Source organism: Rhineura floridana, chromosome 12, assembly GCF_030035675.1.
Source record: "Rhineura floridana isolate rRhiFlo1 chromosome 12, rRhiFlo1.hap2, whole genome shotgun sequence".
Lineage (NCBI taxonomy): Eukaryota > Metazoa > Chordata > Lepidosauria > Squamata > Rhineuridae > Rhineura > Rhineura floridana.
Window position 1 is genome coordinate 21,972,430 of NC_084491.1, and position 144,179 is coordinate 22,116,608.

Sequence of the window (144,179 nt, forward strand, 5' to 3'; positions counted from 1 at the left end):
CTCTCTGGCTTAGTGGTACTCTGATCTCAGGCCTCAGGCTCCTTAGCTGGTGTCTCTGCCACCTCTGACTCGGTGTCTTGGTCACTGTTGGACTCTGGGGTCATGGAACCTATTTCCTGGGGATCAGGGCCACAGTTAAGGGTCGGTATAAGTGAGCACCTGTTGATGGCTCACAGCCTGACAGCATTGCTGACCTAAAATGCTGGGCTAGCCTCCCATTTCTCAGAGGTAAAAGTGTCTGGGAACAGCATAATGGAAAGCAAATGCAAGACCCTACAGGCTCTTCCAAGCACATGCCCATCAGGAGATGAGAGATCTCCCCAGAAGCCCCTGAAAGAATCACAGGGGCCTCTGCGATAGTGCTCTATTTCCTCTTGGGAGGAGTGTTGCAGGGAGCAGAGTAATGATGCTTCTTTTAACCCTGAGGGCCTCTTGGAGCATGAGAGTCCCTGATCAATTCGCTCTTGCTTTCTCTCCAACTGTGAAATAGGTGATTGCCCCAAATGCTCAAGTGAGATCACTGGTACTTCTGGGTGATCACACATGTTTTTACGTTGAGAGAGGCCTGGAGGGAGCAGAGAAGCAACTCCCTCATGCTCCAAGTCTAATAAGCAAAGAAAGAAAGAAAGAAAGAAAGATCTTCTGTGGCCTTCAAGCATCTTGCCAAAGGGAAATAGGAGCTTTCCACAGAGAACTCTGCAAGACTGCAAGCTCACCCTTCCTGCGATGAGGGACATCTGGAAAAAGTAGAACTCACTTTTCAGGGGCATTTTAGCCTCATTGGCACTGAGGGAACTAAGAGTAGCCTGAAAAAGCTGCTCTGGTTTCCTTATCCAGGAATCCCTCCCAACGAGAAATGGAGACTATGGACCCTATAGCAATGATGGGGAATCTTCAAAACTTGGGCTTAATAAGGCTTGCCAGTAGGGTTACCAACCATACTCTTTTAAGAGTGCATGTGCTCTTTTTGAGATGGTGCAACAGCATACTCTTACTTTTCACTTATCGAAGCCAAATGTACTCCTTTTGAAATGACAAAATGATAGTAACCCTACTTGCCAGGCCTCTTAATTTGGCCCATGAGGCCATTTTGGCCAAGCCACACCCATATGCCCTACATCTGATCATACGGGATGTCAGGTGTGGGCCATGTCAAGATGGGGCTGGGACCAAGAGGGGCACCTGCAAAGTCCTGTGCTGATGCAGCTGATCATCAGGGTTCAAAGCACCATGCATGGCCCCTTGCAACTACCAATACACAGGTGCTGCAAAATGCTGCACACAGTATACTTGTGCCTGCACAGTTTCATTTTAAATGTATGCGTGCAAATGGGTCACTGACATCACTGTGATATCAGGTGTTTGACAGATGGAGTACACCACCCACTTGTCAAATTTGGCCAACCAGGAATGGGGGAGATAAAGACCTGACCTGCCAGTGGGGTCCAGCTCTCCCACCCTAGGTCTATAGAAACCAGAAATATAACATGGATATTATTAGTGGGTATAAAGTAGCTGCTTTTGCTGTCGATGTCAATAATCTGTTAATCTTTTGGAGAGAATGGGATTATTTTCCTTATATAAGGAGAAGGAAGAATTCTTTTGGTTAGAAATATTGATTCATAGAGTTTTGAAAATTGACATATTTTTATGCTATTCATGCTTTGTTTCAGATGCTTTGTTTTGTACGCTAATTTAAAAAGTAAACAAAAGGAAGAGTGCTGTGTTGATGGTGAGAGCTGTATAAGGCAGCTGCCATGATGTTGTGTGTGTGTGTGTGTGTGTGTGTGTGTGTGTGTGTGTGTGAAGGAAAAGAAATGACAGGTGATAGTGGGGTCCATGTGCACCTTTGCCCAAGGATACAGGAAAACCTGCAGGCACTCCTGTCAGGGACAGTTCATATCTTCTGATATCCATCTCAGCGGGCAGAGCAATCTTAACTATAGGAAGCCGATGAAGCACAGGGTGGTGTAACTTACCCCTATTCCAAACTCCATTCAGGAGCCTCTGAGAGAGGCTGCTGGCTGAACTGACAGGTGACTGTGGGCCTGAGTTTTGAAGAGTGGGCCCTAGATCACATGACCAATGAGTGGATGGAATATTGGGGTATGCTTCATGTAATTGGCTAGGTGAATGAGGGATGAGTGGTTTATATTTTGAAGGGTTGTCAGATAACAAGGAGATAGGGCTTGCCTTTGGAGGGAGAGGGGGTGAGAGTTGGGTTTTAGTGGATTAGGTAGGCAGGTTGATATTGGTATTGGTAAGTGAGTCAGTTATTATGTGAACTGTATTAAAGTGAGCAACATATAATTGAAACCACATACTTAAATACCTGAACCAAAAGGATCCTTGCTAAAGTAAAATCTGTACTTTAAATAAATGTATTTGTTTTCAAAAACATGTCTGGTTCTTGGCCAGCTACTAAAGAACATACGAGGTGGCAAAACAAAAACAAAAGTATAAAGTATGAAAGGGTGGCAGCTAAAAGCAGCTGCAATTTACAGTAGCAAGTGAAGGAAACTAACCCATAGCTGTGGCCTTTAGAAAAAGTAGATAAGGAGCACAGGGAGGGAGGGTGAGGCTTGCCTGGAAGCCTAGTGGGTATAGCAAGGGCTGGGGAAACAGAGCTGTGCTGCTATACATAAAGGTGTATTTGGGGAGAAATAACTAACGTGCCCCTCACAGACAAAGTGGTGATGGTTAGAGGGGAAGCACAACAGTCTCTTCCTGCCCTGTCCCATCCCTGGAATGCCCCTTTTTAGCACTTGCGCCACCATAACTTCTGCTGCCTTAACTTCCACCAAGAGAGTCCTGTCTGAGATGAGGTGAGGAACTTACACTGGAGAATCTCCACCTCAGCTGGGGTGAGGGACTTGCTCCAGCATAGTCTTTCCTGAGCCTCAGCTTAGATGCGAAAGCCCACGAGCTGCCAAATCCAAGCTCTCTCTTACTGGCAGATCTTGGGTTTGGATTGTCCTGTAAATCACGGCTGTTATTTTGTCCCTGTTTTTGTCTTGTGGGGAATACCTTTTAAAATCTTATTAGTGTGAATTACCAGAGTTCTTTGGGTTTCATGTTCTTCAAGTTTCTCTGCCACCCTCATCTCCAGTCTTTAGCACTTAATTCAGTGATTTAGTGATTCAGCTCACCGTGGTTTCCTTCTACGAGAATGAGTGACAATGAGCCTTGAGCTCTTCCTTTCTTCTCCTCCTCTTTTGTATGCCAGAAGAGATGGAAAGCTTTCAGTTTTATTTTATTGTATCGCTTTACAAAGATCACAAAAGAGTTTAGATAGAAAATAAACATTAAAATGAATAAGAGAGATCCTTAGTAATGAATACCCCCCCAAAAAATTATCACAGGTAAGACACATACGCATGCATAACAAAAACAGTAAGAACAAACAGTGTTATTGGAAGGAATATTATCTTTATAGGAACCTACTTAATTATTCACTAATAGGCATAAAAAAACTCTTGCAGTTTAAGAATGTACCTATAGCCCACAGATATTTCTATCAAACTTTAAAAAGCAGGGAAATTGGGCAGCTATAGTGAATGCACCAGGGGAGCAGAAGACCTAAACACTATATTAGAAGCTCACCTGGAGTGCATACCACAGATCAGAAAAGGTACCGCCAGGGCCAAGAAGATGCCAGCATGGTTAACGAGCAAAGTCAAGGAAGCTCTTAGAGGCAAAAAGTCTTCCTTCAGAAAATGGAAGTCTTGTCCGAATGAAGAAAATAAAAAGGAACACAAACTCTGGCAAAAGAAATGCAAGAAGACAATAAGGGATGCTAAAAAAGAATTTGAGGAACACATTGCTAAGAACATAAAAACCAACAACAAAAAATTCTATAAATACATTCAAAGCAGGAGACCATCTAGGGAGGCGATTGGACCCTTGGATGATAAGGGAGTCAAAGGTATACTAAAGAACGATAAGGAGATTGCAGAGAAGCTAAATGAATTATTTGCATCTATCTTCACAGTGGAAGATATAGGGCAGATCCCTGAACCTGAACTAACATTTGCAGGAAGGGATTCTGAGGAACTGAGACAAATAGTGGTAACGAGAGAGGAAGTTCTAAGCTTAATGGACAATATAAAAACTGACAAATCACCGGGCCCGGATGGCATCCACCCGAGAGTTCTCAAAGAACTCAAATGTGAAATTGCTGATCTGCTAACTAAAATATGTAACTTGTCCCTTGGGTCCTCCTCCGTGCCTGAGGACTGGAAAGTGGCAAATGTAACGCTAATCTCAAAAAGGGATCCAGGGGGGATCCTGGAAATTACAGGCCAGTTAGCTTAACTTCTGTCCCTGGAAAATTGGTAGAAAGTATTATTAAAGCTAGATTAACTAAGCACATAGAAGAACAAGCCTTGCTGAAGCAGAGCCAGCATTGCTTCTGCAAGGGAAAGTTCTGTCTCAGTAAACTATTAGAATTCTTTGAGAGTGTCAACAAGCATATAGATAGAGGTGATCCAGTGGACATAGTGTACTTCGACTTTCAAAAAGCGTTTGACAAGGTACCTCACCAAAGACTTCTGAGGAAGCTTAGCAGTCATGGAATAAGAGGAGAGGTCCTCTTGTGGATAAGGAATTGGTTAAGAAGCAGAAAGCAGAGAGTAGGAATAAATGGACAGTTCTCCCAATGGAGGGCTGTAGAAAGTGGAGTCCCTCAAGGATCGGTATTGGGACCTGTACTTTTCAACTTGTTCATTAATGACCTAGAATTAGGAGTGAGCAGTGAAGTGGCCAAGTTTGCTGACAATACTAAATTGTTCAGGGTTGTTAAAACAAAAAGGGATTACGAAGAGCTCCAAAAAGACCTCTCCAAACTGAGTGAATGGGCGGAAAAATGGCAAATGCAATTCAATATAAACAAGTGTAAAATTATGCATATTGGAGCAAAAAATCTGAATTTCACATATACGCTCATGGGGTCTGAACTGGCGGTGACCGACCAGGAGAGACTTCGGGGTTGTGGTGGACACCACAATGAAAATGTCAACCCAGTGTGCAGCAGCTGTGAAAAAGGCAAATTCCATGCTAGGGATAATTAGGAAAGGTATTGAAAATAAAACAGCTGATATCATAATGCCGTTGTATAAATCTATGGTGCGGCCGCATTTGGAATACTGTGTACAGTTCTGGTCGCCTCATCTCAAAAAGGGTATTATAGAGTTGGAAAAGGTTCAGAAGAGGGCAACCAGAATGATCAAGGGGATGGAGCGACTCCCTTACGAGGAAAGGTTGCAGCATTTGGGGCTTTTTAGTCTAGAGAAAAGGCAGGTCAAAGGAGACACGATAGAAGTGTATAAAGTTATGCATGGCATTGAGAAAGTGGATAGAGAAAAGTTTTTCTCCCTCTCTCATAATACTAGAACTCATGGACATTCAAAGAAGCTGAATGTTGGAAGATTCAGGACAGACAAAAGGAAGTACTTCTTTACTCAGCACATAGTTAAACTATGGAATTTGCTCCCACAAGACGCAGTAATGGCCACCAGCTTGGATGGCTTTAAAAGAAGATTAGACAAATTCATGGTGGACAGGGCTATCAATGGCTACTAGCCATGATGGCTGTGCTCTGCCACCCTAGTCAGAGGCAGCATGCTTCTGAAAACCAGTTGCCGGAAGCCTCAGGAGGGGAGAGTGTTCTTGCAGTCAGGTCCTGCTTGCAGGCTTCCCCCAGGGACCTGGTTGGCCACTGTGAGAACAGGATGCTGGACTAGATGGGCCACTGGCCTGATCCAGCAGGCTCTTCTTATGTTCTTATGAGCTCCTCACTGAGATATTGGACTGCCCTACAAATTTGTCAAAATGCAAACACAATTTGGGTTGGTCTTTCACAGTCCTCCGTGGCGCAGAGTGGTAAGCGGCGGTAATGCAGCCGAAGCTCTGCTCATGGCTGGAGTTCGATTCCAACGAAAGGAGGAAGTCGAATCTCCGGTAAAAGGGGTTGAGGTCCACTCAGCCTTCCATCCATCCATGGTCAGTAAAATGAGTACCCGACGCATGCTGGTGGGTAAAGAAAGGCGGGGGACGGAACTGGCAATCCCACCCCATATATATGGTCTGCCTAGTAAACGTCGCAAGACATCATCCTAAGAGTCGGAAATGACTCGCACTACAAGTGTGGGGACACCTTTACCTTTTTTTCACAGTCCAATTCATTTCCTATGTAGCTTGGAAGAATTTGGTAACATGAGCATATGGTGAGTGGTGGGAGGAGGGAGAGGGGAGAGGGGAGAGAAAGTGGAAGGGGGGAGGAGAGATGGGAAGGGAGGGGAGGGAAGAGGAAAGTTAGGTTTGATCATTTGCATGCTTATTGAGTTCAATAGGATTTACTCCCATGCAATCATGCTTAGTATGGGTGAAACTGGCCACGGGGGATGAGGAGAAGGGGGAGGTAGGGCTAGCGAGGGGAGGAGGGGAGAGGGAATGGGGAGGGAAGGTGAAGGAGAAAAAGAGGAGAGGAGGGGAGAAGGTTGAGAAGAGTGAGAAAGAGGGAGAGGGAGGGAAAAGGCAGGTTTGATCATTTGCATGCTTCTTGAGCTCAGTGGGATTTACTCCTGTATAATCATGCTTTTCATAGGCGAAACTGACTTGGAGGAGGGGGAGGGAGGGGAGGAGATTGGGTAGGTGGGCACTGGGCAGAGGGAAAGCCCCTTTCCTTTCTAAAATGAAAATGCTGTTAACAGTATTATTATTATTGGGATTTTCCCCACCTTTTTATTCTACATCAGATACATGTAGGTTCCCACCAAAATTTAAACCAAAGCTGTCCCTGGCCATATCCACACCAGATATTTATTCCACTTTAAACAGTCATGGCTTCCCCCAAAAAATCTTGGGAGTGGAGTTTGTGAAGGTTGCTGAGAGTCATTAGGAGAGTGTTATTCCTCTCACAGAGCTCCAATTCCCAGAATTCTCTGGGAAGAGGGGCTGACTGTTAAACCAATCTGGCCACTGGAGCTCTGTCAGGGGAATAGGAGTCTCCTAATAACTCTCAGCACTCTTCACAAACTACACTTCCCAGGAGTTCCCAGTGGGTAGCCATGACTGTTTAAAGCATAATAAATATCTGGTGTGGGTGTGGCCACGATTAGCCAAGGCAAACAGCTGGTAGTCTGGCTTTTAGAACACTGATAGTTGGTTCTTACTGAGCATACCTGCACTATCATAGACTCTTAAATTAATTAAAAATCAGTCAGACTTTTTAAACTTTTAAACTGCAAAAGATGAAAGTCAGAGTATGGGGAAGCTGGATTACAGGTTCGCTGTGAACATGGCTGATTTTTAATTAATTTCAACAATTTATGAGACTACTGACAGAAAAGTCCCACAGGGGTTTGGATTATTTTACTCTTGTTTTAGACTTTGAACTCTGGATTCTCTCTGTTTTGTGTATCGCCATGAAATCTCAGAGGGTTGTTAAGCAAGCATTTCTGAGTTCAGGACTATACATTCGGTAAGATTTTGTTTTGAAATGAGTTTACGGGAAGCAGCAGAATGGCATGGGGGTTATCATGGCGGACTGTGAAAAATCCATGCTGGCTATAGTAAACAGCCACTCTAGTTGCTGTATAATAACCCTTACATAGTGGGAACTGTTCATATTAGCTCTTGTCTCCCTTGGTTTCTTGTTCCAACATATTTTAATGAGGGAGGGGGAGGATCCCCCCCCAGAAATCCATTATCTCTTTTTTTCCATCTTGTTTTACCCATAATATCCAAGGTTAGAGTTGCAAGGTCCCACAATTTTAATATACCATCCTCATAGTCAAGGAAACTTTCAGTTTTAAAGTAAGCACATTCAGCTTTCAGTTTTAAACTAAGCACAATTTCCTATGATGTCCATACTCAGGAAACTGTGGTTTATTTAAACGACAATTAGTAAGAATACGCTGGGATCAAATTTTGGATTTGAATCCTGGAATTCTCATAAAAGCATCCTTGCATCATGTCTGGAGTAAGTGGGGGGGGGCAGAGAAATGGTTGCACACACTTCATAAAGAATACATTCTTTATTTGAAGGGAGAGTTTGGCCTAATTTATTACAAGGCACTGTTTCCTGTTTCTGCAAAGCAATCTTTCGTTTGAATGGTGGAATAGACTTCACCACAGCTGTCAGGTCGTTTAATAAAGTGTTGAATGGGACAAGGCAAAAGAGCTGATCAGAACTGAAGATCTCTAAACTGGTAGGTGGCCGAGCAATCACATACCTGTTTTTGGGGAAAAAATCAGCAGTATCAGAATGTGAAAAAACTTTTAGTAAGGGGGTTTGAGATTGTTAAAAACTGGGACACTGATGCAAAAGACCTATGAAGTTATGCAAAAAAAAAAGTGGAATTTAATGGGATAGAGAATATAATATTCTTACTCATGTAATGATCTCTTTTGAATGTACCATACATGCATGATATCCACCTTTAAATAAAATAATACTGCAGTACTACAGTATTTAGATCAATATTGATCCCTATACATGTCAATGATTTTGGTTTTGTTTTGTAATTGATGCATCAAATGGCTCTGCACCGATGAGGAAGTTTCAGTTTGCAATATACTTTCCTATTTTCATTTGGATTGGGCTCCTCTTTCAGACGGTAGAGGCCAAAGCAAAGGATTCCAAACATGTCAAGTGCTCGAGTATACACATCCCCAAAGCAGAGCTGAGAAGGAAAAGAAAAAGGGAAATATTGTCTTCATATCATATCAGCTGAATGTCCCTTGAATTACTTATTGAAGATCCTAGTTTAAAATAGCAGTTTTTCTTATGCTTCTTGACAACACAGGAAGCTAGAGTTAATTATGAAACTCTTCTCATTAAAATTCCTTCCTGATTTTGAAGAGTTTTCCCCCCTCCCCAAAAAACATGGATTAGGAAACCTTACCTCTGCTCTTTTCATTTTGTATGGACTCATCTGCACATGCATTTTTGTCACAGGTTCCAGTCAGGGTTAGGAAGGCCACACATAGAATGCATTACAGTAATCTAGTCTAAAGGTTACCAACACATGGGTTACTGGATCACGTGGCCAGGCTATCCATAGCCAGAAGTTTGGTATACTGTCAAACCAGCTGAAGGTGGTAAATGGCACTCCTAGCCATGAAGATCACTTGTGGCTCCAGTGACAATGTTGGATCCAGTAGCACCCCCAGACTATGCACCTCTACCTTCAGAGAGAGTGCAACATTGTATAGATCAGGTGACCTGTCTAATTCCTGAATCCAGGAACCACCCACCCACAGGATGTCAGGATTCAGTCTCAGCTCATTGGCCTCATCCAACCCATTACTGCATCCAAGCACTGGTCCTGCAGAGCCTCACCTGACTCAGATGATACAGAGAAATAGAGCTGTCATGTTATCTACAAATTGGTAATACCGCACTCCAAATTCCCTGATTAATGCTCCCAATGGCTTCATATAGATATTAAAGACCATCAGGGCCAACATGATAGGGACAGATGAATCTGACCAATTCTTCTTCTTTCCGTTTTCACAGCTTCTGAGCACATGCTTAACTGAGGTCATCTACTCATAGCCCATTGTCCTCACTGACATAAGCACTACTCGTTGGTTCCAATGGCTCTTTCTAAGTGGGGATCTTGATGCAGATGCTGTTTTTAACAGTCTGACAAACCTCATGCATGTGATTCAGAACTGTGTATAGCTTGCTAATCCAGAGCACACTAAATGCAGCTCCCTGTCTTCCTAAAACTTTCAGTTGTGCTGGTTTGAACCACATCAATGGGACTTAAAAGGGATAGTTTGAAGAACATTAGCTGGAACCTTAAAAACAACTCACCAGCAGCCCTTCTACTGTAGCTGGAGAGTCTGTCAGTGCTAAAAGTGCCAGTTTACATCGGTTCCTAGGTCCAAAGTGCATCACATTGCTAGCACTACCACTCAGTGAAGTCTCCTCTGCCAGATATTCTTCTAGCTCTGGGCTGGTCCCACCAGTCACCAGTGTCTGCAGCAAAGCCAACACATGGTGATTGTGGTAGGTCTGCAATGGTAATGTACAGAAGACAGAGAAAAAAAACACTCATTTCTGTCAGAAGACACAATGGATAGTAAATGCCTATAAAATCAGAATTAAGTGATGGGGCCCTCCTGCAGGTATTCTGTAACAATTGTTCAAATTTCCTATCATCATAGAATCACATAATTGGAAGGGGGCTGTAAGGCCATCAAGTCCAACCCCCTGATCAATGCAGGAATCAGGGAAATCTTTTTCACATTTATTTGTCTGCCATGGAGCTTGAACATCTTATGTGGAATCCAGGTGTGCCTTCTCAAATGTTGATATTATTGGGGACTGCTCAGTCTTCCGGGACCCCATTGGGGAACAGTCGTAGCCCAGTGGTAGAGCATCTGCTCTACATGCAGAAGGTCCCAGGTTTAATCCCCAGCATCTCCAGATAGGGCTGGGAAAGACCCCTGCCTGCAACCTGGGAGACACATTGCCTTTCAGTGTAGGCAGCACTGAACTAGATGGACCAATGGTCTGACTCAAGATAAGGCAGCATCCTATGTTCCTATGTCACCCAACACCAATTAAGAATACTCCTTAGTCCTTTCAGCCTTTTTGAAGAGGGATTTATTCAGTATTATCTTGTTCTCTACACCAGCTTTACCTAGTTCAGAGGGAATCAACATTTTACATACTTTGCTGCATGGTGCTGAGCTCTTAAACATATCGCAGTTACACTTTTTTGACATCAAAAAGGATTGCATTTACATACTTGGATTAATTAATAGGATTTGTGTGTTACCTGCATTTTGTACATTATTTGCTGAGTTATACACTGTTGGAGTTTGCCAAGTTTAAAGAAAGACAACGAAAGAGAGAGGAGTTTCTTTAAGAAAGTCCCTGCAATATATGTGAGATTTTAGTACATTTAAAAGAAGATTCCGTCTTGTTGAAAAAGATCACACTCTTGCAATAGTACGAATTCTGAGTTGAGTTGGCCAAGGGAAAAGTAATTCACCTAAACGTTGCTAATGTGCTTGTGTTACATTGATGAACAACAGAAGAACAATAGAGAAAAATCAGTCTTGATAATCTATTAATATTCTTTTTGTGTGGCGTTTTTCCAATGCCCAGGAAGTGCTTATACACAATTGTAAAACATGACACAAAAAGAATGATCAAGATTGGTTTGGGACAGTATTTTATTAATTGGGACAGGAGCATCAATAATGTTGAGGGGAGGGACAAATGCAAAGGTCCTGAAAACTGTGACACAGGGCACATGCTCTAATCCCAGACTTAATTTTGGAAATTCTCAACACCACAATTCAGGAGTTGAATACAGCACAGAGATAAGTTATCAAACAATAAAACAATAGAATGGGTGAAATCTGCTCATAACCCAGCTGTAAGATTTGTAATGTTATGGATAATTAGGTACATTTTGCACAATTTTCTTATCTCAGGCTAACTATTTAAGTTGTACTGCATTAATTTATCTAGAAAGTCAGATTAGGGTGGCTTTTGTACATTTTATTTTGAGTGAATTTGCATTTCTCCCTGTGCCCAGTTCTGTTCCAAAGTCCATTCCAGGAATCTACAGACATCTCCAGGCCTTTCTTTCTTCCTTTAAGGCCTTGGGTGCGTCAAAGACTTGAAGTCCATCCCTCACAATGCCTCCCTCACAGTCCATCCCTCTTGTAGCCACACAAGTAAACACCTAGCATTATACAGAGGCTCTCTGAGCTGCTCTAGACTTCAACCCACATGCCCAAAGGGTTACTCTATTGCAGCCTTTCCCAACCTTTGGGTCTCCAGATGTTGCTGGACTAAAACTTCCATCAGCCCCTGCCAGCATGGCCAATGGAATGATGGGTATTGTAGTCCAGCACTATCTGGGTCCCCAAAGGTTGGGAAAGTTTGCTCTTTGCATGAGAAGCTGTCTTCCATAATATTTCTGCCCCAACAGGAACCCAGGTTAAAGATGCCACCAAATTCTAGATAAGGTTGGACGTGCAACTTATACATTTTATTAATAAAGCACACATGCAAATTGATAGTCAATTTGCACTTCTGTCCATGGTGGAAATCTGCTGGAAAAGATTAAGAACATACTGGAAACATTTGAATCCATGCTTGGCCAGTTCCACCCAGCAATCTTCTAGAAATGGACAATTTAATAAGACACCCAAGTTGGGAGGTCTCTAAGGGACTTACAGTGCACAATAAAGAGTCCAAAAAGCTGTCAGAAAATATTTCTCCTCTGGATAAATGTTCTGGGGTCTGGCCTGGATAGTCAGATTCATTTACATTGCTCTGTTCAAAGAATTGTGCATTGGAAGCTATTTCTGAAAGAGACAAAGCAATAACAGAAGCTCAACTGCTTACAAATACAAAGGTTGTTCATAATTAATGGAAATTATCATAAACAACAATTCCTACTGCTCTAAATGAACGAAAAATAATGTGTGAGAGAAGGAGTTTGCTTTAATGGACTTGTATAACCAAATCAAGATCAAATTAAGATCAATCGAGAAATGAGCTCATGTGACAATAAATAACTGGAAGCGTGTGAATATGAAGCATATGCTCTTCCACTGAGCTATGACCCTTTCCCAGCCTCCCCGGGATCGAAGCAGGGCATGACCACATAAGAGTGGTTGCTGCCATGACTGTGCACCAGATCTGGCCAAAGTCCAGATCCCATATTGTATCCAGCAACCCTCCTCTCACCAGCTGTTGAGTGGAGGGTTGAGTCTTGCTAGTTGCAGGGGTCTGCTTTGGCAACACATTCCATGCAGGGAACATACTAGCAAAGCAGACCCCATCAGGACTGCTCTCTCCACTCATCAGCTGGTGAACAGAGAGTGCAATCATGCTGGCTGCAGAGGTCTGCTTTCCTAGTGCCCTAGCAGAGCCCAGCAGGACGGAACCCTCCACTCAACAGCTGATGAGCAGAAGTTTCAATCCTGCTGGCTGCAGGTGTCTGCTTTGCTGGTGCTGTTCCCCACAGGGAACTCACTGGCAAAGCAGTACACAGCAGGATTGAATTGTCCACTCACCAGCTCATGAGTGGAAGGTTCAATTCTGCTCTTTGTAGTGTGTTAGGAGGAAGGTATCACAGCCTTTCCTTCCCCCCACTCCATCCTCACTTCATGTTTAATAGGGTTTAAAACCCTAATTAAAATATTAATGGTGGCCCCAAATCAATTTGGGGCCCGGATCCAGTCTGAATCAGCCCCAGATTGGCCTGTGTTGGGGCTGATTCGAAACACCCTAGTAACCACACCACTCAGGTAGCATAAGAAATAATCCACCATCATTGTTTCTGAGGATACTCTGTACTATGGTGCTACCTGTACTCCATCTACATCTTGAAACAGACTTAAGGAATAACAACACTAACTGCCTTTCCCACAGCTCCATGGGAAAACTGTAGCACAGGAAGACATCAAGGCACATTTGCATTGTAAGATGCTGAATTCCTTCCACACCAGAATTTATGGTGAAGTGGGGAGTTTGTGTCTTCCACTACTGATTAATAGCATTCTTAAATTAAAGAAGGGCTTACTACAAGGGCTTACTATAAACATTCTAATCTGCTGAGCAACCAATGTGCCATCATTTACTGCCCTCAGCCTTCCCAAAAACCATTTTCACATTTTGAGATTAGGGATGGGTGAATATGTCAATTTCAGTTTCTCTCCACTTCTCATTTTTTCCAGTCATAAGTTCAGTTCTACCCATTTTCACATCAGTTTGTGATTTTTTTTAAAAAAAGTCCTTATGAGAATTCATCAGCAATTTAGTATGAATTTTCCTAGTATTCACATTTTATATGCAATTTTCCCTAATATACACATTTTGTATAGCAATTTTTCTAATAGAAAGAATATTTGCATGGTATATTCACAAATATATGCATTTATATGCATACTTTACCCTAATATATGCATTTTTGTACACATTATTTGGCTCGATAACTGCATTGCAAAATTCAGAGAATTGCAAAATTTGAAGGATGGCTGTGTTCAGTTCACATATTGTTTCAGAAACTGTGAATTCAGTATGTTTGCCTTTAAATGCAATTCTCTCTGAGATCCAGCAATATCAATAGCTTTAATCACTATGATGTATCAAAATATCCAAGATTGAGGACTGAAGGGCATAGATGTGCATCAAAACAAAACTAAAAACAAAACTTCCATAACCTCCAGAAACATCTAAGTTGATGTACACACCATTAAAGAAAGGAAGAAGCTTTGCTGGGATGCAAAAAGTTTGTTTTAGTTTCATGCTGGGTCTTTGTAACACTTTGTTATATTTATTCTCCTGATAAGCTATTGAGACTTCTTCAAAGCCACTGAATTACTATTTGTCAACTCTTTTTATGTTCCTTGGACACAGCATGCTGTCACTTTCTGTCTTTGAATTCTAAAGAGGGTTCTGGAGTAAATAAATAATGCATCGGGCATAATAATCTGGTGAAATTTGTTCCCAAAGAAGAACTTACTCAGCTCGGTGATTATGGGGATCCGTTTGGCAAAGATGCGCAGTGATTGATTCCCAATTGTTTCCTGACTGATTCTCCTTGTATTAGCTTCTGCTAACAATGTGGGGAAAGAAAGTAGATAAAGTTAGGATCGAAGAGCACAGTTTTGGAGAACTACCAAAAAGTACTTACTGTATATTATTGTAATGCAAAACAAAAAAGATACCTCTGCTTGTTGCATACTGTTTTTCCAAGTTTCATTATCTTGAGATATTTGAGATATTACAACTGGAACATTCTCCCTGTTGCTGTCTAATGTGATCAAATATCAGTCAATTACATCAGTTGCCCTGAAGATGTAGAATGAAGTCAACCCTAAAATTCACAATTACTCTTCTCTACTGGTCTTCCAGAGAGGGTGCAAAGTCATAAGAACATAAGGAGAGCCCTGCTGGATCAGGCCAAAGGCCCGTCTAGCCCAGTATCCTGTTCTCATAGTGGCCAACTGGATGCCTATGGGAAGCCCCAAAGGAGGACCTGAGTGCAATAGCACTCTCCCCACTTGTGATTCCCAGTATTCAGAGGTATATTGTCTCCAACAATGGAGGGGGGGCATCTCTTCTATGCAGCCTTCAGTTTAGCTGACTAGTTAGTTTGTCCAGTGCTATTTATTCTGTTTTCATTGCAGTCTTTCCCCTAGCTGTTTAATTCATCTTTATATGCTGCCTTGAGCATATGGGAAGGCAGCTAACAAATGGAGTCATCAATTAAGTTACTCTTCGACGAGTTTGATGAAACACAAAACTATTCTGCAGAAGACTTTCTCTCTTTTTAAATTATTTCATGTATATACCACACATATACTTGGTCCCCCCCCCATCAAGGAGGAATGGCTGGGACTGGAGCTATAGCCATGAAAGGCTTGTGGGGTCCTAGCACCCTCAGAGACATCCCACAATCCCTCTTTGATTGTTCAGCTTTTCATTTTTTCCTAAAAAGTTGCTTTTACTCATGCAGGCATGACAAGGATGCAGGCTGTATTCTGACAGATTACTCACTAAGCCAGCTCCCATTTCCCATGTTTCTGGTCAATAACTACAAAGGCATTAGAATAATGTGACAGAACTAAGAGCTACCTTTATATTCATTTGTTTGTTTGTTGAAATGGTGCTCAGGTAAGTTAAAACTTTTAAAATAACAAAAATAAAAATGGAAATAGATTGAATTTTAAGAAATAAGAACAGTCCAAATATAATTGATTGGCAGAGGCTCTTGTGAGTGCAGATTATGACATAATATATACATTGCCCTACTTATATGCTTACAAAATAGGTGAAGCAAAGCACACACACACACACACACACTGCAGTTCTTGATTTAAATCCAGGAAAGCATTTACTGCATTCGCTTTTCCCTCCAATATGCTAATGAAGAAAACAAGGTCACACTACCAAGGTGGTAATAAATTGGATTAAAAATGGAATTGGCTGTATAAGCAGGAATTTGGGTGGCATTAAATGTGTTGGTGGGATATTTATGTCACAAGATAAAGGAATTAGAAAATAGATTTTGGAGTGCACCTAGATGAATACAGTGCTACAGGACACAAGGTGGGGAGAGGCCCTTTGTGCCACAGTTAATCCAGTTTATGAGTCAATGAAGCCTATAATCACTTAGCAGATTGTTAAAAACAGACTGAAAAGATGAAAATGTTTTAGAAGAGCTATAAGAAGCTCCTACCTAAGACATTGAAATTTTCAGGGTCTTAGAGAGGAGCTCTGCACTGCTTGGCTGTTGAATATTATCAATTAAGTATCACATATTTTATCTAAAGTATTTTACTTGACTTCATTTTAGTTTCTTGAGAACATCCAGATTACAGACCAAAGTCACACTCAAGTGTGATGATGGGATGAAAGAGAAAAATGGAGTGTCTCAGAGCAACATTGTTTCATTAGACAAAGCACTTGCAAGCATTAGGTTAGAGGTAAGCTCTGTATTCAGTTGTGAGTGAGATCACACCTCAGTCTGTACTGCCCAAGCTGCAGAGGAAGCAAGGGCGAGGCCCTCTCCCTGGCTTCCTGTCCCAGCACTTTCTGTTTCCTTTGCAGGTCCTGAGTCTCTCCACTTAGTTTGATTATGCAAGATACAAACATTATTGCTAACACAAATAGCCTGAATGTCTCGATAAATTCCTGGAAAATTATGGAGAAAGTATAATTAATTCAATGTATTGCTGAAGGAGGACTGGTTGATTGATTTGTTTATTTATATGCCACTTTTCTACAGGGACCTGTGTCCAACAAATGTCTTCTTATCAAAACACAAAAGGTGGTGGTGAGGATAAACCAATTTATGAAACTTATGTCAATAAATTCACATAGGATAAAATCAACAATTTGGCAAACATAGAATCAATTCAAGATTGCAAAAGAAATAATCTAAACTTAAATACATAAGTACAGAGCAAAAAAGAAAGAAAGAAAAAGAATGTTAACAGACAATAAATAAAATGCTGGTTTTGCTGGACTCCATTTCCCATTGTCGCTGATCATAGGCCATGCTGGCTGGGGTTGATGGGAGTTGGAGTCCAACAGCATCTGTAGGGCCACACAGGTTCCCTGCCCAATTATTTATTTATAAGATTTCTATTCCAGCTTTCATCACAAGCATTCTCATGGCAGGCCACATTCAAATAAAAACAATACAAATACATACAATAAAACCAGTAAATAAACCAATAAAACCATCTCATATCTGAATCTCTTAATTTGCTTCCTGTAACAATATAGGCAGCTCGATATCTCAGCTTCCTTCTCCATCAAAGACGTGGAGGAAGCTATGTGTTTTCAGCTATTGCTGAAAGCTAAACAATATTGGGGCCACCCACACCCATCGCTTGGAAAAGTTACTTTTTTGAACTACAACTCCCATCAGCCCCAGCCAGCATGACCACCACATTGGGCTGATGGGAATTGTAGTTCAAAAAAAGTAACTTTTCCAAGCTCTGCACAGCTGACAGGGAAAAGCAGTCCATGACTGCAGTGCCACAACCAAGAAGCACTCTCCTGAGCTAAAGTACCTCAGGCTTTACACACTGATGGAACAAGAAAGGCCTTCCCAGGAGATCTTAATGTCCAGGCAGGACAATGCCAAGATATGCTGCTCCTTCAGACACTTGGGACCTAAGTCATATAGGGCTTTATATATAGGCACTAAAACTTTGAATTGGACACAGTAGCATATAGCCAGGTAGTGCACACTCTTCAGAACTGGAGTGATATGATCCTGGCCACTGCATTTTGTATCCACTGCAGCACCTGAACCATCTTCAAGGGCAGACCCATAAAGAGTGCATTACAGTAATCTAACATGAACATTACTAGAGCATGGATTACTGTGGCTGGGTCATCTTTAACCAGAAGTAACTGCAGCTGGTGAACCAGCCAAAGTTGGAAATGGGCAGTCTAGACCAGTATTGTCTGCTCAGACAGATAGCAACTCTCCAGGGTCTTTGGCTGAGATTTCTCATTCCATGCTACCTGAACCTTTTGATTTGATATGCCAAGGACCGTCTGCATCCAAAGCATATGCTCCACCACTGAGTTATGGCTCCTCAGATAGGAGATGGGAGGGGCCTGAAAAAAAGGAGCAGACTCAGCAAGAAGAGAGGTAAGGATTTAGAAAGTAGAATTGTTAGGAGAGGAAGACAATGACGTAAGTATGAGCCAAGACGGGGTAAATTTACGTGGGATCAAGGAAGATAATCTGAGGCACTTGCCCACCTGTTTCCACTGTTTGATGGGCATCTCACTGATTTCTAGTGTAACAGTCCATCCTGCTCACATAGCATAAGATGAAAAGGGCAGAAAAAAAATCCCAAGGCATTCTTTTGATGGCATGTGGTCCTGGTGAGATAGAAAGCTGTGCATTGTTTGCATGAAAATAGTTTAAAAGGTTATGGAGGAAATGGGATATTCTACCATCTGTATCTGGGTGATTATATAGATCAGGCTTTTATGAAAATCATTTTTTTTTAAAAAAAGTGTTGTATTCAGCTAAGGCCTACTCAAAGTAGACCCATGGAAATGAATGAAATTAAGTTAGCCATGTCTACTAATCTCAATACATTTACTCTGAGCAGGACTAGCATTTAAAACCACCAGTTGTTTTAAAGGTAAGACGGAGGAGGGCCTATCCCTTGACCTCTAATGTGTTATTAGGGTCATTAGAGGGCACTGGTGGATGTGGATCTAGCTCATGGCCTTGGTCCCTATTAACTGACCTGCAAGCCAGAGCTTGGGGGGGGTGTAAACTGGGCGTCCAGAGTGCTTTGTACAAAATTCATATTTTATAATAAATATAAAAGAATACAGCATTAAGAATTATCACATTCCAGAATCAAGACCAGGTAATTATGACTATGAAGCAGTGGCCATCATAGTGGAGTACATGCTTTGAATGCAGAAGGCCTCAAGTTTGATCCTTGGCATCCCTAGTTTAAAGTCTCAACAGGTGATGGAAAAGATCCATCTCTGGCTGAAATTTTGAAGAGCCTGTGCCAATCAACCTGAAAATTCTGGGCTACATAAACAAATAGTCAGGTGTGGTATAAGGAATCTCCTTATGCTAGTTTGGTTTCAGAAAAGGGGAGCCAAAATGTTCAAGGGGATAGAACAACTCCCATATGAGGAAAGGTTACAGTATTGGGAGGTTTGTAGTTTGGAGAAAGGGCACGTTAGAGGTGACATGATGGGGAGCGTATAAAATTATGCACAGCCTGGAGAAAGTGGAAAAAGACAAGTTTTTCTCCCTCTCCCATAACACTAAATCTCAGGGACATCCAATGAAGCTGAATGTTGGAAGGAAAGACAAAAAAAAGTACTTCTTGACACAGCACGTAGTTAAACTTTGGAACTATGAGGCAGTGAAGGCCACCAACTTGGATGGTTTTAAAAAAGTATTAGACAAATTCATGGAGAGTAAGGCTACTATCCCTGATGCCTATGTTCTGCCTCTACTGTCGGAGGCATTATGCTTCTAAATACCAGTTGCTGGAAACCTCAGTAGGGGAGAGTGCTGTTGGATTCAGATCCTGCTTGTAGGCTTCCCTTAGGCATCTTCTTGGCCACTGTGAGAACAGAGTGCTGGTCTAGATCCAGCTGGATCTTCATATGTTCTAACTCCAAAAATCGATGGAGAAATTCAGATGAGAATTTTGGTAGTGTACCTATTCAGATGACATTGTGTTTAATTTTAATATGAAGGTAGTCATACCCTGGCTACAGTTTCCTAATGTCAATATTTTTGCTCCCAAATAGTACACAGACCTGTACGTGAAATCTCTCATCTTGGCAGGCTGCTATTATGAAAGATTACTTAATTGCACATTTCTACTGTATGTTTGAATTGTAGTAGCATATTAAGTTGTCAGGCTTAATTACTGTTGTATGTTTAGATTATGCCACAGATTATTTAGTTCAGTACCTAAGTTTGCCAACCTGCTGGTGGTGTAACATGACAGAATACTAATTACAGCAAAACTGAGAAATCTATTTTTCCCCCATGGGAAACAATGTTATGTTCCCACCCCTCATAGAAGAGCTTCATACCCCCTGTATTTAGGCAACAGTTGGTTATCAGCTAACTGGCTATATACTGTAAGATCTCTCATGTAGGAAGTGTAACTGCCTGAGCTCTTTGTGGGTTCTGACTAGCAATACAAGGATCTGCCAGTTTTGGTTCTCTCAGTTTCTCTTTTGAATTTAATTCTCATTTCTGTAGCAATTTGTGTTGTTGTTTTTAAATCCTCATAAAATTCTTCAGCACTGTATGCAAATTTCTCCTAAAATACACTTTTTTATATGCAGTTTGGACTAATGTACACATTTTTGCAAACAATTTTTATAATATTGTTATGAGCGTGGGAGCTGTAATAAGGAATCAAATATTGGGGATTTTTAATCTTTGATTCATCTCAGTGAACCAGAGTTTGGAAAGCTGGCAACAGCAAGGATTCCTGGGAGATAGCTCCTCTGTGACTTCTGAGTACATCTCTTGCAAACCTGAAGGTATAGACTTTCTGACTCCTATGGAAATTTAGGGAATGTCACCCAGTAAGAATAGGCGCTCCTTTCAAACAAAGGAAATGTTTATGATAGTCTAAGTCCTAGGAGGAGACAGAATAGCTCCTTTCAAACTAGGAAATGTTATGCATTTCTATAGCTCCTTTCAAACTAGGAAATTTTATGTATATCTAAGCCTTTAGGAAGAGACAGGATAGCTCCTTTCAAACTAGGAAATGGTCTGCATAACCTTTATGATAATCTTAAAGGAAGAGACAGAACATTAGGAGTTCACAGGTAGGAGATTGCAGTCATTATCTGGGAATCCCTCAAGGAATGGTTTCTGGAAAAACAACGAATTCCTTGACTGATGATCCTAAATTCTTTCATTGTTCTTATTTGTCACATCCACATCTTCCTGGAGACATTTACATTGGGTTTACATTGGGGGTCAGTTTAGTTAGGAAAAGGTATAAAACATGAGGGGTTGGAAGTTCCTCTTTTGGAGGGCACCAACAGCTGCTTTTCTTATCAACGCACCCTAGCCTCTTCAGGACAATGGCAGAGCTTCAGAGCTATGGATTTGGGTGAGAACTTTAAAATCTAGCGCTGGTTACAAAGGACGGAGATTTGGCTCATTGGGCTAGATACGAAAGTCTCTCTCTCAGCCTTAGTCTTGCAGCAACTCTCCAGGAAAGGTATATGCAACTTCTGTGCCTCTTTCTTTCCTTTTTCCTTCTGTGTGGGTGAGTTTGATGTGAAAGTGTGCATAAGTTTAGTTTCTTTACTTTAGTCTATCCAGTGTTGCTGAATGAATGAATAATAGTTAGAAAGCTGCTCATTGTTAACTGTAATTGTAAACTGCGATATTTTCCCTTGTTCCTTCTCTTAATAAAACCACTCTTTATTTTACTTTCTGTGTATGTGTCATTGGGTTAAGGGTAAAATTATACATGCTCTGGGGGTGACGTGCGGATAACTTCAGCAAAAGATCCTGCTGCTCTCTTAATAGGGGGACTTGGATTTCTAGTGAGCTATGCTCATGAGGAAGTTCAAGGTCCATTCATAACAGGGTTGGAATGGATTATCCCTGTGGGTACCCTCTCCAGCCTCTGATTTGGAATCCTATGCCTTGGGGTGAAGGGCTGGCTCTGCTGGAGTTTCTTTGTTAAGCTAATAGAGTGGACAGGTAGGGGAATGGGTCTATCAGTTGCCCAGCAGCTGGTGAATGGGCCAGGAACACCCTTTTGTCATTGAAACTCTTCAGGAGAGCCTTCCCCCCCCTTCCTGGTGGCTAGCAGAAGTTTGTGCTTTGAGTGTTTAGAGAATTGTCTAGAGAATGGCTGGGGCTAGAGGCAGGCAGTGAGGCTATCTCTCTGCACCATGGCTTTAGGATGCCTCCTGCACCCAGATGGAAAAGCTGGATATTGGGCTGCTGATGCCTTGAACACCTTCATCTTAAGCTCAGGTTGGAATGTGTGTAAATAAATAAACCATATTTCATAAAGACATCACAGTCACCACTGACCTTCTTCCCAAAGGAAACCAAACCCTGGAGGAGTGCAGGGACCCCTGAAATCTCACTGCTCAGAGATTGGGTAGGCACACAACACTATAATGCTATTGTATGTTATTTTCACTGATGTATCCATTCATGTACATTTTCACCTATTATATGCATTTTTGTAAACATTATTTGGTTGGAGAACTGCATCTTAAAATGTGGATGTGTGAATTTTGAAGGATATTTGTGTTCCATTCAGAAAGCTTTGAAGGCTAACTGAATCAAATTCCTCCCCCATCCCTAGTTTGGACAGGCTTTTACAATGATCAGAATAGGAAATAGACTTGAAAAAGGTCTTTATAAAGTACTTCAAAATGTCAAACAATATTCACATGAAAACATACCATATGTTATAAAATCCTCAATAGTATGTATGTATGTATGTATTTATTTATTGCATTTGTATACCGCCCCATAGCCAAAACTCTCTGGGCAGTTTACAACAATTAAAAACATTAAAAACAAATCTATAAATTTAAAAACACATTTTAAAAAAGCAATTTAAAAACACATGCAAAAATGCCTGGGAGAAGAGGAAAATCTTGACCTGGTGCTGAAAAGATAACAGTGTTGATGCCAGGTGCACATCGTCAAGAACATCATTCCATAATTTGGGGGCCACCACTGAGAAAGCCCTCTCCCTTGTTGCCAGACTCCCAACTTCCCTCCAAGTAGGCACCTGGATGAGGGCCTTGGATGTTGAGCATAGCGTATGGGTGGGTTCGTGTTAGGAGAGCATTTCCATCAGGTATTGTGGTCCCAAGCCATGTAAGGCTTTATAGGTTAAAACCAGCTCAGAAACATACAGGCAGCCAATGCTAGTGGGCCAGAATCAGTTTTATATGTTCTGGTCCCTGTTACCAAACTGGCTGCTGCATTTTGCACAAGCTGCAGTTTCTGAACCGTCTTCAAAGGCAGCCCCACATAGAGTGCATTGCAGTAATCTAACTTGGAGGTTTCCAGATCATGGACAACTGAAGCCAGGTTATCCCTGTCCATATAGGGGTGTAGCTGGGTCACCAAGCAAAGTTGGTACAAGGCATTCCTTGCCACCGAGGCTACCTGAGCCTCAAGTGACAGAGATGGTTCTAGGAGAACCCCCAAGCTATGAACCTGCTCCTTCAGGGGGAGTGCAACCCCATCTAGGACAGGTTGTACATCCACCATCCGGTCAGAAGAACCACCCACTAGCAGCATCTCAGTCTTGTCTGGATTGAGCCTCATTTTATTAGCCCTCATCCAGTCCATTGGCACAGCCAGGCACTGGTTCAGCACATTGACAGCCTCACCTGAAGATGAAAAGGATAAATAGAGCTGCATGTCATCAGCATACTGATGGCAACACACTCCAAAGCTTCAGATGACTGCATCCAACAGTTTCATGAAGATGTTGAACAGCATAGGGGATAGAACTGACCCCTGCAGAACCCCATACTGGAGAGTCCAGGGTGACGAGCAATGTTCCCCAAGCACCACCTTCTGGAGCCGACCCGCCAAGTAGGAGCGGAATTACCTCCATGCAGTCCCTCCCACTCCCAACTTAGCCAGTCTTCCCAGAAAGATACCATGGTTGATGCAGAGCTTGGAAATGTTACTTTTTTGAACTACTACTCCCATCAGCCCCAGCCAGCATGGCCACTGGATTGGGCTGATGGGAGTTGTAGTTCAAAAAAGTAACTTTTTGAAGCTCTGGGTTGATGGTATTGAAAGCTGCTGAGAGATCAAGGAGAATCAACAGAGTCACACTCCCCCTGTCTCTCTCCAACACAGGTCGTCATACTGGGTGACCAAGGCTGTTTCCATGCCACAACCAGGCCTGAAACCTGACTGAAATGGATCCAGATAATCAGTCTCATCCAAGAGGATCTGGAGCTGGCCTGCAAACACTCATTCAAGGACCTTGCCCAGGAATGGAACATTTGCCACCAGCCTACAGTTATTAAGATTTTCTGGGTCCAGGGAGGGTCTCTTCAGGAGTGGTCTCACTATTGCCTCTTTCAGGCAGTCAGGGACCACCTCTCTCTCAGAGAGGCATTACTCACTTCCCTGGCCCAGCCGGCTATTCCATCCCTGCTGGCTTTTATGAAGGGCAAGAATCCAGCACAGAAGTGGTTGCATGAACCTGTCCAAGCACCTTGTCAACATCCTCAAGCTGTACCAACTGAAACTCATCCAGGAAATCGGGACAAGGCTGTGCTCTGGATACCCCGCTTGATTCACCTGCTATAACACTGGAGTGTAAGTCCTGGCAGATGCTAAAGATTTTATCCTGGAAGTGCCTAGCAAATTCATGACAGGATGTGAAAGTTGGACAGTGAAAAAAGCGGATAAGAGAAAAATCAGCTCATTTGAAATGTGGTGTTGGAGAAGAGCTTTGCAGATATCATGGACCGCAAAAAAGACCAGTAATTGGGTGTTAGAACAAATTAAACCAGAACTGTCACTAGAAGCTAAAATGATGAAACTGAGATTATCATACTTTGGACACATAATGAGAAGACATGATTCATTAGAAAAGATAATAATGCTGGGAAAAACAGAAGGAAGTAGAAAAAGAGGAAGGCCAAACAAGAGATGGATTGATTCCATAAAGGAAGCCACAGACCTGAACTTACAAGATCTGAACAGGGTGGTTCATGACAGATGTTCTTGGAGGTCGCTGATTCATATGGTCGCCATAAGTCGTAATCGACTTGAAGGCACATAACAACAACAAACCACTTAATATTTTAACATCTCTAAGCAGTGTATAAAATAAAAGTGATAAATAAATCATTAAAACAAAAGTACATATAAAAACCAGTAAAACAAGAATTTGTGAAATTCAAACAAAAAAGTCTTAGCTGCTGTTTTTAGTGATTTTGTGTATATCATGAACCACTTTGACATTTATAAATGAAAAGTGGTAAATATGTTTTTTTAAAAATAAATAAATGCATAAACTTAAGTCCCTTCTTCAGCCATGTAAAGATCTAATTTTATTGTTCCAGAGATAGCGATAAAGCAGGTGGACAAATATCTAACCATGTTTCCAGATGCTAAGTAGAAATACTAACTAAGCTATGAATTCAGAGGGGGAAACTACAGTTGGTTTCTAGGTGAGAGGTAGCTCTATCAAGCTTAATGTGAGAGTGAATATAACTCATATTTACTTTCTCAATATTTTTACAAAACCATAGGCAACAATCCTGTCATGAAGCAAATATTAATAGCAAACTATTTAGACAGCAAAAAATTACAAACTTAATTAAAATTAACTGAAATGATGTGTTAGGCATTACAGCAGAGACTTCTGGAATCACAATATGATTCTATTTTTTATTCCAACCATGACACGACACAGTAGTAGCCTCAAGTAGTTACACTTCTATATAAGTAGCAAAAATTGCACTTCAAAAAAATTGAAAAAGTGTGTGTGTGAGTGACTTTGCTTACACTAAAATACTAGTGCTTTGGGATAACAAATTTAGATGTGAGAGGGGAGTATGTTGTACTGAACTCAACAAAATAGGATTTACAGGATTAATTTGTTGGGAATTTGTTGAGTCTTTTGGTCTAGCAGGGCTTATCTTACATTCTTATGGATGTGGCTATCACCATCTTGGCCTCCTATTCTGCACTGCAACATTTGGCCAGCCACTGTGGGAGACAGAGCGGGCCTGTCCCAACATTAGACAGAGTGAGGCAACCACCTCAGGTGGCAGAAGTTGGAAGTACAGGGAGCCATTCCTCCTGAGCTCCTTAATCCATTCCCTTCTGTTGGAGGACAGAGCTGCGTGTGCCACGGGGCCTGCTCTGTACCTCATAGGCTAGTCTGCAGCCCTCAGGTGTACTGGAGGACACTGTCCCATTGCCAGTGCTGAAGTAAGAGTCAACTTCCAGGGCAGTCATTTTCTCTATGATGGAATGGAGGGGAGGCACCTTGTTTTCACCTCAGACAGCAAAATGTTTTGGGCCAGCTCTGGAAACAGAATGCTGGGAGTGGTGGGTGAACGTTTGATCTGAACTTCTTCTCCAATTGCCTTCTTACCCTCCGCAATGCTTTCCTACAGCATTTCTTGCCCCAGCCAGTATTGGAGCCAGGCAGGTGGGAAAAGGACTTTAGAGGTTAAGAGCCAAGATTCAGCCATGCTGCCTGCACATGCCTTTGATACTTTTAAACCACACCTTCTACTCTTTCCCTTACAGGTGATTGAGGCACACCCTCATTTGAAGAGCTGGCTATGGTGCCATCATATATTGCTTTTGGCCTCAGAAACATTTAGATCATATGTGAGGGAGGTTTCTTGAACATTACTGTTCACCCAGGCATTTTATGATCGAAAGTCCTGTCCCTGGCAACCCTGAAATTATTAGTTTGAGAACAGGTCTTCCTGGAAATCCTGGGGAGCCGCTGTCAGTCAGTGTAGATAATACTGAGCTAAGATGGACCAGTGGTCTGACTCAGTATAAGGCAGCTTCCTATGTTTAGGTGATTGTTTTTGGAGGCTTTTGGTGTTTTTAGAAGATTGTTTTTCATTGTTTTTAGAATGCTGTTTTTAGAAGTTTTAATTGCATTGTTTTAGTATTAATGTTTGCCACCCTGGGCTCCTTTGGAGAAAGGGGTGGGATATAAATAATAATCTGAACTACCTCTTGAGTGCAATGCAGTCTGAATCCATAAACAAATATCACCTTTATTCCTGCTTAGCTATTATCATCTCCAAAAAAATGCAGACCTAACATTTCCTAATCCCCATCCCCACCCAGAATGATTGAAAGGAGATATATTTTGAATCCACATCACATTCAATCAAAAAAGGCAGTTTTGGCAAAGTTTTTGATATGAAACAAAGAGACTTTATCTACTGTAGCAAAGTTTAAAATAACAACTGAATCGGAACAGCAGGGTGGCAGTATGTCAAAACAACTCAAAAACTGGTCTGTCAGCAGCGGAGAAGAATTGCATTTAAAAGGCAGGTTTTTAATTGTCTTTATTTTTATTTACTTATTTAAAAAATAGACAAGATGCTTCTCAGCCTAACTAAAAAGCACATTAACAGAGCAATCCTGTGCATATTTACTTGAAAGTAACTCGTGTTGCGTTGAATGGGAAACTATACATTGAAGGCTGCAACCCTATATTCATTTTCCTTGGAGTAATCCCCATTGAATTAAATAGGACTCACTTCTGAGTAGACATGTGTAAGAGTGCACTGTTAAATTGATTTCCAGCTCCTGGAACGGTTTATGCTAGATTCAGCTCTCAAGAAATAAGAGTTTACTGTGTACTTTTCTCATAATGTATCACAGTTAACCTTCTCTGGGGGTGACTTTATGGAATATGTTTTTGACAGGAAAATGTCACCTTATGACAATTTTTCTCTGTCATTGCACAGTTAATGCTTTCTTATGAAGGTGCCCCCACACACTATCAGACTTATCGCCTGCCTCACAGCACAAGGTGATTTCAAAACTGTGGTAAGTGATGAACGTGACCACATGATGGCACCTTCAGAAACAAGTTTCTTCCTTTACCTAGGAGGAGAACTACGTCTTCCAAATTCTTGCTCTGACTATTAGAAACCATTCCTTCACCAGTGGAACTAGGAATGTAGGAAGTTGCTTTATACTGAGTCAGACTATTGCTCTGTCTAGCTCAGTACAGTCTACCCTGAATGGCAGCAGCTCTCTGGGGTTTCAGACACAAAGCCTCTTCCAACCATACCCGGAGATGCTGAGGATTGAATTGGGGACCTTATTTATTTATTTATTTATTAAATTTCTATACCGCCCCATAGCCGAAGCTCTCTGGGCGGTTCACAACAAGCAAGACAGCAAAATACAATTAAAACCATGTATAGAACAATTTAAACATACTAAAATACAAATATACTAGCATACTAAGATGCTAAAATAAGTTGAGATGTTAAAATGTTAAAATGTAAAATTAAAATTATTAAATTATTAAATTTATTAAAATGCCTGGGAGAAAAGGAATCTTTTAACCTGGCATCGAAAAGATAATAATGTTGGTGCCAGGCGTACCTCCACAGGGAGATTGTTCCATAATTCGGGGGCCACCACTGAGAAAGCCCTTTTTCTGGTTACCATCCTCCGGGCTTCCCTCTGAGTAGGCACCCGGAGGAGGGCCTTCGATATTGAATGAAGTGTATGGGTAGGTTCGTATCGGGAGAGACATTCCATCAGGTATTGTGGTCCCAGGCCGTGTAAGGCTTTATAGGTTAAAACCAGCACCTTGAATCGGGCCCGGAAACATAAAGGCAGCCGGTGCAAGCGGGCCAGAATCGGTGTTGTATGTTCGGACCGCCTGGCCCCTGTTAACAATCTGGCCGCTGCATTTTGCATGAGCTGCAGTTTCCGAACCAACCTTCTCCATGCAAGGCAGATACTCTACCACTAAGCAACAGCTCTTCCCCAAACGAAGCTGCTTTTATTTATGCACCAAGTTTAGTGTCAGATATTTTCATGTCTGAAATTATTACACTCTTTAAAAAAGAAAAAGAAAAAAAGAAAATGATACTTTGGTCACTTCCACAAGATCTGTCTATTGAGCATTAGAAATGGAAGGATCTATCAATTTTGGTTCTTTGAATTCCTCATTTTTCCAATCTTAAATTCAGTTCTCCATATTTCTGCAGACATTTGTGATTATTTTAAAAAAATCATGGAAAGTTCTTCAGCATTTTAGTGTGAATTTCTCTAAATACATTTTTGTATGCAATTTTGACAAGCATACACATCTTCCCCAGCAATTTCTCCTAATATAATGCATTTTTGTATCTTATTTTCACTAATATATTCATTCTTACACACACTTTCCCATAATACATGCATTTTTGTAAGCATTGCTTGGTTGGAGAACCGCATCACAAAATTTGGATACTTATGAATTTTGAAGGACAGTTGTGTTTCGGTTTTCATATTGTTTCAGAAAGTGCACATTTGATAAATCCAGGTTGAAATGCAAACTGAATCAAATTTCTTTCCCATCTCTACTGAGCATTCATTGAGCAGATTTGTTTGCAGGGTGATTAGACTGCATCAACTATTTACTGAACATCCATTCTGGCTTGTTTGCAGGGAGGTTAGATGACATTGCATCAAGAAAATGATACTCCACACTTTCTAATATATTTTCACATCACTTTCCTTATTGCAAAAAGTCTGTTTTTTCTTTTTAAAGACAAGGGCATGTTGTGCAAGATTAATCAACTTTAATTGTACAATCTGAATCTGCCAGTGTGTGATTGAATCCTACCCACAGATAGTGATAGTCTGGAAGGACCGTTTGAGGCAGAGTCAGGCATAGCTCTACTGTGCAACAGCTTGAAGTGACCTGCTTCAGATGGCACCATGAAAGATTAAGGTAGGAAGTGGATTGGATGAAAGATTAAGGTAGGATTTCTTTAAACATTGACTGTGTGGGGGGGCATTTGGGCTCCACTTCAGGCACTAAAATGCCTTGGCCTACAACTGTCAACATAAAACAAGTAAAAAAATTACAACCATAAAATAAATGTAAAAATGATTAATGACGTTTCCAAATTCAAAACAATTAAAAACAATTCCACACATAAAACAGTTTAAAATAGTTTCAGTAGAGATGCAGACTGGGATAAAGATCTTATTGCTTTGCCATTACTAGGTACTCAACAATTGGTGCAATAATAATATTGGCTTGTAGCCAATAGCTAGTCCTGCTCAGAGTAGACCCATTGAAGTTAATGGACATGAATAACTTGGTTCATGAATTACAGTGCGTCTACTCTGAGCAGAACTTTATTGAATACTTATTGCTGTTTCAATATTGTGGAATGCTTTGAATGCTTCATACCCTTGGGGAGGGCAGTTCAAAGCATTCAAAAGAACAGCCAAAGGATGAGATTTCCTCATATTGCCCACTACCCATTCCCCCAAGGGGGGGGACTCATCTTGGAAGCTAGGAAAGAGAAGCAGGCGAAGAAAGTGGCTCCAAAGAGGGAGAAAGCCCACAAGCCACTCCTCCTTCCCTTTAGGGATGACTGTGGAATTTGATCTTTGTGTATTCCTGTACAAAATGACCTGATCTGCATTCCTTGGTCTAATTTGAAGATCAGAACTTAAGCTATTTATTGACAGTCACATTTCAGTTCTTGGATTTAAGAAAAATGTATTAAATCACACTTAAAAATGAGAATTTTGAGAGAACAGAAATGCATAATTTTATAGAAAATATTATTTACTATGCAAATGTTCATGCAATTGTGTTTTTTTTTAAAAAAGCAAAAATACAAATTAATGCTAAAAAAGGGATGACAGAACAGATTGTAGATGGTGATGATGATGATTTAGAATTAATACCTCCCCTTCACCCTGACATCCCAGGACTGGTTACAACAACCTAAATTACATCCTTAAAAATAATTTAAAACAACTTACAATCACAAGCACTCCGGTATGATTATATGAAAAGTGGCAAGGGATGGAAATAAGACTGATTTGCTACCCCTCCTTTTAGCAGAGTGGTCAGTGCCATTGTTAGAATAGCATATAACATCTTAAATCCATACAATGGGTTGCAGTCAATGTTTGTAATACTCAAAGGAGAAGACCCATTGACATTAGTGGGCATTACTAAGTTTGGTCTATTAGTTTCAGTGAGTCCACTCTCAATACAACCTACAACCCAATGTGGTTTGCCCCAAGGTATTCTTAGAACTATAGTTTTCTGAGGGCACTATGAATTATCGCTTGCATTTTCACCAAAGTGCAGTGGGGAAACCATCATGATAAAACTGAGTTCAGTTTGTATTATTATTGTTGTTGTTGTTGTTGTTATTGTTATATTTATATTTATATCCCGCCCCCTTTCCTCCCAGTAGGAGCCCAGGGTGACCGAAATGTAATATAAGATATTGGCACAAATGACACCAAGAATGGTTTTTGAGTTTGTCATCTTTGTAAGTCAAAAGGATGAGTTCAGAATGCAAAGTTCCTTCCTACCCAGGAGATGCCAGAGCATTGCTTACTGTTCCTGTCCTTACTCAGATACCATTGTCTAGAAGCTAAATCAGAGTGAGGGCAGGAGCACTTTGGCATCTTCTGGGTAGGAAGGGACTTCGAAACAAAATGTCACTGAGTAGCAGTAGGAAGCATAAGTTCCTTATCTGCAAAGCAAGGCAAAGACTTTGCCCCTATTCACAGCCTTCTCCTGAGTGGGGTGGCAGAGCTGGCTCAGTTCCAGCTCTGATTTGTGAGAAAGGAACCCACCCTAATCTTACTTGAGTCCCATTACCCATTTCCCCCTCTTACCTGTTGATGGACTTAACTTAAACTGCAAGGAGAGGATGTTAAGAGTAGCCAGGATAGATTTTGTATCCACTAGGGTTTGATCACCAGCACCTCTGGCATGAGCTGAAAGAATGGCACACATGGCACAATGCTTGATGTTGGATGTCTTCAGATCAGCACAGGAAAGTGCACTGCCCTGGTAAGAAAGAAAGGAGTGAAGGTTATGAGAATCAAAGGGCTGGGAGCACAGAAAAAAATCAAGGTTCAGTTGAGACTATGGGTGAAAATTTCAATTCAGTTTGCATTTTAAGCCTTATCTATCAAATTCACACTTTCCGAAACAATATGAGAACTGAAACACAGCCATCCTTCACAATGTGCACTTATTCGAATTTTGCAATGCAGTTCCCCAACCAAACAATGATTACAAAAAAGCATATGCTAGGAGAAAGTGTGCATAAAATTAATAAATGAGTGAAAATAACATGCAAAAATGCATTATATGACAAAAAATGGTTTGCAAAAAGGATACATTAGTCAAAACTGCCTATAAAAATGTGTTAGAAGAAATTTACACTAAAATGCTGGAGAATTTTCATGAGGATTTTTGCAAATTGCTGCAGAAATGTGGAGAATTGAATTTAAGAATGAAAAATAGAGAAACTGAGAGAACTGAAATTGAACCGAAATTCTATCCCTAGCTGAGACATGAATTCAGAAGCTTAGCTGTTTCTTTCAACGTTACTTGAATCCATAAAGACAGGACCATCCCAAATCAGGGACACTGACCAAAATACATCCCTTATTTTCTATTGGATATATGAAAACAGTGATGCTTCAGAACAAGGGGAAGATTTCAGATTAAGGACGAGCAGCTAATGGCCCTAGTAGGAGAACATCAGACCTTAAACAGTATACAGTAGAGAGCTTCCATACAGAAACAGGAAATAAATAGTAAAAAGGATAATTTCTTCAAGTGTGGTGTGTGTGTTCCACTGATAGATTCAAGAGGGAGTCAAAGGAAACATGGTTCCTTTGATTCCTCTTGGATCTACATGCAGTGACTTCAGATTGAAAACCCAAGTTCCAGAGAAGAGTTCACGAGTTGTTGTCCATGATGCTTGGGAATTTCTTCTGAGGCAATTCTTCTCTGACTGGCTTCAGACATGATGATCAAGAAGAGCCCAACCAATGTGTGGTCAATTTTATACTGAGCTACTGTCACTTGTTCATCTCATCCAAAGGAGATCTTTTCAGGCTGCAGTAACCGCAGTGCACACAGCCCCTGCACATCCTTCCTACTCAAGAGCTCCTTCAAATGGCACCAAGAAGGACTGCCAGCCCAATGGGAAAGTGACCATGCATCAGGCTGGCTGAATCTCTTCATCATATCCAAAGAAAAGTTGCTACCTTTATGGAAGATCCCATAAAGCAGGCCCAGCAGGAGTACACACCCACCCTCCCCACACCTAATATGATATCAGGTGTGGGGCAAGTGGGGCTCACTAACACCACCAATCAGTTCATTGATACTGACAAGCCCCTTTGAAATAATCCATTTGCAGGCACAGTTTGGATTCCAACCACACCTGCAAATGAACAGTTTTCCTTTGCAGACAGTTTTGCCAATCTGCAGAGGAAAAATGTCCATTTTCAGGTGTGATTTGAATCCAAACTGCACCTGCAAAGGACAAAGCTGAGCTTGCTGTCAGAGCCAATGTAGTGATCAGCACTGACAATGACCCCCTTTCAAGTTGTCATGAATCTCATAATGACATCAGATTATTAACAGGTGGCTGGACACACCCACCTGTCAAAAATGGTCCACAGAGGTTGGCCCTCGGGCTGAAAAGGATTCCCCACCCCCTACCATAAAGTATATGTTTGCGACCATTACGGCATTCGATGAGGTGTGTTTCTTCCATCCATTTTAGCTATCATGGGGAAACACTCTTTTATGTATTTATCTATTTTTTGCTAGAATATTTCTTCCAAAGGTGCCTTGCATAGCCTTCATAAATTATGCCATGAGCATAATTGTGTTTCTCTGCTGCATGTGCATGTGTGTGTACACACTTAAATATGTGTGGTTGGGTCATGTTGCCGCATCAGCATGCATGCCTGCCATCACCCAAGATGGTGGTGGAGGGTGTCCCACTGCCTTCTTGGGTGATGGCATGATTGCACATGCAGCAAGGTGATATGGTGACACAAGAGGTGGCATGACAGGGCATATTTATGCACATGCCAGCTGTGCACATGTGCAGGAGAGATGTTGCCTGAGAGACTAGAGCTCCCACTCTGTGATACATGTCACCCACCTGTCATAGCCCACAATCTGATGCTGGAAGGGATCATGGAGCAGGACCTCCACCTTCCCAGCCAGCCACAGGGGCCCTCAGCCAGATGCCCAACCTGGCCACCAGCTGGTGCCGGGCCTGGATATTTGGATTCTGAGGATATAATTGCTTTGAGGAAGCTTTGAGTTTGATGATTCTAAAATAAATGCATTTTAATACTAGAATATTGGGGTGAGATATGATATGTGAAGAATATGTATACCTTCAGTAAGTATAATTTGGGGAAATTTTGGATGAATTCCCATTCTCTCTGGAGATACTCAAGAGATCCAACAAAGACGATATCTTTCAGCTCACTAAATGTGAAGTGACTGGCTCGTAGAGGCATCACAAAGTTGCGCAGTCCAATCAGCGTGGAGGTAGCATCTCCGAAAACACAGACCACAATGTGATCATGCAGATCACTGGAGAACCTCTTGTTGCGCTTCTAAACAGGACAAAACAGAGCCATCTGTTGAAATGATACATTGCTTTTACTTCTAGAAGAAATAACTGGAGGAAACATGGACCATTTTCATGCTGGGAAATGGATCCTTGACATAATAGCAGAAATTGCGTAAAATTCAACCCCTTCATGGGCCTCAGACCCTGGCTAAACTTGCAGCACCAGGGCTTATGCACCATATGCATCATCTGTAATGGACTCATGTTTTTTTTTTCAGCCCATCAAGAAGATGCCCACTTCTCCTTGTTGCTAGCTTTATGTTTATCTTCTCCCTCTGGCCCAAATACATACCACTATCCAGAGCAGGAGAGAAATAAAGGCAGAGGGGAACAGAATCATAATTTCAAGTGTGATATACTGGGATTTATTATTTATTTATTATTTATTTGATTTATATCCCACCCTTCCTCCCGGCAGGAGCCCAAGACAGCAAACAATAGCACTAAAAACTTTAAAACATCATAAAAACAAACTTTAAAACACATTAAAACATAACATCTTTTAAAAAGTTTCTTAAAAAAATCTTTCAAAACATCATCTGAGATTAAAAATATTTTAAAAATGAAAGTTTAAGAACATATTAAAAAATCAATTCCAGCACAGATGCAGACTGGGATAGGTCTCAGCTTAAAAGGCTTGTTGAAAGAGGAAGGTCTTCAATAGGTGCGGAAAAGATAACAGAGATGGCGCCTGTCTAATTTTTAAGGGGAGGGAATTCCAAAGGGTAAGTGCCGCCACACTAAAGGTCCATTTCCTATATTGTGCAGAACAGACCTCCTGATAAGATGGTATCTGCAGGAGGCCCTCACCTGCAAAGCGCACTGATCAACTGGGTATATAAGGGATAAGACGGTCTTTCAGGTATCCTGGTCCCAAGCTGTATAGGATTTCAAAATAATCTTTGGTTTGGGAGGTGGATTTCAGTTTAAATTACACACAAAGTTTGACATTTCTTTTAAAAACCAACAGTTCCTAGGAAATCGTCTGATTTCATTTGCTCATTCAATTTATCAGTCATCTCACAACAGCAGATGTGGGAAATGTACCTTTTTAAAAAAATGTTACAATAAAACAAAAATCAAGAATCAGTAATTAAGACAACTTTGAAATCAAAATAAATCACTGCAACAGAGATCAATATATTTAATTAAACAATGCAGCAATAAGCAATTTGAACAGAGAGCTGATATTATAATTGTTAGTATTGTTAAAATCATGGGAATATTAAAAAGAGGTATTTGCCTGGTGCTGAACACACATTAAAGTAGGCACCAATTAACCTTCATGGGGGGGGGAGGAATCTCACCGTTGATCGGCCACTGCTGAAAAAATAGCCTTTTTTCTTGTAGCCACCTGCCATATCTAGGTGGGTGGATACACTAGGAAAAGAATTACATCTGATAATCTGAAGGTTTGGGTAGGCAGTCCTTCAGATTGAGGCCCGAAACTATGAAGGGCTTTAAAGATCAAAACCAGCAGCTTGACTTTGGTCCAAGGTTGTGTCTAAGACTGTGTCAGGAGGATGAGCTGGGCTCCTGGGGGGTTGTCAGAAGAGGATTCAAATGGCTGGCAGAGGGAGAAGGGAGGAACTTACCCTCTGTGGAGCGAAGCCGAAACAGAGGACATGCCAGAGATAGGGTCGTCTAGCAATGGGGAGCCTGAGAGCCTTGAAGTTTTAGAATACCCCCCAGACATTCCCAGGCCCTCCCTTCTCCGCAGCTCAGAGCAAGAGGGAGGGCTGATCACAGCAGAAAGGCGGAGAGATGGTTTACCCTCAGCCCCTTCTTTATCACCCATAGGGGAATCGGACACTTCAGAAGAGGAGGAGGTGATGCCTCCCCCCTCACCACGCACACAGAGACAGTTGAAAAGACAGGAGAGAAGGGGGGAAGGCGGGCAGTACCTGAGGGGGAGTTAAGGAGGAGCGAAAGGTTGCGCGCCCGTTTAGCCCCTTCTTAAAGAACAGGTGGGAAGCAGCCCCTTGCTCTGTCAACTTTCTCCCAATGTCGCAGGACCTGTATGCCTGTATTGCTTCATGAGAAAGTGCAGTCCTTGTTGGACATTACTCTAATAAAACACGAATTAACTACAACCTCTGGTCTGGTTCCTGAGTCGCATCCTGGGCCTGACAGCTTGACAGAGCCACCTAAATCACCCTCAACGCTCTCTTCACTTGACTGGGACAAGATGTCAAAGGGAGCAGCGGGGGGGACGAACCCCACTTCTGAGACGGAAGAAGTGAAACTCTTGAGGACTAAGGTAGCTGAATTGCAGACGGATGTCCAAGCCCTGCTAGCAGCAGTCAAGGCGCTGAAGACGGATAATCAAACCTTGAAGACCATGATAGACCAGATGCAAACAGCCCCTCCAGCTGCCGCAGTAAAGGTTCCCATTGGATTGCCCCCAAAACACGCGGGACAAAGTGATCAGTTGGCAACTTTCGTGGCTCAATGTGAGTTATATCTGGATGTCAGGTACATGGAGTTTCCAGACGATGGGGCTAAAGTGGCCTTCGTGATTAGCCTCCTGGAGGGAGAAGCTGCAAAATGGGTGACTCCGTATCTCGTGAGAAAAGATACTGTCTTAAGAAGGTACAGAGGATTTATACAGGAGATGACCGAGATGTTCCAAGACCCGCAAAGAGCTGAAACAGTAGCGCGGCAACTAGGCGCTCTGAAGCAAGCTAAAGGGACTGTTTCCGAGTACACTAACGCTTTTAAAATTCTGTCCCAGGAAACTGGTTACAATGACGCCGCCCTGATGTTTATGTACCGGAGTGGATTAAATGCTGAAATCCTGGATGAGTTGGCCAGGACCTCCCCCCCCCGCTGACGTACCAGGGCTCATCCGGCTATGCCTACAGATAGATCACCGGATGGAAGGAAGGCGCCTGGAAAGGAAGCAGGAGGTCCTGAGATACTCAGCCTCGGCATCTCGCAGCAAGACCCTTCCCTCTGCAGGAATGGCAGGTAATGCAGCTGAGGGACAGGGAGGGGCTAGGCCAAGACTGTCGGAAGAAGAAAAGGAAAGACGCCGCCGAGAACGTTTATGCTTTTATTGTTCAAAGCCGGGCCACGTGGCCAGAGACTGTGGACTAAAAGGGGGGAAAGCTGAGCCGTCGGGAAACTAGAACACCCAGTCCACGTGCAGGCCGGTGGACTGGGGGCAGCGTTGTATAAAGGCCCCCCAACGATCCAACCTCCCTCAAAAGGGGTGTTGGTCTTGCCTATTCGGATTACAACTTCCAGAGGAGTGGTGTTTAATTCCACTGCCTTAATTGACAGTGGAGCCTCCACAAATTTTATTGATGTAAAGTTAGTCAAGCGTCATGGAATTTCCCGGTGGAAACTGAATGCTCCCCTAGCTGTGGAGACTATCGATGGGAGACCCCTGAAGTCAGGAGGGGTGACACAAGCCACGGAGGAAGTGAAACTTCAAATCCCTGGGCACGAAGAGTTCATTTCGCTATACGTGTCAGATCTCTCGAACTTTGAGGTGATTCTGGGAATGCCCTGGCTAGCAAAGCATGAACCCACAATAAGTTGGAAGGAGGCGGTACACCTCACAGTATTGCCAGAAGAACTGTCAACCTGAAGGAATCAAGAACACCTTAGCGGGGGCAGTGCAAGAGATCGAGCAAGTGACCCTGCCGCCAAAGTATGAAGAATTCAAAGATGTGTTTGATGAAAAGGAGGCAGAGACTTTACCCCCCCACCGCCCTTACGACTGTGTGATTGATCTAGTGCCAGGAGCCAGCATTCCATCAGGGAGAATCTACTCTCTCACAGAGAATGAGAGGGAGGCCCTGAAGGAATTCCTGGATAAAAACCTGAGACGAGGATTCATACGCCCCTCACAATCCCCTGCTGGAGCGCCACTATTGTTTGTGAAAAAGAAGGGGGGGGAACTCAGACCCTGCAACGACTATCGCGCATTGAACCAGATCACCATCCCCAACAGCTACCCGCTGCCCCTGACCTCAGAGTTGTTGGACCGACTGCGCTCTGCAAAAATCTTCACGAAGTTGGATTTGAGAGGAGCGTACAATCTGATCAGGATGAAGCAGGGAGATGAATGGAAAACAGGATTCTTGACCGCTTACGGACAGTATGAATACCTGGTCATGCCGTTCGGGCTTTGTGGAAGTCCAGGAATTTTTCAAAAATTCATGAATGACGTGTTTAGAGACTTGTTGGACACGTATGTAATCTGTTACTTAGATGATATCCTGGTGTTCTCAAAGAACCAGGAAGACCATGACCAGCATGTGAAGACGGTGTTGCAGAGACTGAGAGAAAATCACCTGTATGCTAAATTAGAGAAATGTGGATTTGACCTCAAGTCTCTAGACTTCCTTGGATATCGAATCTCAGCAGAAGGCGTGGAGATGGACCCAGGGAAAGTAAGCTGTATATTGGACTGGGGCCAACCTGTCACCAAAAAGGATGTACAACGGTTTTTGGGGTTGCCAATTATTACAGAAAGTTCATTCCAGGGTTTTCCAAATTGACAGCTCCTCTGACTGACTGTTTAAGGGGAAAGAAGAAGTTTCAATGGACAGAGAATGCCACCCAGGCCTTTGAGGAGCTGAAGAGAAGGTTCGCTTCTGAGCCCATTCTGCACTTTGCTGACCCGACCCGCCCTTTCATCGTGGAAGCAGATGCTTCAGATTTTGCTATCGGGGGGGTCCTTCTGCAATTAGACCAAGAAGGAAAGGAGCTGCACCCCTGTGCGTACTTCTCTCGGAAGTTAAAGCCTGCAGAGAAGAATTACACAGTTTGGGAGAAGGAGCTGCTGGCCATCAAGGACTCTTTTGAAAACTGGAGACAATACCTAGAGGGGGCCCCTCATCAGATCGAAGTGCGCTCTGACCACAAGAACCTGGAAAGCCTCCAAACTGCCAGAAAGCTGAACCAGAGACAAATAAGATGGTCCCAGTTCTTCACCAGGTTTAACTTCAAGATCACTTACCAAACCCAAGCCAAAAACCAGAGAGCTGATGCCTTATCCAGACAGCCACAGTACAAAGAAAGTGAATCCGAGGACCAGCCTCAGTACGTGATCCCGCCAGAGAAATTAATGTTGGGATCATGCCAGTCTTCATGGGAAGAGGAACTCAAAAAGGCACAACAAGAAGATGCAGACGAACTAAAATATGGGCAGGAGACGGGACAAAGTCAAGACTCAGAAGTAACCTTTCACTGGAGGAATGGACTATTATGGTTCAAAACAGCCAGATATGTGCCAGAAGGAGAATTAAGGCTCAGAATCCTACGCCAGTGCCATGATTCCATCACAGCGGGACACTTTGGGATTTACAAGACCATTCAGAACGTGGCCAAGGACTTCTGGTGGCCTAAAATGCGTAGGGATATTGAAAGCTATGTAAAGTCCTGTTCTGTCTGTCTGCGGACAAAAACACAAACAGGAAAACCAGCAGGACTGTTACAACCGCTACCTGTCCCACATGAACCCTGGAAGGATCTCTCCATGGATTTTATAACTGATCTACCCAAATCCCAAGGAATGACAGCCGTTTTAGTCGTGGTAGATCTACTCACCAAAATGGTGCATTTCCTCCCTTGTGCAGGGGCCTTAGAGGCTAAGGAAACAGCCAAGTTATTCATCAAAGAAGTCTACCGACTGCATGGGTTGCCAAACAGTGTAGTCTCAGACCGAGGAACTCAGTTCACAGCCAAATTTTGGAGAGCAATGTGGAAACAGTTGCAGACGGAATTAAAACTCTCCTCCGCCCATCACCCCCAGACAGATGGGCAAACGGAACGCTTGAACGCCGTTTTGGAAAGATATTTAAGAAGTTATGTGTCCTATCAACAGACTGACTGGGTATCATATTTGCATTTTGCAGAGTTCGCCTACAACAATTCTCTACACTCCAGCACTCAACAAACCCCATTCTTCGCGAATTATGGATTCCATCCTAAAGTCTTTCCAAGCAGCTCAGAAGGAATGCTGGTATCGGCAGCTGAGGACTTCCTAAAAGAATTGCACGCGGCGCAACAAACACTGAAACAGCAGTTAAACGAAGCCAAAACAGAGTACAAGCGAGTTGCTGACCTGCACAGGAAGGAGGGCCCCCCCCTTCAACCAGGAGACCAGGTATGGCTGTCCACCCGTTTCCTCCAGATGCCGGGCAAATGTAGAAAATTACAAGACAAAAGGGTGGGTCCTTTTGAAATAGAAACTCAAATTAATCCCGTGGCGTACCGGCTGAAGCTACCTGACACGTTTAAAATACATCCTGTGTTTCATCGATCCCTCTTGATGAAAGCTGTCCCTCCCAGTGAGCTGCGGCCGGAGGAGCCTCCTGGGTCCCCACTCCTGATAAATGAGCAGCTTGAGTTTGAAGTTGAGGAAATCTTGGATTCCAGGATCAGACTCCACAAGCTACAGTATTTGATTCACTGGAAGAGCTATGGAGTGGCTGACAGATCATGGGAAAATGCAGATGATGTGCATGCTCCAGAGTTAGTAAAACTTTTCCATCAACGTTTTCCTCACCGCCCCAAGCCAGACAGGGGGAGGGGGGCACAGCTTGAGAAGGGGGATGGTGTCAGGAGGATGAGCTGGGCTCCTGGGGGGTTGTCAGAAGAGGATTCAAATGGCTGGCAGAGGGAGGAGGGAGGAACTTACCCTCTGTGGAGCGAAGCCGAAACAGAGGACATGCCAGAGATAGGGTTGCCTAGCAACGGGGAGCCTGAGAGCCTTGAAGTTTTAGAATACCCCCCAGACATTCCCAGGCCCTCCCTTCTCCACAGCTCAGAGCAAGAGGGAGGGCTGATCACAGCAGAAAGGCGGAGAGATGGTTTACCCTCAGCCCCTTCTTTATCACCCATAGGGGAATCGGACACTTCAGAAGAGGAGGAGGTGATGCCTCCCCCCTCACCACGCACACACAGACGGTTGAAAAGACAGGAGAGAAGGGGGGGAAGGCGGGCAGTACCTGAAGGGGAGTTAAGGAGGAGCGAAAGGTTGCGCGCCCGTTTAGCCCCTTCTTAAAGAACAAGCAGGAAGCAGCCCCTTGCTCTGTCAACTTTCTCCCAATGTCGCAGGACCTGTATCCCTGTATTGCTTCATGAGAAAGCGCAGTCTTTGTTGTACATTACTCTAATAAAACACGAATTAACTACAACCTCTGGTCTGGTTCCTGAGTCGCATCCTGGGCCTGACAGACTGGTTAAAATACCCCTCAAGCTTATTATATTATTTATTACATTTCTATCCCACCCTTCCTCCCAGAAGGAGTCCAGTGCGGCACTTCCATAATTCATCCCCTGTGAAAGCCCAGCAACATTCCTCACCAGCTCACCAACATTCCAATTGGAACCATGCTGAGCCATGCAGCTTAGCAGTGTTGCTGGGATAGAATGCTCAAATGGAAAGGGCAATATGTCATGAGGTAGTGTCATTCCTTTTGGGGAATTCATTCCACACCACCACTTAGCTACTTAGGACAATCAAACTGCCACTTGAAATCATGGAATCATAGAATAGTAGAGTTGGAAGGGGCCTATAAGGCCATCAAGTCCAACCCCCTGCTCAATGCAGGAATCCAAATCAAAGCATTCCCAACAGATGGCTGTCCAGCTGCCTCTTGAATGCCTCCAGTGTCGGAGAGCCCTCTACCTCTCTAGGTAATTGATTCCATGGTTGTATGGCTCTAACAGTTAGGAAGTTTTTCCTGATGTCCAGTTGAAATCTGGCTTCCTGCAACTTGAGCCCATTATTCCATGTCCTGCACTCTGGGACGATCGAGAAGAGATCCTGGCCCTCCTCTCTGTGACAACCTTTCATGTACTTGAAGAGTGCTATCATATCTCCCCTCAGTCTTCTCTTCTCCAGGCTAAACATGCCCAGTCCTTTCAGTCTCTCCTCATAGGGCTTGGTTTCCAGTCCCCTGATCGTCCCTGCTGCCCTCCTCTGAACCCGTTCCAGTTTGTCTGCATCCTTCTTGAAGTGTGGAGATCAGAACTGGATGCAGTATTCAAGATGAGGCCTAACCAGTGGTGCATAGAGGGGAACTAATACTTCACACAATTTGGAAACTATACTTCTGTTAATGCAGCCTAATATAGCATTTACCTTTTTTGCAGCCACATCACACTGTTGACTCATATTCAGCTTGTGATCAACGACAATTCCAAGATCCTTCTCACATGTTGTATTGCTGAACTAAGTATCCCCCATCTTATAACTGTGCATTTGGTTTCTTTTTCCTAAGTGTAGAACTTTGCATTTATCCCTGTTGAATTTCATTCTGTTGTTTTTAACCCAATGCTCCAGCATATTAAGGTCCCTTTGAATTTTGTTTCTGTCTTCCACAGTATTAGCTATGCCCCTCAATTTTGTATCATCTGCAAATTTGATAAGCATGCTCTGCACCTCCTCATCCAAGTCGTTAATAAAAATGTTGAAGAGCGCTGGGCCCAGGACCGAGCCCTGTGGTACCCCACTCGTTACTTCCACCCAGTTTGAGAAGGAACCATTGATAAGCACTCTGAGTATGATTCCGGAGCCAGCTGTGGATCCACCTGATAGTTGTTCCATCCAGCCCACATTTACCAAGCTTGCTAATCATGGGGCACTTTGTCAAAAGCTTTGCTGAAGTCGAGATATATTATGTCCATGGCATTCCCACAGTCTACAAGGGAGGTTACCCGGTCAAAAAATGAGATAAGATTAGTTTGGCAGGATTTGTTCTTCATAAATCCATGTTGGCTCCTAGTAATCACTGCATTGTTTTCAAGGTGCTTCCAGATTGACTGTTTTATAATCTGCTCCAGAGTTTTTCTGGGGATTGATGTTAGACTGACTGGTCTGTAGTACCCCGGTTCCTCCTTTTTGCCCTTTTTGAAGATAGGGACAACATTAGCTCTCCTCCAGTCATCTGTCAGATCACCAGTCCTCCATGATTTCACAAAGATAAAAGAGAGCAGTTCTGAGAGTTCTTCAGCCAGTTCCTTCAATACTCTAGGATGCAGTTTATCGGGCCCTGCTGATTTGAACTCGTTAAAAGTGATTAGGTATTCCTTGCCCGTTTGTCTATCAGTCTCAAGCTCCAATCATGCCCCTTCTACTTCATGTTTCCTGGGAGGGTCAGAGACCCTTTTTTGGCAGAAGACTGAGCCAAAGTAGAAACTGAGCACTTCTGCCTTTTCTTTGTCATCTGTTATCATTTTGCCATCCTCATTGAGTAGCTGGCCACCTTTTCTTTTCTCTGTCTTTTACTATGGACATACCTGAAGAAAGCTTTTTTGTTGCTTTTAGCTTTTTTGTTGCTTTTAGCATCCCTTGCTAATCTCAGCTCATTCTCAGCTTTAGCCTTCCTGACACCATCCCTATAACTCTGTGATACCTGCCTGTACTCTTCCTTCGTGGCCTGGCCTTCATGATGGCAAGACTTTTGGGGGGGGGCACATGTTTGACTCAACCTGTGGAAGCAATGCAGCTAAAAGGCAGCATGGGATGCCTTAAATCAGGAGCTGGCATTGGACAAAAGTCTCAGGTGAACAAGCATTCAGCAAAGGCAATGCCTATGTTCTTAATTAGTCCTGAATCTATGCTGGAGATTAAGGACTTTACCAGCACTAAGATCAATGAGTTCAGTAACTGAATGGACACCACCAGCATCCCAATGAAGAGGCCCATTAGGAAGCACAAGGTACAATGCAGCCATCTAGCAAATGTAAACAATGTATAGGTTCAGTCAAAAAGTTTAGTTTTCCTGTTTTGAAATCTGATGTATTCTTAATTATGGATTTCTGCATGTCTGACAATTCCATGTTGTATCATAGGACACAGCACTCATTTCTGAATGGGTCCTGTATATTAATTAGGTATGACTGAGGAAATATTTACATGGTTGGTACATGGTATGCTAGAGATGTGCATCAGATCTGTGAGGGTGAATAATATTGTGAATTGGGGTTATTCAGGGCCTTTCCCCCCTTTCTGAGTTGAAGTGTGATGCCAATAACCTATCCATACCCTGAGTTGGATCAGGGTCTCCACAAAGCCTTATGTCGCTCTGTTTTTTTTCTACTTTTCAGTCCTGTATTCCTCTATGGTTTCCTATATCTCTATCTTTCTCTAGATCCACAGTCTTTGTAAGAAGTGAGACTATCCAAAATTCTGCCTGCAGAGTACTGAAAAGATCTGGATCATCTTTACTTAAAACACAGCAGCAGAGGGTTTTTAAAATTTAGAAGCTTCATTTAAGTTTTTTAAAAGTCCTATATTGCTTTGCTTTAACAAAAAAGAACAGGCAGGATTCACATTGTATGGTAGGTCTGTAAGGCCTATATTGCAGGTCACAAACAAGCTTTGGAAATAAAGCCCTGTGTGAAGTTACCAAGTTTAAACAAAAAACAAAAAACTTACAAGCACAAATACACACCACTTGTCCACCTCTTTGTTATTTTAAGTTAAGAAAAAGCAAAATACAAACCCCCACTTATAAGTGATTATGGAGGTAAGTGAATCCCTTTTTGTTCCTGCACAAAAAGCTCCTGGACCTATTTGTCTGTAATTGGGCTCCTGCCAGGAGGAAGGGCGAGATATAAATCAAATAATAAACAAACAAACAAATAAACAAATAAATGAATAAATAAATAAATCAGGTGATGTAATCCAGGTACCTGTAAATTTCATCCACTTTGGCCAACAGGAGGAAAAGTTATAGCTGTTTTTAGATTCTCTGTTATAGTGAATGGGGAACACAGAGCTTCATTTATATGGAGCAGCTCAGAACACAAACCACAGATCAAAGTGGAGTGGAAAGAACATGGAATGACTCAGAAATAGATCAGAATTGTTTAAAATAGATCAGAAGTTTTTAAAAGGCAGAGATAGATACAAACCAGATCTTGGAAACTGTGCCCACCCCTAATATATGTCCACATTCCCAGTCAAGAACTGTCAAGCTAGTATATTCATAAAACACTCCCTCTACAATGTTTTTCTTCTTCAGAGGGCAATAAAAGGTTCATGTCATGGGAACTTTGCTGATGAGTGATTAGAATCATAGCCAAATTAAATGATCATTTCTAACTAATTGGATTAGTCTAAATTGAATAATGAAACCTCAAGCTGTATTTAGTGGAATGTGCTTTAAATCTAATTATTAGTCTGTCAAGTGATGATAAACAATGGAAACGATCCATTCTATAGACCTTTTAATAGAAATGATTGAATAACAACTATCTAGGCAGACTAGGATATGAGGTGGTGGTGGGGAAGGCATTTTGTATACTGGGGATAAAGAAATATGCAAATTGTAAGCATACTGGAAGTTGTTTGAACACAAATTTGTTATTCTGAAATAAATAAATAAATAAAATCCACCTCCTCCACATTCCCCGCCCCTATAGTTTTGGAGTTGCAAATTAACCAGTTTTGTTTCTGAAGCTGAACCAATGATTTGCAGATTCTCCATTGTTCTTTTTTTTCAAAAAAATCCAAATTTTATCTTGTGCTTATGAAGTTGGTGCTTCCAGTTCCTTCCTGACCCACTCCCCCTTATTGCCCATCTCTGTGTTAGCAATGTGAGAAAACTCATGACTGGGTGTACTCAGGATTATAACTGGTTGGACTTGAAAATATTTTTGTGTGATATTTTGTTGATATGCAGATGTCCAAAATACTGCTAAAGTAGTGCGTGAAAAAACCCTTGATGTATTCATGAGCTCCCACCTTCACTGGAGCTTTGTCCTCCAGTGAATATGTGTTAGGAATTCATGTTATCTTTGCAGATAACCATGTCTGGGTGAGTGGTATACTTACTGCTTGATGATGTAACTGGATGGTCTTTCCAAATTCCCCACCATTTTAAATATAGTCAAGCTGCTGGACACCCTGCCTGTTTTTATATATAAACAGCCCCTGCCTTCTTTATTGCTTGTCATTAGGGTTTTTTTTTTGGTAATCCCTGTGCAGCAGCCAGGGATTCCTATTAGCATCTCCTTCACTGGCTGCTGTTGGGTTCTTAAAGCAAGATGTTTCAGTGTGGATTTATGGTCATGATATCCTATCTTCCTTTTTATCCTACCATTTTCTTTATCTGTCTCATATTATGAACAGGAACAATAGGATTGGAAGGATGCAGCATACTGACTCATCTAGAGTTCCTAACTTAGGGGCAGAATTCAGTGCATTTCAGGGCCAGTGTTACTACTGGGCATGCTTGGGCAGCTGCTGGGGACCACTGTCTCTCTGAGCACCCCTAAGCACTGTCTCCCTGAGCACCCCTATTATTGATATTAGCTAGGCACTTTCATTTGTGTATTGTTTTGGGGCCTGTTAAAAATGTTTTTCTTTAGGCAAGCCTAAACCAGTCATGCAATTATAACACATAAGCTTATTCTATTAGGTATATATTGTGTATATGGTTAGTTCTGATTTTACTTATTTTGCTAACTTTTAGGTCAACTTGTTTTCAAGGTTTGATTTTATCAGCATTTTTAGTGAATATTTTATATGGTTTGATGTCAACCGTTTAGAGATTTTTGGTGATCACACTGTATATAAATCATAGGAACATAGGAAGCTGTGTTATACTGAGTCAAACTATTGGTCCATCTAGCTCAGTATTGTCCGCACTGACTGGCAGTGGCTCTCCAGGGTTTCAGGCAGGGCACTCTCCCAGCCCTACCTGGAGATGCTGGGGATTGAACCTCGGACCTTCTGCATGCAAAACAGATGCTCTATATTTATATAGTTATTTATAGAATTTATTAGTCACCCATCTGGCTGGCTGTCCAGCCACTCTGGGTGCTGTACAAAATAGGCATACAATACATAGACATTAAAAATCTAAAAACAATGAGGATAAAACCTAGCCCACCCCAAAAGCTTGCCTGAAGAGCCAGGTCATCAAGGCCCGGCGGAAACTCATCATAGAAGGGGCATGATGGAGATCATTTGGGAGGGAGTTCCACAGGGTGGGGGGCACAATTGAAAAAGCCCTCTCTCTAGTCCTCACCAGTTTGGCTGTTTTGACTGATGGGATGGAGAGAAGGTCTTTTGAGACTGATCTTGTTGAGCGGCATAGCTGATGATGCTGGAGGCGCTCCTTTAGATAGACTGGGCCGAAACCGTATAGGGATTTGAAGGTCAAAACCAACACCTTGAATTGGGCCCGGTAAGCAACTGGTAACCAGAGCAGCTCTTTTAGCACTGGAGTGGTATGATCTCGCCGGCGGCTGCCTTTAATCAGGTGCGCCGCCGCATTTTGTAGCAGTTGCAGCTTCCGGACCATTTTCAAGGGTAGTCTTATGAAGAGCGCATTACAGTAGTCTAGGCGAGAGGAGACCAGGGCATGTACCACCAATGGGAGCAGATGATTGGGAATGCTCTACCACTGAGCTGTACCCCTTTCCTATTAATCCTGGTGTAGCTGCCATGGTAATTTCTCACAATACCTCTAATGCATGCTTCTGCCCTCCCTGTTTCTTTTTCCTTGTGTGCTTTTTTTATAAAGATTTTAAGCCTGGAGGTGGGCTTAGAGTTTTGCCAGTGTTTATTGCTGCCTGCCCACCAGAGTCCACTCAGTCAAGCAACCAGGGCACAGTTTACCCAGGGGGATCCAGCATACTTAGAGCCAGACATGATGCCTTTAATGGCTGCACGAAAGCACATATTCAGGAGCTGAAGCTTTTCCCCAATGTGAAACATTTCTCAGATGCACCATGTGAATGTGTGTGCATGCCACTCAGGAGCTGAAAGCACAGGAACCCTGCTCAAAAGAAGTTAATAGCCTAACACTCATCCTACATACAGTGCACCTACCAGGAGGGCCTGCTCAAAAGGAACAGCTTCACACCAATGGAACATTCCTGTGGAGTCTAGAGAGGTTTCACTGTACTCATCTTCCAAGATTTCTGGTGGTCTGTAAGGACAAAGAAATCCATGATGGTGTTGATTAAAATAACATCACCAATAGTAGTAGTAGTAGCAGCAGCAACATGACACCATTTACTGTATATACAAGGCACTACGCAAAGAATGAGAAAACTTCATTCTTTCCACCCAAAGGGCTTACAATCTGGAAATACACGAAAAGGAAACAACAGAGGATGGGGGAAATAATGGAGGTAAAGTTCTGCCAGGAAAGAATGTGCAGCGATTACAGCTGCAAGCATTTTGGGTATTGTAAGTTACATCTGCAGTATCAGAGTACTGCGAGTAGAGATGGAAAGATGTGTCAATTTTGGTTCTCTCAGTTTCTCATTTTTCCAATCTTAAATTTGGTTCTCTACATTTCTGCAGCAATTTTTTTTTAAATAAAAGCATCCTCATGATAATTCTCCAGCATTATTTGTGTAGGCAGATTTGACTAATGTACACATTTTGCAAGCAGTTTTTCTCATATAATGAATATATTTGTTATTTTCACTCATACATTCATTTTTATGCAAACTTTCCCTTATTGTATACATTTTTGTATACGTTGGCTGGTTGGCGAACTGCATTGCAAGATTCAAATAAGTGCAAATTTTGAAGGATGCCTGGGTTTTGGTTCTCATATTGTTGTGGAAAGTGCACATTCGAACTGAATCACATTTCTCCCCCATCGCTAACTGTGAGTATGGGGCTGTTCCATAGGCTTCATGGAAAACCTGAGAGCGGCCTATTGAAAGTAAAAGAGGTGTTTCACAGAGGCATTCTGGGACACAAATCTAGGCATATGGAGCAACAAGAAAGAGAAAATTGTTTCAGGGGTCAGGGAGACTTTCAGATAGCTGAGAATGGTGAAATTGGAAGAACAAAGATCATAGGCAGGAATGTCTCAGGATATAAGAACAGAGATATAAGGCTATGGAGGAATAGGGCCATGAAAGACTTTGATGGCAATAATGTGAAGCGTTTGGAGGATCTAAGAGTGGACAGGAAGCTTGTGTGGGAATTTAAAGACGAGCATCACACACACAGAGAGAAATGAGAGAACTGAATTATCTATCTATCTATCTATCTATCTATCTATCTATCTATCTATCTATCTATCTATCTATCTATCTATCTATCTATCTATCTATCTATCTATCTATCTATCTATCTATCATCTATTGTGCAGCAGAGTGCTGGATTGCCATGAGCAGACCACGGTGAGGTAAGAGAAGATCATTGAGAAGACTGCAGTAATCAAATCAAGAGATTACTGAGACATGGACTAGATAATTTGAAAAAGGGACGGAAAGTGTTTTTTGTAATCTTGTACCAGGAAAAGTGGCATGAATTGATGACAAGACTGAATTGGGTGGGGGCAAAGAAGGGAATGGGGGTCAAGGAGATAACCTGCTCAATAGGGTGATCAAGGGCTGCTGAGAGCAGGATACAGGGAATGCTGCTGTGCTGGCTCAGAGCCAACAGGGGCCCCGGACTCTGAGTTAGGTATGGATCGATCTGTCAGTTTCAATTCTCTCCATTTTTCATTTTACCATCTTACATTCAGTTTTCCACATTTCTATAAACCATTTCTTCATGAAAATTGTCAGCATTTTAGTGCAAATTTCTACCAATAAACACATTTTGTATGCTATGTTCACTAATATATGGATTTTAATCCACACTTTACCCTAGTATATGAATTGTTGACACATTACTTAACTGGAGGACTGCATTGCAAAATTCAGAGAAGTGTGAATTTCAAAAGATAGTTGTGTTTTGGTTCTTGCATTGTTTCAGAAAGTGCAAATTAGGTAGGTTGACATGTAAATACAAACTGCATCAAATTTCTACCCCAACCCTACTCATTTTTAAGAAAACAAGTTTCTGGGTTTTGAGGAATGAAAAATATGAAGCAAAATATCCATGTACCATTGGAAAGTATTTATTTTTTGAATCATTGAATCATAGAATCATAGAATAGTAGAGTTGGAAGGGGCCTATAAGGCCATCAAGTCCAACCCCCTGCTCAATGCAGGAATCCGAATCAAAGCATTCCCAACAGATGGCTGTCCAGCTGCCTCTTGAAGGCCTCCAGTGTCGGAGAGCCCACCACCTCTCTAGGTAATTGATTCCATGGTTGTATGGCTCTAACAGTTAGGAAGTTTTTCCTGATGTCCAGTTGAAATCTGGCTTCCTGCAACTTGAGCCCATTATTCCGTGTCCTGCACTCCGGGACGACCGAGTAGAGATCCCGGCCCTCCTCTATGTGACAACCTTTCATGTACTTGAAGAGTGCTATCATATCTCCGCTCAGTCTTCTCTTCTCCAGGCTAAACATGCCCAGTTCTTTCAGTCTCTCCTCATAGGGCTTTGTTTCCAATCCCCTGACCATTCTTGTTGCCCTCCTCTGAACCTGTTTTGAGATATGAACTTCTCATTGTTTTCACTTTTTAGCTAACGAGCGACTCATGAGTGCTAGAGAGAAATACAAAATAACACACATACCTGGGAAAACTAAAAAATGGCTTCAAAATGACCCAGGAAGTCTCTTCTCCAGAGAATGTAGAAAGGACTGTCTGGTTCATTTTGAAGCTGTTTTTAGTCTTTCCTGGTGCATGTGTGACTTTGTATTTTTCTCTAGGCTGGGACAGTGGAGAAAGGACAACCTGGCTCATTTTGAAGGGATGTCACAGATCATTTTGAAGCTTCCCCCCCACACACACACCTTTCCAGGTGGAGAAGTGAGTGTTGTTCAGAGAAAATGACTGAGAAATCTGACATCTTAATATAGTTGTGAGTGGGCAATAGCATGTCCACCCAAAAGCAAAAGGTAGCAGCGAAGAAAGGATTTCATATTCTTTCAAACAGATTTAATTTCATGCATTTTTATATGAGTGTGTAAACAACTGTGCAAATGCAAATAAAATCCGTCAGTCCAGTGTTGCTGTGCTAATATTGGGAGGGAGGGGCTAAGAAAGGGTGATAGTTTCAGTGTTGTTACCCAGTCTCTTGATGGGTTGGTTCTGTTTGTTTGCTTGTTTGTTTGTGGGTTTTTAAAAAAAGGAAAATGCAGTTGGAGGAGGCTGTTAAATTTATTGTAGCACCACATGGGGTGTGTGTGATTAATTCCTTCCCATACATGATTGAAGAGAATAAGGAAGTTGGGAAGAGTAGGTGGGTGGATGATTGCTGGTGGTTTAATCACTTAAATGGATGTATATTCATGTCAAAGGCTTACATTTGTTTTGCCGAGAAGGAAAAAAGGAAAAGGAGAGAGTGGCTGTTTGATTTGTGTTGATAACATTATACTGTATCTTTTTTAAAAAAAAAAAATAACCACAACATATGCTCTCAGAATTCATTGCTTGCTTTTGGATCTTGAATTTATCCAAGCATCTGAATGTGGGCTCCTGCAAATCTTAAAAAAATCTTAAATCTCTTTTGATCCGTTTCCCCACCAGCACCATCTGAAACACCTCACCTGGTTTTGTACTGAATGTACCAATGCCGATCTAAGATCAATGGATGAAAGTCCTAAAGTAATAAAACTGGTTTACTACCTATGAAACTTCTTTGCATGGTTGAAGGTTGGCATTGGGGACCAACAAGGCTCTTGTGCCTTGCTGTGTGGCAGGCAGGAATTCAACATGTTAAACATTTACTATAATGGAAATACAGTAATAGTATAAAACCATTACCTGCTGACTTCTATCCTGTCAGATATCTTATTACTTGTGTGTGTCCCCTTGATTATTTTGGGGTCCTCCACCCCACCCACAAAAGCAGTTATGAATTTGCATATGATCCAACACATGTACCCAGTTTATGCTACTTTGCACTCTCTTATTTATTTATTTATTTGATTTCTATCCTGCCCTTCCTCCCAGTTGGAGCCCAGGGTGGCAAACAAAAGCACTAAAAACACTCTAAAACATCATAAAAACAGACTTTTAAATATAAGACATCTTTAAAAACATTTTTTAAAAGTTTTAAAAAACATTTTTTTAAAAAAGTTAAAAAACATGTTTGTTTGTTTTTAAAAAAAGGTTTAAAAACATATTCAAAAGCAATTCCAACACAGATGCAGTCTGGGATAAGGTCTCCACTTAAAAGGCATTTTTTCAGATGAGGTGCAGTGTAACAAGCACAGAAAATCTTATGGGCTCCCTGATGCAGTGGTGGCTGGTGCTCCTTGGGACTGGAGCGGTCAGAACAAATCACAGGCAGGGCCAATTTATTCTAGTTTTGTTCCCATCCTCCCTGCTGAGTTCTAAAAAGTGAACACTGGGGCTAAGGAGGGGGAGGAAACTGACAGCCAGACCTGGAGTGGTTGTTAAGTAAGAAGGCGGGAGGGAGCTGGCTGAACTTAGGCTGAGGTTGATGGGGCAGGGCCCCACTCACCCTAATGGACCACTGCCCTGAACATGATGTTGTAGGAAACAAATGTGGTCTGGCTAACATCATATTTACCTCATCAAGAATGACGTCTCTGGGAAAGCGGCTCCATTGATAAATGTGATCATTGTAAGTGAGAGCTTTTCTAGGGGAATATCACATTGCATTGTACCTTGCATTTTCCTCCCACTCATCCACCTACTCTCTTGGAAATCAGATGTAGTGGCTGAGCTAGTATTCAGACTTTAAACACAGCATTATACCTTGAGCAAGTCTATCAGATTCCACTGTTTGACTGAGCAATCACATCACAAACAAACATGAGCTCAGATTGGTCCATCTATCTTTGCATGCCTCCACTTGGACTGGCAGCAGGTCTCTAGGGTCTCAGGCCTGAGGTCTTCCCCAGTTCTGCTGTCTGATAAGCTTTTGAATGGAAAATCATAGGACTGAATGAAAAACATGTGCTCTTTGAGTAAGTTCCACACGGCTTCCAAAACAAACCAACAGGATGCCAACCAGTTGAGTGAAACAAAAGACATCTCTTTGTGTAATCAATGAAGTGGCAAAGAAGGTGCTGTGCAAAGCTAGAGAAATTTTCCTATGAAAACTCCCCTTCAGATGTTATGAACAAGCATAACAGCTAACTTCAGGAGAGAGACAGCACAGGAGCATAGGAACCTGTCTTATACTGAGTCAAACCATTGGTCCATCTATCTCAGTTAGGGATGGGATGTGTTGGCCGGGGCCAGTTCAAAAGCATCCCCTTGACTTAACAGGCCAGCATTGATTTGAGCTTGTTCTTTGTCTGCTAACTGCTGCTTTTACCAATCCGGGTTTTTTTTTTCCATTGGAAAAACTATTGATATTAATATCGATAATTTTGAAAAGAAATACTGGTTTTTGAATGGAAATATCAATAAAACCACCATCCTTAATATCAATATTTTAGCGGTGAATTTCTTTTTTTTATAAATATGATTTCGAAAATAGCTGTGGAAAATTGCTACATAAAAATCTAATCGACAATGAAAGGGGCAGAGCAATTCAAATGCTGGGAAGCCAGTGGAAGGGTGACCAGCAGAGGAGGAGCCAGCAGAAAGCTCCATGGCATCCTCCTCCCGCTCAGGAGCCACTGGCCTGGCTGAATGCCGGCTCCATTGGGAGTCAGCTGGGAAGCCCCAGCTCCCTCAAATAGGCCTCCTGGGGAGTAAGGGCTCCCTGTAGACCATAATGGAGATTATTTTACTGTGCCAGCCTTTTGGCTGGCAGAGTTTCCAGGTAGAGTAGGACCCAGGGGAGGGCTCTGAACACAAGGAGGATCTCGTATAAGTCCCCCCGCAGCTCCTCTGCCTGTGGCTCCTCCCCCACCATGCCTCCAGAACACCCCATTTGGGGGCTTCCACCAGCTTGTGCTCACCCTCCGTCCACCAGGCTGGCTGACTCCGACGGATCCCCAGTAGCATCGGCAGCCTCCTGGTCATGCCACGGCTCAGCTGCAGCAGAAGGCCTGCCGGTGCTGCCTGGGCTCCACAGCATCCAACTCACTCCGGCCCAGTGGAAAGGTGAATTGGATTGCATCCTAAGTGAATTAATGGAAAATTTGGTACCAAATCAAAATTGGGCGGATTTCTAGCACTTCCCTAATCTCAGTATTGTCCACACTGATTGGCAGTGGTTTTATAGGGTTTCAGAGCTTGGAAAAGTTACTTTTTTGAACTACAAGTCCCATCAGCCCCAGCCAGCATGGCCACTGGATTGGGCTGATGGGAGCTGTAGTTCAAAAAAGTAACTTTTCCAAGCTCTGGGTTTCATGCAGGGTTTTTTTCCCCCAGCCCTACCTAGAGATGCTGGGGATTGAACCTGGGACCTTCTGCATGCAAAGCAGATGCTATGCCCCTGAGCTACAGCTCTGACCCTTGCACATGTGGCAAACAATACTTGGGTGTAATGGCTGAAGCAGATCTGAGATAGAACTGGGGAAAATAATGCCTTTCTAATAATATTTTGTAATGACCCCTTTCTCAGTGGTAGAGGATGGGCTTTGCATCCAGAAATTCACAGTTTCAATCTCCACATACTCCAGTGGATCAGGTGGAAATAGGGATGGGGGAGAAATTCAGTTTGGTTTGCATTTTAATGCAAACCTACCTAATTTTCACATCCTGAAGCAATACGGGAAACAAAACATAGCTATCCTTTGAACTTTGCACTTCTCCAAATTTCATGATGCTATTCTCCCATCAAAGAATGTGTATATAAATGCATGTAGTACTGAAAAGTGTGAATTAAAATGCATATATTTATGAAAATGAGATACAAAACTGCATTAGGGTAGGGAAACTGATTGCAAAAAAATGTGGAAAATTGTATACAAAAATGTGGATGTTAGGAGAAATGCTGGCGAATTGTCTCTTTAAAAAATTCACAAACTGATGTGGAAATGTGGAGAATGCAAGTTAGGACTGGAAAAAATGAGAAGCTGGGAGAAACTGAAATGGACAGATTTATCCATCCCTAGGTAGCAAGCCCTCTGCTTTGGAACTTGAGAGCTGCTACCAGTGAAAATGCTGGCCTCAATGGACAAATAATCTGAGCTGGGAGAAGGCACCTTCCTATGTTCCTAAGAGTCTTATTCAAAGAAACAAACCTGGGAGGGCTTAAACCTAGGAGGAGAAGAGGATATATGCATGCCAGCCTTAACCTAAATGTCCCTGGATGTGCTTGCTCTACCCTTCCCAGATGGTGTGATGGGAGCTTGTAAGCACATTCGGCTGAACACACTGGTAAGGCAGGGTTCCTCATCACGAGGAGATGTGTAATCACTTACAAGACCCATTTAGACCTTCCTACTCAAAGTGAGAACATGGGCGGAGTTTAAACTGGTGCACTGAACACATGTACACCCTCTCTCCAGTTTAAGCCCTTGTGTGTTCATTTGAAAGCTCATATCAGGTTAAGGTTGCAATCATATCCATGTTTACCTGAGAGTAAGCCCAATTTAACACTAGCTTAATTCCAAATAAACATGCATAGGATTGAGGGCTCACATTTCATTTCTAGGAAAGTGCATACAAATATACAGAGTGCCTTGTGGCCTTGAAAGTTTTCCAGGGTTTACAAATACCCTTTCATCATGAAATTAAATTGAAGTTATACATGCTGCAGAAAGCTGATTCCTTAATGGCACCAGAAATTAATGATGGCTCCTTGCCAAATACCCATATAGTATTCAGTGAATAGCAGAGGTTAGAATGTGTGCTTGGGGTCATGTTTACAAAGCAGGAATCAAAACACCAGTAGAGGGTCATGTTCTTAGTAATTTAGAATGGGCTTCTTTGAAAGGAATCACTAGGAAGCTGCCTTATCCCGAATCAGAGTATTGGTCCATCCAGTTCAGTACTGAGTACAGACACTGGCAGTGGCTCTCAAGTGTTTCAGGGATGGGACATTTGCTGTCCTACCTGGAGATGCTAAGGACTGGATCTGGGACCTTCGGCATGCAAAGCTCAGAATTATATTGTAAGGGTGTACACTGGATTTGGCTGAAGTCCAAGCTAAATTGGACTGATTTGAGGGGATCCAGACATTAGGTTGGGTTGTCAGGAGGCAGGGCATCAGGCAGGAAGGAGAGTCAGTTGGGCACAGAGTGTGGGCTTTCCTACCCCATTTCTCCTGATTGGCTTCTTTTTCTTTTTCTTCCTGCTAGATGCCCCACCTCTGAGGCAGCACTGTGCATGATGGGACCTTTTACTAACCAGCTGGTAAGCAGGAAGATTCCATCCTGCATGGTGCAGGTTCCTGTTCCTTTGCAAGGAGCTTCCCTGGCAGTACCATGCAGAATCAAACTGACCTGATCTCAGTCAGGGGAGGAGGAGATATGATTCCTCCTTCTCCCCCCATATGCTTAATTATGCTTTTAAATCCTTAATTAAATATTAGCCTCAGCCGCAGATTGATCTGGGACTGGATACTGGGTGAGCTTGGTGGTCCACAAGGCAGCACAGGGCAGGTCTGTATGACCCAGGGCCCTGAATTGGGACAATGGAGTAAAACTGGAGGAGTGTCTCTCTGCATGGCCCTAATGGATTGTATTCTACACATTGCTATGACCAATCCAAATTTGCCAACCCATTCTCACTCTGAGAAATTGGAGGGCTGCTGACAACAAGAATAGACGATGCAAGGATAGATGAAAAATAGTCAGATGCTCTACCCCTGAACTTCCCAAAACATCACTGATATTAGTGGATAATATGGGAGGATAAGTTAGCCAGTGTATCTCAGTTGTCCTACACCAAGAATAGACATTTCTGTCCATTAGTCATATGGCACCTCCCCAGCATTTGAAACCTCCTCCCTCCTGCCTGGATGATGGATCGGTCAGATGGTGATTAAATTGTGTTTTGGCAAGAGCAAAGCTATCTTGTTGCAAGCTCTTTTAACTCAGCCCAGCTCAGCAAATCAATCAGTGCACACTTTTCCATCATCATAAAACCATGATCTATGTACACAAGCTGTCACAGATGATATCTCCCTTCACTCAAAATGTTATAGGAAGCATCTATGCCCCAGAGGAAACACCTGTCAGAGCCCTGGGTAGGGAAATAAAAAGGGAAGACTGCTTGGAGCACACTTCATCACAAAGGCATCCTTCTCCAGATAGCATTGCAAAAGGATAAAAAAGAAGATGTTCATCTGTCTCTCTGTGTCTTAACTAATGTTCCCTTCTGCCATATTCTCAGCAAATGATGTGAGCCTTTCAGGAATCTACTTTTCTTGGGAGAACAGTGAATCATTGTGGTGAATACAGTATCTGCACTGGGGATCATCAGGAACATGAAGCTGGAAAAAGAGAGGCTTAGAAGAGATCAGCACAGATACCGAGTGCCAGGGATGAACACAATGGCCCAGCCTTCCAAAGAAATTTCACAACCCTGATTGTGTTTTGCCTAAGCAAGTTAAAGGCTAAGCTCTTTGAAATGTAGCTGGGAAGCTGTTTTCCACCAAGCAGTGCCAGCTCCAGGTTTAAGGAGCCCTTGGGCAAGATGACAGACAAAAGCAACCACAGTGTCCAACCACTGCACCACATGGGCTCTCAATCCCACCAGTTAGTAATGTTTTCATAAGAACATACAGTTGGAGTGACTGTGTGAAATCCTCTTTCACAGAGGCTACAGAAGTTTCCCTTGCCACTTCAGTGCTATGGTTTTGGAACTTGGTTGCCTCTGTTCACCCCCACTTTCCATTGCCATGAATTAACACCACTTGGCTTAGAACAACTTGGCAAAGCATTTTGTGAAAAGTAATAAAGTTAGCACATATGTAGAGGTGCTGTTTGTAATTGAAAAGGGGTAATTATTTAAAGCATTCCAGCCCCTAATCAGCAAAAAGCTTCTGTGGACAGGTAAAACCAATCACTAAGCAAGTTGTAATAATCTACTACTGATTATCACCACTAAATCAACATTTTCCATTAGTAGCTAGTTAGTGGGCTAATTTAATTAAAGGTGTTGCTTGTCAACAGATTTGTGGGGATCTGGATAGGGTGATAGAGTCTTCTTTTTTCTGATTAGGGAAGTGAATTAACATCACATAACCAGTCTGTTTGATCAAAAAAAGAAATATCAAAGTCACAATGGAGAACTCACTGAAAGTTATCTCAGTGTGCAGCAGAGAACAAACTCAGTGTTAAGAATTTTTAAGAAAGGGTTTGAAACTAAAACATCATGATGCCATTCCATCAATTTATGGGCCGGGGCCCAAGGGGCTCATATGCACTTCAAAATCACTATCATGCCAGCATTTGCAGGGTTTGTTCCAGGGGTTTTCTGGGGGTGGGGGAGGGAGAGGGGAAGCTTGGACAAAGTGTTCTCAGTGAACCCCCAGCTGTTGCAGTTGCCTATTCACTTGCCTTTCCCCCTGGACTTCTCAGAGACAGAGAACAAGGCATGTGGAGGTAAATGCTCCTTCTTCTCATTTATCTCACTGATTATGTACTTGGAGAAGTCAGGTGAACAGAAATAAATAGCAAGGAGGGGCTGGCAAAGGGCTCCATGGATTGACAGTGGGTCCTCTATCAGGGTATGGGCTTTGTGAGGTGCCTAATGCTCTTGACCAATGATGCCAGTCTCGTGCATTTGCATGTCCTAGTGCCAAGTGGTGGCTAATGCTCATTGGGACTGGTAGAGCAGAAGACAGGGAGACCAACAGCAACTGAACCCAGAGCCATAACAGCCAAAGCCACCCCCTGCCTGGTTGTAAGAAGGCAAGCAAGTATGGGCTGGCTGGGGGCAGATTGAGGTTGGTGGGGCAACTCCCCATTTGCCCAAATGGACAAACCCCCACTGCCCTTACTTTTGGAGTCAGGCTTTCATGGGGCTATTACTGGACGGGGGAGGCTGACAATCCCCTGTGCATGTAGTAGGCAGCCCTTTGGATCCCAGTCATGGGAGAATAAGTCTCAGTCGCTTGCAGGAGGAATGAAATTGAGAATTGTGTGATTGGCAAGTCTAACTGCATGGAGCAAATCCAATGCACACTTAAGGGTTCAGGATTTGGTCCTACCCAAGGGGTATATATTTTCATAACCTAAATCCAGCAGGTGGCCAGCTGTGCCCCTTATTGCCTGGATCTCCTTCTCAATCCCCTTCCTACCTGTTTAACTCAAGCTCTCAATCCAGCAATTAAATAAGAGTCATTACGATGTAATTTACAGTAAATTTGTAAATGTTAGAAATTACTGTGGGTAATTACAGTATACAGAGTGTACTGCCAGGAGGGTTCAGCCATTCATCACATCCTCAACACAGAACCAAGGGTTGGCCAGATTATAAATAGCTTAGTTTACACACGTTCACAATTAGCCAACTCACCTTTATGTACTTGGAGTAGGTAGGTTGAATTCAGATAGCCGGCTTTTCTACAACATGTGATGTTACTTGTTGGAGGGACTCCACCCAGAGATTTAATTAGGTCTCGGGTGCCAAAATCTTTTATATGGCTATATCTAGGTTTTGCAGTTATATCAGTGTTGGCATGTAAGAATCCTACATCTACCCTTTCACATCATAGAATCATAGAATAGTAGAGTTGGAAGGGGCCTACAAGGCCATCGAGTCCAACCCCCTGCTCAATGCAGGAATCCAAATCAAAGCATCATATATTTCTGTCCCCCACATCTCACCAGTGCTGTTTTCTGAACTTCTCAATGCATGCTAAGGCATGACAGACATACAAGGAACTCCCATTAACTTATGCAGTTTGAGTCCCATGGAAATATACATAATTGTCTGAATCAACATGCAGTGGGTTCCGTGGTCCTATTTGGTGTGTGGGGGAAGAATGGACCTTGCTGAATCCATGGTAGAATGCAGAGCCCCAGTGTATCTTGCAACCTGGCTCTACAACATTCTGATGTCAGTAACACAACCATATTTTTTTTGCAGAGTGTGTGCATGGGGGGGGGGGATTTCACTTTTGAGAAGCTAGTTCCACTCATTGCAAAATGAACTTTTAGTCTAGAGCAAGGGCTGAACTTTTAAACTGTAGGGAGTTTGATCCAGGCCTTGCTCTAATCTAAATCTCCTCTGACATGCTAGTTAACAATGCCTCATGCTAACAGACCTTATACTGACTGGCAGCTATTCTCCAGGGTGTAAGACTGGAGTCATACCAAACCCTGCCTAGAGATGCCAGAGATGGATCTGGACCTTCTGCATATAAAAAAAATGTGCTCTACCATTAAGTTGCAGCCCAGGAATATTGCAAGGAATATGGTTGCATGGAGGAACATTCAGCTATGTGAACCCCCACCGGCAGTCTGAAGTAGAACAGAACAGACGTTTATCATATCTGCAAAATATACGTATGAAGCATCTGCCTTCATGTTTTGCCTTAATTCATAAACACATCAAAATCCTAGCAGTCCTCATATGAATGATCTAACCCAGGTCAAAATGATCAAATTCTGTAAGTCCAGGAAGAGTGAGCACATGCATGCACCCTTTCGGAGTAGTAACCATAATGGAAGGATGAGGCAGAGCTATGGAAGTTGGACTATTCCAACAAAAATAAAAAAGGAAGAAGAAATTGCTGCAGTTCATATGTTTGTCTGTGCTCAGAAATGGAAGATAGTCAAGTGAATGCTATTGGAATTCATTCACATCATTGGGAGTTTTTTTAAAGTCCACAAACAGTATGTAATTAAATACTTATTTTTTAACATTGTTTTGATGTTTCCTTTACATTGAAATGAATGTAGGCTACATAGGTTACATAAACAGTTACATAACTTACATTAAATAGGGGCAAGTGAGATGAATAATTTAGCATTTGGCAGAAACTGAACTGCAGTGGAATGGAAGCAGCACTGATTGTGAAAAATACAGGTTAGAATGGAAATTGCTGCCTGCTTGCATCCCAAGGTGGACAATGCATGAGAAGGCTGGGGGTACTTGCCCTCACATGGAGGCAGCAGACCTCTTTCCCACCTTTTTGGCTGGTTCCCTCGATGCTGGGAAAGGCCTCCTCCTAAGGAATATTACTTCTCATAAGTAATAACCTCATAATGATTCAAAGTATACTCATGAGCAAGCCAAGGGAACTAGAAAATGGAAGTGGCTGTTAGGGATGCATTGAACAACCCTACCTAATTCACACTTTCTGAAACAATACACAAATTGAAACACAGCCGCCTTTCAAAATGTGCACTTCTCTGAATTATGCAGTGCAGTTCTCCAGTCACATAATATGTACAAAAAGCACATATATTTTATAGCATTGCAATAGGTTTTTGTTGTATGGGCTTTTCTCTCATTCTTCTTTGTTTTAAGTACAGTTTATATGTTACATTCTTTATATATTTTTTCAATAAAAAGTGTATACAAAAACTGTATATACTAGGGTAGAGTCTGCACACAAATTCACGTATTCCTGAATATGAGATACAAAAATGCATTAAAATAGGGGGAATTGCTTTGCAAAAATCTTCTGGCTGTGGGCAGTATAAAAATTGAATAAAATAAAATAAATAAATAAAATAAATATATTAGGGGAAAATGCATTCAAAGATGAGTATATTAGGAGAAAATTGCAGTAAAAAGCTGATGAATGTTCATGAGGAGTACTGAACTGAAGACTGGAAAAATGAGAAAGCGAAAGAAACTGAAATTGATAGATCTGCCCATCCCTAGTGCCTGTACAGCTAAATCACTGCCATTTATAGGAGAGTCTAAGGAGGAAGGAGTTTTGTAGCTCTTCATGGTTGAGGCAAGGCAAAAACAAAAACAACAGCAAAGCAAAAAAAGGCAAAGCACAGCAGAGCTAAGCCCCTCTGGCTGTGGCTTGCCCCACTCCTTTTCTTACACAAGAAGTGTTCTGGGAGAATAAGGCACATTTGGTGCCATTCCTACATGCTTCAGAGAAATGAGCCAATGGCACATTCACTCATATTAACTGCACTCTCAAAGGCATCCTTGATTTGGCAGACAGGTGTTCTCCTCTCTTTTTTTTTCCTAAAAAGAAAGGGAGGGAAAGTGGCAAACTATGTTTCTGATGTGCCAGGTGCTGCCTTCTGGCGTTAGGATGCAAAGGAGAGTTTCCTGCAGCAAAAATACAGGCAGCTTGAATTTCCCAAGAACCTCCACTGTGGGGTAAAAGCCAGGTGAGGTCAGAAGTTAAAACCACCCTGTCCAAGCTGACAAAAACATAAGGGGGGTTGCTTTCTTTAATGTAACAACACATTTACCCACCCCTGCCTGTCTCCCTTTCCTGGAGAACAGAGTTTTACACTTGTCCTTCACACAAATAACCCGAGGGTGGGAATTATTCAGAAAGCTCATGTTTGACACCCCATCTGTTCATTTCTGACAGCGATATATAATGTAAAGCTATAAAAACTTGAAAAATAATGCAACATAAAAAGGGATTGACTCGGCTCCAAGAGGCCATAAACGGTAACAAATACCACTGTGTGATTTATTTTGTGCTGTAATCTTTACAGTAAGTCATCTTTCAGACATTTCCTTGTGACAGGTTTTAATAATATTAATGCCCAGAGCAATCCAAATCATCGCCAATAGACATATTTATCAAGCTGCCAATCCAAGTAAATGAAATTCTATAAGCAATAATGTAACATGTTAAAAGGGAGCTAATAAAACAAGTCAGCAGAGAAATATTACTTCAAAGAATTCTCCCTTCTCTCTCTCTAATCCGTCCCTGAATGTTATACAGCCAAAATGCAAATCTTTTTTTCCCTTTCGTGATTTATCGCTCCAAAAATATCAGTGACCTTTTTGCAGACTCCTGCACAGCCTCTCCTACGCATTCATAAAGAGTGCAATGCATTCTCCCAGATTAAGTGAATGCAGGAGTGCTTAGTATTATTGCTTTCTCTCTCCCCGCCCCTCTGTCTTGCCTTTGGACCAGGATGTGATGGGTAGCATCAAAGGGCAAGATCTTAAGTCCTGGAGATTTATTAAAAACTGACATGCCATAATTGCACCTGGACAACTCAACAGGTTATGAGCAATTATCCAGGTATTAGATAAGATTCAATTATGAAGGAACACAAATTTGTTTTTTCAACCTAGTTTTCCTTTTCATTTAACTCAGGTTTGGTTAAAAAGATTCTGGGTTTCTGAAATCTCAGGATAGAAATCAGTGTGTGCTGCTGTGCCCAGTTTTGTATTCTTACCATCTTATGCATCCATCACCAACCTGGTGCACTCCAGAAGTTTTGGGAGTACAACCCCCATCAGTCCTAGCCAGCATGGCTGTAGTCCAAAACATTTTGGGGGAATCAGGTTGGTGAAAGCTGATCTTATGTAGCAAATGAGACTTCCTCTGCCTAAGTTGTACATGTAACCAAAATGAAATACAAGACTCAATGGAGTCACCAAAAGGAGAGTAACCAAACAGAACAAGGCTTGCCATGTTGCAGACAAGAAAGTGTGGACATCCTTGTTTATCAAAAAGAAATTCAGGCATAGGGAACCAAAGAGGGCACTCAGTACAGCAACCTTGCTGAAGCTTAGCAGGCCTGAGCTTGGTTAATGTCTGGATGGGAGACTACCTAGGAATCCCATGTAGGCCACCTTGGAGCCCATTGTGGAAGAAAGATGGGGCACAAATGAAATCAAGTAATTCAGTCTTGCAGAGATGCTCAAGCACTCTCACCATAACTCCCCCCCCAAAAAATCAAGAAAACAGCTTAAGCATCTCTGCATAATGGCACAATTGTCGACTAGTAGCAGCTATTCCATCAGGCCATCTGAATTGTATCCATCTCAGCTGACTGTTTTAAGAACTGTAATTTTAAGAATTGATGTCTGAATTGTCTTTTCCCCCTCCTCCCTCACTATCCATTTTTCCTTGTATGTCTGTATATTTTAGACTGCAAGCCTGAGGACAGGGAGCCTTTTTTGTGGGTGTGGAGATGCTTTAAATAAATGAAATTTCAGAATATGGTAGGAATCTTAGATCAAAACCACAACTGAACTTTGCTTGAAAGAAACAAAGAACAGAGGATCTACCTTCCAAGGGTTGATAAAGTTGCTCCTTTGTACAGAATATCAAGTAGAATTAGAAAGAGGTTATATTTTTTAAAAAATGGGAGAAAGATTTAGTCTAAGAGGTCCACAAAAAAAGTTTGAAGATAATGATATACATGGATAGTCACCTTGCAGTGTTGAGTGGGCTTGCGTGTTCCAATGAACCCTGTGAGCGATGCCGTCGGGAGTCATGTACTCCCAGCAGGGTCACCCATGGGAGTAAGGTCAAGGGAGAGGAACCAGACAAAGAACGATCCAAGAAAGTCCTCAACAGCAGAACAGGCTAAGATTGTCTTCCAAGATAAGGTCTTTGCTTGGAAGATGCCTGTGTGTGAATTTGTTTTATGTGGGGAGATCGGCGCACGACGATCAACACACAATCTTGACAGAAAAAGGCTTTGATCCAATGGCATGGATACCACAACAATTGGAAGTCTTTTATCTGCTGCAGCCTTCATCCGCCTTCACAGCCATTGTAACATACACATTGTTATCCTACGTCTGTTGCGACGCTGGTTGCAGTGCTGACTGACACATCTCTCAATAGCATGTTTGACATGTAATACTTCCAATTAACTTGGAAGGAGGTCCTACTGTATTCAGTAGAACAGGGATGAGGGAAAGTACGGCCCTCCAGAAGTCATGAGGCTTCAGCGCCCATCATCACTGACAGTTGACCATGCTTGCTGGGGCTCAGAGGAGTTGGAGTTCAATAGCATCTGGAGGGCCAAAGGTTCCCTACCCTGTAGGAGAGCTTATGACATGCCCCAACAGAGGTTATGAAGAGCCATTGTAGTTTTGGACTAGAACCTGGGAGACAAAGGTTTGAATTCCCACTCAGCCATGAAGCTTAGTGGGTGACCTTGGGCCAGTCACTGCTTCTCAGCCTAACCTACCTCACAGGGTTGCTGTGGAAATTAAATGAGGAGGGGGAGAACTATGCATGCCAACTTGAGCACCTTAGAGAAACGTTGGGATATAAATGCAATAAATACATACATAAATATCATAGAAAAATATTCTCAAGTTCATACACAGAGAAAGAGACAGTTGGAAAGGGGGGGAGAAACCAATCACAACAAAGCCACCCTATTTTATTTATAATTATTGAAGATCTTAACAATAAAGAGATGTTATATTAGTTAACAATAATTTTCACAATATATTAATGGAAACAAACTATAAATCCTGAGATAGCAAAACAATTAAGATGGGGTAGTCCATGTGGTCTCCTCTAGTAGTTGCTGGACATCAGTTCCCTTTATCCCTGGCCATTGACCATACTGGCTGGGGCTGATGGGAGTTGAACTCCAAGAACATCTGGACAGCATCAGGTTGGCTACCACTAGGGTTGCTATATTACCTGATTAGCCAGGTTTTACCCAGATTCTAGCCATGCCACCTGGTGCCCACTTAGCCCATTAAATGACCCAGATCCCCAGCTTTCATTAAAAAAACCCCTGCAAATTTCTAGCCCTTGTGAATCCAGCGATGCAAGGCAAAATGTGCTGGCAGGTGTCCGCCCATTTTGTGAGAAATCAGCCTATTCCCGCCTTCCATTATTGTTAGCCAATGAGGGACACCACAGTTGTCCTGGGAAAATCAATTTTACACTTTCTGCCTACTGCATATGCAGAACCTAGCTGTATAGAAAACTGCACTTGCTCACTTGATCAACACATGCAGCTCCAGGCATTATCCACAGACTTTCTGGTTGCATCAGCAAGGAGAAGCAGCTTTCATCTCAATTGCGTCTGTGTCTCAGGGTATGTGTCTTAAGTGGTGAATGCAGTGGGAGGGTCTGACTGCCACCATAGAGGATGGAATAACAGGGTTTGAATCCACCAAATGCTCCCTCCCTGAACAAATACAAATATAAAAGCAAGCCTCTCCATAGAAAAGGCTGAGGTATTAGCATTTGCAGTTTTCAGCCCTGCCCATACCCTGTCAATCGGTGCTTATTCCCAAGTACAGTTGCATTGGAATGCAGCCTCATTCATATCTTGTTGTCTGGCAGATCCTCTGTTCAACAATTCAGAAAAGGCTAAAATGTATTTTACTACTACTACTACTACTACTACTACTACTACTACTATTATTATTTTATATTCCACCCTTATAGGAGCGCATAGGCCGGCATTTCCATCTTCAGAATGACTGGGAGGCATCTCCCCACCAAAGATCACCCTACGTCACTTCCTCCCCAGTGATGGATGGATGGATGTGTGTCAGTGTATGTGTATGAGTATGCATGTGACATACACACACATGTATACATATATACATACACCCAGACTCTACATATATTCAGTGCAGTGGGGGATGCAACAGTTCCCCCACTTAAGACCAACAGGAATGGAACAACCCACCCCATACTCACCAGCTTGGGAAAAGTTATTTGCTTACTATGTGGAATATTTTGCTCTTGGTGCTACATGTTTGCCCCCTGGCAGTGGCTGAAATCTTATTCCTAATGCCAAATTAATAGAGGCAAGCTTAGAATGTAGTGCTGTAGAATGCACTCAGCACATAGTTAGAGGATTCCTTTTCTTTATTACTATTTCACATATTCAAAGCCCAATTCTTGTTTCTGCAAGGACTGGGGAGAATTTCCTTTATTTAAAATCTGAAATGAAAATGATTGGTTTGTAGCTATCTTCTTTTATTCAGCCAAATTTCAAACATTATATATTTTGCTATGTAAACCACTTCGGAAATTTTTTGTTGAAAAGCAGCATATTAATATTTGTAGACTCAAAATACTCTGAAGTTCAGGCAAACCTTGCTGCACACCAAAGTTCTGTTCTCTCTAGTGGCATATTGAACACACTAAAGAATACATCATTCCTATTTACTTGCTGATCTTCAGTTTACTGCTCAGCATAAGCATAAGTTTGGGTGTCTTCAGGTACTTCAAACTTATGCTGGAGTATAGTCTGATGTTTGAAAAAGATTCTATGACAGCACTGCTTGCTTTGAAGCTAATTAGATAAGATTATTGACTGAACTGATAATATTGAAATCTTGATTTCTATTTGTGTTACAGGTTGTAGTGTTCATTTCACATTTCCTAATTGTTGCTAAGACAACCTCTCGGTCACAATATTGCTTTTAATTGACTGACTGTGTATTTTTATTGTTTTGTAAGCTGTCCTGAAGGCAGGATATATATATATATATATATTTCCAAAGTGTTGGGAACTAGAGTCTAGGCATTTAAGGCTGAAAATGTAAGTTAAAAAAAAGGTTTCCTCACATCCTCCCCCAGTTTTAGTGGTAAATACTAGGCACAAAAATAAAACAACTGGACAATGCAACCATTAATATGGTTAATTTGCATAATTACCAAATAATTTGCATAATTTGCAAATTAGCCTGCCAGATTTCTGGAACTGGAATATGGCAACCGTAGCTACCAGTGAACAAAAAATTCACTCATTCTATATACATTCTTCTTTCCCAACAGTCTCTATTTAGTACATTCCCTAACTCCCCCAAACTGCTTTGGAATGCCTCAGAATGCAGTCACAAGCAGCTCCTCACTAATGGGTGGGGGCATTACACCTACATCCAAACTGGGCACAGGATTGCAGTCTAGGGGAGATTTCATGGAGAATTAGTTAAAAAAGTGGTCAATATCTGGGTGAAGTGGAAGAGAGGTGTAGTCTTTTATGACTGCTACCACAATCATAATCAGGTTGACATTTTAAGAGTAACAACACTGATTTAACAGAAAAGCTCTTCTCCTGTATGTACATACCTGTTACATTAGGGATGGAGAACCTCGGGCCCTGGGGCTAAATGTGGCCCTTCAGCCCTCTCTGTCAGGCCCTCACGTCTTTTACCATGCTTCCTCCTCCTCACTGGTCCTGATCAGCACCTTCCTTGAGTGCTTTTGCATGGCTGGAATGCATCCTTGAACTGCGATGATGCCTTTTGTGGTGACTTGATGAAGGGTGGTGTGTGTGTGTAGAAACATTTGACCTTTGAATGGTTAGAATGCAGCCTATCATATAAAGCTAAGAGTAATATTCTTTGCTGCACACCGTTTTTTGCCTCTGTCCCCCCCCACCCCTGGTATGTGCCTCCCAGAATGTTGCCCTCTAGGGAATGTGGCCCTTGGGATGGTTCTCCGTTCCTGCTGTACCTTCTTGTTATCTACGGAGCCCTTTTCTGAGTTTCCTCCTGAATCTGAAATTCAGAGAGTGGCTGTGAGAGAAGGGTATATTTGGTGCTCCCCTCCCAAAGCCATCAAATGGCCTCCCTAGAGAAACTCTCAGGGCACCTACATTGTTGTCCTTTTGGTGCTAGGCAAAGGCTTCTTTGTTTCCTAAGGTTTTGGAGAATCTGGTTGTTTTAGTTCCAGCTCCTACATTTGCACTTTGTTTGTAGCTCCCGCGATTCATGTTTCAGTTTTATTGTGTTGCTCTTTCTGTATTTTGATTTTAAACTGGATTGCACTCTGGATTTTCTGTTACCTTGTTGTTTTGATTAATTTTGGATGACGCCTAGAGAACTCTTTTTATGAGGTGTTTTAACAACTATTAAATAGTAAATGAATAAATATGTTTATCTACTGGGTCATTTCTGTTTGCTCCAGGAGTTTAGCAAAAATAATAAAATGGCATTTCAGCTGATACCCCAAAACAAAATGAAAGGCCAAACAATTTGAAAAGGGAGTCTGAAACAATCTGAGGGCTTACAGTTTGGGCATATAGTGGGTGTCTTTATTTTCCTTCCTGTTTTTATTCCTTTTCAACCCCACTTCCCCCTTTTTTCAAAAGTCTTCAGGCATAGGAATACAGGAAGCTGCCTTATATTGAGTCAACCCATGAGTCCATCTAGCTCAGCCTTTCCCAACCAGTATGCCTCCAGATGTTGTTGGACCACAACTCCCATCAGCTTCAGCCAGCATTGCCAGTGGTCAGGAAGATGGGAGTTGTGGTCCAACAACATCTGGAGGCACACTGGATGGGAAAGGCTGATCTAGCTATTGTCTACACTGGCTGGCAGCAGCTCTCAAGGGTTTCAGGCAGGGGTCTCTCACAGCCCTACCTGGAGATGCCAGGGATTGAATCTTGGATTTTCTGAATGCAAAGCAGATCCTCTACCACTGCCATTGAGCTATGGTCTGTCCAGGAAGCTCACTGTGTGACCTTGGGCCATTTATTATCTCTCAACTTAACCTAATTCACAGGGTTGTCATAAGAATATAAGGTGGGGGAGAGACAACATACACAGTATATCACTTTGAGCTCCTTGGAGGATATCGCAGCAAATTCTATACAGCAGTGTTCAATGTGGCTTACTCCCAGATAAACAGTATATAAAACTGCACCCTAAATATATAAAATATATGTCTGTATCTTCTGTAAATGTTTTATATATAACATCTGACTGCTGATCTACAGACATCTTCTGATTTGTTTTCCAGTGCTGTCAATGTAATTCCAAGTGTTTCTGCTCATGATCATGAGGACTACAAACCTGATGCTTTGCAAATACTGAAACTTAGACAAAGGGCTAAAATTCTGCACAGTTTCACACAATGAAAAGGTATCAGTGAATAGTATTCCTTGCTGGAATAATAGCCTTCTATGCTGTTTGATGGTGGAAGTTAGCTTCACTGTTTGCCCTCTGCTTGCGAGGGCTATAGAGAACATGTGACAGTGAAAATCCTCTCCTCTTTTAAGTTAAACAGCTGCAAAGATTTCAGCAATCTCTGTAATCCCCAAGGTGTAATCCCACAGCAAGGAAACTCGCTTCTCTTAAATACCTCCCTCTGGCATAATTGACTTTTCATGCACATTTTAATAATGATATTTCAGCAGATTGTGAGAGCACCTTCTCCCCTCCCTTGTACTTCAAATTATGTTATGGATAAGTGGGGGGAAAGACTGTGTTATAAAAGTAATGATGATTTCCCTTCTGAATGAGTTGATACAATGCAATGGTGCATGTACGTGTCTGCCTGTGCAGAAGCGCATGCACATGCACACACACACACGTGCATGTGGGAGAGTTATTTATGTGGCCACCCCCATATTTCACCCCTGACCTAATTAATTAGAGGGAGATACTAGAGCTGTGCTTAAATAAATAAATGAATGAAAATGCTTGTTCTGAACATTCATTGGAAGCAAAATGAACATGGGAAGCTTCTTAATGCCATGTCAAACGATAGGTCCATCTAGCTATTGTCTACACTGACTGGAAGCAACTCTCAAAGGTTTCAGGCAGGATTCTCTCTCAGCCCTACCTGGAGGTGGCACCAATTGAACCGGGGACCTCTGCTTGTAAAGCAGATGTTCTGCCACTGAGGTACGACCCCCATGAGGTGATCCTGAATGAAATGATCCTGGAAAATTTGTGGGGAGGGGAGAAGAAATCTTCTCCAAAAGTTTCAAGAAAGCATTGCTACTTACCTTACTTACCTTATGAAGTGCCCACAGGTTTTTCTTCTCTCCCGCCCCCATTTTTTAAAAAGAATTTTGTGATGGGGAAACAAGCAAACCACCAGCTGCCCTCCTGGGGATGCCTTGGGAAAGGAGCTATGTCACACGGATTCATGATGTCATTCCCAAGGGATTCCAGGAAATGCTGCCAGTGGGAAGTGACATGAGGCTATTGCCACAGTAACTTAAGTGATACCCATTAAGGTAAGTGACAAATCCCTCGTGAAAATTGTGGGGAATTTTTTCCTCCCCTGCTTCCGGAAAGCAGCAGGAAAACACATCCTGTTTGCAGTAAATGGGAGTGGTAAGACTTTGACCCAGCTTTAGAAGATCCTCATATAATACCTATACTTGTTTGCCTCTTGGTACAAACAATAGATTTTTGGGGTGTGGGGTGTGTGACTTTCATCAGATGAATCATTCCAAGGGGAAAGTATTAAACCATGACCTTTCCCCAGTGCCATGCCCCAATCTAATCCTCCTCTCCATGGCTGCATTCACCGTTAAAAATAAAGGACATGAAATATAATCACCTGCCTCTTGCCATCTCATCTACAGTAGTTTGGTCTTTAACTTATTGACTTTGGGGTCCAGGGGACGGTTGCACACAGCAACTTCCCCATGGATTGTGCCCCTAATTTCATACACACATTTGAGAGTGCTGAAAAAAAAATCTGCAGGAACTCCTGGCCTCCTAGAAGAGGTCATCATTTGTTTTCACTCCTTGCATGGAATAACGTTATACAAATGGGGGAAAAAATATTCACTGTAATTCTTCAGTATCACTGAGTATTTCGGTTTAAATGAAAAGCAACCTCTGCTGCAAGCTCTCCCAACCTGTGGCCCTCCCAGATGTTTTGCACTACAACTCCCATCATCCTTGACCATTGGTCATGCTGGCTATGGCTGAAGGAAATTGGAGTCCAGCAACACCTGCAGTGCACCAGGCTGGGGAAGGCAACCAAGTAAATGTGCATAGGCTTATATCCTCCAGCTGCAATCCTTTACATGAGTAAGCTACTCAAGCCTTCTTTATATATGGGATTATATCCACAGGTAGGGTTTAAACTCTATAGGAGGAAGGGTCCATGAATTTTATAGGGGTCTATTTTACTAAGATCTTTGTGAAGTGTGAGAGTCTTTTTAAAAAATAAAAACAGTGTGTTGGACTGGGATGATTGAGAACCAGGTTCAAATCCCCACTCACTGATAAAGCTCGCTGGGTGACCATGTGCCAGTTTCTCTTTCTCAGTCTAACCTACCTTATAGGGTTGTTATGAAGAAGAAGACAGGGGACCACATGTAACACCCTGGGGATACAAATGTTTGGCCTGAGACTTCAGGGCTCTGAAGTTGCTCATGCCGCTGAATGGGAACTGAGAATATTCAACCTCTTGGTGAACTGAGCAATGCCTTGCTGTCAAAAGATCTTCCAGAAAACTCACATGCATATCTCATCTTTTCAAACCCTGCCTCCAAGACAATATGGTACACCCCAAAGATAAGCCTTCACTGCTTCATGTGTTCCAGGACTGAGCCAGAATAAGATGAAAATAAATTGCATCAGGAAGCCAAGAAACTATTATTCCTAGGTAGTATTCAGGAAAGGATGCTCCTGAACATGATCAGTACTGTTCGCTTCAGGCCAATTAAGGATAACGCCTATAAGGCCCCTCCTGTCTCTGGTGAGCCTCCCCAGTTGCTGGTTCTTCTTCTTCTTCCTCCTCTGCTTGAGAAGGAAGTGGAACTGGCAGAGAGATGTAATCAATTGGGCGTGAGCCCCATTATGAGCCAGGCCTGGATTCAATTTGATTGGGGTTCAGCTCGTAATGTGGCATGGATTTCCCAAATTTAAAATTCTTCTCCATGTACAGGGATAAACATCTGCCAGTCAAATCCATCCCATCCTCACCCCATTAGAAGCAAGGTGTAAAAAGGGCTTTGGAAGCAGAATTTTAAAGAAAGCAGAACCACCTTTCTCCTACCTTGCACTCCCACACAAATTCACAAGGATTTCAGACCAGGAAATGGATGTGTGGCACACACACAAACACACAGCCATAGACACACACGCCTAAATGTCTTACCTGCTATCATTGTCAACATTCATACTCGACAGAGGAAAAATCCCGAGGGACAGTGAACCTACTGGATGGGCCAGATAATCCTGCAGGGCTTTCATTTTATCTGAAATAAAAATCATAAAGAGGGCATTTCTTCTCTTGCTACTCTCACGGAGCAATCCAACTTGCTGGAGGCTGGTGGGAGCAAAGCCGGCAGGGACAGAGCTAGCAGAAGGGGCAGCCACATCCAGCTGCCGCTCAGAGGCCTCTTGCAGGGGAGGACGCTAGTTGCACCAGCAGGGGGCGGCAGAAGGAAACAAAGTAAGGTTTCCTTCCCCCACCCTTTCCCCTGCGTACCAGCTGCTGGGATGGAGGGCCATGGGAGGGAGACAAATAGGTCCTGGATATTGCATAAGTCCCCTCCCCCACCCCCTTGTCTGACATGCCCCCGGAAAGCCCCTTTCTCAGGCCCTCTGCTGGCTTCTGCCAGCTCCCCTTCTGCTGGGCTAGGCTTCTCTGGCTGAGCTGGGATGAGGGACTTATGCTGGCGTAGCCTGGCTGAGCCCAGACCCATCTGGCTCAGCTGGAGGCCTGCCATGTCCAACTCCCCTCAATGCAACATAAACCCCACTTGTATTGCGTCCTCAGTTGCTTTTCAATAGCATAGGGTCGGTCAATGACATTTTTGGCAAACTGCTCATAGTGGCAATAGGGATGGTGGAGAAATCTGATTCTGTTTACATTTAAAACGGAATCCTCCAAATTCACGCTTTCCAAAACAATATGAGAACCAAAAATACAGCCCTGTTTTGAAAGTCACGCTTATCCAAATTTTGGGATGCAGTTCTCCAACCAAACAATGGTTACAAAAATGCATAGATTACAGGACAATGAGCATGAAAATGAATATATTAGTGAAAATAAGATAAAAATGCGTTATATTTGGAGCAACTGCTTGCAAAAATGTGTACATTAGCTAAAACTGCACACAAATTATGTTTAATTGGAAAAATCACACTAAAATGTTGAATATTCATGAGGATTAAAAGAAATATCGCAAATTGTTGCAGCAATATGGAAAACTGAATTTAAGATGCACAGTGACATTCTATTGGCCCAAAGCATTTTGTCAGTGAACAAATACACTGTTAAGTGACTTTAACATAGCACCACATTGGATACAAGCCTTAAAGCTATATGATCACAAAAAACCATGCTGGGCTGTAGCTGCTTTGCACTGACCCAAACAAGGCATCTGAAAACTATAGAAAAATCATAAAATTTGTCTGAAGATTGACAAATCTGTCAATGTTGGTTTCTCTTACTTTCTCAAATTTCCAGTCTCAGATTTGGTTTTCTCCATTTCCACATCCTCATGAAACTCCACAAGTCCTCATGTAACTTTATCAGCATTTTAGTGCAGCTCTCCTAATAAACATGCACATTTTCACAGGCATTTTCTCCTAATATAAGTATTTGTGCAAGCAAATGCCTACTTTCTCTTAATATACACATTTCTGTAAACGTTACTTGGTTGGAGAACTGGATCACAAAATCCAGAGAAGTGAGAACTGAATTTCTCCCCCATCCCTATATATCATAAATGTAATGTGTGAACAAGTCGACAGGTGTGTGGTTCTGATATCTCATCTCACTGGGAATGTGTGTTGCTTTTATTCCGTGCCTGTGAAATTTACAAAAACAAAACAGTTGGGTTAGCAGTGGGGCTTGCCTGCCATCTGCTGTTCATAAAGAGGATATAATGTTTAAGTACAAATGCTCGAAAAGAGAGTGACTACTGCTGTGAGAATACTGTTTGCTTTTTGAATTGTTTTTACATGGATTGTATTTTGTTGTACGTCGCCCAGAGTGGCAGATTAACCTCTGCCAGATGGGCGTCTAACAAATCTAATAAATAAATAAATAAATAAAGTATGTTCTCTGTACAATACCTATAGCTTAACCTATAGCTGAACACTATGTGGAAGATAGAAGCCTCTATTTCAGCCTTTCCCAACCAGTGTGCCTCCAGATGATGTTGGACTACAACTCCCATCAGCCTCAGCCAGCATTGCCAATGGTCAGGAAAGATGGGAATTGTGGGCCAACAACATCTGGAGGCACACTGGTTGGGAAAGGCTGCTCTGTTTGGTGAGTCTCTGTGCCAGCCTTCTCCAACCTGGTGCCATCCAGATGTTTGGGACTACAGTTCTTATCAGCCACGAAGGCTTAGCACAAGCATAGCTCTCACTAACAAAGACACAACTGGCTCCGTGCTCAGCAGTAGCTAGTAAAGTAGTCCAGCAATGAAAACTGCTGGTGCATAGTAGGCATGGGGGAGAATATCCAAATATTAGTACTGGATTTTGACTGAATCCAACAGTCCACTGTCTTTACAGACCGGTACTGATTTCTTGCGGGGAGCCGCAGCTGTAACCAGCATAGCTTTAAAAAAAGCAAACCCAATTTTACATAATCATTTTTGTAATTACAATCACTATTATCCATTAACGTCCATGGGCTTCCATAAGCATTTATGTTAAAAATTACATAATTATTTTTTTGCTGCCAAAAAAATCACACGGGATCACACATGGAGGACAGGGCTCTCAATGGCTACTAGCCATGATGGCTGTGCTGTGCCACCCTAGTCAGAGGCAGCATGCTTCTGAAAACCAGTTGCCGGAAGCCTCAGGAGGGGAGAGTGTTCTTGCACTCGGGTCCTGCTTGCGGGCTTCCCCCAGGCACCTGGTTGGCCACTGTGAGAACAGGATGCTGGACTAGATGGGCCACTGGCCTGATCCAGCAGGCTCTTCTTATGTTCTTATGTTCTTATGTTCTTATGATTGAATCGTCATGTGCAAAAGCAAGCGGGAACAACAACAAAAAAATGCTGGATTGGGATTGAACAACGGACTATCGGAATACAAGCGGATTGGAACTAGGCAGCGAACCCCATCCCTAGTGCACAGGGATGATTGAGGGTGAGAGTGGAAATTATTCCCGCTTTGCAGTAACCATCAAGATGGGGATTGTTATTACTCAACATCAGAAGGTGGTGAGGATGAAGGCAGGGAGTGCTTCAGTCAGAGCCATAAAGGCAAGTGATTGTTGACTGGCTAGCCATCCTTGCTGACATCAGCAGCCTGCTGAAGCCAGTCAGCAACCTTGTGTTACCACTGCCACTTCCTGATACCCTACACACGTTGTTCTGCACTGGCAGCCTGTGCTTGTCACTCAAGCAAAAACAAAAAATCTGCTTCAGTGAGGGCACTAAAAAGATGTTAGACTTGGAGGCAGGTGGACCTTCTTGGGGAGAGCATTCCAAAAATGGGGGGGGCTGCTAAAAAGGCCTTTTCTTGTGTAGTTGCCTTCTGTACCTCCCTTGGAGGTGGTCCTTTGAGAAGGTCTCTGAAGACCTGAGACTCCAGGCAGGTTCATACAAGGAAAATGTAGTGGGGTCCCAAGCTGTATAAGGCTTCACAGGTTAAAACCAGTACTTTGAATATGTTCTGGAAACCGACCAGAAGCTAGTTCAGATGGGCCACTGTTAAATATTTGGATTTCCCGGTCACAGTTATAAGTCTGGACACCACATTCTGCACCAGTTTCTGAACTTTCAGTGACAGTCCCACATATAATTCAGTACAGTTGTCTAGTCTTGTCCTGCTATAAACTGTCTTTTATCACATATATTGGCACTGTTAAACCTTACAGCTGTGGTCCCAAGAACCTGTTTTTTCCTCATGCTTGGCTGCAGCCACTCCCATATCTTTTGATCTATAAAATTGTCTATTGAAATAAAACTGATTGGTGATGAATTCTGACTCATATGAGGGTTGGTTCAGACTGAAATGAAGAGGAAATTACCAGAAGCTGCTACTAAGCTTGATTTTTTGGAACTTTTCCCTTTGCAATGACACTTTTCAATTAGGTCTGGAGTTGCAATGTCGCTGTGGCATTGTTTACAATAATAACGAGCCCTGCACAATAAAGGAAGGGGAGAATCCATTGGATTAAACGTAACAGAAAACAGTCAGGGCAGTTTATTTGTATGCAATTATTTATGTGTTCATTTGCAGTTGCAAAACAATGTGAACTGAACCAAATTTCTCCCCCGTAACTTGTATAGCTAGAAGATCAGAGTTTCAGAGGTCACTTCTTTTGTAAATCACATCACACACACAAAACATTTCAACACTTTAACTAAACCACACGCAGCACCTCACAGTGTGAAATCCCTTCCAAAGACTAACAATTCTCTTAACTATTCATTTAATTATATTTAATTTGAATTAGGGATGTTCTAGAATCCCACCGAATTCAGAATTGGTACAGAATTTTCCATGAATTCCCTTATTCTCTATTGTTGCGGATCAGATTTTTATGTAATGCTTTTCTGTGGCTATTTTTGAAAATGGAAAATCTGCCACTAAAATGTCAATATTAAGAATGATAATTTTATCAATAATTCATTTGTTGATATTTCCTTTCAAAATATCAATATTTCCTTTAAAGTTATAGATATTTATATCTATTTGTAAGGGAAAAATGGATAGGAAAAAGCAGCAGCTAGTGGACAAAGAATGAACTCAAATCGATACCAGTGTGCTAGGTTGGCCGGAACGCTTTTGATCTGGCACTGGCCAATGGATCCCATCCCAAATTTGAATATAATTCAAACATCAGATCCTAAATGCATTAAAAAAACTAAAAAAACCCACAAATTACCTTCTGAGTTCCTTTGCAGTTTTGGCGATGAAAAAGCCCATTGTGTTGAAATGGAGTTTAATCACAGAAGTTGGATTGATCAGGATGCTATAGCCAAATGGTTTGAGAACAACAATGTCATGATTTTAGCCCCTCTTCATTTACTGTTTAAATACAGTTTGATTAATTCTGTACAGAATTACACAGAGAAAAGGAGGTGATGGGGAGGGCTGATCTTTAGAGCAGAGGCTGCAGGTGCAGATCCTTCGCTGATCATTTGAAGAGTATAGGCACACACACACATGTTATTGAATTGACCCCCCCCAAATAACCCCAATCTTCAATTCTGATGAGGCAAATATTTAGAGGAGGAAGGGGAAAAAAACAAGGTAGAGAAGCTTTGGACAAAGGGCATTATTAACATGTGGTTGGTGTGAGGAGTAGGTACAGAGGTAGAAGGAGATGCAGGCTGTGGACCTTAGCAACTCATCCAGTTATTCCTTCTGCCAAATGAACAGCCAAACAAAGCAAGGGCAAGGCTGGATTTAAATCAGGAGTCAGAAACCTATGGCCTGCCAGATGTTTATTTATTTTATTTATTATTTTATTTATACCCCACCCTTCCTTCCAGCAGGAGCCCAGGGCAGCAAACAGAAACACTAAAAACACTTTAAAACATCATAAAAAGACCTTAACATACATTAATACAAAACAACGTTAAAAACATAAAAAAAACCTTTAAAAACATCTTTTTTTAAAAAAAGATGGTGCTGGACTCTAACTCCCAACAGCCTCAATCATCCTCAGCGAATGATGGAAGCTGTAGTCCAGCAACATCTGAAGAGCCTAAAGTACCCCACCCTGGTTTAAGTAAGCAAAGCTACTATCACATCCAAAGCCCCCTCCATCAAGCAACTCCAACAGGCTCCCTCTCATGAGGATTCTAACTAGGGCTATGCATCCCCCATCTTGATTTGGTTCAGGGCCTGGTTCAGCCCCTCAGATCAGGCTGATCTGACCTGGGATGACCCAGACCCAACCTGGGCTCCAAACCAAATCAGGGTTCTTCCCCAGCCTTAATTGTTTAATTAGGTGCTTAACGTATGTATTTTTGTAAACATTGTTTGGAGAAGTTCAACACAATATTCAGAGAAGTGAAAATTTTCAAAGATGGCTGTGCTTCAGTTCTAATATTGTTCAGGAAAATGTAAATTTGATAGATTCACCTTTAAATGCAAACTGATCAATTTCCCCCCACATCCCTATTGGCTATCCAGCTAGGCAGAATAATGAAATGGGCTCAGATGGTAAGAGGACTACTATAAAGAGAAATGTCAAGGCTTGTGGGGTTTAAGGTACAAAGGAGGAAGGAAAAATAGCCAGAGAGGAGGAGAGGCTGGCAGATTTCTTGATTGCTGGTGGTGGGAATAGTTAGAAACAGCATAGAAAAATAGGAAGCTGCTCAATTTTATCTACACTGACTGGCAGCAGCTCTCCAGGGCTTCAAACTAGGGACTCTCCTAGTCCTATACTCGGAGATGCTGGGGACTGAACCTGGGACATTTTGCATGCATGGCAGTTGGTCTACCACTGAGCTACAGCACTTGCCTAACACATGAGGACAATCCTGCAGGATTCTAAGCTGGAGTTCCCTCTATGTCAGGAGGAAGAAGATATACTGAATGACTGCTCTCAATACCATCTCCTCTAGCCTTAGGCCAAAATCAGGTTTTGTGGGAAGGGAACACATTTGTCATCAGTAAGCCTTGGAAATACCTTCAGAGCCTTCTTCAAAATGCTATCTTAAGTGGCTATGAAGATTTTTTGCAGTCGCTTATTGCCACAGAAAAGAAAGTTTTAGACCCTTCGAAGGCCCACTGTGAATTTTTACTCGCCTCCATAACGTCTTGATGCTCCATTCACGTCTACTGTAGTCCCCAGAGAGGTGTCCAGTGCAACGTCTGCTGCAACGTCTTGGGAACAGTTTCAGTTGATGAGGCCTGATTATGTAGACAAGGTGCTTGCGACAATGTGTCCAGCAATGTGTCCTCTTGAACCTTGCCCTTCTTGGCTTCTTAAAGCTTGCTGAGGGGGTATGACTGAGTGGATCCAAGGTGTGGTCAACACATCAGCCACCCCGAAAGAGGAGGTGATCCGACCACTCCTGAAAAATCCCACTCTAGACGAACTGGTTTGTGACCACTATTGCCAAGTCGCAAATATCCCCTTTTTAGAGAAGGTGATTGAGAGGGTTGTGGCACAGCAATTGCAAGTACTCTTAGATGAAGCAGATTATCTTGACCCATTTCAGTCTGGGTTCAGGCCTGGTTATGGGACTAAATCAGCCTTGGTCACCCTGATGGATGACCTTTATCAGGAGAAGGACAGGGAGAGTGTGAACCTCTTGTTCTTACTTGACCTCTCAGTGACCTTTGATACCACTGGCTATGGTATCCTTCTCAGCCAACTTGGTGAGAGGGGTATTGGAAGCACTGTTTTTCAGTGGTTCCAATTCTACCTCCAGGATTGTTTTCAGAGAATACCAATGGGTGACTGTCCTTTGGAACCCTTTGGGCTATGGGGAAATTGGGCTATGGGGTGCCACAGGGTATCATCTTGTCCCCCATGCTGTTTAACATCTATATGAAGTGCTTGGGAGTGGTTATCAGAAGATATGGGGTGAGGTGTCAGCAGCACATTGATGATACCCAGCTCTATTTGTATCTAACATCTGAATCAAGAGAGGCAGTGCAAGCCCTGGACCAATGTCTGGACTTGGTGGTGGGCTGGATGAGGGCCAATAAACTGAGTCTGAATCCTAGCAACACAGAGGTGATAGGGGTTGATAGTTCACGAGTTCAGATAATTGGTCAATTTCCTGCTTTGGATGGGGTTGTGCTCCCTCTGAAAGAGCAGGTTTGTAGTCTGGGGGTGCTCCAGGATCCATCTTTGTCACTAGAGGTCCAGGTGACCTCAGTAGCTAAGAGTGCCTTTTATATGCTTCAGCTGGTAAGACAGTTGTGGACATTTCTGGACTGCGACAGCCTGAGCAGTATTATCCATGCACTGGTAACTTCCAGGCAGAGTTTGGAAAATTTACTTTTTTAAACTACAACTCCCATCAGCCCCAGCCAGCATGGCCATTGGATTGGGAGATGGGAGTTGTAGTTCAAAAAATTAACTTTTCCAAGCTCTGCTTCCAGGTTGGATTACTGTAATACACTCTATGGGGGCTGCCCTTGAGGTTGGTCCGGAAGCTGCAGCTGGTGCAAAAGTGGCAGTGTGACTGCTCACTGGGGCAGAGTATCGCCAACATGTCACCCTGCTTCTGAAAGAATTGCACTGGCTGCTCATTTGCTACCAGGTCAAGTTCAAGGTTCTGGTTGTGCCCTATGCAGCTTGGGACCAGGATACCTAAAATATCATCTTACCCCATTGTCAGGGATTCCCTCACTCACAGGAAGTGAGACTACTTTTTGTGAAATACTCTTCCTTATCTTTTTTCCTGCCACCAATTCACATAGAATACTTCTTTAAACCCTCCTAGTAGTGTGTATGGAAGGCTTTAGGTGTGAGATGACAACACCACTGAGAGACAGTATAAATCTTGAACTATGTTGTAAGTTTATTAAATGGTTATTAATTACAAAAGAGAATAGGGTTGCTTATTTTGGGACTTTACAAGTGCTTACGGACAGGTTTTTAAGTATCTAGATCAGAGCTTGGAAAAGTTACTTTTTTGAACTACAACTCCCATCAGCCCCAGCCAGCATGGCGCTGGCTGGGGCTGATGGGAGTTGTAGTTCAAAAAAGTAACTTTTCCAAGCTCTGATCTAGAGACCCTGTTGCTGACATCAGCCTCCAAATGGCTCTCCCCACAAGCCAATACCCCTACACCTCCACCTCAGTCAATTACTTCCACAACCCAGTCCATCTACTAGGGCCATTCTGCCTTTGAGCTCCCAAAGCTACTCTGGTTGCACTCCTGGCTGTGGGACAGTTCAGCCAGTGTTATACCCCCACTTGTGTCACTTCCCTCTGGCAAGACCTTTCTCCAGGGCAGCCCCTCAGACTCACTCAGTCACTGGCTCCCTTCTGATCTTCACCAGACCATGATTAGTGACAATCTGAGAAATTACACATAGGCCTCATTCCTTCCCTCAGCTATTCTCACCAACCAACTTCAGCATCAACTCTCACCACCTCCAACTCTGTCAGTTAATTCCTTACTGCCTGGAACCTCCAGCCAATCAGAATTTACCTGATCAGGCCCCATCTACTAGAATCTTAAAGCGATCATGTCTCTCTCCTCTCACAACTGTCACCAGGCAACCACTGCCAAGCAGGCTTGCAACAATGTATCAAAACAAGGCCTCATGGCAGTCACAGAGGTCATACAATATTTTTCAAACCACAAACACATGCATAGCATTTCTCCACACCTTTATATACCAAGTTCATCACTGCACTCTGCAGGTGAGAGCCTCCTGCAGATACCATCTTATCAGGAGGTCCATTCCACACAATGTAGGAAGTGGACCTTTAGTGTAGTGGCACCTTCTCTTTCGAATTCCCTCCCCTTAAATATTAGGCAGGCACCATCTCTGTTATCTTTTCGGCACCGACTGAAGACCTTCCTGTTTCAAAAGCCTTTTGAGTACAGACTGTATCTCAGTCTGTGTCTGGGCTGGAACTATTTTAGATCTTTTTAAAGATTTTTTTTAAAAAAATATGTTTTTAAAGATTTTTAATGTGTTTTTAAAGACGTTTTGTTTTAATATGTTTTATTTTTGTTTTTAAGAGGTTTTAGTGTGTTTTTAGTCTTTTTGTTTGCCACCCTGGGCTCCTTCTAGGAGGAAGTGTGGGATATAAATAAATAAAGGAGCTTGCCCCATCTGCAATGCAGAGGTGAGAGATCACCGCAGAATGAAAGTGTCCTTGTTTTTCATATAGAAGGACCTGGTCTCAGTCTCTGGCATCTTCAATCAAAGGATACTGGGTACCAGGGCTGGAAAAGACCATTGGGAGCTGCTGCCCATCCGAGAAGACAATAATTGGATTGGTGGATGATTGGTCTGATTCAGTAAAAGGCAGCTTGATATATGATTATGATAGAACAATGCAAGATAAAGGTGCCATGTGCATGCCCCATAACAGGAAAGTAAACCCTCATATGTTGCACCCCAACCTGCATAGTGCTTGAGAGGAGCAGAAGCAGGTCCCATGCAAAAGCATATCTATGATCATTTAGTGATACAGTTATTATTGATAGTCAGTCCAGCTCAGATCCTAGGCAGGTTATTCTGGCCACAGGTACATTTCAACCAAAGGATTTTAGGATTTCTTAGGCTGCATTCAAACATTGGGTTTATTGTATTAGTTTTACTGATCATAATGGTAGTTCTGTCCCAATTTTCATCATTCCTTTCATACTGCAGCACCTGTTACCTTATGGAGCTGTGGCTTTTTGACCACTATACCACCATGTCATGCTAAATTTCATTTACACAAGTGGGTGTGTTGACACACAACAGTTAATACCATTGGACATGTTACTACCCCCCTACCCTTTCTACACATGTCCAGTCCTGTTCCTCCATGATTCCCCCATGAAAATGGCAGGAAGGAACCATATGCTGGTATACCACACCAAATTTTGTCACTTTATTCCTGTGATTTTCTGGGTTAATGGGTTACAAACAAAAAAATTGGCTGGAAGCAATTAACATGGAAATTAGTGCTAAACTTCCACTTGATTCCATTCGTTTCCCAGAAGCAGCTTTTATATTGTACAAAAGATCAAATAAAATATGGAAATTATCAGGTAAGGAAGTGTTGGGGGAACTGAATAAACTGCTGTCTGAATGCAGCTTTAGATAACCCTGTTAAAATGGAAGTGCTGAGCAATATGGTAGGTCACCTGTTTCCCTGAACTCCAGATCGAAACTCAATAGCAAGCAGTATGAGATCCAGCTTCACAAAGCACAACCTAAAGAAGATATTAGCTCACATTAAAAACAAAGGAACAAGCAAATGAAGAAAAAAAAAGGAGGGGAGTTATTGCACCAACTTTCGTTAAAAACTTAAACTGTTCTTAAGTCTGCTGGAGGCATTTGCCCAACTGATGAAACACACTGGGTGAGACCTGTCCCTATATCCTCATTCAGGTAAATGCTTTTGCGTGATTGGAAAGTGATGTCAGTTTTATAATGACTAGAACCAACACTGCACACTCCAGCTAGCCTTACCTTGTGGCTCCTTGCTTACAGCACAAACACCTGAATGGAAGAATCTATATGCCCTACGGCTTCTTCCATGAGATGTGAAACCTCAATCATGCAAGATTCCAGATGATGTGGAAGCCTTTGCACATACACCTATATGCACAAAGGCTCCTCCCATGCAAACTTTATGCCCTATATGTGGACACTGGAAGGTGGGGCTAGTCATAGAATCACAGAGTAATAGAGTTGGAAGGGACCTATAAGGCTATCGAGTCCAACCCCGTTCAGTACAGTAATCTAACTTAAAGCATACTCAACAGGTGCCTGTCCAGCTGCCTCTTGAATGCCTCCAGTGTTGGAGAGCCTAGCACCTTCCTAGATAATTGGTTCCATTGTTGTACCACTCTAACACGAAGTTTTTCCTGATGTTCAACTGAAATCTGGCTTCCTGTAACTTGAACCCATTAGTTTGTGTCCTGCACTCTGGGATGATTGAGAAGAGATCCCGACCCTCTTCTGTGAGACAACCTTTTAAGTACTTGAACAGTGCCATCATATCTCCCCTCAGTCTTCTCTAGGCTAAACATGCCCAGTTCTTTCAGTCTCTCCTCATAGGGCTTGGTTTCCAGTCCCCTGATCATCTTGTTGCCCTGTCAGACCCTGTCACAGTGTGCAATATCAGGTTGGCAGAATGGACCTGCTCATGCATTAACAGAACATGAGAATTAGAGAAATTCATGGAGGATACAGGCTATCAGTGGCTATGATGGTTGTGTATAGCCTCTACTATCAGGCAATAGTGTCTGCAGAAAAATGGGGGGGGGCAAGGTCTATGAATTGTTACCACAGGTCATGGCAACCCACTCCACCCACCATTACATTTAGAATTCCAGGGGGACAAGTGTCCCCTAACCCCCTCCCATTGGACACATCAGATGTAGCATGCCTATGAATACCAGTTGCTGTGAAACATGAGCAGGGAGAAGCTATTCCCTTTATGTCCTGCCTGTGGGTTTCCTATAAGTATCTAGTTAGTCGTTGTGGGAACAGAATGCTGGATGAGATATGCCTTTGGTCTGATCCAGCAGACATATTATAAGCTTATAAGTAAACTAAGGGGTGAGGGGAAAATCCAGTACCTACCGGGAAGCTTCTCTGAAAGACATGTCCATAAAATCATTAGAAAGAAGCTGAGTCATCACTTTATAATCCTGGCCTTCTATTTCATGCTGGTGCCTAATCCGAATGTTCAGTTTCTGTAACAAATATAATTATGAGTTGAGTTCTCTTTGGAGGCTTAAGGCTGTAGCTTGTTTGTTGGTTTAACCCTTACCTTATATTTCAGTGTCAGTTTTATAATGCCAGTTTATTGTTTTATAAAACTGCTTTTAAAATTGCTTTAAAATGAAATAAACAAATAAATGAACATAAAATGGGGCAGGGGGAAGGGCCAGAATTTACCCTGAGCAGAGCTTGGAAGATTACTTTTAAAAAGTAATAAGTTACAGTTACATGGCCCCAAAAAGTAGTAATTTCAGTTACAATTACAATTGCTCTGAAAGTAACTGATTACTTTACTTTTCCTTCAAAGTAATCACTACAATTACATCTCAGTTACTTTTAAAAAAACCGCCTACAAGGTGCTGGCCTTGGCTGCTGCACATCTAAGTAGCCTAAAACAACATTAAAAATAAACACACACATACAGAGGTAGTAGAATAATTATTTTTATTCATAACATAGCAATGGTGGTCTCTCCACTGGTAAGGGTGGTAGCGAGGGAGGCTGAGGCCACTACTCAGATCTTTGCATGTCAAACCAAGTGCAAACTCCCCCCCACTCAGACAGACAGCATAATCTCTCTCACTTAACCACCTCCCGGACCCTGCCCTGCCACCGACTAAGGAACACTCACTCAAATGATGCAAAAAGGTTAAAATACTGCAAATGCAGCACAGTAGCCAGAAAGGGTGGCGGAGGCCACTTTGTGTGCCAAGGGCAAACACAGTATACACACACACACACACACACATTGTCATCTTTCACCTTCACAGTTCTTCATCTCCATTCTGCTGCTGCCTCCTTCTCCTCCTTTATCCATGTTCTTGACCTCCAGATCCTTTTCCCCTCCACTCCATTCTTCACCACCACTATCCATTTTTTAAAATAATTGTTTTCTCCACTCCACCCTATCTCACTCTCCGCCTCCTCCCTCGTCGCCTCCTGTCCATCCACAGAGCATGAGGAAAGAGCGACACTACACAGAAGCCCAGTTTGAGGCACATGATTTTCATCCACAAATCAGAAGAGCAGAAGACTTCCCCTGCTCCCCCCCCAAGTAATGCCCAAAAGTAATTCTGGAAACGTTACAATTACTCCACAAAAGTAATAAAATTACTCCTAGTTCTATTACAATCAAAATGTAAAGGAATTACCCACTTGTTACTCAAAAAAGTAATGAATTACAAGTAATTTGTTACTTGTAACTAGTTACTTCCAAGCTCTGACCCTGAGTAGGGCTTAGGGTTGGGTGAGAAATTTGATTCAGTTTGCATTTCAAGCTAAATTTATCAAATTCGTACTTTCCAAAACAATATGAGAACCAAGACATAGCCATTTTTCAAAAATCACACTTACATGCATTTTGCAATGCTGTTTGCCAAGCAAACAATATTTACAAAAATGCGTATGTTGGGGGAAAGTGTGCATAAAAATGAATATATAAGTGAAATAGCATACAAAAATCATTATATTATGAGAAATTGCTTGCAAAAATATGTACATTAGTCAAAACTGCCTACAAAATGTGTTTATTAAAGGAAATGTGGTAGAGAATTTTCATGCGGATTTTTTTAAAAAAAATTACAAATTCTGCAGAAATGCAGCAAACTAAATTTAAGATTGGAAAAAAATGAGAAACTGAGAGAACAGAAATTGATGGATCTTTCCATCCTTAGTAGGACTAATGTTGGACATGACCCAATATGGCTGACAGTTTCATTCTTTCACAATGAGCTGCAAGGAACTATAATTAAGCATGCATATTACCTGCTAAGACTTAGAGCAACATTTTTCCACTTACTGTGGGATGACTTGGTATTGCCACAGGCACCAACTTGCTTACCACTCTTCCCAAAGAACATACTCTACCATGATAAAATGGTCTTACAAATCCACCCAAAGACCAATTGGTAATGAATAAAAGGTTCCACAATGTGTGTGGAGTATAGATGGAGGAGAAATTCAATGCAGTTGGAAACAATATGAGATCCGAAACATAGGTATCCTAAAAAATTTGCACTTATCTGATTTTGCGATGCAGTTCTCCAACCAAGCAATGTTTAAAAAAATGCATGCATTCGGGCAAAGCATGCAAAAATGATTATAGTGGTGAAAATAACATAAGAATGCATTGTATCATGATACACTTGCACTAAAATACTGCAGAATTTTCATGAGGATGTTTTTAATTTTAAAAAATCCATACATTGCTGCAGAAATGTGGAGAACTGAATTTAACATTAGAAGAATGAGAAACTGTGAGAACTGAAAGTGACAGAACCGAAACTGACAGAACAGAAAGTGATCATTCCATCCCTAGTGTGGAGCCTACATGTGTAAAAAAATACTCCCTGGTTTTGCTCAACCTATATTGTTCATTTCCACTTGGAATGATTTTATGTGTTTTGAACTGTAATTACTTTATCTGCTTTTTAAAAAAATGTTATGTTCGATTGTTGTAATCTGCCCTGGGAGCTTAGGGTGAAGGGCGGGTAAGAAGTCTTTTCAACAAACAAACTTGTCCCTCTAACTCATGGAGGATGACAATGGTAAGTGATCACATAGCAAGTACACTTGTTCTCACTCCCCCTCTTGCATGTTGATTTAGCCAAAAAGGAAAATGTTTGAATAGGGCTATCATTGAACTGGAATCCAGAAGCTGAAGTATTCAGGACAGAGTAAATCAGAATAATGATAGAGGAGCAAAACTGTGGAAATTATTTCATCTCTGTTAACACAGAAAGCTAGCCAATAGATTCATTTGACATTCATTAGATGAGGGCAGGGAACCTATGGCACTCCGTATGTTCTTGGACTCCAACTCCCAACAGCCCCAGACAGCATGGCTAGTGACTAGATATCATGTTAGTTGCAGCTGGGGATGGACTGAGCAGCAAATTCCATACAATGTTGGTCTTCCTTGTATTCAAACATAGGTCTGTCCCATCCAGTTCCATTCCATTGGATGCTGATCCATTGTATGTTGTCTTTTTTTAGTGTGCACACCTTTTACATAAAATACACACTTTTCAATGCATTCACTAGTAAAATGTGCACGTTATAGGCAACTTTTATGTAAAATATGTATTTTTGTGTACACTTTATATACACCAAAAATGTACTGCAAGATCCAGATAAATGCATAGTCTGACTGGGGTCTGGGAGTTCTATTCTGATGCACAAGCAAGTTTAGGAGTGTTAAATTTGGACAGTCCACTGCAAAAAGTGGACTAAGGAAATCCTTTCCACATCCCTAGCTATAAGTCCAGCAATGTCAAGAGGGCTACAGGTTCTCCATCCTTGGCCTAGGGAGATGCTTGGTCCTCTCTCTCTGTTATTTCTTTAACTGTAAACAGGTGAAACAGCTGTATTAAAAAAACTGTAGTAAGGAAGGCTCTGGTTAAAGCAACAGCCCATAAATTAAAAGGAATAAGGAATTACCTGAGAATCTTCCCTAATAAACAGACTGGTCAACAGTGTGGTCAAGCCTGGCACCAAACAACTTTGTGCTATTAACCCAAGTTTGAGTTCAGCAAAACAGATGATACTGTCCCCTCTCCTCCAGTCCCAGTTGGGGAGCTTGGGCAGGTAGACCTGTTTTAGGAGAAAATTTGAGAAAATACAAAAGGACAATAAATTTCAGAATAGTAAGTTTCCCATTAAAACAAACAAACATGTGCTGCCAGTAAGAAAGACTTGACCACTCCTGAAGGTTGCCAAGAAGGGAATATGGCCCTTGGGGTGAAAAAGTTTCCCTACTACTCATCCTTAAGCACATAGTTTCATACTTGTCTGCAGTACTGTGTTGGTGTCTGTGGCACCAAGGTGCCACAAGACACTTTGGGAGACCCCCACTTTAACTTGGGGTACCTCACCTTAGAGAATCTAAGAATCTCTGTGAGGCATCCCACTTTGGCTTGGATTTGTGTGAAGCTGCTATGATAGATAGATAGATTGGATAGATTAGATAGGTAGATTAGATATTCCAACCTTGTTAGAAGACTGGATGATCTGTATTATGACTCTGGTAGTTGGGAAGTGGTTCTTGATGGACAGTACCCTGCGTGAAAAATAAAGCTGTTGATCAGTGTGCATTGTGTGGTCAGAGAATTACAATATACTAACAAAAACACCTACCCAAAGCAACCTATTAATATGTTTGCACTCAGTGAAACTGAAATTAGCCACCTTCCTTTTTCCTCCCAGAAAATAACTGTATTTCCAAAGCCATGCATTTTTTCTCCTAGCATCAGAAGATGCTCCAAAAGAAACTAATCATATTTGCAAAAAACATTTCACCTTTCATGGTTATGAAATCCATGTTGATGGCAATTACTGTTCAGGAGAGCGCCACTCCCACTCTGCAGCAGGGGGTGAAGTTACCACATGACCCTTTGGTGGGTCTGCGGAATCACAAGAGCATGAGTTTCCCATTGGGAAGGGGTATCTGGACCGATATTTAAGCAGGCGCTATCCCCAACACCTCCTCCTCCTCCTTTGCAGCACCTGCCCTCCTTCGTTTAAAGTTTGTGCTTTTGCTACTCTCCTTTTGGGGACAAGAGTAGGATTTTTAGGGGAGAGCCTTGATGGGCCCTTGGGGCTCCTTTTTTTAAAACCAACTCCACACTGTTGGGTTATTCTGATCATTAATCTGAATTTTGCTATGCATTTTTGCATGTTATTTTCATTAATATATTCATGTTGATGGACACTTTCCCCTAATATATGCATTTTGTAAACATTATTTGATTGGAGAACTGCATTGCAAAATTTGGGTACGTGTAAATTTTGAAGGGTGCGTATGTTTCAGTTCTCACATTGTTTCAGAAAGTGTGGATCAGATTTGGCCTTAAATACAAACTGAATTGAATTTCTCCCTAACATTAGCCAGAACGGAACAATTCTATTTCCTGGCTCGGTGTCAAGTGCCGTTTTTGAGTGAAACAGGGGAACCATTTTTCAAATCCTGTTTTACCTCATGATGTTAGATGTATCCTCAATGTAAGGCTGGGCAGAACAGGTGTCAGCTAAGATGAGACATGCTTCAGCATTCTCCATCTGTTTCCCAATGAGAGAAAAGTGAGAAGAGGGACTTGAAGTAAGCTGGCAGTTCAACATTGTGCATCTTTACTCAGAAATAAGTCTAATTGTGTTCAGATGGGCTTACTCCCCAAAGAAGTCTAAACAGAATTGCAGCCTCACTGTTTCAAGAGTGTCACTATTAATAAAAATCTGGCTGTAATTTGAGAAGCATCCAGTCCCCTTTAAACTGAGGTTATGAACACTCTAGTTGCCAGATCAAAGTGTTTCCATTAGCCACATCTGGAGGGAGAACGGGCTGATCCATCAGTTGTAAAATCTCTGTGAAGCTGATTTATTTAAAAGCAAACACTCTAGCTGCTCCAACTAGGTTTTACAGTAAAAAGGGGTGGGGTTTGACTAGCATTGTGTGCCCCCGTTTTCAGAAGAGATGGGTGATGATGTACTGGAACTGGCAGAACAGTGAGTGTGTTTCTACCCTGAGCCTGACTGCCAATAGAAGTTGCACACTGCTCCTGTTGCTACCCACTCATCATTGCTAGTTCCCCTTATCTCCCCTAAGTAGAGATGAGGAAAAAATGCACCCCCCCATTTGATACCCGGCTGACAAGCAGCAGCAAACTGGAGAAGGATATAATGGTGATTTTCTTTTTTTCTTTTCAGGGCAGGACAAAATTATTGAAAATATTTGTGGGTGGTGAAGCTTGATAGTAGTAGTTACTTTTATTTATTACATTTATACCCCACCTTTCTTTCCATGTTAGAAACCCAAGGCAGCTTACGTATGGTTCCCAGGCGGTCTCCCATCCAGGCATGGACCAGACCTGACCCTGCTTAGCTTCAGCAGGGAGCTGGACTTATGTGCCTTCAGTTGTCCTCTTCTTCTTTTTTTAAAAAAACCATTTGTTTTAAGCTCCGCCATGGCAGTGGAGTTCCTCTCACTAGCCACAGCCTGACAGCCTCCTTCCCCTGAATGCCATGGATTGTACCAGGGATCTCTGGTGGTAAAATGGTGGCCACTAGACCCTACGTCAGTTCTCATGATCCAAAGTCAGCCCACTTGTGCAATAAAGAAAAGAAATGTTTATATGAGCAAAATTGTAACCTTGGGAAAATATGTGTTGTGGGCAACTGGGCATGTTTCCTTACAGAATAGAGCAGGGATGGAGAACTTGAAGCATTTCAGATGTTGCTGGACTCCAACTCCCATCACCATTGGCTTTTGACCATGCTGGCTGGAGCTGATGGGAAATGGAGTCCAACAACATCTGGAGGGCCAAAAGTTCTACAGACCCGGAACAAAGAAAGCTGCCTAATACCAGATCAAACCATTGGCCCACCTAGCTCAGCATTGTCTGCACTGACCAGCAGCAGCTCTCTAGAATTGCAGACAGTGGTATTTCCCAGTCTTACTGGAAGATGCTGGAGACTGAACCTGAGATGTTCTGAATGCAAAGCTTGTGTTCTATCACTGAGTTATAGCTATTCCATTCCTTTAAAAAGAAGGCAAACCATCACCACTATATAGTTATAAGAAGAACTGTATACTTTTTTTAAAAAAAATTAACACCTTATAGGCAAAACAGTTGCTTTAGTAAAGGCTGTGGGCACACGAGTCACCGACAGCAAAGTGTTTCCACTAGCCACACCTGGAGAGGCAATGGGTTGGTCTGCCAATCAGTTGCAAAATCTGACTGAAGCTGAATTAACACACACTTGAGCTGATCCAACAATGTTTTGTAGTAAAAAGGGGCAGAGTTTGACTGGTGTCATGGGCCTCTGTTTTCAGAAAAGAGAGGTGGAGATGCGCTGGAACCGGCACAATAGCGAGTGAGTCTCTACCTTTAGTTTCAGTTTCTATTTTGGTTGTTAACAGTTGTTAGTTCTGCCTGGGCAGCAATCTGGAAAAGCTCAGCTGTGGTTCTGATAAAGTTTCAACCCCTAGTTACTGGTTGTTTGTGTAATTACTACTCAAACTTTCATATAGAATTCTTGGAGGATGCTCTGATCATTCTGAATTCCTTTTCATCTCTGTTCCAGACTCACAGGAGCTGGGTCTCATCTCAAAATGGAGTGTGCCTTTCAAGTGGAGGACATTTCCTTCCGTCTCAAACTTTGTCGGCATCACTACGAATGACAGGAGGGAAGCTCAGAGGCATAGCACATGCTTTGCATCCAGAAGGTCCATATTCAATCCTTAGTATCTTCAAGGTAGGGCTGGGAATGCCAGGGAGCCACTGCCTGGCAATATAGGCAACCCTGAACCAAATGGGCCAATTGTCTGACTTGATATAAGGCAGCTATTAATATTTCTGTCATTCCTTTGGTTCCACAAAAGAGAATTCACAGCTAAGGCACTGTTCCATGGAAGCCTGTTTTTGAAGATGAAAAGGTAGTCTTACCTGAACTCTCAGCAGATCTTGAGTCTTCATCACAGTACCTTGGAAGAAACTGGTATGGGCAGCATAACATCTGAATATAGTTTCCAGTTCCAGACACGGGGGATTTCTAAGTAGAGGAGAAATGTTTGCACAGGAGAATGAAGGTGTCCATTAGTTCTTCATGTGCTTTTATTTTGTTTGTTTGTTTTAAAAATGGTTGTCAAAATGGCCTTTTGAGTACCACTCTAAAATCTACAGTAATGTTAATGGAAGAAAGTGTGTCTGTGTTTGTGTGTGTGTATGTGTGTGTGTGCAGAGGCATCACTAGGCGGGTGCGGGAGGTGCGGACCACACCCGGGTGATACCATGAGAGGGGTGACACCCAGAGCCACTGCAGGGGCTCCCATCAGGCTGGCGCAGAACCCAGGAGTGCGTGAAACCCGCACAAAGGTGCCCGGAGCCCAGACCGGAGACGAAGCGAGGGACGTGTGAAGGGGAATCAGTCCCAGGAGGAGGAGATCTGTTGGGAGGAGGCTCCGCCCCTGGCAGACAGCTGCCCGCCAGCTCCCTCAGCGCCCCGACGTGGTGGGCCAAAGGCAGGCTCTGGGCAAGTGGGTGGGCGAGCCCCTCCCCGCGGTGGGCTGGGGCTGGGCAGGGCTCGGGGGCACATCCTTGCCAGACTGCCGCCAGCTCAGAGCCGCCGATCGGGGCATCCCGGCAGCCAGTTGGTGCGGCCATCAGGCCCCGCACTGGATGACACCAACCCTAGTGACGCCACTGTGTGTGTGGGAGATTGTTTTAAAGAATTACACCCCTAATGGTGATACTTAAGATCTCAATGCAACCAAAATGATCAAGGACAACTCCCCTGTGAGGAAAGGTTACAATATTTAGGGCTTTTTAGTTTGGGGAAAAACGGTGAGGAAGGAGAGACATGACAGGGGCACATGAAATTATGCTGGGTTTGGAGAAAGTGAATAGAGATATTTTTCTTCCTCTGTCAAAATACTAGAACTTGGGCCTCTCCAATGAAGCTGAACATAAGAAGGTTTGGGAAAGACAAAAACAAGGTCTTCCTGAAATGGTGCATAGATATGGAATTCACTATTAGATATAGAGACTGCTGCTAATTGGACAGCTTCAAAGGGGGATTACTGGGAAAGGATAGTGTCCACTGGAATACAGCTGAATCATGCTTCAAACCAGTAGTGGCCAGTCCAGTAAATGGGGTGCTACCCTACCAGTCTTAGGCTGTCAGAGGCAGTATGCTTCTTAATACCAGTTGCTGGAAACCATAGGAGAGGAGAGTGCTCTTGTGCTCACCTCCTGCTTGCGCACTTCATAGGTAGCTGGTTGCCCACTGTGAAAATAGGATGCTGGACTAGATGGGACATTGGCGTGATCCAGCTGGCTCTTCTTAAGTTCTTACTTACAACCAGTCCAGGAAGTGGCATTGCCTGTCAGCTTCCTCCTTAGTCTCAGTGTTGCCCTTGCACAACTCAGCAGTGAGGAGGAATGGGGACAAAACTGAAGTCAGTTGTTTCTGCCTAGCTGTGGCTCCACCTACTGTTGGGGCTCCTTGCCTTCCCCCTACCAGGCCCAATGGGTACCAGCCACCATTGAATTTCAATCCAACTTAGAGGAAGTTGAATTAAAGTGTGAGCCAAGTGGTTCTGGCAGCAGCTTTTCTTGTGTATCACTTGCTTTTGCTTTGCTCTTGCAATAGATGCACATGGAAGGGTGAAGAATAGAAGGCAGAGTGAACAGCAGCCTCCAGCCCACCTCTTGCCCCTTTTCATGCAAAGAAAGAGAGAGACAGCAGAGCTCAAGGATGGAGGGGTTCAATGCATCAGCAGTCTAATCTCCAGCTTTTCCATCTGGGTTGCAGGAGGCACCCCAAATGCCATGGTGCAGAGAGCCAGTCTCTCTCTGCTTGCTTCCAGTTCGCAGCAATTCTGTGGACACACTCAAACTACAAGCACAACTTCTGCTAGCTGCCAGGAGTGGGGGGGAGGCTCTCCTGCAGAGTTTAAATGACAAAAGGGGTCTTCCTGGCCCATTCTCTGTTGCCGGGCAACTGATAGAGCCCATTATCTTACCTGGCCACTCTATTTGATTAACAAAGGAGATTCATCCGGCTAGCAGAGCCAGCCCCCAGGGCATAGGATTCCAAATCAGAGGCTGGAAAGGGGACCCACAGAAATCATCCATTCCAATCCCCATGCCATAACAATATCATAAAGTATGTTTTTAAGATGTTTTAGAGTATTTCTAGTGTTTTCTTTGCAGCCCTGGGCTCCTTCTGTGAAGAAGAGGGAGATATAAATTTAATAAATAAATAAAATAAAATCTTCCTTTTGCCCATCCTGAACAGTCCAACCCTATCATTCCTTTTCAGCAAGCAAGGGCCTGTTGCTAATACTGTGTTCATCAGGGCAAGAGACTTTCACCTGCATTTCTTAAGAGCTTCCAACCTCACCCCTTTTGTCATGCACCAAGACAAAAATCAGGAAAAATAAATCTCTCTCAGCCTAGGCTTTTTTCCTTGTGGCATGGCAACTAATTAGCTCAAGATATCTCCAGAACTCTACACCTATGTCTTTTGTTATGAAATGTCACTTGTGTGGCAGTTCAGATGATTCATGCATCTGTAGGAATGGTTTTGGCTGTTTCTTTTCTGAGTGTTCAAGAAAGGTGTGACTGAGAGATGGGCTTCCCCCCATTAGTTTGAAGGTGAGAGCTGGTCACTCTTGCTTAGTGCCTCACTTTGCTTTGCTTTCCTCTGGACATAACACCAGTGCCACGAGCCCTTAAACAGGCTTCTCAATAGAGAGACTGGGGTGACCCCCAATCCCATGCATGTTTATGCAAGAAGCAAATCCAACTGACTTCAGTTGAAGTGGTAGGGGGCTGCTGACAGGGGATCCTCATGTCCAGTCCTTGCTGGTCCCATCCCAGCTAAATGTAAACACAGCTGAGGAGGAAATAGTCAGGTGTGGTGCCAAGATGGCACTGTGGGCATCAGACCCATCTCTGCCAGTATATAAACAGAGAAATAAACAGCAGCAGCAGCCTTTTTACTGGGATTCTCGACAGCATAGTGAGGAATGCATCTGGGAGCCTTTGTCACCATGTGGGAAGAAAGCAAAATGGCAAGTGGGGGAGGATTCAGGATAACGTGAGGACTCAAGTAATACAAGAACTTCACATCTCTGGAAAGGGAGGAAGACAGAGAGAAGGAAAGCCGAGAATGCATAAAATATAATTAGACGGAGAGGCTAGACAATGCTGTTTGAAGGTGGGGCACCTGATCAAGAGGAAAGTCCTGGGCCTCCTGAAGAAAGGAATAAAGGACTCATCAGCTCTCCTCTAAAACACAGAGTGGACTTGGGGCTCTGAAGGAACCTAAGCTTTGGCAATATACTGCCCACCTCTTAAAGGAAAGAAGTTGTAACAAGTGGCTACTGTTATTTGTTTATTTGGTGCAGTGCTATCACTCAAGATGGTGTACCTAATTCTTCCTCCTCCAGTTTATCCTCACAATTGTTAGGAGTAAAGAATCAACACATGTTACAAGCAACCTGAACTAGTGGGTATGGGGGGGTGATACACAGAAAGGCAATCTATCCTTCCATCTGCTAATTCTTCCTCTAAAGTGTTTGTTGTTTTTGTAGGTGTTTGCTCCTCCCCTCCTCCCTTCTCTTCCTGTCTTTGTTCTCAATTAGTTAGTAATGGCTCCATGAGTGGAAGCCACATGGCTGCTTCAGCATGTATGATTTTTCCTCTTTGTAGTAATAAACCGTAACTTTATTATATATATATGCTTTGTGGCTAGGTAGGATTGGAATAGGGTTGCCAGGTTCATGTCCTGAGACTGATCCTGTATCTTTAGGAGAAGAGAAAGTCAGCCAAGTGGATGTGTTTTTGCAACACTGTAATGGGAAAAACCACAAGGTGGAATTCTCCCTTCCCCCTGCACAACTTTTAAAGACACAGAAGACCTCTTGGAGGCTGGGTTATCCATGGACGTCAATGGGTTGCATCCAATGTAGTGCTATGTAACTCATTGCATCAGTGCAAGGATTTAAGTTTGTGCAACAGATCCCCCCCCCAATGTGTGTCCCACGCTGTTCCCAGATCTGCTCTGGAGGGTTGGGGGAAAACCCCAAACAGATTTAGGGGGTGCACAGTGGAAGAAAAGGGGGGAAATTCCATTGCACAATCATAAATCTTGATGGAACTAGTTTGCTGGTCACCACCCAATGTGATATTTCACAGAGTAGATGTAATACTTACTCTCCCAGGAAGATGATCTCAGTAACCTCTCCTGTAGTTTGGGATAGGAAATCCCTTAGGAAAGCAGTTACACTATTCAGAGTGATATCACCACAGACCACAATATATCTACAGGAAAAATAAATGTCCACAGTTCATTTTCTTGTCTGAAAAAAAAGTAGCATGATACTCCAAATTATGAAACTGGTGGCCATTGTAACAGCCAGTGTTTCAGTCCAAATCCATATTGTAATCAGCTTTGAAGTTTTTGTCAATGAAGCTGTTTATAACTTTTGTTAAATAATACATACAATAAATATTGTAACCTGGGATGTGTGCATCACAAATAGATCTGGCTGAATTCAATGAGGCTTACTCCCAACTAGGGACCAAAGGATCTGCCATTTTTGGTTCTCTCAGTTTCTCATTTTTCCAATCTTAAATTCAGTTCTCCACATTTCTGCAACAATCTGTGATTTTTTAAAAAATTCTCATGAAAATTCTACAGCATTTTAGCACACATTCCTCCTAATAAACACAGTTTTGTATGCAGCATTGATTAATGTAAACATTTTGCAAGCAATTTCTTACAATGCATTTTGTGAATTATTTCCTGTTATATTCATGTTTATGCATACTTTCACCTAACATATGCATTTTTGTAAACATTGGTTGGAGAACTTCATTGCAAAATTTGGATAAAGTTATTTTATTAACACATAGGCATGCATGTGCAGATTGGTAAAGAACTGCATAAAAAGAATCAGGATGCAAACATATGTGTGATGACATTATGACTGCTTTTTATTTATATAATAGGATATATATGAAGCTGTGTCTAATGATATTGTTATGAGCATGGGAGTTGGGATGGATGATTCCTGTGGGTCCCCTTTCCAGCCTCTGATTTGGAATCCCATGCCTTGAGGCTGGTTCTGCTGGCCAGATGAATTTCCTTTGTTAACCAAATAGATTGGCCAGGTAGGATTATGGGTCTATCAGTTGCTCAGCAACGGTGAATGGGCCAGGAAGACGCTTTTGTCATTGAAACTCTTCAGGAGAGCTGCCCCCCCTCCTAGAGCCCAGAAGAGTTTTGTAGTTTTAGTTGTGTCTAGAAAAAGGCTGGTAACTGCAGGCAGGCAGGCAGAGAGACTGGCTGTCTGTACCATGGCGTTTGGGGTGCCTCCTGTAGCATTGATGGGAAAGCTGGATATTGGACTGCTGATGCCTTGAACCCCCTCCATCTTAAGCTCAGGTTGGAATGTGTGTAAATAAACAAACCATATTTCATAAAGACACTGCAGTCTCCGCTGACCTTCTTTCCAAAGGAAACCAAACCCTGGAGGAGTGCAGGGACCCCGGAAATCTCACCGCTCGGAGATTTGGGATATCAATGCATCGTATGTTTACAGAGTAATCCTATAGTTTCAGGAAAGGCTAGAGTAAACAATACCTTTTTTCCTAGTTGTGTCCTTTAGATTGTAAGCCTGCAAGAAGGGAGTTTCTTGTTTGTTTGTTTTTACTAATATTGTGTAAGCCTCTCTAGGAATCTTTTCAGCTAAAGAGTGGGGTAAAAATGGCTTTAAATAAATTAATAAAATAAATAAATATAGTCCCTGGAAAGGTGCTCTGATGGCCAAAATGTAGAGCAGATCTGACCTTTTGCCCTGCAGAGAGGGAGGTTCATCCTTGCAAGCTTCTCCATTGAGGGCATGAAAACCATGTTCTGTCCATAGTAGCAACAAAAAGGGGTCATTCTGGAGTGTTCCAGCGTGGACTGGGAGAGACTTTAAATGCATTCCATCCAAAGCCCTCCCATTCTTCTGGTATGCATGCAGCGGTGTGTGTGTGTGTAAATACATCAGTCCTGGAATTGGCAGACTGATTTTCTTTCCCATTAGAAGCAATGGGGGGACATTCCCAAAAAAGAAAATGTAGAAATCCCTTGAGGACTATGCTTCCTGCTCAGCAATGTATGGTTTCTCTTCCCAGTATCATTTTGTTTATACCTCTCTCTTTTGCATCCCTTTGCCATATTTATTTATTCAGCAAATATTTATATATGACTTAATCAAAAATATCTTGATAAACAATTTACAAAACATGTGGTTTAGACATACTAGGATAGGGCTCTGGGAGGACAAAAGAACACTTAGGCAGCTTTCACACTGCATTTATTCCATTATTCTGACTATTTCGTGCCTGGTAATTTGAGCAGTATCTTTGACCTTTCACATGACATACAAGCTAGTTCCAGAATTCTAATGGACATTTAGTGCTAATTTCGTGATAAATAATACGAGAAATCATCTGGGAAGTCTAGGAACCTGGAAGATGGCAGGAGCTTTGCACTAGCTGTAGCTGCTCATGTGACAGGCATCCCAGCATGCAATGCATTCCTGCCTTTCAGGCACGTGCTAATTTTTTTGGCCTGATGAAAATTGTACCTGTATTCCGGCATAGGCGAGGGTAGCAGCATCCCCTTCCTCGTTTTCCCACACAGACCCCTGTGCCCAGACAATAACTCAAGCAGGGAATTATGGGGGAACTACAGTGCACTTATATATAACAGGTAAGGGATGAAAATAAGGTGCACTTCACTGCAGCAGTGTGAAAGACAGTTGCGTGAAATGCATATCCACCGAAAAAGCCACGGTTCCTTAATGCAGCAGGTACTGCAGTGTGAAAGGAATTTTAGAAATTAGGACAGAGAAGCACTACCATTTTAATCCGTTAAACTAAAGCAATAAATTCCATGTCTGAATGCAGCCTTATGGAGGAACCTACAGTTCTATAAGTAAAAGATGGATAGGCTGAAGGAAGGGAAGGGTGAAAATATAATGTGGACCAAATCTTTTTGGAATGCAAATTTTCCTGTTGTACTATTACATTTCAGGATAATAAAGCTGTGATTTATGAATAAATAAATGAATGCTGTTTTATAGCAGGCACTCCTGCCATATCATAAATTGCTCTTAAAATGCTGGAGGTAGCCTAGGGTAAAGAGTGATGTTTCAGAGGGTAAAAGTGTGGGAAGACATATGGGAAGAATGGAGACTACATCCACTGCTAATTTGTTTTAAACTGTTTTAATAGTGTATTTTATATTGTTGTGAACCACCCTTGGACTTACTGGTGATGATGATGCTAATTTATTTATTATTTTATATATTTATTAAGTTTATATCCCACCCTTCCTCCCAGAAAAGCCCAGGGCTCAAATGATGATGATGATGATCTCCAACCTTGGAGAAAATAGACATGATTCCTTATTGAACAACTGGCAAAAGAAGTGAATCAGTATAATCGAGTGATACCAATTGCAATAATTTTTCACATTCAAGGGTGTTTTTTTTAAAGAAATTGAAATAAAAATGAACTTGAAATCACTCACTTTCTGCCTTTCACAGATGCGTAGGAACCCTTGTAGATTTTTGTGCTTCCAACAATGTCTACCATTTCAGGCACCAAATTGGCAAAGAGAATCTAGAATAGCAGCAATATATAATCTCGATTATTTTCCTGAAATCGAATGTGCTCTTAGCAACCCAGACTGAATTTCAGAAAACACTTTGCCTGCCATCATGTTTTGTGCACCGTTCAATGCATGGCACAATCACCAAAGTGAACTTTCGCACAAATATGTGCCAAAATTTGTGCTCCTTTTATCAGCAAACCAAATGGAAAATTAAAAGATCATCTCTTTGCACATGAAGGGGAGGGAGTGTGTCAGCTTTATCCTCATACTAGCTCATTCGTGTAATGACAAATCATAGCTTGTTGTCATATCTCTGGGGTAGTCAATGTGCTATCTTCCAGATGTTGTTGTACTCCATTTCCCATCACCCCTGATCATTAGCCATTCTTGCTGGGCTGATGAGAGTTGAAGCCCAACAGTGTCTGAAAGGCACCACATTGGATACCCCTGTTATATCTGAACTGGACAGCTGTCAAATTATGGTTGCTACTATGTGCCAATGTGGATCACTAAATTTAACATATTTACCCCTGTGCTAAAAGACCTACATTGGCTCCCAGTTTACTTCCAAGTACATTCCAAGGAGCTGATTTTGTTCTTTAAAGTCATAAATGGTTTGCGACCAAGGTATCTGTCTGCCCGACTTCCCCTCATTAGTCATGCCCATCACACAAGTGCCTACAATATCTGAAGCCTGAATTCTTGCAACAGAGCCTTCTCTGTCGTGGCCCCTAGACTATGGATTGCCCTCCCCTGTGAGGTAAGATCAGCCCCTCTCTTCCCATTTTTAGGCAGCTGCTGAAGGCCCATCTTCTTATTCAACCATTTGATTAAATTTTTACCCCTTTTTAAGAATTTTAAGAATTTGTTCATGTATGATTCTTTGTATGTTTTTGTATTTTAAAAAGTATATATGGTTTTATGTATGTTTAAATCCATGTAACCTACCTTTAAATCTATGTAACCTACTCTGGGTGAGACGCGGACAACAACAAAAATGATGATTATCATCATCATCTCTCACTACAGTATAACTCCTGAATTGATCAATTTGCAATGATTGCCATTCATTCCCATGGGGTGTAATAAAGATATTCACTAATAGACAAAAAAACACTGCTGTTTAAGAACGTACCTATAGCCCACAGATATTTCTATCAAACTTTAAAGAGCAGGGAAATTGGGCAGCTATAGTGAATGCACCAGGGGAGCAGGAGACCTGACCTCCTCTCAGAGATATTGGACTGCCCTACAAATTTGTCAAAATGCAAACACCATTTGGGTTGGTCTTTCACAGTCCAATCCACTTGCTGTGTAGCTTGGAAGAATTTGGTAACATGTGCCTTTGAGCATATGGTGAGGTAAGAAACTGTGCAAGTTTGCTGATAATGGATTGATCATTTGCATGCTTATTGAGTTCAGTGGGATTTACTCCCCTGCAATTATGCTTAGGATAGGTGAATCTGAGCACAGGGGATGGGGATGGAAGCAGGCAGGAGGGGGAGGCCAGGTTTGATCATTTGCATGTTTATTGAGTTCAATGGGATTTACTCCCCTGCAATCATGCTTAGGATAGGTGAAACTGACCGGGGGGAAGAGGGAGGGAGGGCTAGAGTGGGCAGGGGAGAAGAAAGTAGAGGGGAGGGGAGGAGGAAGGGAGAGAAGAGGGGAAGGCGGGGGAAGGTGGGGGAAGGCAGGTCTGATCATTGGCATGCTTATTGAGTTCAATGAGATTTACTCCTATGCAATCATGGTTAGGATAGGTAAAACTGACCATGGGGGAGAAGAAGGGGGAGCAGGAATAGGCAGGAGCAGATTGGAGGGGGACAAAGGAAGAGGGAGGGGAGGGGAGGGCAGGTTTGATCATTTGCATGCTTATAGAGTTCAATGAGATTTACTCCCATGCAATCATGCTTAAGATAGGTAAAACTGACCATGGAGAGGAGGAAGGGGAAGGGGAAGGAGGGGATTGGAAGGGGATGAGGAGGGAGGGGCAAAGGGAGGGGGAGGGAAAGAGCAAGAGGGAGGGGATAGGAAGGAGAAGGGAGGGTGGGTTTGATCATTTACATACTTTTTGGGTTCAATGGGGTTTATTTCTGTGCAATCATGTTTGAAAATGGAAATGGACTGCCTTCAAGTTAATCCTGACTTATGGCGACCCTATTAATAGGGTTTTCAGGGTAAAAGGTATTCAGAGGTGGTTTTACCATTGCCTTCCTCTGAAGCTGAGAGGCAGTGACTGGCCCAAAGTCACCCAGTGAGCTTCATGGCTGTGTGGGGATTTGAACCCTGGTCTCCCAGGTTGTAGTCCAACACTGACCCGGGGGAGGGGCAGGGAGGGAGGAGGAGGGGGAGGGGAGGAGAATGGATGGGTGGGCACTGGGCAAAGGGGAAGCCCTTTCCTTTCCAAAAGGAAAACATTGTGAACAATATCGTTGCTTTTCAAGTTTCCCCCCACCTTTTTCCTCTACAGCAGGCACATGTAGCCTCCCACCCAAATGTAAACCAAAGCTGTCCCTGGCCACATCCACACCAGGCCTTTATTTTGCTTTGGACAATGATGACATCTCTCAAAGAATCCTGGGAAGTGTAGTTAATGAAAGGTGCTGAGAGTTGCTAGGAGACACCCTGTTCCCCTCACAGACCTTAGAGTGGCTGACTGCTAAACCAGTCTGGCCACTGGAGCTCTGTCAGTGGAATAGGAGTCTCCTCTCAGCACCCTTCACAAACTACACTTCCCAGGATTCTTTGGGCGAATCCATTACTGTCTCACATGAAATCAAAGTCTGGTGTAGGTGTGGCCCCCTGATTAGGCAAGCCCAGCAGCTGTGAGTCTGGCTTTTAGAACACTGACAGTTGGTTCTTACTGAGCATGCCTGACACTATCATTGAGTTCCATGTAAAATTTCTTAAATTAATTAAAAATCAGCCAGGCATTTTTAAAACTTTTAAACTGCAGAAGATGAAGGTCGGAGCATGGGGCAAGGTCAGTAATAGGATTATAGGTACTCTGAACATGGCTGATTTTTAATGAATTTCAACAGATTATGAGAACTCTGACAGAAAAAAGTCCAAAAGGGCTCTGGGGTTTTTTCCTCTCTCTTTAGACTTTGAACTCTCTATTCTCTCTGACTGTTTTGTATATCACCATGAAAATTTAGAGGATTGTTAAGCAAGCGTTTCTGAGTTCAGGACTATACTTTTGTAAGGTTTTGTTTTCAAATAAGATTACGGAAAGCATCAGAATGGCATGGGGGTATTTTCAATTTAACATTGCAGAATGTGAAAATTCATGCTGGCTATAGTATACAGCCACTCTTGTGGCTGTATAACACGACATTGTTGCAGCAGAGCAAAACCAACACCAGCCCTAGGAGTGGGTATGCTAAAGGTAAAGGTGTCCCTGCACTTATAGTGCGAGTCATTTCCGACTCTTAGGGTGACATCTTGAGACGTTTACTAGGCAGACCATATATATGGGGTGGGTTTGCCAGTTCCTTCCCCGGTCTTTCTTTACCCCCCAGCGTATGCCAGGTACTCATTTTACCGACCACGGACAGATGGAAGGCTGAGTGGACCGTGACCCCTTTTACCGGAGATTCAACTTCCTCCTTCCATTGGAATCGAGCTCCGGCCATGAGCAGAGCTTCGGCTGCATTACCGCTGCTTACCACTCTGCACCACGGAGGATCTTGTGGGTATGCTATCCCACACTAATATATAGTCAGTGGAGAGGACAGACAATGGCTCCATGGGCTGGACTCCCCACAGTATGCAATCCCTCCCTTTCGAATGCCCAACCTGACATAATTAGGCACATACTAATGTATTATACTGTAGGTTTCTGTTTTAACTTTTTTAAAAAATAAAATAAAACAGTCCTATTTGTTTCTCTGTTCAGGTGCCATATGGTTGAAAGGCAGGATGGAAATTCTTAAATAAACAAATAGGAAATCAAAGAATATTTCCAAAAGGAAAACTGAATGTTAACAAGGAGGCAATTCCTCACCACACATGTAAATGTTTGGGGAAGGGCTATAGCTCAGTGGTAGACAACACACCTTGCACGCAGAAGGCCCCAGGTTCAATCCACAGCATCTTCAAAGAAGACATTTGCCTGAAACCCTGGAGAACCACTGCTGGAGCAATGATCTGACTCAGTATAAGGTAGTTTCCTATGTTTGTCTTTGGTGTCCAGAAGTACATGTAAGACGTGAATGGTCTGAATAGCTAAAACTCATTTTTGAAGGTTTTGCTTTTCCACGCTCATATAACTGACAGACTGTACTGAAATTTCTCAGAAAAGAATTTTCTTACCACAGTTTTGGGAAAGGGGGGGACTTGCTCAAGCTCCTCTTGAACTCTTGGAGAATTTCAGTCCACCCCTAGAGAATATTCAGCAATGTGGCTTCCTCAATGTTGCCACCTGCCAGTTTAGCAAATGGGTTACTATAGAGGTCCATGCATTTTGGAACTGCGACTTAAAAGGTGCTTATGAGGAAAGACTGCTCCGATATACACCAGACATTTATTAAACTAAATAGGACTAAGGATGTCAGACACAGGATTCTAGAGAAGGTAAAGCCAATATATAAAGTAGATTAGCAAGTGTTATCTATTAATCCAAATCCTAATATAGTTCTTACCAAACCACCAACGATGAAAAAAAGGATGAACACACGCCCTAAGGTGGTTTTGACCACCACATCTCCATACCCAACTGTAGACATGGTTACCATGATCAAGTATAAGCATTCAAAGTAAGTCAGGTTTTGGGAATTTCTGTGCTGTACCCAGGGATCACCAGAGTTTTCCATCTGCACAAGAAAGAGAGAGAGAGAGAGAGAGAGAGAGAGAGAGAGAGAGAGAGAGAAGGGTGGGATACAATATATTAAATCAGCATACTTGAAGCAATAGTAGGTGACATCACATATATTGAGCATTTTACATGGAAGCCAGAGCACCAAAGATGGCAGTGCATCCAATTTGAGCTCATGGACAGGTGATGGAGTGCAAAGCTCCAGCCATACGCTTGTCCCTGTAAAGCCTTCCACCTTTCAAGAAAGGGGTTGAGCCTAAGAGGGGGATCTGGCTGCAAAAGGCATCAATCTGCTCCAGTCTGCCAGGCCTTGAAGACCTGGCTCTTCAGGCAGGCTTTTGGGGTGGGTTAGCTTTTATTATTATTGTTGAGATTTTTAATTTTTTAATGTCTTTGTATGTTTTTATTTTGTACATCGCCCAGAGTGGCTGGACAGCCAGCCAGATGGGCGACTAATAAAAATAAATAAATAGATGTTGTTGGATCAAGTTGCTCACTTGATTCAGAGCTGTCCAGAGCTCTGTGTTAAGACCTGGCAGGATAGTCATAGAGACGATACCTCTCCCTACATAAAATCAATAAAAATAGATTAACGAATAATGTTAAGGGTTGGAGAGGCCAACATTCTGTGAAAAGTATTCCTCTCCTTGAATTTTGAAAAAATGTGGCATATATCCAAGGTCCAGGTGTAAATTAAAATTAGACTCATTTGGAATGTTGTTATTCAAATGATTAAAAAACAACACAGCATTTTTATGAATTCTTTATTAATGGTGAAAGTTACCAAATATAGACTTGCATTCAACTAAGTCCTGTTCAGAGTAGACACACTGAAATTAAAAAAACCTAAATAGTCATGCCTGTTAACTTCAATGGATCTACTCTGAATAGGACTTGCACTGAAGACCACCCATTGGATATATTATTAGAAAGGATAAGATTAGCCCTGAATACAGATGAAATGGACAAGCTGACAATATTGATTAATAAGAAAAGTGCGAAAGAACCCCTTGCCCAGTGTTGAAATGTCTATTGCAAATGTCTATCTGTTATGCCACCAAAATCATACAGCAATATTTTTCTGTTTAGTGATTATATATTTTTCTTTGGTATTTGTATTATATATGGGACGTTTGCTCATATGTATATGTTAGGGGTAGTATTAGTTACACAGTTCATGTGCATAAGAACTGTTCATTGTGCACATTCACCATGACGCATGGAGAATGTATACATAATCTGTCCATTATGAGAAAGTTGTACACATTTTCTCTTTAACTTACATACTCTGGAACAGGCCTTGGAAAATACACAACTCTCAACTGCATTTGTACATTCTCTGGACAATGTACACATTTTCCAAGAAATATTTGGCATTCATAACTCCAGGAAATGTCTTTTATAAAATTTCTACATCTATTTCAGAGGTGGGCAACCCACTGTTCACAGGCCACATGCATCCCACTGTCTAATATTATATGACTTGTGGTACCCTGATCCCACCAACCAGCTGAGCAGTGATGAAAAGAGAGTGTTGCTGCAGTCTCCTTTCCACCATTTCTCTTCTGTTAGCTGAGTGGCATCATGGGAAGTTTAACACTTCCCGGCCCCAACATGCTGTGGGTAAAATGGGATGTTACTGGAAATAAACTCCACCCATCATTCACAGTGGGACACTCTCTCTCTCTCTCTCTCTCTCTCTCTCTCTCTCTCTCTCTCTCTCTCTCTCACTCACTCACTCACTCACTCACTCACACACACACACACACACTCACACACACACTCACACACTCACACTCCATACACATGCTCTCTGTGTGAATGGATGAATGGTGGGTTGAGAAAGAATTTGGGGTGGTTATCTTACCACCCACCCCTCACTCACCTCCCCCAAATACAGAGTGAATGTAAGGACATGGTATGTGATTTGGATGAATGATGGTGTGTGTAGGTGTGAATGAATTCACAAAGACCTCTTAATCCCAAATCCATCCATCTGTCAAAATGGCCCATGGGGGGGGAAGAGCCACCCCTGACTTAAGGCATCACTGTACATACCCAATGAAGAAATCCTGCAGCGGTGAGCCAGGTACTGATAAATACAGCTAGGAGTTTGGAGAGCTTGATTGCAGTACTGGACAGAAGGAAAGACATAGCATGAATAATAAAATAGTGCCCAGTGCCAAAGTAATATCCAACTATTCCTCCCAACAGCTCTCAGATAGTTAGGATCCCAGTTGGGCACTGTATTGCTATCATTAGAAGCCTAACTGGAGACAGACATGGATTCATTCACGAATTATATTTTCCATTCTGATTTTGGTGCATGTGGCTCCCACAAAGTGGCCAGCAACCAATATTCATAAAATATTTGTACATCATCCCAAAATTTTCTTTATCCTAATTCCCCCCATATGTTACAGTTGCAGGTTTGCTGCTGCTGTATCCAAAATAATACAGAACATACTTTGCCATAGCCTTCAGGTCCTGCAGTTCATTTATATCTCCATGCCCAATTACCAGTCTGCATGTGTGCATTGATACCACACTACAAGCAATCTCGATATGATTGTGCATACCATTGAATCAAGATTCTTTGCTGTGGTGTTCTACCAGTGTACAGGGGATCCCAAGAGTACTTCAACAGGACAATTGGGATAAGTAATAAAATGTTGCAGTGCAGAGTGTTCAGGGTTACAACTAGTCAGCCATGCCCACTTCCAGGATCCTCCATGTCAGGAAGAAATTCCACAAGAACGTTCTGGAATCTAATTGGATCCATTGAACTCAGAGGATGTAGCATCCTAAGTGTGTCCCAGCAGCTTGAGAAGTTGTAGGAGCCCTTTAAGTCCAACCTTCACAGATTTCTCTTTGAATCATTACTACTTTTCCCAACTACAAGTTATCCCCCTCCCATCCAGAATACAAAACTCCACACTAAGCAAAAGACTTGCTCCCCAGCCAGCAAAATTTCAAGGTGGTGGAGAAAGGGGAGAAGAGATATAGATTGCTTATGAGAAAGATGACATGATGTGAGTCTGGCTTACGCAGTTCTTGTAATCTGGAGAAACTGTAATATTTTGGGAAGTTCCATCAATCTGAGTGCTCTCAAGAACCGTAAACCTACAAGAGAGAATGGAAAGTGTGTGTGCATATACTCCTGTTATTGCCAGGTGTACAACATTTAGACTGCAATCCTATGCATAGTTATCTAGGAGTAAATCCCATTGAACTCAGTGGGGCTTACTACAGAGTAGAAACAGAACTGCACTGATTAATTAAATAAATCAATTAAAAGCATTTTAAAAAGTAGCTGCCCAATTAATTGTGCAGCAGGCTGTTTTTTTTTAATGGTTCAATGGCTGACTGCAGAAATGCCCAGAGCTCAAGAAGGGAAGGGTGGAGGTGTGTGTGTGTAATCCTCAATTTTGATGAACAGATTTAGCATTTAATCCCAGCAAATTATGTTCCCAGAGTACTCCAATCACAGTGATTTGGAGAAAGGATTAAAAACTATGGGTTGAATTCAACTAAGTACTATTCAGAATAAACCTATTGAAATTAACTCTGAATAGAACTAGCACTGGATATGACTTCATATTTTGTTTTTTCACATGGATCTGTGATCCCTGGGCAAGTAAATGGAGATATTTCCATATTATCCTCAAACATCCATGGGGGGAGGCAGAAGCCCTCTCCTGCAATGATCCACCAAGAGGACACTTGCACTTGCTCTCTCACTCTGTGTGTGTGTGACAATTGTGTCACACTGTCTTTACTTAGGATTTAAGCATTTGTTCCCTATGCAAGTCCCAAAGAGGAGAGGCTATATCCTCAAAGCCCATCTCCCACACCACCAAAGTCCCTTGACGTAAGAGGATTCTGACTCTCTATGCATAATGTTTTTCTGATCCCAGTCTTTCCTGGAATTATTTATGCTATTTTCCCACCACCCCCTTCCTTCTGCATGCCCATATCCATAGCAGCATGAGGCAACAGCATGGGTTCTGCATGTACTCACCAAGCCATTTTCTTTCTAAATAGAAGGATACCCAGACAGGAGTGATGGTGAAGAAGTCCACAATAGAATTAAGTTCAAGCCAAAATGTCAACTTGTCACTTGCTGCCAAGAACTAGAAGAACTGCACAAAATTAGATGACTCAAGAAACATATCTACCTAGCTATCTTTCCATCCAACCAACCATCTAATCAACATACATCCTTCTCAACAAGTTACACAATTTCATTTCAGGCTTTAGCCTTTCACATGGAAGGTTAATACATAGAAGGTTATACAGGACTATGTGTCTTTGCCCTGTGGCCTAGCTCTGCCCTCCAAAACTTCAAAGAAGGTCTGAAGAGGATGCTGGCTGTATTTGCATAGGCTCCTCCACATGACGTGGGCTCCTGTCACATTGACATGGTTGTGTATGGTTGGGATGGAATGATCTGTCAATTCCAGTTCTCTCAGTTTCTCATTTTTCTAATCTCAAATTCAGTTATCCACATTTCTGCAGCAAATGGTGTTTTTTAAAAAAAATATTGTCATGAAAATTCTTTTGAATTTGAGTGCAATTTTCTCCTAACATTTTTGCATGCAGTTTTGATTAATGTACATATTTTTGCAAGCTATTTATCCTAATATATTTTTGTATGTTATTTTCAACAATATATTCATTTTGTGCACACTTTCTCCCAATATAAGCATTTCTGTAAACATTGCTTAGTTGGAGAATGGCATCGCAAAATCCAGATAAGTGTGTATTTTGAAGGATGGCAATGTTTTGCTTCTCATATAGTTTCAGAATGTGCAAATTTGATAAATGTGGCCTTAAATACAAACTGAATTGAAATTCTCCCCCATCCCTAAGTGCCACACACACTTATGCATGCTCAATGATCAGACAATTTCTCTATGCTATTTATGGATGGTGAAAATCAGAGAGGGAGGATTTGCCAAATGTTCTTGTGGGCAGGAGGTGAAATTCTCCCATCAGTATTTTTTTTCCTCAGAAAATTCTCTTCTGAGAAATTTCAGCTCACATTTTGAATGAAACTTGATTTATTTTATTTTATTTATTTTATTACATTTTTAGACCGCCCTATAGCAATAAGCTGGACTAAAAGAGGAGGTCTGGAGGGAGCAGACCTAAGCATGCTGATCTGTTCAACAATATTAAAATAGCATTATTACTCAATATGGATCTACAGTTGCACCCACATTTAAATGAGAAAAGAATTGCAAAGAGGTGCATCTTCAGCATAAAGCAAAAGCTGTATATTGAAGGTTCCAGATACAGCTCTGTGGGGAGGGAGTTCCACAACTTAGGGGCTGTCACAGAGAATGCCCTCCATCCTGATCTAGCGGGTAGAAAACTGCTAATAGAACCCCTTCTGCTGATGGAAAGGAAGAAGCCTTTCAGATATCTGGGGCCTAAGTCATTTCGAGATTTAAATACTACCCTGAGCACCTTCAACTGAACCCAGAAATGAACTGGCAACCAATGCAGCTGTTTTAAAATAGGGGTTATATGAGATCTACATGGAACCCCAGCCAGAAATCTGGCAGCTGCATTTTGGACCAGTTAAACTTTCTGAGTAATCGTCAAAGGCAGCCCCATATGGAATGCATTGCAATTATTCAGTCTGGAAGTTTCCAGAGCATGGAGTATTGTAGCCTCATCATCTCTATCCAAAAGGGGTCATAACTGGCAAACCAGCCAGAGCTGGAAAAAGGCACTGCTAGTCACCAAGGCCACCTGTACCTCTAGTGATGAGGTTGTATCCAGGAGCACCCCCAAGCTGGCATCCTTCACACAGCTAACACATGAGGAAGAACTGAATAGACTGCAGAGATGGAAGAAATTTGGCAGTTCTTTTGTTTGTCAGGACAGACGAGAGAAAGTATTTCTTCACACAGCTCATAGTTAAACTATGGAATTCGGTCCTACAGGAAGCAGTGATGGCCACCAACTTTGATAACTTTAAAAGAGGATTAGACAAATTCATGGAGGATAAGGCTATCAATGGCTACTAGCCATGACAGCTTTGCACTGCCTCCATGGGCAGAGTCAGCATGCTTCTGAATATCAGTTACTGGAAAATGCAGGAGGGGAGAGTGCTGTTGCACTCATGTCCTGCTACCAGGTTTCTCATAGGTATCTGGTTGGCCACTGTAAGAACAGGATGCTCGATTAGATGGGCCATTGACCTGATCCAGCAAACTCTTATTTATTTATTTATTTATTTGTTAAATTTTTATACCGCCCCACTAGCATAGCTCTCTTCTTATGTTCTTCCCTTTCCCCCTGCCACCAGCAACCAGGTGCCTGCCAGATGTCTTCCATCATGCATTCCATCACGTGACCCCTCGCCAGCAGTCTGGAAAAAAAAACGTGACCTCTTCCCTTGCTATTTTTGTGGATTCAGCCTTAGTGTGTGTGTGGAGGGAGAGATATCTCCTTCACTCTTCCTAGTATCATTCTACTGTCTCTGTGTTACTTTCTGAATGCTCATGACTTTCCCTATTCATTTATTTTGTAAAAAAACTGCAAACATCTCTTACCCGCAATCCAAAGTAAACAAGGAAGAATAAATTGAAGAACAGGTCAATGAGAACTGTCTGGTCATCAAAGGAAAGACAGAACTGTTTAACACTGGAGAAGAGGGGGGAAGGGGTTCAACACAGTTTATAGCAAGACATGAATTCTCGTGTCATCACTGAAATTAGCATGTGGCAATTCATTAGAAATAAGCAATTTGCATATTTTTAAAACAAAAAAACAAAGCAATGTGGCTGGGATTATTTTAATTTTTAAAAAGCAGCAGGAGTGTTGTCTACTAAAACCTGGGATGAGAGATACAAGAGGAACCAATGGAAGCAGTGCACTTTGGAGATTCAGGACAGACTAAAGCAGGATTGAGGAATCTCAGGCTTGGGAGCCAAATGTGGCCCTTGAGGCCTTTCTATCTAGCCTTTGGTACTCTCCCCAGCCACTCCTCAAGCTGGCCTGGCTTTGTACCCCCCTTGAGTATTTTTGCCTGGCTGGAATGCTTCCTTGAACTCTGATAATGCTTCTTGTGTGCCTGGGTTAGTGATGGATTCTGTTTATGCAATAATTGGATTTGCCATCGGATTAATCATTATTTTTGATATTCTCTGTCTTTGCGAAGAAAATTTTGAAGTGGTAACTCTCCGTGCCTGGTTTCTGATTCATTCTTCTTCTGTTCCAATTCTTTTTTTAAAAAAAGTTCACTTTGAAATCAACAATAGTGAGAGTGACACTTTTATTGATCTACTTTCTATGTGAGCTCTTCAAATGTGAATTCCCTTTCGCTGATATCAGTGAAGTGTTTACAGCCAGAAAGCAGCAGGGGGGAATGAGGTGTTGATTGTAAGCAGCAGGGGGAAGTCACTGACTTGATTGTCTGCCTTAATCTGTCTGCAGTGCACTTGAAAAGGAATATAGTATAAAGCAGCTTCCTATGTTCCTTCCTCTGCTGCCTTGCTTTAAGGAAAACCAGCTGAAACTATTAAGCAATTTGCAGGTAGTGCAGGTGCCAGTCATGAGCTGAGTCTTCTGAAGGCAGGCTTTCTGTAATGTAGATTAATCAGGGAGAGGACTAGATTTGGAGTGTTTATCCTAGAAAGGGGAGCAGAAGGTTTTCACAGCATTCTTAACCAAAATGGGGCCCAAATGCCCTTGTTGCTTTTTAATCTGGTACAGGAGAGACTATTGGATAGTAGTACAGGTCACAGATAGCAAAACAGAGTCCTGAGTAATGTGTAATTGGGGCAGTGGGTGTGGACAGTGATCCTTGTGAAAATAGAGTTATGGGTGTTTCCTGTTTTCATTGAGTGAAAACTCTGTGATAGGGATGGAAGAATCTGTCATTTTCAGTTCTCTTCATTTCTCATTTTTCTAGTCTTAAATTCAGTTGTCCATATTTCTACAGCAATTTGTTATTTTTTTTAAAAAAAATTCTCATGAAAATTCTTCAGCATTTTAGTGTGAATTTCTCCTAATAAGCACTTTTGTGTGTCGTTTTGACTAATGTACACATTTTTGCATTTTCTTCTAATACAGCACTTTTTGTATATTATTTTCACTAGCACACCATTCCCTAATATATGCATATTTGGTAAACATTCTTTGGTTAGAGAACTGCATTGCAAAATTCAGGTGTGAATTGTGAAATATGGCTGTATTTAGGATCTCATATTGTTTTGGAAAATGTGAATTTGATAGACTTGCCTTTAAATTCAAACCATTAGATTTCTCTCCCATTCCTACTCTAATTAACCTGGCCCACTTTTGATACTCATGAGGGCAAAAAGGATGATCAGGAGACTGGAAACAAAGCCCTATGAGAGAGACTGAAAGAACTGGGCATGCTTAGCCTTGAGAAGAGAAGACCAAGGGGAGATAGGACCCTTTCAGTACTTGAAAGGTTGTCACACTGAGGAGAGCCAGGATCTCTTCTAGATCATCCCAGTGTTCAGGACACGGAATAGTGGACTCAAGTTGCAGGAAGCCACAATTTGGCTGAGCATCAGGAAAAACTTCCTAACTGTTACAGTGGTACAACAATGTAACCAATGACCTAGGGAGGTGGTGGCCTCTTCAACACTGCAGGCATTCAAGAGGCAGCTGGACAGTCACATGTCGGGTATGCTTTAAGTTGGATTCCTGCATTGAGCAGGGGGTTGGACTCGATGGCCTTATAGGTCCCTTCCAACTCTACTATTCTATGATCTTGAAAGCCACAGTGTTGACTCTTTCAAAATTAGGTGTGGTATGTGCCTTTTTGTGTATTAAAAACAAACAAAACAAAACACTAAAGCCTCAGTGTAAACTAGTGCAAGATCTGTCTTCTTAAAATGGAATTTAGGTTTAATGAGATATTCAGCACTGGCAGTAATTGAGCAAAACCATGCTCGGGCTGTATTGTCATATTATGCTCCAACAAGTTGAATTTCACATTCCATTTGACACCCTTGACAGTTTCCACATTTTGTGTATTTGACAAGTGTAGAATGACAGAGTGAAATTGCCAAAGCCATTTTGATTTGTGCTTTTCAATACGATGTTGCTGTTAAATTCCAAACAAACAAAAATCCCGTCTTTCAAGATGTAGTCTGTACCCCGTATCTTCTAGTGGTACCATATGCTTCAGTTGTAAGTATCTAACAGATATGGTAGCTGTTTTCTCACCATGTGTTTCCCAGCTGCTCGCGTTTGTCCTGTGTTTGGAATATTAACAACTTTGACAGAATACCTTGAATTTTAAAATTCTGAATAAAGTCTGGAATTTGGTACCATAAGCTGAATGTGATAGACTAAACACATAGGCGTATGTGCACACACACACCACATAGGGTACCTTGAAAGGCAGTTCATAAATGTTGATTGGCCCAGATATCCAGCTGTTGTATATTAATTGGGGCATGCAGGGTTAAAAATCATTTTGTCACCTGCAGTTATTACAAGTTTGTTTCTGAGGTTAATTCAAAGGGCTTAAAACAAAAACTCTACATGCCTAGAACTAGAGTATCTCAATTCCATATGAATTTGTCTGAGTAAGGGGAAGGTTCCTAGCTCAGTGGTTATGTTTATTTGCAGAGAGTGTTGTTGCACTCAGATTTTGTTTGTGGACTCATAGGCACCTGGTTGGCCACTGTGAGAACTGGATGATGGACTAGATGGGCCTTCAGGCCTGTTCCAGCAGGGCTGCTCTTAAGTTTTGCATGCAAAGGGTTCAGTGCTTGGCAATGGGAAGTAGAAATGGGGAAGAAATTTGATTCCATTCACATGTAAAGCTGACTCTATCAAATTTGTCATTTCTGAAATGATATGAGACCCAGACACAGCCATCCTTTAAAATTCACACTTGTCTGAATTTTGCAATACAGTTCTCCAACCAATGTTTACAAAAAATGCATTTATTAGAGGACGTGTGCATGAAAAAGAATATATTAGTGAAAAAATACAAAATGCATTATATTAGGAGAAATTGTTTGTAGAAATGTGTACATTGGTCAAAACCTTGTACACAATGACTTTATTGGGAGAAATTCACACTAAAATGCTAAAGAATATTCATGAGGGTTTTTTGTTAAAAATTGCTGCAGAAATGTGGAGGACTGAGCTTAAGATTGGAAAAATGAGAAATGGAGAAAACCAAAATTGGCATGTCCTATTTCAATTGGGAAGGGGCATAGCTCAGTGACAGAACATCTGCTCTGCATGCAGAAGAACCCAAGTTCAATTCCTGGCATCTCCAGGTGGGACTGGGACAGCCTCCTGTTTGAAACCCTGGATAGCTGCTGCCAGTCTTTGTAGACAAGAATGAGCGAGATGGACCAATGGTCTGACTCAAAACATAGGAAGATGCCTTTCACTACTGTCGTGTAGAACCAGGCAAGACACCTCTCTGGAATCTTGGAAAGCTGCTCCTAATCATTGCGTGGACAATAATGAGCTAGATGGATCAATGGTCCAAATGGCGTAAGGCAACTTCCTATGAGGGTTGAAAAGAACTTTTGAATCCTGCTTCAGTTCTCCCCACTATCAAGTAACTACAAGAGAGAGCATCTTCTGTGGTCCCAGGACTCTTGAACCTTCTTGCCTCCTCCTGAGTTCATTTTTGTCCACTTTCAGCAGTTGGCTATGATGGACATTTTGAGGCATCTTGCCTTCAAATATAATTTCAGCAGACAGTTTTTGGAGTGCTGCCTCCAAATGTATATATTTTGGGCATTTGAATTTTAATGTTATTGATGGATTGCTTAGGGTTTAAAATAATTTTAACATTATAAAACAAGCTAAATTAATAAATAGACATTTTAGGATAAATGTCTGCGTTTTAATTACCTGTTACAGTTGATAAAGTAAATGATGAGTGATCCAATGCTAAACAAGAACACAAGCATTACCTAAAACAGAAATCCAGATTGAGTCAGTGGTAACCGTGATTCTAAACCATGCCATTCATCTATCAATCTGGAAAACCAATTAACTATCTTCTTAAAAGATGGGGCACCTGTGGCCTCTAGATGTTGAACTCCATCTGCCATCCTTTCTGACCATTGACCATGCTGGCTGGGGCTGATGGGAATTGAGACCAACAACATCTTTATAGAGCACCTATCACAATATAAATTATTATTATTTGAACCATCCACAGATGAAATGTTGGGGTGAGATAAAGCAAGCATCCACATGGTGGCTGGGTCATGAGCACTGACTCTTCAATTTTACATAATACACACATTATATAAATTTGAGGTGTGTGACTTCCCCTAGCTCCATTTATTTATAGTTTATCTCTTTCACTCTGTCCTCCTCTCCATTCCTCCTAAATTCTGGTTTAACAAGGATAATAAATCTAAAATTAATTCAAGAATTGGAGCATGTCCAGTTTGCACTTGTGTGTGTGTTCATAAAACACTGGGTGAAAAACGGCTGATGTGATCTTCAGCATGACTATAACTGAAGTTGGAAGTGGTGCAGTAATCACTGATTCCACCTAGGATATGGGACATATACTGGGAGGAGAACAAAGCTGGTGTGAGTGCTCTGGTACACTCTGATCTTAAAATGCAATTACTCAGAATACAAGCCAATTCCACCAAAATCAATGGAGTTTACATTCAAGCAAATGCTATTAAAGATCAGAATGGTAGGCTTCAATCCAAAGAACACTTACTTGGAAGTAAAATCTGTGAGGCTTAGGACTGGAATGTATGTTTGTGATCTTTTTGCGAGAATCTAATCTGTATATATATATATATTGCTGTACATTGCAGTTATACACCTTGAACTCTTAACAACAGAGTTTTCTATGGATCTCGCTGGCCTTAAGATGACAAGTGGAACCTGCAGTATAATGTTGCAGTGTGGAGTATTCCGGTCCTGTAGGATTCTCCATTCTGTTTCTCCTTTCATCTGGTTTTCCAGTTTTGGCTCCAATGGCCAACCACATCTGCACACTCAATCCTCACTGAGATATTTTGAGGGGGATGCCTCCCTCTTAGGACCTTTTTCCCTATTTTTTTTTGGGGGGGGAGGAGAGTACTTCTAAAAACCTTGGGGCTCTTTTGAGCCTGCTGATACCTGTCCCTTGTTTGCGGGTAGTAGAGATAGTGTAGAATATTCACAAACTCAGATTTGGTATTGAATTCTGGAATAATCCACAAGTTGTCACATTGTCGAACAGGCTCCCACTCTTTGCATGCTTTCGCGGCTGTTAGGGACACCGTCATTTTTTTTAAAAAAAAAAAATCTGCAGCGACAATTTCATAATTAGTTATGTAATTATTTTTGTAATCTGCTGCTGCTGTATATAAATATACAGGAGCATAACAAATAATGGAGAAAATTACATCATGTTTTGGAAAAAAATAATGGAAAAAAGGGAGAACCAGGAATCATGATAACTAGCAGAACACCATTTATAGCGAATAGGAACTGGCAGCCCATATGACGAATTGAAAAATAGAATGGAATCAGATAGCAAATCCCATCCCTAGTGGACAGTGGTATATTGGTTACATAAGCATCAGCACTCATGCCTGAACATCAGAAATAGGGGGAATGGTTTCATCATCTTGAATCCCTGCTTCCTCTCATACTGGAGTATCACCTATTATGACTTCTAGCGCTGCCCATCACCAGTGTGTACCCATACATCAAACAACTCACCAGTACACGCCCCACAGTAGTCTGAGCAGAGATCATCATTACCACCCAGTTCTGAAAGTGTCCCTTCCATCGACTCAACATGGGCATCCTTTGAGTAAACAGCTGTTAAGGGGGAAAGAAAGGAAATGAGTCCTTGAAAAGTGTCAGAATCCACATTGCTATGCTACAATGTGCAAAGTAATAGATTCCTTTTCCACCTGTGCGCATCGTGCACATGGTTTCAAAGCAGTTGTGCAGTTTGGTAATTTTAGGTCTTAGATTCAATGGCCTTTTCTGTAATGGTGGGATTCCACCTGTTCCTTATCCTGAACTTTTGAGTAATGGCCAGCTTTAAGAGCCAGATAAATACAGTAAAATAAAATCCCAATAATCAGTAGGGATAGGCAGATCCATCTATTTCTGGTTGCTGTCACTTTCATTGTGTTTACCCATTACATCCTGCTTCTACATTAATCTGTGATTTTTTTAAAAAAAAGTCCTCACCAAAAATCATGTTTAGATATAGCCGTAGATGCACATTTCTAAATAAATGCTCTCTAAAAATGCACATTTCTACATACATTCCCCCACTGACACAATATGCATTCTCCCCCCAAGTTATGTGAAATGTATTTTCCAAATACATGTTGGGTTATGTTCAACTAAGTCGTACTCAGAGTAGACTCATTACAGTTAATGAACCCGTTATTCATGTCTGTTAACTTAAATGAGTTTTCTCTGAATAGGACTAGTGTGGAATAAGAACATATGATGCTTCCTTATACTGAGTCAGACCTTATACTGAGTATTTTCAGTATTATCTACGCTGACAGGCAGTGGCTGTCTGGGATCCCAGACTGGGTACATTCCCATCCTTACCTGGAGATGCCAGGGACTGAACCTGAGACCTTCTGCATGCAAAGCTATGGTCCTTCCCCCAAGTACCACCCATTTATTCAAAATACACAATTTAATATATTCTGATAGTTTTGTTTTTTGTTTTAGCCAAGAAGTGCTTTGGACATTAGTGAAATGAGAAAGTACGTGCTGATCTGCAAATTAGGCTGTAAGGTCCAGATCAGGTCAGCTTCAGTTGGAATTGCCAAAGTCTGAAGTCCTCAAGCAAGCCCAATAAATAACTACGGACTGATTTAAGATGGGTCTCAGCAGCATGGTTAGAGCATGGAACTTTTCTGAGCTTTCACAAGAATGCAAGTGTTTATGAAGAAGGTTTGAATGGGGGGGAGACACCTCTCATCTCCCCCCGAATTAAAGCCTATTTGAGTTATGCAATGTATAAAGTTATCTCCCCCCCTCCACTCCTCCCATCAACATTTATTCAGATTCTAGCTTCACCTACTGGACACTTCTAAGGTACACAAACCCTCCCTACTCGGGATCCAGCTGTGGGCTTACCTTAAATTCAGTAACCCATTCAAAGAAGCAGAAGTGAAGCATGTACTCAAATACCCTGAACATCAAGATGATGAGGATGCCTCCCACAAAAATGGACAGACAGGAGGTGATAAAGGCCAGCTGGACATACTCGGTGCAGTGGCTCTCGACCTCCTCAACCCAGCTATAGTCCAGGTTAGGAGAAAACATTTCTCTTTCCCTTCTTGTTTGTCCCTTCTGCTTTCCTACTGTTCACTTGGGGATATTCTAAGATGTATCATTCCTTTCTGGAATCTTTGTGATGTCACTGCCAACATACAAGCTATGATGTCATTCGTAGAGTGAGCTGCAGGCCTCTGCTGTGTTTATGGAAAACCAGCCAAACAAGGGACCACGTAGAACATGCAAAGAAAATTACTGCAGCAGTTGCTTCCTACGCAGCCCCCGGAGGGCGACTGGCTAAACCCACACTGCCCCAGGGTGGATGGTTGGGACATGGCAGCAATGAAAGAGAATGTGTCTAGGGGTAGCACTGCCCTTTATAGGCCAGCACCAGCCCTTTTCTGATTGCCACATTAGGGCACAAACTCTTTTTCTCCCCCTCCCTTCCGGAAGAAGTCTCTCAAGGCCAAACACATCCCCATCTGAGAGATGAGGGTGCGTGTGGCATTTTTGAGATGGACTAATAGCTGCTTTGGTAGACAACATCAATTGACAAACGGCATGTGTGAAGCATTCATTCCCAGCACTCCTTTCCCAAGCCAACAGCAACTCTCAAACTCCTTGGAAGTAAATAAAAAAGTTGACAGGTCTCCTATGTCAGGCTGTAGTTCAGTGGAAGAGCATCTGCTTTGCATGCATAATGTCCTAGGTTCAATCCCCAGCAGCATCTCCAGGTAGGGCTGAGGGAAGACTTCCTGCCTGAAACCCTGGAGAGCCACTGCCAGTCAGTGTGGACTATAATGAGCTAGATGGGCCACAGATCTGACTCTGTATAAGGCAGCTTCTTGTGTTACTGTGTCACTCACAACTACTTTAACTGCCCGGCTAGGCCTTGGACATAGGGAAAGGACAACTGAGCAAAAAGGCGAATGCACGATATTCTACACATTGCCTGGTAAAACACAACAGCTACCCTCCCCCCTTTCAGGCCTAGCAGCCCACTTCTGCAGCTGCTGGGATCAGATGTAGCTAGTTATCTCAACAATTCATTCCCCATTGCAATACAATTTCATCAAAACCTCTAAGGTTCTTCAAGTTTTTTTTTTATTTTTTTAGGGTTTTTTTAAATAAAATCTTTTATGAAGGCAATGGATGAATAATAACGCAATCAGGTTTCTCTTCAAGCAATCAGAACAGCTGAGTGGGAAAATGGTGATTTTTGTCTGAAAAGGGGACAAATCCCAGAAAACCAAGTAGCAAAACATCAATTCCTTGGCATGAGGGCTGATGGGCCGAGAACTCAATATTGTGTGGCCTTTAAATGTAGTGATTATTGAATGCCTATCCTCTCCCCACTGTGAAAGCCAAAGGGGCCCAGTTGCAGTCAGCACTGTCATGTGAACGACAGTGAAACTATGTGCCAAGGACAGCCATTTTGTAACTTTGGCAATATGGTTCTTCTTACTTGTATTTCCATATCCGTGTCCTTTCTGGCTAACCCAGGGCAATTACAATCAGCTCTCCTTTGTCGCTACCCTCATGTTCAAGCCAACATCTGTTGAAAAGCAAGTTTCTAGAATTAGACTGCATGCATGCAAATACAGGGGTTGTTCCTTCATGGAGAAAGAATATGCAAGACTGTTGGGATTAAATGTCACAACTTTATTAAATGTCAAAGCTCAGAAAAAAATGGATATGGGAAAATGTGGTAAACCAAACATGGTGAAGGTGTTTCAGAGAACCTCCTGGCCCTTTCAGCTGGGCAACAACATCCCAGTTCTGGGTCCCAACTTAGATCATTATCTGATCAGTACCACTCCTTGCTTTTCACATAAAATGGAAGAGTTGCATCCTTACTCTCACAGGACAGCACTTGTAATCCTCTTGCAATGCCTAAGGTCTGTTGCCCTTTATCCTGGTCAGCAATAAGGTTGCAATGGATGAACATTCCTTCACTGAGTTGGTGCTCTTGGCTGTTTACCAGGGGTGGTCACGCTAAACCTTTCCGCACACATACTATCTGCCACAAGATGGAGTCAGTTTAAGCTTGATTACTCTCTACCCACTTGCAGACCACCCAGCCAGACAAGCCTCTCTGCAGATCCTTGATAAACAACTCACACCCATCAGTAGAAAGGTGGATACCATCATCCCTATAAAGATGAGACAGTGAGTGGTGGATCTGCTCATGTCCAATGTTGCACCCTCACATAACCTCCCAATTCTCTCCAAAGCACTGCAGCACAAAGGCATGTACAAACTGTGTCATCCTAGGGGATTAAGAGGCTTGGGTATTGATAACATATACTCCCTCTCTGCCTATTGACATCAGACAGGTGTCTTCAGTGAATTCTTTTCAGCGTCTGCATAACTTTTTTTTGTTTAAGCAAGCCTATCCAGACATATAGATATTTTAATCTGTTTTTAGTTTACAGTTAATTTTAATTATCTTTTTAATGTTTGCAATGGCTTGTTTTTATTGACAATTTTAATATTTCTTGTAAACCACTCAGAGGTTTTATTACAATAAAGTGCTATATGAATTTTGTTCAATGACAAAATTCACAAAACCAATTTTGTGAATTTAAATTAAATATAAATAACTAAATAAATATAAACATGAACAGTGAATTGGTTATCACAGTAGAACTTCACTGTAGAATCTTAGAGGGCAGAAGACCAGATATTAAACTACTACGACAATTGAGGAGGGGAGGGGATAATGGAATGTTGAATTCCTCTTTACCCATGACTATGCCCGAGACTCTAGTTGGCCAATGTTCTGCACACCAGCGGCTGCAGAAATACATGCCCAAACAAACCCCAGCTGCAGAATCCAACTCAACTTGCAGGTCCATTAACAAAAAGAAACCCCATTACAATGAATAAGAAAATGCTTCCACATTCATACGTCAGCCCTCATGTGACCAGAAAATCAGACATCAGACATAATGATGCTTGACTTGCAAACCCTTCATAGCATCTCAAAAACACTGAAGAAAAGCACCACCAGGGGAAATGTCAAGTGACCCAATATTCCTTGCAGCTGAGGCAAAGTTAATTGATGGGTATAAACAACAACCTCAAGTCTATTCAGAAAAGAACTGAGCTAACTACAGATAGACACCTACCCTGTGTGTTGATGTCCAGTTCAATGCCCCCAAAGATCAAGCATCCAGCAGGAAAGTAGGTCTTTTCATTGCCACCACACCAAGGAAGACTCGTGACGCAAGAGTGGAATAATGTTATATTTATTAAATATAACATACTAAATCAAATGCAATTCAGCCAATTATTCAAATCTAACTTGCTTCGGGCAGGTGAGGCCAAACCTAACTGTGAGGGAATACTCCCTCAACTTATAAAGGCCAAGAATTCTCATCAGACTATAACTCCAGAGTCAAGGGCGTGGGTGAAATCCTCCCTCCTTGCTACTGGAGTCAGTTGTGTGGTTCCAACCTCCACACCATGGCCCCGCCGTATAGGCGTTCACCATGATGCGCAAGCCGGTCCCACGAGAACACTCCCCAGATCCCCACCAGACATGAAGCCCTGATGGTTCCCTAGGGAGTGCCCTTTTCCAGAATGCCTTAACCGCCTCGGTTTAACCCCAGTATACCTCACCTGCCCGAATCCCATGCCACAAGAGGGGATCAGCTGAAGCTTGGTCCCCTCAACCCACCAAAGAAAACAAACCCCCAAGGCCCCTCCGAAGGATCAGGGTAAGAATGAATGAGCCACGTGAGATCGCAAGTGACCTTGAGCAGCAAATCCATACCGGGACGCTGCACTAAGTCATTCTCCCCTAAATGAATCAGCAAGACATGAGGCCGACCAGCTGAAGACATAAGTCAGCACACCATTGGCAGTAGCGCATCCCACAACATGCCCCGCCAAGCCTCCCAACTAACTGTAGCACAGGCGGACAGCTGCATCTGTGTCCCAGGAACAGTCGAAGAAACCCTTTGGTGAGCCCAAAACAAAATAGAATGGCCACACAAGGCGATCCTCGCAGGGACGGGAAGGCTCCGTACTCCTAAAGGAAACAAAATAAGAGTAGTTAAAGTTAATACCTGACATAAGACTTGAAAGCAGAAGAACGCCACCTGCCAATCGCCTGGATATCGCTAACGCTCATGCCCGCAAGGGCTGCAGCCGTGGCCGCTCCAGTCCGAAAAGAATGTAGCCCATAGACTCCAGCATCACAACCACTGGCCAACAAGGCCCTCCGAACAACGGCCCAAAATTGAAATTGAGTCAGGGCAGAACCATCCGCAAGTATGAAAAGATAACGCTGGCCTACTGGCCGGATAGACAGAAATTGCCGCATGGCATACACAGGGCATAATTCGGGTACCTGGCAACTGCGTAAAGACACAATAGTGCCGCGGCCCCTCTGATCAGTCTTAGAGACTCGCAGGGAAAACCTAACCATATCAGCACCTAACGTGCAATCGCCAGAGCATAAGGCCCGATAGGACACATCACGCTTAAAGGGGACTAACACTTCACTAGGGCGAAAAGCACCATAGAACATCGTCAGAGTTACTGCGGTGAACAGGTGCAACTCATACTGAGATGAGCACAAAGAAAGAAATAATGCCAGGATCTGGAGGAGAACTTCAGGTGTGATTGGCTTCCTCCGGTCAGCGGGCCTGGGAGCGGAATGCGACCAACCCTCAAGGACCTTTCTGACCCTAAAATCTACAGAATGATATGGCAGTCCCCGTGCCTTGGAAATAAAGGCCAGCGCCGAGAGGTATCCGGCGATAGTGGAAACAGAATTATCCAGCCCTTTTAAATATAACATAAACTGCAGCAAATGAGATGCTGGAATCGGCCACGCCGGAGGCAGCGCATTACAGGATTGAAAAGCTTCAAACTTCGCAAAAGAACGCTGATACACCCTTTGAGTACTGGGAGCAAGGGCAGAAGCAATAGCCGCCCCGACTTCTAATTGCCAAGGCTCCACAGGAAGGATTGGACCGGGATCGGATCCACAGAAGCTCCAGGTGCATGCTCCCGAAAGCGCACCATCTGTAAGCAGGAAAGAGCATCAGCAGCACAGTTCTGTAAACCTGGAACATGCCTAGCAATGAAAAGGATATTAAAACGCAAACACTGCAAAACGAAGGCACGCACCAGGCGCATTACGCGAGGGGATTTGGAAGTCTGAGCATTGACGACACACACTGTGGAGAAATTGTCACACCAAAAACGAACAGTGCGATTCCGGAATGCCAATGGCCAGATATAAACTGCTACCACAATTGGAAAAAATTCTAAAAATGTAAGATCGGAAGTAATCCCAGAGGCCTGCCACTGGGAAGGCCATCTCTCAGCGCACCATTGCGATCTGAAAATAACACCAAAGCCGAAGCCCCCAGCCGCATCAGAATGTACCTGCAATTCAGCTTCTAAAAATAATTCTGCCCGCCAAAAGGAGATGCCGTTAAAACCCTCCAAAAATTCAAGCCACATATACAATCTGCTCTCATCCCAGCACTGACCCTAATTAAATGGAAACGCGAGCGAACCCTCTTCATGGCATCGCAGAGATGCCTAAGAAAGGTGCGACCAGGGGAAATGACTTTAGGGGCAAAAACAAGGTGGCCCACAAGTTCCTGCAACTGTGCCAACGTGACCGTCTTCATTACAATCACTGCGCGGAGACGTTGCCTGAGGGCAAACAACTTATCTTGGGGCAAGCTAGAAGACTAAGCCATATTATCTAATTGAATCCCCAGAAAAGTAAGGGAAGTAGAGGGACCCTCAGACTTCTCTGGAGCTAAAGGGACACCCAATTCAATAGTTAAAGCAGCAAAAGACTGCATCAAATGGAGGCAATGAGAAGACCGTGCTGGTCCTACAAAGAAAAAATCATCAAGATGATGAGCTGAGAAGGAGGAAGAGGCCCTCCTTCTCAAAGCCCACTCAAGAAAAGTACTGAAAGCCTCGAAGGCAGCACAAGACACAGAGCAGCCCATCGGCATAGCCTGGTCTACATAAAACTGGCCTTGAAATTTGAAGCCTAGCAATTTTACATCGGTAGGGTGAACTGGTAAGAGACGAAAAGCAGATTTGATATCACACTTCACCATTAAAGCACCCCTACCAGCCCTACGAATTACTCTCACTGCCTCATCAAAAGACGTATATCGGACCGATGCATGCATTGGTGAAATGCCATTGTTAACAGAAGCACCTTTAGGGAAGGACAGATTATGGATAAGGCGATATTCCCCAGGCTGCTTCTTAGGGACAATGCCTAAAGGAGAAATTCTCAGATTCTGCAACGGAGGAAAAGGGAATGGGCCTGAAATGCGGTCAGCAAGTATATCCTTGCTAAGTTTAGCCAACACCACCGGGACCATATTACTAAGGGAGGGCTGGTTGGCAGAGGACATAGCAACCCTGGGACCTACGAAAGGAATGCGGAAACCTTCCATAAAACCGTGAAGCAGGAAACTAGCGGCTTGCCTATTGGGGTAACTCTCCAAGCACTCAGTCATAGGAATCAACTTAATAGGGCTACTGGCCTTGCGACGTACCGCCGCTGTTGCCAGACCCGCGTTTGGGATGTTGGTACTCCCCTGAACCCTGGCGAGCCTGCCGTGTATGCTGGCAGGAGGAACTGGGGTGGGCTCCACCGCACAGTCCACAGGCGTGTCGAAACCGACAGGGCCGCCCAAGGCATTGGCCGGAGCTATTAAATGTCCAGCAGACTTGCTGGGATTGAACCCATTGCCCCCCTTGGCCGAAGCCAGAGGCGGAAGCCTGCACACGAGCTAACAGATGCCCGCTATCAGCCCTATCACCTAGAGTGGGCCTAGCAGGAGTCATGGAGCGCAACCACAAACCTGCATGCTCCATGTCCCAACGAAGGGTAGGATCCAACGCCGCCCTTTGCCTGAAATTCTAATTGTACCGCAACCAAGCGGTACCAGAGAATTCCCGAAAAGCACGATGAATAATGTCCTGATACTTTATCATGGACATAGCCCTAGAAGGATAAGCCTGAATCATGACACCCATATAAATTGTATAGGCGTTTAACTAATTAGGCCATACACGATCAACCTTCCTTTTTGTAGCTGCCTCACGCTCCTTTAAATCGTGACCCTCCTTAGTTTTTGTCTCATTCTCACGGAAAAGGAGAGTAAACAAATCAATGTACTCCCCACGCCAAATTTTTTTCCTCGTTGATGCCAGTAAATGGTCACCCAACGGGAGGCATCGCCATGTGAATAAACACCTTGAAGAAGAGGCAAAAAAGCAGAGGATGAGCCAGAGGAAGCCATGGAGGGCTGCCAAGGAGTAACAGCCGTAGCAGGCCATGGAAACTGAGGTTGCTGAGGAACTAAAACTCCCCCCATGAACACAAAAGGTTGGGTCGTACCTCCCTGCAGCTGAGAACCTGCCACGGCAGGGTCTTGTGATAGTACACCATGAGCCTGTATATGTGTATCGTGTCCATGCGATGTAATATGCTCACCTGCATAAGCAGTGGGGGAGGCAACCACTGGCGGTGCCACAAACCCAGCAGTATCAGCAGGTAGAGGCTGGATTCCAAGAAGAGAAAAAGGAAGCTGAGCCTGGGGTGGCACAGTAACAGTGGGGACCGGAAGCGAAGAGGAAGAGATGGAGGCAGGAACTTCAGTCGATGCAGCTGGAGGCATCAGAACAATTGGCTCCCCAACGGGCGCTGCAGCTTCAAGCACACCGATCCTAGAAACTAAATCAGCAAGAATACTCGACTTAGAACCCTTGGCAGCTAAGCGGGCAGATTTCTTACCTGAAGGAGCGGAACTCCGCCCCGCCTCCACATCCAAAGGCTGCCCGCGTTCCCTTTCCAAAGCATCCACACGAGCCACTAAAGCTCAAATGGTTCCCATATCTTCTTCTTCATCAGATGACTGGCGCTACTGAGGTGAAGGGCGCTTAGGAGCCCGCTTCACTGCACGAACCCCTTTCTTCTGTTGAACTTTTCTGGGCGGCATTATAACACTTTACTGGACCAAAGTAGAGCAAAACAAAACAGCAATGTCAATGAATAACAATAAATATACAAAAAAGCAGCAACAGGAATTTAAATATATTTATATAATTTTATTTTATTTTATTTTATTTTATTTTTATTTTGAGGGGGGCGATTAAGGAAGGAAGAAAAGGAGAAGAAGGGGTGAGGGAGTGGGGATAAATGAAGGGAGGAATAAATAAATTAAATTGCCAACCTTTATATTCTAATTATTAAAATCAACTGCCACACAGATCAATTAATATAAAATTGTATAAGCATTCAAATTAAATTTATATATAAAATAAACCTAAGAATTAATTTAAAACAGAACTAGAAAAAACGCAAACAAGGAGCAACCTCAACAATATTAAACCACTAATAAACACGTGGGGGGGTATTATGCTTTGTGGGACGAACAGGAGCGAATTACAATTCCCAACGGAAGGCAACGTGCAGGAACATCGCCAACAAGGCTCCCCTTAATAACCGCAGGGGCAGATAAAGCAAACAACACTTAAACAAAGGCAAGCTTAATAGCAAATTAAACAGCCGGCAAGCCGGCGGGAAGCCGCCCGGCGCGAGGGCGGATGCCTGCAGCCCAGCTGATCGTCGGGAGGTTAAACAAAGAGAAAAGAATAGGAATAATCAAACCAGACGGGGAGCAGCAAATAACCAACGGAAACGGCGTGGAAAAGCAGTGGGAACAAGCACAAGCGAACGCTGAAAGATCCCCAGCACGCGAGGACCAACGGTAGGAGCCGCAAGGCAAAAAAGGCAAACGCTGTGGGGAAGGAGCAGCCTTATATCTGCTGCTCAAACCCCTGCCTGATTGGTCTAAAAATCCCACGTGGCTCAACCACAGAACTTCACGAACGTTCCCGAGCCTTCCTATAATTAGGGTGATGGCAAATCCGCCCCTCAAAAGGAACACCATTATCCAATGAGACTCCAAGATAGCTAGCCAAGGATGCAAAGCTGTGCATCAAACAAGAGTAGCTGGCTATACGAGAAGGGGGGCAGGGGAATCCAGAAGCAGACACAAACCCAATCTTGTCTCTCAAAGTCCACTAAAAGAAAAAGAGCTAATAGATTCAGAAGCAGAACATGAAACAAATCTAAATCCTCAGGATGGACAGGTTGCAAGTAGAAAGCAGATTTAATGTCACACTTGCTGATGAGCTTTAACCATATGTACAGCCTCATAAAATGAGGTGTAATGCCCTAAGGAGAGCTCCTGTGGTATACCATCATTTATAAATGAGCCTTTAGGGCAGGATAAAATATTTTAAAAGGCAAATTTCCACCAGAGTCTTTTGAGAGGCAATACTTATAGGTGAAGTAAGCAATATGGGACTGAGCAGAAGGTTAAAAGGCCCTGCCATGTCACTTAGGAATTGATGTCTGGCTGCCAGACTCCTGACAATAGCTAGCACCAGTTTATAGGATCCTAAAACCTTTAGGAAAAACCAACTACTTGTGAGCAGCCTCTATGTCTGAGTAATTGTCAGTGACTTTAATGGAGGCTCTGAGACTCGCTGCTGATTGCTGGGCCCTTGTTTCCTCCATTTTGATTGTTGATGCTTTGTGTTGACTGCCTATTATGGGAACAGAAGACACTTGCATGGAGTTCCCCACAGATTGCACATGGGTGACAGAACCTGCAAGGGTAGCATATGAAACTTCCCAACATCCTTGGTATGGTTGAATGCACTGGAACTCTGCCTGGTCTGAGCCACTCCTCAAGTCTGAACAATAAATGCCTACTTTGTGTCCTCAGGCTGTGAGGGTATCAAGCACTGGAGCTTCAAGCCTGGGTGCTCCCTGTCATAAACAAACAAACATAAAGGATGGTCAAGCTGGACCGATTTCTGCCCACCTTCTTTTTGATATACACTCTTATGTATATCCATCTCCTCCCAAGAGAGGCTTCCTGCCAAAGGGAAGGGGAAGGATGGGACTTCAGTTGGCCCAATGGGCCAATCAGGATAGGCCCAATGCTCAATTTGCATGGCTGGCACCATCCCAGGCACTCCCTGGCATTTTGCAGAGCCCCCCCCCATCCATCCTGAAGCAGTGTGGGCTTTGCTAGTCACCCTGAAGGGTGGATTTTGTGTGTGTGTCCTCAATTGGCATTGGGGCACCTTCTATAGGAGACTGGGCCCAATGTCCTGTAGGACCCTGCAGAGTTGCATAGCGGAACGGAAAGTTTTGAGCGAGTTTATGTGTGTGTGTTTGAATCTTTGCTAAGATTCTACCTTCCCTGCAAATTAGTCAGACAGAGGCTTTAAGCTTTAACATAAGAAACAACTACTTTATTCTGGAAGTACATGCTTGTTAGGAAAGAGTCCTATATCTAGCTAACTAGCTAAGTTGGAGCAACAAGCACTGCACCCAGTACTCGCCCTCATGCTGGATGAGAGGGAGAGACAAAGGAGATATGTCTGCTCCCCTCTCGAGAGAAAGAAGAAGACTGGGAAGGAGGGAAGGAACTGGGATCAACATCCTTTGCATATCAGTCTAGCAGGAAGGGAGAGACAGCAGGAGATCAAAGGGATAGGTATAGCCTAGCAACCAAGAGGTCTCCTTTCTAGCTACCCTTTTTAACCCCATGCAGCCTCAACCTACAAGTTGGAGTTGAACCTCATACATTCCAACACCTTCCCCCCCTTTATTCCACATGCCCCTATGTTGTGATGGTATTTTCATGGGTTGGGCTGTTTTGAACTGGCTGTTGTTTGGCTTTGATTGGCATTTATATTGCAGGCAGGTAAGGGGATTTTGAGGAATAATAGTGGTAAGCACCCTGAGGCATTCTTGGGTGAAGGGCACTTCTCCAACCATCTTCCAATGCTGGCTTGGTGAGTTCCTCAGCTTTGTACTCTTAGGGTCTGGCCTCTGCACTCTGCTGAGTACTGGACAGCAGGGTTGGGAGGCACAGGTTGGGTACCCATATGCCCTGCCTCCTTAACCAGAGAGAGGGGAAATTGCCTCACATGAGCCATTAGTGGTGACAGAGTTCCATAGTGGTGATTTTACCCATGGTGAAAGGGGGGTATTTCCTTACCTCGGTTAAAGACAGATTATACCTGCCCACACTTTTATAGATAGGATGATTGGCTGCAGAGCCTAATGTTATATTAATAAATATAACCTTAAAACAAATGTACTCTCTCTTGAGTCATCTTCCTGGTGCGTGGGCAATAGATTTTAATTTCTGAAGAAAAGAAAGTACACTCTTTACTTTTAGGTAACATTCATCACAGTGAGCACAATCTTCCAAACCGTACTACAACCTTTCCCACAATCAGGTCACATCTGGGCTGCTTTCACACATGGGGCTGATTGTGTTAGTTTAATTGATCAAAAAGGTACCACTTCTGTCCCAGTTTCTAAAATCGCTTTCACACTGCAGTACCTCTTGCGTTAAGGAACAGCAGCTTTTTCAGCCGATATACTGGCATTTCATGCAACTGTCTTTCACACAGCTTGTTTTCATCCCTCACCCATTATACACACGCACACTGTTCCCCACTGTGTAGGAAGTCTAAGTTCTTGTCCCGTCCCCATGCAAGCCCTCTCCCTTTAGGATCTGACTTTTTAAATTATAAATTAGTTGTATCAACACAGGTGTGTGTGTGGGAAATGCTGCTGCTATCTGCTGGAATACCGATACAACTTTCATCAGACAAAAGAATCCCACACGACTAAAGGGGGAACGCACTGCATGCTGGGATGCCTGTCATGTGAGCAGCTGCAGCTAGCGAAAAACTCCCATGAGCTTCCTGGTTTCCAACCTGGCTAACGGATTATTTCTGGTATCATTTGTCATGGAAACTTGTACTACATTCCACTAGAATTCCGGAGCTAGCTTGTGCATTGTGTGAAATATAAAATATAATGTGCAAATTACCAGGTAAGAAATCGTCAGAATAATGGAATAAAGTGCAGTGTGAAAGCAGCCCTATTCACGTGTTTATTCAGCCACCAGTATCAGCAGATTCCTAAATTGCTTGCCTTTTAATGCCAATGCAAGTACAAAAACAGGCATTCTTCTCACTTTCTAGCAGCTTGTTGTGGGGAAGCTAGGCTGATGTATAAGGCTCACCATTGGATGGCAGCATCCTCCTGCCTTTAATATGAAGTGTGGCAACGTTCATTTCTTAGCGCAAACAAGCTGGTCACAAATCACAATTTGTACAGCAAAATCATAAACAGGAAAGGTGTACAGGGAGATGTGTGTGATTTATTAGTAGCAATGCCACATCTTATTATGATTTCAAGCTGCAAGGTTGTATTTGCTGGAGAGGAGGGGTTTTTTGGGGGGGGAGGCAAATGGGTCATAGATGAGTTTGCACTGACTTCAATATATAAAACAATCAGTACTAAGCAATCTTTCCAGCAACAGGAATTGCTTGTTGTATATAGGGTGAAAAGATCAGTCAATTTTGGTTCTCTCAGTTCCCCATTTTTTTCAGTCTTAAATTCATAATTCAGCAGCAATTTGCATTTTTTTTTAAAAAACAACCTCATGAATACTCATCACCATTTTAGTGTGAATTTCTCCTAATAAACACATTTTTGTATGTACTTTGAACTAACATACACAGTTCTGCAAACAATTTCTCCTAATATGCATTTTTGTATGTTATTTTCACTAATATATTCATTTTTATGCATAATTGCCCTCACATATGCATTTTTGTAAACATTGTTTAGCAAACTGCATCGTAACATCCAACTAAGAATTGCACAGGATGGCTCTGTTTCGGAAAGTGCAAGTTGGATAGATTCAGCTTTCAATGTGAACTAAATCTAATTTCTCTCCCATTCCCTGAATAGATCATAATTCATTTTAAAGCTGCTAAATGGCAGCTGTCCATAAACTAACAAGACCAGTTTTTAAAATTAGCTCACAGATTCACTGTATGACACAGTATTTGTTCAGTTCCAGTAAACTCAGAGTCTCACAAACGGGAAGGACTCTATGCAGAAATACAAGACTAAGGCTGTGACTAACTTTATGGTGTTTTTAATATTATTGTTTAAAGCAGGAGTGAGGAACCTCAGGCCTGAGGACCGAATACGGCCCTCCAGACCTCACTATCTGGTCCTTGGGACTTTCTCCAAACCCTTCCCCAGGCTACACCCATTCTTCCCAGTCCACACCTCTCACTGGTCCTGCTCCGCACCCTTTGAGAGAGCTTCTCCCCAACTGGAATGTGTCTTTGAACAGGGATAATGTCTCTTGCTTGCCGGGATAGAGAAGTGTGTGTGTGTGTGCAGGGCCATTTCTAAAGGGTGGCCAGGTGGGGCACTGGCCCGAGGGCCCCTGGAGCTACAGGAGGCCCTCCGCTCTCCTTACGCGATTCGCAGAAGCATCCACTGACTGCCATCCCCCCGCTTTACCTACCTTTCCATTGTTTTTTGTGGTATGCAGATTTGCCATCAATTAAGATGGCGGCCGAGGTTTCCTTAAGGGGCTGATGCCTCTGCCGCCATCTTTGCCAGTATTACAGGAGGCACCCTAAATGCCATGGTGCGGAGAGCCAGCCTCTCTGCCTGCCTACAGTTCTCAGCAATTCTTAGACCACTAAAAACACAAGGCTCTCCTAGGCTCCAGGAGGGGGGGGATGGCTTTTCCTGAAGAGTTTCAATAACAAAAGGATCTTCCTGGCCCATTAACCAGTTGCTGGGCACCTGATAGACCCATTACAAACCTGGCCACTCTGTTTGTTTAACAAAAGAAATTCATCTGGCCAGCAGAGCCAGCCCCAAGGCACAGGATTCCAAATCAGAGGCTGGAAGGGGACTCACAGGGATCATCCATTCTAACCCCCATGCTCATAACAATATAGATGGTGCAGAAGATGCAAGAACATGCATGGGGACAGTTAAAGCAACAGGATGATGGGACTAGATGGGCCTTTGGCCTGATCCAGCAGGGCTCTTTCTATTTTCCATATCTTTTTCCTGGTAAATCACTGTCCCCATTTTTGGGTGGTACCAGCATTTAGAAGATGTCTTGTTAACACTTTTCTTAGTGAGAGCTGTCATTTATTAGTGTTTGGCTCCCTTCCCAGGGTCTCACACACATGCATATAGATGCATGCACATGGGCAATTAGGCACATAGCAATCATAAATTGTTATACATTCTTATGAGTAACTCCCATTCATGGGATATACGTCCATGTAGGCTTATATAGCATTGCAATGCAAGTCTCCATGCTATGCACAATCTGCCATTTCATGCACTGCAGCAGCTAAAATTTTGATAGCATAATGCAAGTCTAAAGGGTTTTCCCCCTTCTAATATAGTGTAAGCAAAAGAAAAGCAAAAGTAGAGAGCAGCAAAGGAATTCATCTTACAGAAAGCAGCATAGAATCTTCAGTAATGGGTACATTCAAGGGGACTCAGGCGGTGATCCTTAATGTGGACATAGTGTTGCAAGCATGTTGTGATATGTTTGAATGGTATAGAAATATTCAGAAGCCATATTCAGATATTCTCAACTGCTGTTTGTAGAAGGGGGTTGCATGGAGGATAAGGCTATCAGTGCTACTAGCCATGATGGCTATGCTCTGCCTCCATGGTTGGAGGCAATATGGTTCTGAATACCAGTTGGTGGAAACTGCAGGAGGGGAGAGTGCTCTTGCACTCAGGTCCTGCTTGCGGGCTTCCCATAGGCATTTGGCTGGCCACTGTGAGAACAGGATGCTAAACTAGATGGGCATTGGGCTGATCCATTGGGCTGGCTCTTCTTACGTTCTTATGCACTCACTCTCACACATCCTCCCCAACCTTCCCACATTCTCCCCAATCATGGGGAGGATTCTAACAGCCAAACATGCTACTTCCTTCCAATTTATGTAGAAAAATCAGGATGGAGGGGTGGGACCAGAATGTATGGCCCTGTGTTCCCTCCATGGTTAGATTTTAATAATACCTGGCTAGGGTGACAGAGAAATTCACAGATAAGTACTGACATCAGACAAGCACCTTCACTGTATTCCTTTTGGCTCCTGCTTAAAACTTTTTTGTTTAGGCAAGCCTATCCAGACACATAGTTGTTGTTCTGTTTTATTTATTTATTTTCCAGTTAGTAGCTGTTTTAATTGTTTTAAACATGTTTTTAATTATTTGTTTTTAACTGTTCTATTGATCATTTTAATGTTTTTTGTAAATCACTTAAGAGGTCTTTACATTCAAGTGGTATATACATTTTATTAAGTACATAAACCAAGTAAAAACACAGACCCTCGTTCCAATCTCCTGGTTTTAGGCACAGCATTTATGTTAGCCATTATCTGGACTCATGCTATGCTAGGGAAAACAGTGTCAGCTGTCTTATAATGTATAGCACAATATAGCCAATGTGGTACCCTTAAGCTGCCATTGGACAACATCGCCCATCATATCTGGCCGTTGGCCATGCTGGCTGGGGCTGACAGGAGCTGTAGTCCAATATCAGCTGGAAAGCTTCACATTGGCTACCCCTGATGTAGTTGAAAACAGAACATGATGCTTTGTTTTCTTTCCTCTGCTGCTGAAGCCTTTCTGATGTAGGCCTTCAGAGGCCATTTTTACTAGGCCAGAAAGGGATTTCAGGCACTCTTTATGATGGTATAAGTGTCATGAGAGAATCATATTGCGATGTGTATGCTCTTCATCCTTCTTTGGATGCCTTTAACCTGCATTTCTGAAGTTTACAGGAAAAAAAGGGAAGTTCTTCCTTGCCAGACACACATTATACAAAAAGGAAACTAAATGTTATATCATCATATAATCATGTTATATAATCATAACTGATCTATATGGCCACATTCTCTTGGCATTATTTTATTGCAAAGTGACATCCTGTTACCAGAAAAAGCATGTCTCTTGATCACAGAGGTTTATATAATATTTTTATTTTTCTTGTTGGAGTTTCAACGACTTTCAGCGTTACAATGCTAAGTGTTTATGGCAATTGTTCTAAAACTTTTAAATTTGTTGTAACATGCCTAGAGACTGCCAGTTTTAAGTGACTATTGAATAAATTGTTGTCATCATCTATAGTTCCTCTATGTTGGGAGAGGGGAACCTCATTCCCTTCAGGGAAACCTTACAGGAGCCCCTAAGGGGCCCCTCTACTCTCCTTCTGTGATTTGTGGCAGTATCGCCACCGAATATTGCAGAGCGGGAGTTTCGGAGCCCCCGCCATCCCCTCGTTCAACCTACCTTTCTCGGCTGTGTTTTGAGGGCTGCACGTGCAGGGCTGCCCTTAATCAAGATGGCTGCCGAGTTTTCCCTAAGGGGCTGAAGCCTCTGTTGCTATCTTGGTTGATGGCATGCATGCATGCTACGCGTATGCATCCCTGCTATCGGCCAAGATGGCAGCAGAGGCTTCAGCCTCTTAGGGAAACCTTGGCCGCCATCTCAGTTAAGGGTAGCCCTGCGTGTACAGCATGCACAGCTGCAAAACACAGGCAAGAAAGGTAGGTTGAATGAGGGAATGGCAGGGGCCCTGAAGCTCCTGCCCTGCTATCTGCAGCAGCGATCCTGCCGCTAATTGTGGAAGGGGAGCGCCAGGGCCTGGGGCAGTGTGGTGCCCAAGGGCCCTGGCATGCCTGGGGCCGGCCCTGGTTACCACTGAGGAGAGTCTTCTAACATGCTTCCTTGTCCTTTCCTGCAGATTGGAGCCAATCAGAGTGAAAGGAGGTGAGTCATCTACTTAGAAGACTCTTCTCAGCAGCTAACACTCTCCCCTTTCATGCTGATTGGCTCCTAGGGATATCTGTTGTTGTGGGAGAAGGTTTAAAAAGGATCTCATTCTTAACCCAGCAGCAAAAAGGGGGCCATGGCTGTGACTAACATGAAGGGACCCTGCACTTCTGAAATTGCCACTACACTACTGCTGCCTGCTCTTCAACTAAACCGCTTGTGGTTCCCAGATAAAGCCATAGAAAAAAACCTGGCTCCCATCCCATATGGCTGCTATGATGTACACAGGGCATATATTGATGAGAAGGACATGTTCTGCAGGTTGCCATGAGAAGGGTGAAGGACATGATTGAAGAGAAAGAGAAGGGGTCCTGGTCCTCCTTTATATCTCCTTTGCATATCTGTGGGTCGGTGGTGAAATAAACAGGGCCCATCCCTATACCTGCTTAGAAAATGGGTCTGCTACATCCCATAGGAATTATGCTATGCAATGACAGCACCATTATTAGGGCACAGTACGGAGGGGAAAAAGCTCTGGAGAGACCCTTGAACTGCAATGAGCAGAGCAGGGCTTTTAAAAGGTTTTAAGAGTGAGAGCAAATGGAAAACCTTCAGCCTTCTCATAAGGTTTAGAACAGGGGTGGGGAACCTCAGGCCCAGAGGCAAAATGTCCCCCAATCCTCTTTATTTGGTCCCTGGGATTATTATCCCCAGGCCATAATGCCTCCTCAGCCATGCCCCCTCTGTCTAGGCCAGCCTTTCCCAACTAGTGGGCCACCAGATGTTGTTGGACCACAATTCCCATCTTTCCTGACCATTGGCAATGCTGGCTGAGGCTGATGGGAGTTATGGTCGAACAACATCTGGTGGCCCACTAGTTGGGAAAGGCTGGTCTAGGCCATCCCCTTGCCAGCTGGCTTTGCATCCTCTTTTAATATTTTTTTGCCTGGCTGAAATGTGTCCTTGGGCTCTGATGATGCCTGTTGCTTGCCTGGACGGAGGGCAGAGAGGGGTGTGTGAGTGTGTATAAAAATAGCCTGCTGGCCAAAGGTAAGATTTACCTTCATCGTTTCACTTATTTTTACCGTTGGCATGTGGCCTCTGAAAGGCTACCCAGAAGGGAATGTAGCCCTTGGTCTGAAAAAGCTTCCTTACTCCTGGGTTAAGGTAAAGTAAGAGCAACTCTGCTTGAAAAGTTTGGTTCTTTTTCTCCTCCCCCCCAATCTTTTTTCTTTGGGGGGGGATCATTTTCCTCTACTCACCCATCAAGTGGTGGGAAAAGAGCTTTTGGAGATGTTCAGCTCAGCTCTAAACTTAGCCATAATAACATTCAGTGGCCCATCTCAGTTTCTGCTGGAACCCTCCTACATTCCATCCTCTGTGGTACATAGATTAAAATAAACATCTGCCTATGTCTTATGTAGACATAACAGGAATGTGGTTAAGCACTCTCCCTTCATACCCACTTAAGAAATAAAGACACCTGAACTCTCTAGATTAAAAATATAAAGATGTTAGCCTGAAGTTTGGAAGCAAATGAACCAGTCGGCTCTGTTCCTTCCCAGTTTCCAGTTTAATAAACATGCATCTATATCTAATGGGCAGTCTGTCAGTTTTCCGTAGTAGAAATCACCTGCTTCGCTAATAATCATTAAGCAAATTGACAATGTAATAGCTAGGGCATCTCATCTTAATGCCACCTGCTCCAAGAGGAAAAATTCCTGCTAATATCTTTTCCATGAAGCCATTACTCTGGTTAATGCAGGCGAGGCTCCTGATATGACACAGCTTCAAATGCATTGGTGCAGGGAATTTATAGTGTAATATATATATGTTTGTGTTTCATATTCTCCTTGTGATGATGCCATTTTCTGCTGCTTGCTCAAAGAAGGGCAAACAAGCCCTCTGACACCTCTACTACAGGATGTAACCATGATTCTAGGACTAGTGGGAGGTCCAGCCACCAGTTAAACAATGTCATCCCAGAAATCATATCTACTGAGTGTTCACACATTGCATTCAGTGAGTGTACAATCTGTGTCCGTGTTCCCAAACAGCAAAGCTGTATACTCATTGGACTTTACATAATGAATCACTGTATGAATGTACAACTAGACTATTGGGTTCATTGTGGCTGAACTGTACATGTCAACAAGTGTACACTGCTTCACACAAACACTTGTACATATGTAAGGATAGCTTGTGCCTGTGTTAAGTGTAATTGTGAACAATTCTACTGACAGCCATAAATCCCACTTTCTTGGGGTCCCCGTGATAGAAACAAAGAAAAGGACTAGAGTGAGTGAATTTTGGACAAAAGAGGCCACTGATTGAAATTATGGCTATAGTGTGACTTTGCCAGAAAAGGGGAACCTGTGATTCTCCAAATGTTGTTAAAACACCAACTTTCAGCAGCCCCAGTCAGCATGGTCAATGTTCAGGGATGATGGGAGCTCTAGTCTGGCAACATCACAAATCCCACAAGTTCCTGAACCTACTCTAGGCTTTCATACTATATGGTGCATTGGAACTTAGAGTGGATAATCATTTCACCCTGAGACTTGAAGTGCCAATAAAGAGTGTAATGGTGCGACATTCAGCCCCACTCCCTCAACCCATCTCTATAGTTGCCCCAAGGGGTGGAAATTGCAGTCATCCTAAGATTTGACTAGGTGTATCATATACCCTCTTTACCAATGGGAGAAGGTTTGAAGGCCTCAAGGGTATATAGAGCAGGCTTGTGAGGAGATACCCCCCTCTTTCAATAACATGCTATATCACACTGAACCAGCAGGGAAAGGTTTAAGATCAATCCCACTTTCTTGGGGTCCCCGTGATAGAAACAAAGAAAAGGACTAGAGTGAGTGAATTTTGGACAAAAGAGGCCACTGATTGAAATTATGGCTATAGTGTGACTTTGCCAGAAAAGGGGAACCTGTGATTCTCCAAATGTTGTTAAAACACCAACTTTCAGCAGCCCCAGTCAGCATGGTCAATGTTCAGGGATGATGGGAGCTCTAGTCTGGCAACATCACAAATCCCACAAGTTCCTGAACCTACTCTAGGCTTTCATACTATATGGTGCATTGGAACTTAGAGTGGATAATCATTTCACCCTGAGACTTGAAGTGCCAATAAAGAGTGTAATGGTGCGACATTCAGCCCCACTCCCTCAACCCATCTCTATAGTTGCCCCAAGGGGTGGAAATTGCAGTCATCCTAAGATTTGACTAGGTGTATCATATACCCTCTTTACCAATGGGAGAAGGTTTGAAGGCCTCAAGGGTATATAGAGCAGGCTTGTGAGGAGATACCCCCCTCTTTCAATAACATGCTATATCACACTGAACCAGCAGGGAAAGGTTTAAGATCTCTTGCCTTATCTACACGATGGATACACAAAATGGACACGAAGAAAACATTAAATTCTCCAGGCCTCTCCCAATTGGAAGCTGGTGGTTTCTTAGACTCATTCCCCCAAAGATAGAGGCTTGTGAAAGAAGCTACTTAGAAAGAGATAATGAAAACTTCCTGCCTCACCCCCATACCCTCATGGCTCCAGATCCTGTCCACCTGTATCAGGCAAACTGAAATAGATCTCTGGGAAATATGGTATGAATAGCAGGAACATAGGAAGTGCCTTCTACTGAGTCAGACCATTGGTCCATCTAGCTCAGTATTAAATGATGTCTACACTGACTAGCAGCAGCTCTCCAGGAAGTCTCTCCTAGCCCTAACTAGAGCGGCTAGGGATTAGTTGCTCACCTCCATAGCAGTCTTGATTCCCCATCCACATCTACTGTAGTCCTCAATGAGGTGTCCAGTGCAACGTCTGCTGCAACATCTTTGGAACAGTTTCAGTTGATGCAGCCTGATGATGTAGACAAGGTGCTTGCAATGATGTGGCCAGCAATGTGTCCTCTAGACCCTTGCCCTCCTTGGCTTATTAAAGCTTGCCAAGGGGGTTTCACCAAGTGGATCTAGGGTGTGGTCAATGCATCATTGTGGGAGGGAGTGGTTCCAGCCTCCCTGAAAGAGGCAGTGATCCGACCACTCCTGAAAAAGCCCACTCTGGATCCACTGATCTGTGACAATTACTGACCGGTCGCAAATACCCGCTTCTTAGGGAAGGTGACTAAGTGGGTTGTGGCACAGCAATTGCAAGTACTCTTGGATGAAACAGATTTTCTTGACCCATTCCAGTCTGGGTTCAGGCCTGGTTATGGGACTGAATCAGCCTTGGTCGCCCTAATGCATGACCTTTATTGGGAGAAGGACAGGGGGAGTATGACCCTGTTGTTCTTATTTGATCTCTAAGCAACTTTTGATACCATTGACCATGGTATCCTTCTGGACCGACTTGGTGAGATGGGTATGGGAGGCACTGTTTTACAGTGATTCCGATCCTATCTCCAAGGTCTTTTTCAGAGAATAGCATTGGGTGATAGTCTTTCGGCCCCCTGGCAGCTGTGCTATGGGGTGCCACAGGGTTCCATCTTGTCCCCTGTGCTGTTTAACATCTATATGCAGCCCTTGGGAGCAATCATCAGAAGATTTGGGGTGAGGTGTCAGCAGTACTCTGATGATACCCAACTCTATTTCTCTATAACATCTGACTCGGGAGAGGCCGTGCAAGTCCTGGACCGCTGCCTGGACTCGGTGGTGGGCTGGATGAGGGCCAATAAACTGAGTCTCAATCCTTGCAAGATGGAGGCACTGTAGGTTGGTGGTTCCCAAGTCAGTTGTCTGCTTTGGATGGGGTCATACTCCCTCTGAAAGAGCAGCTCCATAGTCTGGGAATGCTCTTGGATCCATCTTTGTCACTAGAGGCCCAGGTGAGCTCAGTGGCTAGGAATGCCTTTTACCAGCTTTGGCTGGTAAGACAGCTGTGGCCGCTTCTGGACCGGGATAGGCTGACCACTGTTGTCCATGCACTGGTAACCTCCAGACTCGATTACTATACTGCGCTCTTACTAGTGCGGCCCTTGGGGTTGGTCCAGAAGCTGCAGCTGGTGCAAAATGTGGCGGCAAGGCTGCTCACTGGGTCAGGGTATCATCAACATGTCACCCCACTGCTGAAAGAATTACACTGGCTGCCATTTGCTACCGTGCCAAGTTCAAGGTTCTAGTTTTGGTGTACAAAGTCCTATACAGCTTGGGACCAGAATACCTGAAAGACCGTCTTACCCCTTATATACCCAGTCAATCACTGTTCTCTGCAGGTGAGGGCCTCCTGCAGATATCATCTTATCAGGAGGTCTGTTCTGCACAACATAGGAAATGGACCTTTAGTGTGGTGGCACCTACCCTGTGGAATTCCCTCCCCTTAAATGTTAGACAGGCGCTATCTCTGTTATCTTGTCAGCACCTATTGAAGACCTTCCTCTTTCAACAAGCCTTTTAAGTAGAGACCTTATCCCAGTCTGCTTCTGTGTTGGAATTGCTTTTTAATGTGTTTTTAAACCTTTTATTCTTTTTTTTAAAAAAACAATATGTTTTTAACCTTTTTTAAAAAAAAGACGTCTTGAAAGCTTTTTTAAAAAAACTTTTTTAAAGATTTTTTTAAATGTATTTTAAGTCTGGTTTTATGATGTTTTAAAGTGTTTTTAGTGCTGTTTGTTGCTCTGGGCTTCTGCTGGGAGGAAGGGAGGGATATAAATAAAATAATAAATAAATAAATAAAACACAGCTCTCCTGTGAAATTTACATTTCTCTGAATGTTGCAATGTGGTTTTCCAGCCAAAGGATGTATACAAAAATGTGTATATTAATGAAAATAATATGAAAAATGCATACCATTAAGAAGACACTGCTTGCAAAAATCCTTAAAGTAAGCAAAATTACGCACAAAATTAGGCGTGCACTTGGAAACATGTATGAATTTTCGTGTGAACCTTTGAAGGGGATTTACAGTGGAGTGAGCTGAGTTTAAGACTGGAAAAATAAGAAAAGAGAAACTGACATTGAGGGAGTCCCTCACCCTTACTTTGGATAAGGTTCTTTTAGTGATAGGAATATCCTCTTGGTCTCAATTTCATAACCATGGTCTACTAATGAAGCTTTAAAAAAAGTTGGAAAATACAATGGCTTGCTTGCATCCCTCATGATATAACGAGGAATGTGATAGACTGAATTCCTCTCATCCCTCACTTCCTGTCTGGAGTATGGATGGACAGATCAGTCTATTCTCAGTGCATATTAATTCCACATGTGCTCATTCAAATGTCATAAGCACTCAAATTTGTGTGCGTGTATGTGTGTAAAATCTGCATATTAATTACATTTTAGTGTAAGATGTGTATTACAAAATTCAGAGATGTGCAAATTATTATAATTACATTCTAACCCGTATATTAATCGGGGAAGTGCAGATCAATTTGAATCAGAATTTCACAGAAATCAAATTCCTGAATGCTATGTTGCCTTGCTGTGCACACCCCCAACATATTTCAGATGCTGAGATGTGTTTTGAACAGTGATAGTATATTATTGGACATTTTTGCTCTTTAATATATCTTTAGCCAAAAGAACAAAAACCTTTTAAAAAATCAGCAGAGCTCATGCTGTCGCAGAGTAAAAGAGTACAGCATACAACAAGAGCTTACACTTTTATATGTGGATGGAGAGCAGGGGCATGATCATTGCCATGTCCTTGATGTTGACATACTCCTTTGGTCATGCTCCACATTCAAATGGCATGCATAAAAGTGGCTCCTATGCATGTTCAGTTCCTATGAATTCAAGGATCCCAACAATATACAAATGTGCCATGAACCCAAGTTGATAGATATTCCCCCACTTTTCACATGTCCACTGGAACACATGCACACTGAGGGGTATAACTAAAGGAGTGCACTTATGTTGGGGGTATGGCTAGCTGGCAGGGCTCCAGGCATAATTTTGGGAGGCCAAGTACAAATTTGTATCATGGGCCCTCTCGCACACCCTTGGGAGATTGCATCAATCTCACATGTTATAAAAATAATGTTCTGTCTTAGGGTGGTATTTAATGCTAGTTCTACTCAGAGCAGACCTATTGCAGGTAACAGACATGATTAACAGGTTCATTAATTTCAATGGGTCTTCTCTGAGTAGGACTTAGTTGAATACAACTCTTAATTCTGAAATTGCATTTTTGACATTATTGAATTTATACCATGGCCCCAAACACCACTACAGTTCCTGCTGCTGATATTTTGTTTAACATCACCTCTAGCTAAAGATGTTTACTTTAAAAAAAAAGATTTTTAAGAATTCTAATGGACCAAAACAGCTGCTAATATTTTATAAATAAACCAGTTCACATTAAAGCTTTGTTTTTCAGTCCTTTTTCATTGCAAAATCATGAATCATGAAGTCAATTTCTCTTGCAAGGTCATGCTCAATAGAGAAAACAGCTAAATGGTTTGGCTGTTTTTACACCTGCAGTTTTTGATGAGTGCTAGCTTATTAAAATTTATTTCAACTTCTGCTATAGTCACTGGTAGTGTGCAAAAAATCTGTAGGGCTATGCACAATTTCCTGAAAAATAGTTGCAACTGTTTTCCCCTTCCCCAAATCTCATTTAATAAGATAAATCTGAGTAGGGATGTGCTAGAATTCTGCCCAATTTGGATTTGTTACCAAATTTTCTGTTAATCCACTTATTTTCTAATCATTGCAGATCAGATTTTTATGTTGTGATTTACCATGGCTATTTTTGAAAATCTGCCTCTAAAATATTGATATTAAGAACAATAATTTTATTGTTTTTATATTGAAAAAAATGTTATAATATACAGAGATACTCAGCATCTGAGCTGTGTGTGTGTCAGTGTGTGTATTTACCTAAGTGGCAGGCTTTTACCCTGCATTAGGATCACTGAGACATAAGACTTAGTAAAACGAGAAAAGCTACTTTTTTATAGAAATACATAGTAGATAGGAAAGGCATACCTAGTTCTAACTAACTAAGTTGGAGGCGCAATGCCCAGACCTGGCTCAGGATAGAGAGCAAAGACAAAGATGTCTCCTCTTTCCTTGGACAGTCAAAGAAAAAAAAGGAAGGAGGGGCAGGTCAACTTCCCTGAGCATATCAGTTTACAACGGAAGAAAGTTAGAGAACAGGACAGGTAGTCAGCTGGAGGACCCTAACTCTATCTTCCTTCTGGAATACAAACAAAAGAATCCAAACAGGAGTTGCTCTTGCCCCACTTCCAACAAAAGAAAGGTATATTGAATCCATGGTTCAGGATACTAAACATCCTGAACATAAAAAGAGCATTGGACATAAATTCAGTCAGGTGGACAGTAAGATCCAAAAACAAATATTACAAAAAAAAAAAAAAAGTTACCAGCTGCAAAAAAAAAATACTGGAAGGTCTGTTAGTAAGTAAATAAGAAGGGGCTTTTAATACCACCACTGAGTCCTCAGAACTCCTTCTGCAAAGCCTTATTACAATTTC

At 42.6% G+C, this 144,179-nt stretch overlaps 1 protein-coding gene across 1 annotated transcript; it reads right to left on the reverse strand.

Annotated features, from left to right (window-relative positions):
• Window positions 1-3,132: 3,132 nt before the first annotated feature.
• Window positions 3,133-119,060, reverse strand: KCNU1 (potassium calcium-activated channel subfamily U member 1). The gene is made up of 30 exons (XM_061593375.1): window positions 118,872-119,060; window positions 117,477-117,578; window positions 115,647-115,708; window positions 111,338-111,428; window positions 108,793-108,904; window positions 107,819-107,894; window positions 106,830-106,905; window positions 104,599-104,769; window positions 99,869-99,960; window positions 96,496-96,603; window positions 92,221-92,326; window positions 89,754-89,836; window positions 88,769-88,838; window positions 88,220-88,372; window positions 85,978-85,983; window positions 84,641-84,753; window positions 83,194-83,262; window positions 77,295-77,381; window positions 76,434-76,546; window positions 72,588-72,687; window positions 53,911-54,072; window positions 47,997-48,096; window positions 33,948-34,172; window positions 31,407-31,581; window positions 14,505-14,597; window positions 12,209-12,339; window positions 9,824-10,024; window positions 8,551-8,684; window positions 8,078-8,234; window positions 3,133-3,264 (listed from the first exon to the last, which is right to left on the reverse strand). The coding sequence occupies exons 1-30, from the start codon at window positions 119,058-119,060 to the stop codon at window positions 3,133-3,135; spliced, it is 3,489 nt and encodes a 1,162-aa protein (XP_061449359.1).
• Window positions 119,061-144,179: the final 25,119 nt, after the last annotated feature.

Bases quoted from the DNA above. Each gene is read 5' to 3' on its own strand.
- KCNU1 (XM_061593375.1), bottom strand. From the start codon at position 119,060: ATGTTTTCTCCTAACCTGGACTATAGCTGGGTTGAGGAGGTCGAGAGC. The intron at 108,905-111,337 runs GTAAGAGATGTT...CAGTTCTTCTAG, and splicing joins TTGTTTACTTTGGATTGCGG to TTCTTGGCAGCAAGTGACAA. The intron at 88,839-89,753 runs GTAAAACAGGAT...TTTTTCACGCAG, and splicing joins GATACATCTAACATCATGAG to GGTACTGTCCATCAAGAACC.